This window comes from Perognathus longimembris, chromosome 19 (assembly GCF_023159225.1).
Source record: "Perognathus longimembris pacificus isolate PPM17 chromosome 19, ASM2315922v1, whole genome shotgun sequence".
NCBI classification, from domain to species: Eukaryota; Metazoa; Chordata; class Mammalia; order Rodentia; family Heteromyidae; genus Perognathus; species Perognathus longimembris.
This window is the reverse complement of record NC_063179.1, coordinates 23,657,346-23,801,524: the sequence shown is the minus strand read 5'-3', so window position 1 is coordinate 23,801,524 and position 144,179 is coordinate 23,657,346. Positions and strand designations below refer to the sequence as shown.

Here is a 144,179-nt window from a genome sequence, read left to right as displayed (position 1 = left end):
CTCAGCTTACCTTTTGGGAGTATGTGCTCAAATGGCCCAGCTCTAATGAATGTTGGCTTTACCTTAGGGGCTAGAACCTACATGAAATATCCTGACTATATCTTATTTTTCTATAACAACATGATGAGAAACTGAAAGCCAGAACTATGCATGTCTCTGGAATTTAGGAGAAGTACTACCTAAAATAGTTCTCTTGGTCTTTGTTTTAAAAATTGCTCATCTTGCTATTTTCAACAACACTGGGGTTTCATGGATGCTCCAAAGAAGTTGGGTCTGCTTCATCCCACATCCTTTTTGAATCCATTTCATTCTGCTGGTGGATATGGGTGATGTGAAAAGCCCCAAAGGCTGTTCATCCTTTATTATCTAGTTCCTAGCACAGCTGTGGTAACTCATTGGCCCCTAGCCTAATGGTTTTTATGGAGTCAGATAATTATTCATAGGACTTATCTCCATTGAACACATGCTGGAGGGAAAAATAGCTGGATGCAGGAAACATTATCTGTCTCAGATTCAAAATTGGCTTCTAACTATGTGATTTTGGTTCATGTTATGAAAGGGAAATGAATGCTCTGATTTTTTGATGCGGAGGATTGTTTTTCCTTAACCCTAACCCCATAGCTTCATAATCACACACATCACAAAAACACAAGTGCTTCATTGTGTTTTCCAGTCATGAAAGTAGATAATAGAAGCATCTAGGTTAACTCTAGTTTGGGACCAATGGCTTGTAGTAGTGCCTCAATAACAGAGTCCAGTTGATGTGTGGGCTTAGTTGATGTGCTCTGGTTCCAGGTTGCCTCTAGGAAAACATAGCAGTGTTACTAGAAGAGAAACATGCAAACTCACTGGCCTTCAAGGAGCACCTCAGCAGGATAGTTTTGGTCATCTAAATCCAAAACAACAAAGAAAGACAAGATTTTATAATAGAAGAGTGAACTAAGATTTCTTCACAGACTACAGTAAGTTGCACACATACACTTAAGAGTCTGACATACAGACTAAGAGTGCCTATGTACTGTTTAGAGAGAAATGACAGAGAGAGAAGTCCTGGTGACAGCAGCTGTAGGCAAACTTGGGAAAGTTAACAGTGGAATGAGGGATGTGGCAAGCTAGACACAATGGTGAACATTGGCTAAAGCTCATCTTTGGTTTAAATTTCAAATTTTGAAGATATCGAATAACTTTAAAATTAGTAAATATTAGCTAGACATGGGTGGCTCATGCCTGTAATCCTCGATGTTCAGGAGACGGAGATCTGAGGATTATGGTTTAACTCTTGTCCTAGCAGGAAAGTCGGTGAGATTCTTTTCTTTTTAAGCTATTTTTTAATCTATTTTTTTATTGTCAAAGTGATATACACAGGGGTTATAGTTTCATACATAGGGTAGTGCATACATTTCTTATCATACCTGTTACCTCCTTCCTCATTCCCCCCATCTTCATCCCTCCCCCACCATGAGTTGTACAGTTGGTTTATACTATATAGTTTTGTAAGTATTGCTGTTGCATTGATTTATCTTTATATCCTTTGTCTCTCAATTTTGGTATTCCCTTTCCCTTCCCTAGTTCCAATACATGTATATGCAATATCCAGGGTACCAAAATCAGTTGCAGTGGCATAAGGGGGTAAAACCAAGGAAAAGAAAGACAAAAGAAAAAGAGCATAATTTTACATGGTATGTGGAAAATAACAACAATGATAAACCACTTGTTTCCATAACTTGGAGTTCATTTCACTTAGTATCATTGGTGAGATTCTTATCTCCAATTAAGTACCAAAAAGCAGGAAGTGGAACTGTGTCTCAAGTAGTAGGTAGAATACTAGCCTTAAGTGAAAAAATTAAGAGACAACATCTAGTCTTTGAGTTTAAGCCCTAGTAATATCATATACACAAATGGTAAATATTCAGAAAAACTACTTGGAATTTGTATTTAGTCTTTGAAAAAAATAATTTTAAAAGCAGTAAGCATGACTTATTTGAAGTTTTAGTTTGTCCCTCCCAAGTAGAACAATGAGACTTAACCAGCACTTGCCCACTTGCTATACAATTCGCTTTCAGATTTGTCAGTACTTCCTGTGGCAGTGTTGGGGAGCCACCATTATGAAACATGTCCCTGCTTTGGCTTATTTTTCCATTTTCATCACTTTGCATTCTTAGTGACTTCATGCTACACTCTAGACCCAACTACCAAACAAAAGACAAAATCCACTGAGCTACAGCCACCAGCACTACATACTGCAATGGCTTTTCATTAGATGATAGTGGAGAAAAGATAAAAAGACTTTACCCCGAAATGAAAAACAAAGCTGTTTATTTTCACCATGTGATCCACCAGTAAAGAACAGAGCGCACAGATAATCCCTCTTTGTGAAGGCATGCTTTATAGATGTTAGGAAAACTAATTTACTCGGCAGCCTGAGCCTTAAACTGGATGTTCAAACATATTACCTACTTAATTAAGTCTTTTCATAACATTGCAATGTACCTTGTCAACTCACTCCAAATAGCGGCCGCAAATGAAGTTCTGCCAAAACCAAAGGGATCACAGTATACAGAAGAGCAAAATTCCTAATAATCTGTTTTTCTCAATCACCTTTTTTAAAGAATATGAGTATAGTAAATTGAAAAATAAGTTATATAAGCCCTATCCTTGGCCATTTTTAAAGTCTTGAAAGTCTTTTGAATCATCCAAAGAGACACAAATGTCCTGCTCAGTAGAGGTCTTTGAAGGGAGTTGGGTGGTAGACTGAGTAGACCTCCCAGTTGAAGCAGGAAGCAGGCTGCGATGGGGGTGTGGTCTCAGGTACAGAGGCCTCCTTCATGGCCACACCCCACTGTAACATGAGAAGCTGTTCCTAGGGTTGCCCTGCTTTTGCTCTGGATAGCTTCATCTTCCTTTCTCTCCTTCCTCTGCCTGAGTTGTTTCCGTTTACTTTCACATAACCATATGCCTGGCTAAAATATCTACATTTAAAATTTTGTTTTTAAAAAATATGACAATGCAAATAAAGAAAAATATCCTGTATTTTTCTATTTTATTTCCCACTCCCATTTCCTGTTTAATTTAAAGAAAAGGTGTGTGTGTGTGTGTGTGTGTGTGTGTGTGTGTGTGTGTGTGTGTTGTATTATATACTGGTTCATCAGAGATAAGAGTCTCAAGGACTTTCCTGTCTAGGCTAGCTTCAGACTGTGATCCCCAAATCCCAGCCTCTTGAGTAGCTGGGTATAAGCTACCAGTGATTTGCTTACTACTGTTTTGAATATTGATTTTATGTCCTGCACTTTTGCTGAATGCACTTATTAACTAATAATAGTTAATAATATCAAATCACAGTAATTTTAGTGCTTTTAAAGCAAATGCAAATTAGTTACGAAAAGCTTTCAACTTCAATCTTGAAAATCATGAATTTAGGAAAAGGACATTGGTATTTGCATTAAATATTTAAAATCTATCATATAATTAAAAATTTGAGATGGAAAAATAGTAGGCTTAAAAGTGCTTAATTGTTACTTATCAATCCAAAAATTATTAACATGTTTGATTTCCATATTAATGAGATTATCTTTTAAAAATTGTTGAACATTGCTGAAGCAGAAAAAGATGATTTTTCTTACACTTAAAATTCTTTTCAGATTGTTTCTAACAGACTTTTAGAACACAGCTCAGAGAGTTAATTAAAAATATTCTATGGAATGAAAAATATCTAGATATTGTAATAAGCAAGACACCTTCACATGAGGTAGAAACCTGTTGAAAAAAAATGAACAATTTGTCTACATATAATAAGTGAACAAGAAAACTTTTTTTTGCTATTTTTCTCTCCCTCTCTTCTTCATCTTCTTTTCTTTCTTCCAAAATCACCTTTTAAGGTCTATTTCACAAAATTAAAATTAAAAACTGTGTTCGGGAGGCCATGTGAACTGCAAATATGGACAGGGATAAAATTGAAGCAAACACAGTTCTTAAGGTCTGCACTCCCATTGCACAATGAAAGTAGCTGTCTCAAAAACACAATCAAAACAAAAGGGCTTAGAATGTAGTTCAAGTGAAGAATGCTTCCCTAATCAATACCAGGATTTGATACAAATTCTTTATATCACAGGAAAGAAAATAGCAGTCATATTAATCAAGTTGAGAACATGCAGGAGTACTTGAAACCCTCTGAAGGTTGCTTATCTTCAATTTCAGACGTATTACACCTTATTCTGAAACTGGATCTTAAAATACAGAGTGCTTATGCACAGAGGCACTTCTGGCCCACACACTTCAGTATTGTGTAGATTCCTGGCGACATTGCATAAGAACGAATAAACTGGCTATTCCAGGCTTGGTTGAGCAATGCTGTAGTGTTAGCCGAAGCTTCTCCAAGTCATAAGTAAATGTTAAGCCTAATAAGTATTCTTTCTTTCATTTGTGGGCATATGTGTGAGATAAAAGTCCCTCAGAGACTGTTTTAAAAATAAGTTTCAAGCAGGTGCCTGTGGCTCATATCTGTAATCTTAGCTACTCAGGAGGCTGAGATCTGAGGATCAAGATTTGAAGCCAGCCCAGCAGAAAACTCATGAGACTTTTTTCTTCCAGTCCTGGGGCTTGGACTCAGGGCCTGAGCACTGTCTCTGGCTTCTTTTTGCTCAAGGCTAGCACTCTACCTTTTGAGCCACAGTGCCACTTCTAGCTTTTTCTGTTTATGTGGTGCTGAGGAATTGAACCCAGGGCTTCATGCATGCTAGGCAAGCACTCTACCACTAAGCCACATTCACAGCCCCTCATGAGACTTTTATTTCCAATAAACTACTCAAAAAAGCCATAAGTGACACTGTGGCACAAGTGGTAGAGCATTTGCCTTGAGCAAAAGAAGCTTTAAGACAGCACCCAGGCCCAAAGTTCAAGCCCCAGAATCAGCAATAAATAAATAAAATAACTTTCAGATAAAAGTTGCTAAGTTGTGTAGAATATATTTCATAGCCCAAAAGTTTATAGCATCTGGTATGATAGGTGATTGCTGTATAAAAATGTCTTTGAGAGGTGAATGGAAAATTCACTTACACATTCTGGAAATCAACCTTTATGGAGAATCTTTTATGACTAACTGAAATGGAAAGTCATCAGTATAGCTTGTTCACATTTTCACTATTTTCCCTTATTTAGTTCACACACAGGATTAATGATTAAGGCTAGAAAGTTTTGGAAGCTTTAGTTACTAGCTTACTGGACAATTCTAAATGTTACCAAAGTGAGGCATCTGAAAGAACTGACTAAGAGTTGTAAGGCTTCTCTTGTGAAATCCTACCTACTCTGGAAGGTGACATTGGGAGATAAAACTGATTTCAGATTCAAAAGTAGGCAGGGCAAAGAGTTTTGGAGATTCTCATCTTTTCAGAAAACCTTGGTCCTGTGGCATTTGCCTGTCATCTCAGCTATAATGGGAAACATAGGTCCTATAATGGGATACATAGGTCCTGCCAGACCCAGGCAAAATCAATATCCTATCTCAAAATCTACTAGCGCTAAAAAGGACTGGAGGCATGGATCAAGCAGTTTGCCTAGCAAGCAAGTTTAAAGCCCTGAGTTCAAGCTATAATACTACCCTAGTTCACTGCAATTTTAATATTGTATGTTTGAAATTCATTATCTCAGATATTTGCAGTACCTCCTTTCACTGAAACTTATATAAACAACATAAAGCACCTGTGTGTGTGTGTAAATGTGTGTTTGTGTGTACAAGTTACCAGTTTGACCAATACATACACACACTTTTAGTTTAACCAGATATTGAGATTTTTGAGAAATAGTGAACTTGTATTTTAAAGTTTAGAGTAAGTTTGTGGTAGAAAAATGAGTCTAAATTACTTTTGAAAAAAAACCCCAAAACTAGAGTCTATAATGATTTTAATTTCTTATGCCATTTTTGTCTGATTTGTGTATTATTATACTGATATCACAAAATGGGTTTGTTAGATTTTTACATTTTTTGGAACAGTTTGTTTCAGTTTATATAACTAGAAACCATTACTCAAAGTGTTAGGTATATATATTTTTTGTGTATGTGAAATACACTGGATATTTTACTTATTTATTTTTGTTGGTTGTAGGGCTTGAACTCAGGGCCTGGGTACTGTCCCTGAGCTCTTTTGCGCAAGGCTAGTGGTGCTCTACCACTTTGAGCCACAGCTCCACTTCCAATTTTTGAATGGTTAATTGAAGATAACAAAAAGTTTCATGAGGCTTTTCTGCCTGGGCTGGCCTTTTTTTTTTCTTCTTTATTGTACAGAGGGGTTACAGTTTCATATGTAAGGGAGTAAGTACATTTCTTATCTAACTTGTTACCTCCTCCCTCATTTTTCCTCCACCTCTACCCTCCCCATTCCCCTCTCTTCCTATGAGTTGTACAGTTGGTTTACACCATATGGTTTTGCAAGTATTGCTGTTGCAATGGTTTGTCTTTTTAATCCTTTGTATCTCAATTTTGGTATTCTCTTTCCCTTCCCTAGTTCCAATACACATACATACAGTATCCAGGGTACAAAAATCAGTTACAGTGATACCAGGCATAAAGCCATGGGGTGGGAATATGAGGGAGAAAAGGTACAATTTCTGGTTCAACAACTATAACAAACTAAAACTAGATCCTTATATATCTCCCTGCACCAAAATCAATTCCAAGTGGATCAAAGGCCTTGAGGTAAAATCAGATACCCTGAAAACACTATAGGAAGGACTAGGAGAAACACTAGGGCTTCTTGGCACAGGATGAAACTTTCTTAATAAAGGCTCAGAAATGCAACAAATCAAGGAAAGTTTGGACAAATGGGGCTGCATCAAACTTCAGAGCTTCTGCAGGCAAAGGACATAGCTTGCAATTTAAATAGAGAACCCACAGACTGGGAGAAGATCTTTACCAGCCAAACAACAGACAGAGGCCTCATATCTAAAAAATATACAGTACTAAAAATTAAATTCCTCCAAAAAAATCCTCACAGAACCAACGACCCCTCAACAAATGGGCTGAAGACCTAAAAAGAGACTTCTCTGAAGAGGAAATGAGAATGGCCAAGAGACACATGAAGAAGTGCTCTACATCACTGGCCATAAAAAAAAAAAAAAAAAAAAAAAAAAAAAAAAAAAAAAGCAAATCAAAACAACACTGAGATTCCACCTCACTCCAGTAAGAATGGCCATTATCAGGAAAACTAACAATAACAAATGCTGGAGGGGATGTGGCCAAAAGGGAACCTGGCATTTGAACTGCGATCCTCATATCTCAGCTCCTCAAGTAGCTAGGATTACACTGCTGCCCAGTGATATTTTAATATTTTTTGCTGTTGTTGGCACTGGGATTTGAACTCAACCACTGAAGCCACACCTCTACATTTTGCTTGTTAAAAATTGGAGGTAAAAGGGCTGAGGATATGGCCTAGTGGCAAGAGTGCCTGCCTCATATACAAGAGGCCCTGGGTTCGATTCCCCAGCACCACATATACAGAAAATGGCCAGAAGGGGCGCTGTGGCTCAAGTGGCAGAGTGCTAGCCTTGAGCAAGAAGAAGCCAGGGACAGTGCTCAGGCCCTGAGTCCAGTCCCCAGGACTGGCCAAAAAAAAAAAAAAAAAAATTAAAAAAAAATTGGAGGTAAAAGTCCCTCAGATATGTTTACCTGGCTGGCTTTGAACCTCTGTCTTCAGATCTCAGTTTCTTATGTAGCTATAGATGTAAGTCACTGGCACCTTGTCCTGGATTGTTAAAAAAAATTTTTTAGATTAAGTTACTATAAACTTTATGTTTAAATTATTTTATTTTGAAATAATTATAAGTTTCATAGGAAGTGGCAAAAACAATTAGAAAGGCCCTATGTATCTTTTCTCAGATTATCCCAAAAGTTACATTTTACACAATTGTAGTATAGTTTGAGTGGATGTGTTAATCCTCAGACTTGAACTTAGTCCTGGGACTTGCTTGAACTCTGGGCCTGAGCACTGACCTTGAGGTGTTTTGTTTTTTTTTAATTTTTATTGTCAAGGTTTTTATTGTCAAGAGAGGTTACATTTTCATAGTTTAGGCATTGGATACATTTCTTTTTCTGTTTGTTACCTCCTCCCTCATTCCCCCCTCCCCCTCCCGTTTTTCTCCACCCCCCCCCCCCCATTGAGTTGTTCAGTTCATTTACACCAGTTTGCAAGTATTGCTTTTGTAGCCATTTGTCTTTTCTACCCTGTGTCTCTGGATTTTGGTATTTCCTTTCAGTTTCCTAGTTCTAATACCAGTATACACTGTTTCCAATGTACTCAGACAAGATACAGAGATAGTGCAGGTACACCACAGGAAGGGGATACAAGAAGATAATCAATAATAGAAGCTATGGTTATACATAGCAAGTTGAAAGTAGTTACAACAATGATATAACAATCATTTCCATAGCATGGAGTTCATTTTACTTAACATCTTTTTTTTCTCTCTTTTTTAATTTTTATTTTTAAACTGATGTACAGAGAAGTTACAGTTTCATACGTTAGGCATTGGATATATTTCTTTTTCTGTTTGTTACCTCCTCCCTCATTCCCCCTTCCCCCTCCCCCTTTCCCTCCCCCCCAAGAGTTGTTCAGTTCCTTTACACCAAGCAGTTTTGCAAGTTTTGCTTTTGTAGTCATTTGTCTTTTTTACCCTGTGTCTCTTGATTTTAGTATTCCCTTTCCATTTCTTAGTTCTAATACTAGTATACATGGTTTCCAATGTACTCAGATAAGATACAGAGATAGTGCAGGTACAACCATAGGAAAGGGATACAAGAGGGTCATCAATAATAGAAGCTACAGTTACACATAGCACATTGAAAGTAGTTACAACAGTGATACAACAATCGTTTCCATAACCTGGAGTTCATTTCACTTAGCATCATCTTATGTGTTCATAAGGGTATAGCTATTGGGCTCTTGTGATCCTCTTCTGTGACTTGCCTAAACCTGTGCTAATTTTTCCCTATGAGGGAAACCATAGAGTCCATGTTTCTTTGGGTCTGGCTCACTTCACTTAGTATAATTTTTTCCAAGTCCTTCCATTTCCTTACGAATGGGGCAATGTCATTCTTTCTGATAGAGGCACAAAATTCCGTTGTGTATATGTACCACATTTTCCTGATCCATTCGTCTACTGAGGGGCATCTGGGTTGGTTCCAGATTCTAGATATGACACATTATGCTGTGATGAACATTGTTGTGCTGGTGGCTTTAGTGTGTTCTTGTTTGTGGTCTTTTGGGTAGATGCCCAAAAGTGGGGCTGCTGGGTCATAGGGAGCTCTATGTTTAGCCTTCTGAGGAATCTCCATACTGCTTGCCAGAGTGGCTGAACCAGTTTACATTCCCACCAACAATGAAGTAGGGTTCCCTTTTGGCCACATCCCCTCCAACATTTGTTATTGTTAGTTTTCTTGATATAGGACATTCTTACTGGGGTGAGATGGAAGCTCAATGTTGTTTTGATTTGCATTTCTTTTATGACCAGTGATGTAGAGCATTTTTTCATATGTCTCTTGACTATTGTCATTTCCTCATCAGAGAAGTCTCTTTTTAAGTCTTTAGCCCACTTGTTGAGGGGGCTACTGGTTCTTTGTGGTTTTGTTTTGGAGGAATGTAATTTTTTTAGTTCTGCATATATTTTAGATATGAGGCCTTTGTCCATTGTATGGCTGGTAAAGATATTTTCCCAATCTGTGGGCTCTCTGTTTATCTTGTGAGCTATGTCCTCTGCCCTGCAGAAGCTCTGAAGTTTGATGCAGTCCCATTTGTCTATCCTTTCTTTGATTTGTAGCATTTCTGTGACCCTGAGCTTTTGTGCTCAAGGCTAGTGCTCTACCACTTGAGCCACAGCTTCTCTTTTGGCTTTTTTGGTGGTTACTTAGAGATAAGAGCCTCACAGGCTTTACTGTTTAGGCTGGCTTTGAACTGTAATCCTTAGATCTCAGCCTCTTGAGTAGCTAGGATTATAGGTGTGAACCACCAGCACCTGATTTGTGGTATAGTTTTAAATACAGGAAATTGACATTGGTATGATATGTGCATAGTTCTGTATATTTGTAATTGTTCTCTTGAAGGATTTTATGACTGATCCTAAAACACTTTGTTTTTCCCCCTTGGTCTTGGGGCTTGAGCTCTGGGCCTGAGTACTGTCCCTGAGCTTCTTTTTCTCAAGGCTAGTGCTCTACCACTTGAGCCACAGCAACACGTCCAGCTTTTTTTGAGTAGTTTATTGAAGACAAGAGTCTCATGGACTTTCCTGCCTGAGCTGGCTTTGAATTGTGTTCCTCAGATCTCTGCCTCTTGAGTAACTAGGATTACAGGCGTAAGCCACTGGCACCCGTCTGTAAAATACTTTTTTCATGATTAAAAAAATCTGTCACTTCTCTCTTTTGCATATGTTGTACAAAGAGGTTTCATGGTGATATTTCATTCTCTCTGTCTCTTCTTCTTTCTTTCTTTCTTTCTTTCTCTCTTTCTTTCTTTCTTTCTTTCTTTCTTTCTTTCTTTCTTTCTTTCTTTCTTTCTTTCTTTCTTTCTTTTGTTGGTTGTGGAGTTTGAACTCGGTGTTCTCCCTGAGCTCTTAAATAATAAAAGAAAAAAACCTAAAGGAAACATTAGCTGTACTTCTAAATAACCTGGAAATCATCATTTGTAGGAAGATACCAACAAACATATTTCAAAAATGAGTTTTTCCTTTTCAGTTTGGTTTCCATTTGGAGTGTTTTGCTCCCTCAAGGACATTTGGAAATGTGTAGAATAGGTGATTGTTTTGACTTTTGGTACATTCTAGCTAAAAAAGGCCAAAAAACCTTCCATTCCCATAGGCAATTATAACTTAATGATGAACAGTCAGAGCACAATGTTCATAGCTATGTTGGGAACATAGATAGTGTGCCTGTCCTTAGTCATTATCCAATATAGAAAGCATCAGAGAAATTAAAGAAGCCAATCAGAAAAGATATACCTCCTCTTTCTAAAATTATACCCAACACCACTGTAAGCAATTGGTGATTTAAATTCTTAGTGTAGGTGCCGAAGGGCTGGCTCGTTTCATGTAAAGCAGTACTATGTCCCAGACACTGCTTAACTCTTGCCACAGCAACACGGTCATAATGTTTTTTGGTAATCAAAGTTTTCCTCTCATTCATTTCTAGGGTTTCAAATTGGTACTAATTTGGAGTCTTTAGAATTGGAACCAACTGAAAAATAACATTTTAAAATGAAGATGGACTCTGTCATGAACCCAGACCTCATTTTTGATCTATAATTTAACATGAGAGACTAGAAATGCAACACCCTGCCCACACACACATCAAGAAATAGAAGATAAAAATGAGGCATGTGTTTAGTTCACTCTTTAATATATTTTTCTCCATTAAAAAAGTAAAGCTGTATTCATATCATTTTTTAATTCATCAAATGTTTAATGACTTTAAACTGAAGAATTATCATTCTTTCAAGTCTATTATAGAAGATTCTTCTGGATTTTAGGTAGCATCAATTTATTGTTCTTTTTAAAAGCTTTAAAATTCAATTCCATATCTCTGTTACTAACCCAGAGTAACTTCTTTATTACAAAAATAAAACCTATGAATATTTAGTTAATGTTGATAGATGATAGACTGACACAGACAGACAGACAGATTATATATATGGCTACCATTCAACCGATCTGTAGCTTTATGATGTGCTTAATATAAATATATCTCACTGAGAACGTTCAAAATAGTGATTTGGGTATAGAAATGATTTCAGAGCATTTAAATGATTGGATCTCAAGGTCCATTACTAGAAAGAGGTAAATCGGCCTTCTAATCAGAAGCTTTTCGTATGTTAGCATATGATCTTCTATATTTAATAAAATAATGGAATACAGAGTCATAAGCCTATATGAGCTGAGCAAGGGTCAGATACTTTCTCATTCTATGTAAAAATAAAGTGTCTGGAATTTGACTTCACATGTTTCCTTAGGACTCTAGAGCTGTATGGCAATACAATAATGACTCTCAGATTTGAGTTGCTTTAGGTTTAATATAATATATCTGCAAGATTCAGATTATACCAAAATTCTGATAGCAAATGAGGGGGGAATAGTGAGAGGGATTAAAGCAACTGAACTTCTTTTGCTTGTGAGTATCTTCCTTCAACTTTTTTGAAAACTGAGTCTTATGATTTAGTTTAACAAAAGCAATAATTGGTAGAAACTTTTATGTTAAATATTGATATTTATGTGAAAATACTTTCTATGTAGAATTTTAAATTTGATTAAAAAATTTCATACTGGCAGCTGTTACCTTCATTTCAATGCTGGTAGTGGAGCTTGAGCTGGGGGGCCTGGGGTTTTTTCTCTTAGCTTTTTCTCTTAAGTTTGAAGTTCTGTCACTTGAACCACAGATCCACTTTTGGACTTTGGGGAGTTAATTGAAAATATAAGTCTTACAGTCTTTCCTCCCTGGGTGAGATTCAAACCTCAATCCTCAGATCCCAGCATCTTGAGTAACTAGGTTACAGCATGAGCCACCAACATCTGGCTTACCCATGAATGTACAGAATGCAAGCCTTGGACCACATTTAGAATATCTGTTCTCACTGCCCAGCAATTGCATGATATTAACACTTCACAGCTGGTAACATAATTTTTTTTGTTTGTGTTAACATATCTTCACTCACAGATGCTTAAGAAATATTAAACCATAAGGAAACATAAGAAAAATAATAATGTAATTGTATAATAATATAATGCAATTATATAATAATATGATGTAATAATATAGTCATATAATAATATATAATGTAATCATTTGCATATAAAAATATAAAGGATAAAAAGAAACCATAAGAAATATTTTCCCTTCTTTGGGAACTACTCTCACTGCAGATGTGAATTATGTTTCCCCAGTTCTGTTTGCTTTCTTTCTCTGATTAAAAAATCACAGAGTATCTTGGAATATTCTTTGATTCAGCTTCCTGCAGGTTTTTCCTAGCAAGACTGAACTGAGAAAAGCAAGGCTAGGCCTTTTTCACCCCCAGGCACTGATGAAGTATCTGGGTTGCTGCTAGAGACAGTGAAAGGAACTAGCCCTGGCCTTGAGTCAAATCCCTTAAACCATCATATAAACTCCGTGTTGTGACTCTCTTGCTGAGGACTTACCTAGTTAGGACAACCATTGATCTCCTTGATCATCGTGAGGCTATAACCAGCCCTCTGTAAGCTTCAGAACAATCCTTTTTGTTTGTTTTTTGAATACTAATTTACTTTATTGTTATTATAGAGATGGTATACAGAGGGATTACAATTACATGAGTCAGGTAATGAATATATTCCCTTTCACAGTGTCTTCTGTTCCCTTACTCTCTCCCAGGCCCTCCCTCCTGTCTCCATTCATAAATTGTATAATTCACTTTCATCAGTGTCCAGTGAGCTCCACTGCTGCACTTTTTCACCCTTTTTCCCTTGAGTTCTTTAAATTCCTCACAGTCCCTTGAAGATGTGCACATTAATATACTATACATAAAGCAAAGAATACAGCATTATCAAAAACTTAAATAAAGTCTTTTGTTTCCATATCTTGGAGTTTGTTTCAGTTTGAGCAAGGGATGTGAGTAAAGTAGTAATCATACTAAACTCTCTTTTGTTTTTCCTTTTTCTTCTTTGTCCAAGACCAGAACTTGTACTTGGTACCTGATTCTTTTTTACTCGCTGGCCAACTGAGTCACATCTCCAACCTCCACACTATACTTTGTCTCCCATACCCAGCCCACAACACCTCTATCACACTGCCCAACAGTTACATACTCTACAAATGTCTGTTGAACAACTAAATAAATGGGTGGGTCTTTAAAGAGGTGACTGTAACCTGGCTGTGGTAGCACATCATGTTTCCCTCTAAGATGGTTGATGTAGGAGGACTGACCGTTTGAGGCTAGCCTAGTGTACAGAGTGAACTGGAAGGCAAAATACTACATTAGAAAACTAAAACCAAAACCAAATCAAACTAGTAATTAGAAGTAGTGGTATTCAGCAATGAAGGAGAAAGACTATATAATTGAAAACATTTTCCTTAATCTCTATAAAATATATTTTCACTAGTACTGACATTTGGACTCATGGCTTCATGCTTGCTAGGCAAGTATTATACTATGAGTCCATCTCTCCAGCCCAATAAAATGTATTTTGTTAACTAGTGAAAATTTCTTCTAGTCTCTCTCCATCCAGACTTGTAATGCTTCTTTCTTCAGAATCCGAATCAGCTTCATCAGGACACCTCTGGAGCAACTTTAGCCTTGGGTTTAGCAAGTGAAAAACTAAAACATAGGGACAGGCTCTCTAGAGAAATCTCTACTTTGAACTACAAATGGACTCCTGAACAAACCAGCTGAATATATTCTCTCATTTGGAAATTAAGAACTGGATTTACCTATCCTTTTTTTTTTTTTTTTTTTTTTTTGGCCAGTCCTGGGCTTGGACTCAGGGCCTGAGCACTGTCCCTGGCTTCTTTTTGCCCAAGGCTAGCACTCTGCCACTTGAGCCACAGCGACACTTCTGGCCATTTTCTGTATATGTGGTGCTGAGGAATTGTACCCAGGGCCTCATGTATATGAGGCAAGCACTCTTGCCACTAGGCCATACCCCAGCCCCTTGACTAGTTATCTTTACTTTTGATCAAAGTATAGCATGCAAATCCTTTTGTGGAATTCTCTTTCTCCTTCCTAAATTACACACCGGGGCAAAAAATTTGTGTAGGTACAAAAATGCATGTGGTAGGTAGGGTGAAAGAGAGATTTGAGTTTCTGATTTCCTGATTTGAATGGCTGTTACTGATTCTATAAGGCACTATTGCACCACTATGCACAATGTCTTCTAAGTAAGCTATGGTTTCTGTTACTTGCAATCAGAAGATTCCAACTTTCTTTCTACTAAGACTATAAAATAACAAAGGTGGATCTGATAGCAGCATCACAAAATACTAGTAGGTTTTGTTTTAAAATTTTCTAGCCCTTCAAAACATTCATTCTCTGGAAAAATAATGTGGATGATCAGATGTCAGATGCAAGACCTGTGCAATGAATTCTGTCTGTCTCAATTTCCTGAAAAATTTGGAATACTTCTCTACCTAGCTACTCATTTGAAAAATTATTGTAAGAAAAGAAGTCAGGCACCAGTGGCTCAAGCCTGTAATCCTAGCTACACAGGAGACTGAGATCTGAGGATTGTGGCTCAAAGCCAGCCCTTGGAAGCAAAGTCCGTGAGACTTTTATCTATAATTATCCACCAGAAAACCAGAAGTGGTGCTGTGGCTCCAAGTGGTAGGGACAGCACCCAGGTCCAGAGTTCAAGCCCACTATTGACCAAAAGGAGAAAAATAAGAAAAAGAAAGAAAGAAAAAAGAAAAGAAAATGCTGTCTTAACATGCATCATAAAATGTAGAAGAATTACATAAGCCAAGATAGAACTGATTAACAGAAAGCTTGCTTTCTGGATTACTGCTGATCTTGCATCAAAGATATTTAAATTTTAAACATTATCAAAGTTATCTAAATCTATTCCAACACTGTGTTATGAATTCCTTACTACAGGGATGTTCTTAACCTTCACAAAAACAGACAATAGTAACCTCAGATCCATCAGATGGTGATTAAAATAATTCTGAAAGTAAATGGAGTAACAGAGTTCCTTTCTTCTTAGCAAAAAAAGAAAAAGGGGCTGGGGATATAGCCTAGTGGCAAGAGTGCCTGCCTCGGATACAGGAGGCCCTAGGTTCGATTCCCCAGCACCACATATACAGAAAACGGCCAGAAGCGGCGCTGTGGCTCAAGTGGCAGAGTGCTAGCCTTGAGCGGGAAGAAGCCAGGGACGGTGCTCCGGCCCTGAGTCCAAGGCCCAGGACTGGCCAAAAAAAAAAAAAGAAAAAAAAAAAAAAAAGAAAAAGGCTAGTGATATAGTCTATAAGTAGTATTTTAATTATCCTTAGGAAATGAAAGCTCTACATACAAGTATTCCTACTAAGATTCTATTTTACTACTTAAGGGAAATCTTTCTCATACATTTTATATGCAGTACAGGCAAAGTTACTTTCATACACAAAACAACCCTACAGGTATATGCCACTTCTGAAATTTGCCACGTCTGACATTTGCCAGAATGTGTGACTTTCAAGGCTGAGGGTATGGGGTCCTTTGCTTTCCCTCTGAGTGCTTGTTGTATCAGGGGTCCAATCTATCACACCATGATAGAAAAACCAAGGCATCCCACTCCAGGCACACCATTGAACATGGGTTGCAAACCTTGAAACCTGGTTCCAAAGGAATACAACATTAAAAGAGCATTTAATCAGGCAACTAAAAACACTCAAACAACATTCTGTACTCCAGTATGTATGATACAGGCTTCCTGTTAAAAGATACCCTTGGAAAGGACAATCTGTTGTCTCCTGTTGCCAAAATGAGTAAGAAAGGACTGAGCAAAAAGTTACGTGCAGCTACGGAGCTTGCAGATTTGGAAGAGGAAATGCCTGCATACAGCTGTGTTATACTCACCAGCTGGGACTTAAAAATTCTCTTGGCCAAGTCTGAAAGCTTCCTTGGCCATCAGATTTTTGGACAGTCCTCTTAGTATTGTTCCTTCCAACAAGCTGTCCAACATACTCAGTGAGAATGGTAGTTCAGACCAACCCAGGCTCATTATTATGAAACATTTGGAAAACGTTATGTTTTTCAAAGTTACTCTTTCCTTGAGCTACTTTTTCAACTCTTCCCATAATGTCTCCATATCCCTTCCGCCTGTTCCTCTTGGAAGGTGAAACAATGTGCTTTTAACCACTAGCCTAGCATGTCAGTAATGAAATGTGATGATTTGGTTTTTATCCCTAACCTTGAAAGATTTTAAAAGTTGGAAGTTAGTAATTTGTTCTATTAGAATGACAGAAAAATATAAACAATTTCATTCTGGAACCTTTATTCAGTTATGTAAGAACCACAGATCATGTACTGTGTGCTAAACAATGACTTCTTTGTGACAAAATAACTTTTATAGCTGTCCAATAAATCTGTCATTAGGAGGTGGAGGTCAAGCCACCCTCACTAAACAATTTTTAGCGTCTGGCTCTAACCTATGTCAAGGAACAAAAGGAAAGTTCTGGAAGGTAATCAATTACTACAACAGATATGACATTTGAGAGCAAAACTTAAACAGAATTTTCATGGAATATTTGGTGTTCGTTTGGTCACAAGGAATCTCCTTTGCAGATTTCTGCATGTTTTCCTCAGTCTATTAATTCAGAGATATTGCAGCCATTTCATGTGGTCCTCATTCATGTTTATAAATTCATGACTGTTATTTAACCACACATAAGCAACTAAATTGATTTTATCTGAACTCCAGTTTGATTTCTCTATCCTATGAAGTTCTCTTTAAAAAATGGGGACTAACCTTCAATATGATCAAATGATGTACAAAATTATGTTTAAAGAGATAACTTATGAATGGGGAAGTTGTTTGGTATAGTGTAGTTATAAAGCTAGCCTTAGGGCTGGTCACTAGTGGCTCCCATCTGTAATCCTAGCTACTTGGGAACCTAATATCTGAGGATCAGAGCTCAAAGTCAGCCCAGACAGGAAAGATAATGAGTCTTATCTTCAATTAACTACCAAAAAGCTGTAAGTTGTGGTTCAAGTAGTAGAGCAGCAGCTTTAGCACAAAAGCTAAGGGACAGTGTCCAGGCCCTGAGTTCAAGCCTCAGGACAGGAACACAAAAAAATAGCCTAATGTGCTTAGATATGTTTTAATAATATGAAACATTGCATAATTGCTGGGATATTTTATGATCTTAATAACATCAGACTGAACAGATTCTTTTTACACTATGTCTTAAGATATCTTGCTTTGACATAAAAGGTTAATTTTTCTCATTTCAAAACAACTAGATATTCAGGGTGAGGTAAACCATTCATTTGACCATAGTCTTAGAAAAGTTGTCTTATAGAGACTGTTCAGTGGGAGAAAGACTGAAAGTAGGAAGAGTGAAAGAAGAGGATCACTGCCAAATATAGTAAAATAATTTTATATGCATATATGAAAATAGGATAATGAAACTTGTTAGCAATTATTTTATGTATCTTTTTTTTTGCCAGTCCTGGGGCTTGAACTCAGGGCCTGAGCACTATCCCTGGCTTCTTTTTGCTCAAGGCTAGTACTTTACCTCTTGAGCCACAGAGCCATTTCCAACTTTTTCTGTTTATGTGGTGCTAAGGAATTGGACCCAGGGCTTCATGCATGCCAGGCAAGCACTTTACCATTAAGCCACATTGACAACCTCTGTTAGCAATTATTTTAAATGGAAGAGGAGAAAGATAAGAGAAGTAACTATATAAATTACTGAGCATACATTATATGCATATATGGACCTATCACATTGTAACTAACCCCTGTATACAATCAATATAAGCTAATGAAAAAATTTATTAAAATATTGTACCTGAGCTTAATTTAAATTTTTCTTCATTATGTTTGAGTGTCATTATGATTGTGAGCTCAGTTTCTCAAATTAGACTTTTTATTTGAAATTTTCAAAAAAGAAAAAGAAAATAAAAAAAAAGAAGAAAGCTCATATCTGAGAATCTATGGGAGAGGAAGAGTGAATGAATTCCATTTGTTTGCATTGCGGGTGGGGAATAGGGTCTTGCTAACTCTGCTGAGGTTAGCCTATAACTAGTGATTTTCTTAACTGTGCTTCTGGAGTAGGTTGCATTACAGCATGTACCACTATGTCTAGCTTCAACTTCTCATGCTTCGATTCAGCTTTTTGGCTAGATTCAACAATTGTTAGTTGCTCTAAGACTATACATGTAAAAATCTGATTTAAACCATAATAAACTGAAAATTCTTATACTAAAGGCAGGAGAGTAATATATAAGATGAACTGAAGTAATATAAGTCAATGTTCCCTAGAAATTCTTTTACACCCATGATTATTGAAGCACTATTTATAATGATCAAATTGCAGAATCACTGTAGGGGTCTAACAACTGATGACTGGAAAAAGAAATTGTGTTACATATACACAACAGAATAGTATTCTGCAATAATAGAGAATGAGATATTTGCAGGAAAATTAATGCAACTGAAGATAATCAAGTTCAGTGAGATAAATCAAGCACAATAAAAATGAATACCCAGTCTTTAAAAGGAAGGAAATCTTACCATACAACATGATGGTAAGAGAATTGTATTCATTGCAAAAGGACAAATGCTTCTTGACTGATCACATCAAGTATATAAAGTAGTCAAATTCATGGCAACAGAGAGTAGAATGACAATTTCCAGGGTTGGGCCAATGGAAAAATGGATAGTTACTTTTCAAGAGAAATAAATAGATGTTCACTCATGCAAAAAGAAAAGTTCTAGTGAATTTTTCTATAGACAAAACCCCATAGTTAATAATGTTCTATAATTCATTTAAAAAATAAAAATGAATACCACATATTTATGCTTATATACAGAAGCTAGAACTAAAAATGATAATGATAATAATAATAATAATACCATAATAATTAAAGGAAGATTGTTTGAGTGGGGATACCAATAGGAAGGGATGAAGAAAGGAGAGAATGAAGGTAGGGTGAATATAACAGAATTGCCTTGAGTGAAAATAGCATACTAAAACACTGAACGTATTTAAAAAGTGGAGGAATTTGCACTTCTTTTATGGCTAGTGACGTAGAGCACTTTTTCATATGTCTCTTGGCCATTCTCATTTCCTCATCAGGGAAGTCTCTTTTTAAGTTTTTAGCCCACTTGATGAGGTGGCTGTTGGTTCTTTGCAATTTTGTTTTGGAGGAATGTAATTTTTTTAGTTTTGCATATATTTTAGATATGAGGCCTTTGTCCGTTGAATGGCCAATAAAGACCTTTTCCCAATCTAAGGGCTTTCTGTTTATGTTGAGAGCTATGTCCTTTGCCCTGCAGAAGCTCTACAGTTTGATGCAGTCCATTTGTCCAGCCTTTCTTTGATTTGTAGCATTTCTGGGTCTTTGTTAAGGAGGTTCCATCCTGTGCCAAGGAGCCCCAGTATTTCTCCTAGTCCTTCTTTTAGTATTTTCAGGATATCTGTTTTAATTTCAAGGTCTTTGATCAATTTGGAATTGATTTTGGTGCAGGGTGATACATAAGGATCTAGTTTTAGTTTGTTGCAAGTGTTGAACTAGTTTTGCCAGCACCATTTGTTAAAGAGGCTACCTTTCTTCCACCCCATTTTTTAGCCCCTTTATCAAAGATTAAGTAGGCATAGTTCTGTGGGTTCATTTATGGGTCTTCAATTCTGTTCCATTGGTTTTCAGGCCTATTCTGGTGCCAATACCAAGCTGTTTTTGTTACTGTAGCTTTATAATACATCTTAAAGTTTCATATTGTAATTCCTCCAGCACTGTTTTTTCTGCTTAGGATTGTTTTTGCTATTCGTGGTCTTTTATTGGTCCATATGAATCTCTGGATTGCTTCCTCTATTTCGTTAAAAAAATGGTGTTGGGATATTAATGGGTATTGCATTGAATTTGTAGTTAGCTTTTGGCAATATTGCCATTTTGATTATATTAATCCTCCCAATCCAGGAGCATGACAGGTTTTTCCATTTGCTTAGTTCTGTCTTAATTTTGTTTTTCATGTTTTTAAAGTTCTCATCAAATGAGAATGGCCAAGAGACATATGAAAAAATGCTCCACATCACTGGCCATAAAGGAAATGCAAATCAAAACAACATTGAGATTCCATCTCACCCCAGCAAGAATGTCATATATCAAGAAAACTAATAATAACAATTGTTGGAGGGGATGTGGCCAAAAGGGAACCCTACTTCATTGTTGGTGGGAATGTAAACTGGTTCAGCCACTCTGGCAAGCAGTATGGAGATTCCTCAGAAGGCTAAATATAGAACTCCCCTATGACCCAGCAGCCCCACTTTTGGGTATCTATCCAAAAGACCACAAACAAAATCACAGTAATGTCACCAGCGCAACAATGTTCATCGCAGCACAATTTGTCATAGCGAGAATCTGGAACCAACCCAGATGCCCCTCAGTAGACGAATGGATCAGGAAAATGTGGTACATATACACAATGGAATTTTATGCCTCTATCAGAAAGAATGACATTGCCCCATTTGTAAGGAAATGGAAGGACTTGGAAAAAATTATACTAAGTGAAGTGAGCCAGACCCAAAGAAACATGGACTCTATGGTCTCCCTTATTGGGAAAATTAGTACAGGTTTAGGCAATTCATAACAGAGCATCAAAAGGCCCAATAGCTATACCCTTATGAACACATAAGATGATGCTAAGAGAAATGAACTCCATGTTGTGGAAACAATTGTTATATCACAGTTGTAACTACTTTCAATGTCCTATGTTTATCTGTAGCTTTTATTATTGATGATGTTCTTGTATCACCTTCCTGTGGTTGTACTTACACTATCGCTGTAATCTTATCTGAGTATATTGGAAACAGTGTTTATGGGTATTGGAAGTAGGAAATTCAAAGGGAATACCAAATTTGAGAGACACAGGGTAAAACAAAGAGAAACAACTACAAAAGCAATACATGCAAAACTGTTTGGTGTAAGTGAACTGAACACCTGGGGGGGGGGGAAGAGAAAGGGGGGAGGGAGGGGGGTATGAGGGACAAGGTAACAAAGAGTACAAGAAATGTATCCAATGCCTAACGTATGAAACTGTAACCTCTATGTACATCAGTTTTATAATAAAAACTTAAAAAAATAAAGTTCTCATCATAGAGGTCTTTCACTTCTTTCGTTAAGGTTATTCCTAGGTATTGAGATTCCACCTCACCCCAGTAAGAATGTCCTATATCAAGAAAACTAATAATAATAAATGTTGGAGGGGATGTGGCCAAAAGGGAACCCTACTTCATTGTGTGTGAAAATGTAAACTGGTTCAGCCACTCTGGCAAGCAGTATGGAAATTCCTCAGAAGGCTAAAAATAGAGCTCCCCTATGACCCAGCAGCCCCACTTTTGGGCATCTACCCAAAAGACCACAAACAAGAACACACTAAAGCCACCAACACTATAATGTTCATCACAGCACAATTTGTCATAGCAAAAATATGGAACCAACCCAGATGGCCCTCAGTAGACGAATGGATCAGGAAAATGTGGTACATATACACAACGGAATTTTGTGCCTCTATCAGAAACAATGGTGTTGCCCCATTCATAAGGAAATGGAAGGACTTGGAAAAAATTATACTAAGTGAAGTGAGCCAGACCCAAAGAAACATGGACTCCATGGTCTCCCTCATAGGAAATAATTAGCATAGGTTTACGCTAGTCACAGGAGGATCACAGGAGCCTAATACCTATGCCCCTATGAATGCAGAAGATGATGCTAAGTGAAATGAACTCCATGTTATGGAAACGAGTAATATATCACTGTTGTAATTACGTTGAACATACCATGTGAAACTTTAGCTTCTATTGTTGATGATCCTCTTGTATCCCCTTCCTGTGGTTGTACCTGCACTATCACTGTATCTCACTTGAGTACATTGGAAACTGTATATACTGGTATTAGAACTAGGGAAGTGAAAGGGAATACCAAAATTGAGAAACAAAGGATATGGAGGAAGAGGGAAAGGGGGAGGGGGAGGGGGAATGAGGGAGGAGGTAACAAACAGTATAAGAAATGTACCCAAGGCCTAACATATGAAACTGTAACCTCTCTGTACATCACTTTGACAATAAACAGAAAAAAAATAAAACAAATATATCTTAAAAGAAGTGGAGCGAAAAGGGGATGGGGTAATAGGGAGAGTCAATTTGATCAAAATTGATAAGCAGGTAGAAATATAGATACAGATATGGATGGATAGATGATGGATAGATCCCTTTGTACAGTTAATTTAGCAATAAAAGTTCTAAATAAGTAAGGGCATGTGTCAATTCTTCATTTTGTGCATATTAGCAATTGAGTTTCAGATAAACTCATTTACTCTAAAGCTTCAGTTAATTAGAATGACCCATATGCTTAGCTCTGTTCAGATCGAAGTGCTCATTTGCAGATAATAGTCTTTTTCCTCAAATGTAAAACTTCCTTTAGCACATCAGCAAAGAATAAAGCAGAGGACATGATAGAGCTGGTAATGAAGACAATTTAGCAAGGCTATGAGGCACATCTGGCTAATCTCTAATACTGATACCTTTATGCTTTGCTAGAGGGTATGGCACAAAGATTATAGATAAAGAAAATTTTTCCATCTTTCTAAAATTCAGACATCAGATCTTTAAAATGCAGTATGATTTATACAGGAAAGACATACGTGTATATATACATATATATGTACATATATGCTATAAGTATTTGCTATAATTTGTTGTAGATATTTGTTATACATATTTCTTGTTGTATACATAAGTGCACAACAAAATATTAACATGGCAGTTCTAGTATCTCTTTTAGTGATTTCAAGCATTTGATTTTTTTCTTATTTATTGTCAAAGTGATGTACAGAGAGGTTACAGATTCATACGTTAGGCCTTGGGTACATTTCTTGTACTGTTTGTTACCTCCTCCCTCATTCCCCCCTCCTCCTCAAGCATTTGATTTTTAAAATTATTTTTGTGTTAGGAAAAATAATACTAAATGTTGTTGTGCTGTTTACAAAAAAATATTGGAATTTCCTTGTTTAGGCACAAAGAATCAACATAAATTTGATACATGGACCAGTAAGCTAGTATATTGTTTAGCCTGTTAGTACAAAGAGAATAACAAGGTTACTTACAATTGCTTTAAGTAAATGAGAGTACAACTTCTGACACTTTTATTAGTCAGTATTACATGAATTTAAACTCCTTTGAGTCTTGTTATAAGTTGTCTTACCTCTAGATGGAAATTGTTTCATTATTTCAGTACCTAGAATGTAAACATGTTACTACTTTTATTTATCACAAATTTTCCTTTGTAAGCGCAAACATGTAGACATGGTTTTAACTCTCATTACTAAGTCTATTTGTTGTATTCCCTCTAAACCAAATAATTGCATTTATCATCTGGGAATAGAAATACGATCCCAGAAGGTAAGGGTCTTTTTCTCTCACAAAAGAGCAGCCTACAATGAGACGGTTTAGGACTGGTTTGGGGGCTCTCTAGGGCCTCCATGCTTTTCCCAATCTTTGGACATATGCTATCTACCACAATGAGTCATCTGTGACTCACTTACCATCTTCTGTGACACAGAAGATGCTGTTTTGAGGGCTGTGACTCAGTGGTTTCCACCTGAAGATGACTTTGGACACCCTCTGTCTACACAGATGGCAGCAAAGTTTTTACCCAAATAACACTCCCACCAAGAAAACTTAGAATAGTGGATACAATATTAATAGTATAAATATATGTATATGTATGTATATACATATATATATGAAGGTGCTCATGAAGATGTAAGGAAGGAGACTGGTTTTTATAATTTATAACCAACAAATGTTGATTTATAAGCAGCAGTATAGAAATTAAGAGATGCAACATCTAAGAAGCCGAGTGGAATGGAAGCTAAAAGAAAAACCCCACACCAAGCACCTGAGAGGCTCGACTTTTCCACGGTGGGGGGGGGGGGGTGCTGAGGAGGAGCTAAGAGGTGCGGTCTATGGTCTGAGATGAAAGAAGGTCCCGTTGAACATTGTAAGAATTAAGCTAGTTTGGCCAAAGACATACTTCTAATGTCTCTGCTTTGCAAAGAATTAGATTTATTACACTATCTTCTAGAAGGAAGGTTAAACCTATTCAGAAAAAAAAATGTTCTTTCCCCCTTCTTTTCAGGAGACCAGAATAATTTTGACAACAAAACTGCAAAAGGCATAATTCAGAAAGAATGAAAGAAGAGAGAGAGAAAGAAAGAATGCAAGAAGAGCAATAAAAAGAAGGAAGGAAAGAAGGAAGGAAGGAGGGAAGGAAGGAAGGAAGGAAGGAAGGAAGGAAAGAAGGAAGAAAGGAGGGAAGGAAGGAAGGAAGGAAGGAAGAAAGAAAGAAAGAAAGAAAGAAAGAAAGATAAAAGAAAAGTAGGGAAGGGAGAGGGGAAGGGAAGGAAGAAGAGAAGAGAGGGGAAAGGAATAGAAGGAAAAGGAAGGGAATCATAGGCCCATCTTTTTCACAACTAAAGTATAAAACTCTTAAACAAAAACATAAACTCCCAAATAAAATATCATCATCTAGAATCTGAATAATTTATTCTATACTAGAGGGGGTTAATATCACTGAATTGTAATATATGCATATGTGAAATACCATTAATATATACTAACAAATGAAAAAAGTAATGAATAACAAAGAAGTAAAACACACTGGTTTTGAAGACTGAGCACCAGGGATAGAGGTGACGGTCAGTGGAAAGGATGAATATGGTTGAAATACATTATGTGGAGGAGTGAAAATAGAACAATAACCTTTTTGAAACTTTTTTTGCTTTGCTATGTTGAAATTTTTTCACAATTTTTAAAAATTTATTATCAAAGTGATGTACAGAGAGGTTAGGCATTGGATGCATTTCTTGTACTGTTTGTTACCTCCTCCTTCATTCCTCCCTCCCCCTCCCCCTTTCCCTCTCCCCCCAAATACTTGAAACTATCTTAAGAAGGAAAGAGGAGGGATGAGCAAGAAAGATAGAGTGAGTTTGGGGTATATTGTATGCATGTATGGAAAAGTCACAATGAGTTTCCTCTTATATAGTAAGTGCTCATTAAAATTTCCAGAGAAAAATAAAAGGCTTCCTTCCTTGTGGTGTGATCCCTCGCTCTTACACACATTCCTGCCATGATAGCCACCATAAGGTGGTGTGGGCAGGTGAGCTATTGTCACGGTCAGGGCTGTTCTATTTGACTTTGAGCCTCCAAACTGCGACTAAATACATCTTTTTTCTTTATAACTACCCAGGCCTGGGTATTACCTTGCAGTTGCAGAAAAGAAAGGAGACTAATACGGAGGGAAAGTTTCTTTACTATCAGTCTTCAATGTCTTGACTTGCAAACTGGGTAAATTGAGTTTTTGTGAGAATCTAATGTAATTCAAATAGGCATTATATGACTGAGAATTCTTTTTGCTCTTCAGCTTCTATCAGAGAAATTGAAAAGAAGTCTCAAATTCCTCCATCCTATTTAAGGTAGCTCCTCAGTCAATATAGAATGTAAGCTTCCAATCTCAAATAGCTTTTAGCCTATTATGGGCTTTCTATTTTACCTTGTAATTGTTAAGATTCATCCAAATGTGTTTTGAGGTGTTGGGTGGGTGGGTCCTCTGATCTAACAGACTATCATCTATCTACAGCCTATGTAAACTGCCCGACCCCATTACTAAACACCCTTAACAAGCATTCTTCTTAAATTGGTCTTGCCATCTGGCACTTGAAGGTTTTATAGTAACACTCACTCTAAAACCCACATTCCCTGTCATAACATCTAGTGGAGGCCTCTTCTGTTTTATCACTTTTCTTAACATTTCCTTGTTACCCCATCTGGTCACACAAAGCCTCTGAATTCTACAAATATGACATGTAATTGATAAAAACTATTCCTAATCCATCCATTTCTTCCCCCATCACTGCTTTCTTGGCAACATTTCATGGTGCCATTGAGCATCATAGCCTTCATCACACAAGCTTTGTTCTGCAAGGTCTAAAATTTCCTGTCTACATTGAGGGAATCAGAGTTCAAGGCCCTAATATATTTGACTGTGTTTTGTTTGTTCATAGGGGTTCAATTCTGGAAGAAAGAATGGAGCCAAGATCTGGTGGCATGCTGAATTCAGCTCATAAAATTTCATTGCTACAATTTTACAGATTATTCTCAGCCAGTTACGGATCACGAACATTATTTTAGGTTAAGCTATACAGACTTGCATTTAAGAGAATTATACTAAAAACAAATTTGCTCACTAAAAAAGACCTTAATACAAGTCCCCACTTTACTATATCCTATTGATATTGATACAGCTTTATTAATGCTATTGGTAATTTACTAATAAAATAGACTTCACCTTGACAATACAATTAACATTTTAAAAGAAGGAGGAAAAAAAAAAGAAACAGAGGACCAGGAACTTCCAAAATATTATCCTAAGTGCTGGAATACTGACCTGCTTTCCAAACCTCAGGTTAGGAATTCATAAAAAAAAAAATTCTCAACAAAGAGTCCACATCATAGCAAGCTGAAAATTAACACTAGTCCATTAGACCACCCTAGACCACAGGAATTAATTGAGGCAACAAGATGCAAAAAAAATTGTCCATCTTGAGCTCTGAATAATTCACAACTGCAAATCTTCTTCCATATTTCACCACTTTAACATTCTTGCTTCCTCAAAACTTTCTTCATTTTCCATGGATATAAACTGATTTTATTTAATTAGTAATTACTGAACATAAATAATGGTGTTTCCCTTGCATCTTTAGCAGTCGGAATCACGTTAATGTAGTGGTCTTAGGCACAAGATTCTTTGTTTGCTTTACTTTTTCCACACATGCAACGAAGGAGGTAGGTGATTGCTTTATTAGTCACTAATAATCATGTATGAAACTGAGAAACAAAGGAATGTTTCCACTTCTTCCAGCTCCTACACTTACTATCAGCCCAATTAAGCTACAGACTAAATCATTATTTTCTCTCTCTTTAATTAAATGGTCACTTTTCCAGATAAAATTTAAAATAATAAACAGGTGTAAAATTCCTTAGTGACACTCTTACAGTTTCCCCAAGTTATGGGAATTTTTATGTAAAAGAAACAGAACAACAAAATGTTGGAAAAAGCTGAAATACTTGTATTATCCTCCACCCCACCCCTGCCCCTAAACATTATGGGAAACCAAATTCCCTGCCAACTGAAAAAAAAAAAAGCACACGTTATAGGTGCATAGAATTTCTCTTACTAAAGCAAGGAATTTAGTTATTCAAGGATAGATCAACATTGGTATCTTGCTCCTGACTACTTACTTCTCCCCTTCAAAAGAAATAATCTCACCTTAAAAAAGATTCTGTATGAAAGCATTCCATAGCTAATAATATTTAACTAATTTTATCCATTTTGGCTACGAAATACTTGAGCTAATAGTAAAACAAAGTTGTCCATCCAGGTAAGATATAGCCATTCTCTAAGGCATTTAATCTTGGTCATTTATCACAGAAACAGAAATATTTGTGAAAAATCTTTGAAACCATCTTTTGTATAGATAACGCTGCCTTATTCTAAATACAATCTAAATAGCATAATAAAATAATTTGATGAAAGAATTACATGAACTATGAATGTGTACAGAGATGATGTTCCTGCCACCTGAAAATGCTCCAGTATTGTTAGAAGGAATGAGCTGGTTTCATTTGTGTATTCATTCACATTTGTTTCATAGAGCACTCCTTTCAAATATTCTGAGTAGCCACTTTTCTTTCCCTGTCTTTATTAATAATTTCAATTATTTTTTCATGCATTTACATAGAAGCACTATTCTATTTCTGTGAAGGGGATTATCTCCTTCTTATGTGCTCTATAAAAGCTAAATTGCCAAGCTGGTTCCAGGCGCTCACATGCTTAATCTTTTTTTCCCATGATGACATATCATTTTTAAAAAAAATATTTATTTATTGTCAAAGTGATGTACAGAGGGGTTAGAGTTTCATTTGTAAGGCAATGGGTACATTTCTTGTATAACTTGTCTTAGCTACGAAGGAGGCAGAGATCTGATGATCTTGGTTTGAAATTAGATAGATCAGATAGGCAAGTCTGAGAGAATCTTATTTCCAGTGAACCTGTAAAATGTCTCACGTGGAGGTGAGGTAGAGTACCAGCCTTGAGCAAAAATGCTAAGCAAGAGTGTGACATCTTGAGTTCAAGCCCCAGTACTGGCATGCACTTACATGCATGCACGGCACACACACACACACACACACACACACACACACACACACACACACGAAGAAAGAAAGTTAATTGTTTGCTTTGCTCCAGAAGCAATAGTTGCATCTTGTTTTATCTGTTTTTTTTTTTCAGTTATTCTATGGCAATTATCAGTTTTCTATGTGAAGAGTTTCTCCATTTAGAGTGAAAAAAGGAAATGTTACACATCCAAGATACAGAAATTTCACCTCAGAAATCCCAATTGCAATTTGGTGGACCTTCCTTGATACAACAATGATACTGAGTCTAAAGCAGCATTTGGAAACATGTCACATCCAGCAAAGTTTATACCATAAATTTGTGCACATTTGTGGTCTCATTCACACTTTTGAAAATGACAAGAATGAGTAGTTAAAATAGCTATTATTTCCCTATTTTGTGATTGAGAATGCTGACTGTTAAAAATTTTAGTTGACATTTTTAAGTTCAGACAACTAATGACTGAACTGATATTAGAAAACTTCAAATGCGTAAATGTTTACAATACATTAAAAAATGTCAAAATCTAAAACCACATATTTTCTCATGAAAATTCTGGATAAAAAATGTTTAGAAAGAAGAAATTATGGTAGTAAAACCTATTTCATAGATATCAAATATCTGATATGTCTGGTATTATAATAAATGTTAGGTTTACAAAGATGAGCAGATTTGCTTGCCACCAGAGTGGAACTAATAGTTAATGAGAGAGACTACTGTTAATCAAATAAACACAGAATCAAATGTATTACCACACTGTGAAAAAATATGATGTTACAAATACCATTTTCTCAATATTAATAACAACTGATTAGACTGTGCAAGTAAGTTGAATAAAAGCAAACCAAAAATATGAGTAGGAATTAAACAAAGGAAAATATCGTGATGATTTTGTTACTTTTTTCTTAATGCTTTCTGACTTTCTAATATTCTATGAAATATTAGACAATGCATAGTAGTGAATATGTGCTCACTACCTTACTTATGTAACTGTAACCCCTCTGTACATCATCTTGACAATGAAATTAAATTTACAGTAGATAAATAAATATTTTTTAAAAAACACCCTTGCTGGAGTTCTGATTCTATCAGGTACTTTCTCTCAGACAAAACCTTTTAGTCCAAGCAACACTGAAAGCTGAGATTTAAAAGACAATAATCAAAGCAAACAAACAAGGGCTTTAGCAATCAAGAAACCTAAAAATTAGAAAATGCATAAGTGAGAGTTCTCTGTCACTTTTTTACTTTAAAGGAATTTTTTTAGTGCGTAGGTAAAGTGTTTAAGAAGTTCTAGCAAAAATATAAGCAGTGGCAACAGCTTTTCACTTGTCTGTGATGGGAAAAGAAAACAAAGCTCCACAGGGTAAAAAAAAGACAAACAACTACAAAAGCAATACTTGCAAAACTGTTTGGTGTAAGTGAACTGAACACCTCATGGGGGGAAAGGGAAAGGGGGAAGAGGGAGGGGGGAATGAGGGACGAGGTAACAAACAGTACAAGAAATGTATCCAATACCTAACATATGAAACTGTAACCTCTCTGTACATCAGTTTGATAATAAAAATTTGAAAAAAAAAAGAAAACAAAACTCAGGATTGCTGAGAAACTTAAACTCAAGAAATTTAAAAGAAAGCTTAGAACTATATGTTTATCTAGATCAATGTTTTCTCTTAAAATTTTTCCTCCTGTTTCCAGTATTTAAAACCAAGTACTCAGTGTATCAAAAAGCTAAAGAAAAAAATCAGGAAGCTTCATATAGTTCTAGGAGTCCAAGAAAAGCAACAATGAATTGTCCTAATAAAGAGAACAGAGTTTTAACTGAGACTCTTAAGTAAGCTAAGCCCTAGGAAAACAGGAAGACAGATATAGGTCATCTCCAGAGACACATCATTACTCCTCAGCTCAAATCATCACAATCACATACTATAAATTGAATCCAGGAAGAAAAAAATTGTATCTGGAATAAAATTGTATCCTTTTAGAGCATATGCAATTTTTGATGAACATCCAACTTTGACTTTCAAAACACTGGACACAATAGCTCACAAAACAAGTGTCAAAAAAGAAGAAAGTATATATAAACAGAATCATAAGTCATGCAATTATACAACATAGACTTTAAAATAACCCCAGTCAATAACGCTCAAAACCTTAAGCACCAGAGCAGAGTGCCTGCCCAGTATCTATAAATGCTTGGCTTCAATTTTTTGTCTACAAAAACTAAACAAACAAATAAGGCAAGATGAAATATTTTGCAAAAAGCCCTAGAATTTATGAAAATACTAAAAAAGTAGTAGTTATATTAAGAACAAATAATGTTTTTCACAACATACTAAGTGACATACATATCCTGATTGCATGAAATTGGGTAAAAATGAAAGTGTACAAGAATTGTATATGAGCTGAAGTCAAGCGGTTGTTAGTTTAACACAACCTGATTTAACAAATAAGATATCTCATTTGAGCCTCAAAAATTGAAAACAAGTGCATATAGAACACACAAAATAATATATAAAGCAAACAAATATAAACATGGCCGAAGGGAGAAATAGATATCAAGACAGTAATTAGAGGAGGCTTCAGTATCACACTTTCAACAATGGAGAGATCAGCCTGACCAGAAATAAAATAAAATAAAATAACTGCAAATGTGAATGATCATATATACTGAATGAAACTAATATCCATATATAGAATATTCTGTTTACTGATAGAACAATGTTATTCTCCGAATGTAATGATTGTTTAACATTCAAACATTTATTGTTTTCTTCAGATGGAATCCTCTCAGACAAACCCAAATGATGAATATTCTAAAGAGACTTGAGAATTTAGGAAACTCCTCCATACATTATTGAGATATAGCAACATTATAATTAAGTGAAACATGATCCTACATTGGAGAGAAAAGAATAAAGACGGTACTAAAACTGTGAACCATACTAATATATATACTACATAAACTTATATATTAGCTGAAAGTACTATGTCAATAGTTTCTAAATCTGATAACTATACGTGGATCAAGAGTAGCTACACAAACAGAAATTTGTGCGATGAGACATCTTTGTGGTCTTTCACACAAGAAAGAACAAATTTCAAGCCACTTAGTTATAGAAACTATTGGCTTCTATTTGTGATTCATGAATGAACTCAACTTCTGTTCTTCAAAATAGAATGAAGAGTCTCATTAGGAGAGAGTGGAACAGTAAGTTCTAAAAAGAAACAGAAAAGTTTCCATGAATTGTGTGATTTTCTGTGGTGGCTGTTTGAGTTGAGCTCTAATTTTATTCCATTGTGGTCTGAGAGAATGCAGGGAATGATTTGGATACTTCTGAAGTTGCACAGATTTTCTTTGTGCCCTAAGATGTGATCTATTTTGGAGAATGTTCCATGTGCTGCTGAAAAGAACGTGTATTCTGGTGTTGCTGGATGGAATATCTGTAGATGTCGGTTAAGTCTAGTTTGTTTATGCAGTTTTTTAGTTCTGTGGTTTCTTTGCTCAGTTTTTGGTTGTGTTGATCTGTCCAGTGGAGTAGTAAAGTCTCCAACTATCAATGTGTTTGGGTCTATGAGTGTTTTAGAGTCAGTAGTGTTTGTTTGATGAAGTTGGGTGCTCCTGTAGTTGGGGTGTAGATATTTAGGATGCTTATATCCTCCTGTAGGAGAGATCCTTTTATTAGTATGTAGTAACCTTCTTTGTCTCTTCTTACCATTTCTAATTTGAAGTCAATTTTATCTGATACTATGACTGCAACTCTAGCCTGCTTATGGGGGCCATTTGCTTGATAGATTTGATTCCAGCCTTTCACTTTTAGAAGATCTTTGCTTTTGCTGGATAGATGTGTCTCTTGGAGAGTGCAGAAAGATGGATCTAGATTTTTGATCCAACTTATGAGCCTATGTCGTTTGATTGGAGAATTAAGTCCATTAATGTTGAGAGTTAGGATTGAGAGATGATTGTTTGTTCCTTTCATTATAGCTATCTTGTTAAAAGATGTGTCTTCCCAATTCTTGATCTAATATTCTGGTTTTCTATTTAGGGTTCATTTCTCTGTCTGTATTGTGATCTTGATTTTTTTCCATGTGTAGTACATCCTTGAGAATTTTCTGTAAAGTTCCTTTGGTGAAGATATATTGTTTCAGTTTTTCCTTACTGTGGAAGACTTTTATTTGACCTTTGGCTATGAATGAGAGTTTAGCTGGATATAGTATTCTTGGTTGATAGTTATTTTTCTTTAGGGTGTGGCATACCTCATTCCAGGCTCTCCTTGCTTTCATGGTCTCTGCTGAGAAGTCTGGGGTAATTCTGATTGGTTTTCCTTTATATGTGATTATTTTTTTCTCCCTAGCAGCTTTAAGGGTTCTTTCCTTGGACTCTATTGATCCTGTTTTGATCACAATGTGTCGGTGGGATATCCTATTCTGGTCTGGTCGGTTTGGGTTTCTGAATGCTTCACAATGGTTCACAATTATATACAGATACCTTCCCTCTCTTTTTTGTATATAAAAGCAAATTTGGTGTCCCAAAAGGATACAATTTTAATATAACAACCAACCCTGAGCCCTCTGTTCAGTAGTTACTTATTTACTGTTATAACCCTATGAGCAATTTTTGTTCTTATATTTAGTTCTTTTTGGACTGGTGGGATTTCTCTATGAACCCCTTGACTCACTCAGATTGAACAGGGATACCCTCGATTCGATAACCAGGGGTCAATGCAGCCTGGAGGTCCTGGAAGTAAATTTAGGAGGGTAAGTTAGGGGTAGTGAAGAGAATAGAGTAAAATGAATGGGGGATGATGATTTTGGTTTAGTTTCAGTGAAGTGGAAAGGTGGAGAAGAGTCCAATCGGTAGAAAGAACGAGGTTAAAATGATAGAGAATGGAGAGTCAACAGAAAAGAGTAAAGGTGCTAGTCAAAGGAAAGGAATTTTAAAGAAAGAAAATGTGAAAAGAGAAACAAAGAAAAAATACAGGAAAACAAACACATTAAACAAAAAAAATTACCAAAACAAAGTGTGGAAATAATAGGAGAAAAAAGAAGCCTGGTTCACATGGGTTTATTGCAGCTCACTTTTTGTGAAAGCTGAAGCCAAAGGGACTTCCTCATTATCTGACTGAGATAGAATGAAATTTCCTATTGGAGCTAAAAAGGTCTGTCTTGAAGTGGGGTGGTTAGCTGTCCATCAATGTGGCAAAATATTGGAGGGAATCAACTCATAATGGGGAAAAGTTGGGTTTGGTTAATGGTTCCAGAAACTGCAATGGAGGCTTATTCAGCACCCCCACCCCTGGGAACTTGGTTGCTAAAGCAATGCCTCACACATAGAGGAAGTGAGGTCCAGGTAGGGAAAAACACCTATAAGCCACTGTTGCACTTGCTAAGCATCCTGTAGAAGGGATTGTTTTCCTGATTTCTTTCTTAGAATAGTCTTTATTAGTATATGGAAACACTGCAGGTTTTTGTGTTTGTGTTATATCCTGTTAATTCGCTAGAAGTAGGGATCAGATCTAAAAGTTTTCTAGTGGGGTCTTTCAGATCTTCTAAGTGTAGGACCATATCTGAAAAAAATAAATATTTTAGCTTTTTCCTTTCCTGTTTGGATCTCTTTCATTTATGTGACATTCCTTGTTGTTAAAACTAAGATTTCAAGCACTATGTTAAATGAGTGATCAAAGTAGGCAAATAGTTACTGAATTAAGAGGAAATATTTCAGGTTTCTCTCATTCACTATAATTTTGGCTGTAGAACTACCATAACATAGCCTTATGTTGATATTTGAAGTTTCTAGTCTTCATTTCTTCTGGAATTTTGTCCTGAAGGAACACTAGATTGTGCCAAAGGCTTTTCCAAATGTTTTGAGAAAGTTATGTGAATATGGGCCCCCATTTTATTTCGATGCCTTATGTTTATTAATTTGGATAAGTTAGCCCATCTTTGTATTCCAAGGATGAGGCCAACTTAATCACAGCGTGTGATCTTTTTAATGTGTCATTGAATTGTTTGCAAGTATTTTTGTTGAGAATTTTATGTCCATACTTATTACACTAATTAGCCTACAGTGTTCTTTTTAGACGTATCCTTATTAAGTTTCGGTATCAAAGTGATATGCTAGCTTTGTAGAATGAATTTGAAGTGTGCCTTCACTACTTATTTTGTGGAGTAGTTTGGGGAGATTGGTGTGAGTTCTTCTTAAAAGTTCTAGTAGAATTCAGCAGTAAATCCATCCAACTCTGGGCTTTTATTTGTTAAAATTACCATGTCTCATACATGGCTATGGGAACTTTTTCCACTGTGGAAAGTTTACAGGGGTAACTGCAGCTTCAGAAGTACAGAAGCCAGAGAATAATGCTTCCAGAAAAACCCTTATCCAAGCACATCCCTTATGATCATAGTCAGTGGGAGAAGTCCCTAAATTCAGCCAATAAAGTGACATAAAAGATATACCTTTTATCTCTTCCTATAGGTAGATATATACATATGATACATACACATATACAAGTCTGGGTATGTATGTATATAACTATGTATGTATGCATATGTAATGATATAATATGTATGTGATATAATGTGTGTTAATATAACATGTGATATATGTATATATGTATATTGTGTATATACTTCACCTTCATATCACACATAAATTTGACATAGGTGAAAATCTCTGTTTAGTAAATAAATGATGCTCTTAAAAAAAATAAAAATAAAAAAATAAAAAGGTCTGTCTTGTGATTATGTACTTCCTTAAAGCAAAAGACAATAATAACTCCATTTTCATTTGTTCTTCTCCCTTGAGGTTCTTTGCCAGGACAAAACAACTGTTCTTTCTTTTTTTCTTAGTTTTTGTTAATTACTTCTAAGCCTAAGATAACATTGTTTTCATTAAAATAAATTTAGAAACATTCACTCCAACTCTTACACAAAAGGCTGATTAGACATATTCCACAGTATCAAGGAAAGCTATGTAGAGACCTCCTTTTGCTCCATGGCAGGGCTTTGATATTTAACTGCCCAAGCCTTCTGGAGAGTTCTGCATGGTGAGCTTCCACCTGGGCTTTTCCACCCACCCAGGCAGTTGTATAATTGTTTTTCTCTTGAATCACCCCTGAGAGAGGATAGGCACTTTTGTTCAAGCACAGTTTCATTCAGCCATTGAGTCATTGTAGAATAATAAAATCATTCTTGTGACTCAAATTCTGTGGGGTTTTTTGTTTTGTTTGTTTGTTTAGTTTTCCTACTTCCTATGACATATACATCTGTAGTGCCAGCTCAGTAACAACACTAGCCAATCTCTAAATGCCAGATATAGGAGAAACTATTAAAAACGCATTTGTGTATTACAACAGTGCTTGAGACGAGTTCAGCTTCAGCCTGAATGCATGCCTTTCCCTCACAGTAACTAAGCTTATATTCTTTATATCTGTGACCAAAAAAGATTAGAAGGCTTAAAATACAATAGAAATTCCAAAGTAGTTTTGAGAGTGTTCTTCAAGTTTTTGCACATGGGAAAGAGTTAGGAAAAGTGTCTGGTTAAAAAAGATACAATTGATGGGATAAATTATTTCCATTTAAAAATCTACATGCATTTCTATTGACCTGGCATATGGGCTTTTAAAAAAAAATCAATTTCCCATTACAACCAAACACAACAAAATACTATAAATTCGTAGGCCCAGGAATATAAAGAAGATGTAAGTTGACACATTTTAAACAACTTTTGGAAAAGAGAAAGAAGATGTAGGAATAGAACCTTGTAAACGGACTCTCATAAACAGAAGAAGCAGTACACTAAAGCTATATGCATTGTCAAGTGGTTCAGTAAAGGCGCCAGTGTCTACCTACAGACTCCTCTAGAGGCAAGGATCATCAAGACACTCAGACGGCAGCCAGCTCCTCATCTTTGGTAGCTATTCAAAAATCCTAATAATAGGGACTCAAGTGAAAAGGCACCTTTTTAGCAAGTTCTAGACCCTGCATTCAATTGCCAGTACTACAAACCCAAAGGAGAAAATAACTCTCTAAACATAAAAATAGAACTATCATATGATACCATTCTTGAACATATATCCAAAGAAATGTATGTCAATATTTAGTAGAGATACCACTGCATCTATATTGACTGAAGTATTATTTATAGTAGCCAAGTTATTTCCATTCTACATGCCCAACGAATAAGGAAAATGTGGTACACATGTACAACAAAGTATTACTCAACCAGAAAGAAGAATGCAGTTATGTCATTTTCAGAAAAGTACATGGAACTGGAGATTACCATGTAGAAAAGACAAGCTCAGAAGACAAATATCTCATGTCTTAGCTCATAAGCAAAATTTAAACATTAAAAAAAGCCAATAATATGGCATTCTTATTATAAAAGGGAGACAGATGTTTAGGAACTGTGAGAAAAGGGGTATGACTATGATCAAATTACATTATATACAAGTGTGAAAACAACACAATGGAATTCACTGAAAAAATTTTAAAATGGGCAAAGAAGATGCAAGATTCTGAAAGAATAATAGAGTGGGTGAATGTGATCGATCTATCTATCTATATATGTGTGTATATATATGTGTATATATATATATACACTATGGAAATATCACAATGATATGAGCTATCACTTTGTACAATTAAATTACACTAATAAAAATGCCCTTGGGATAGACCTAGCATAGGATCACAATAACTTAATAGCTACGTACATATGAACACATAAGATGATGCTAAGTGAAATGATCTCCACATTTTGGAAATAAGTGGTTTATTTTTGTTGTTATTATTTTCAATGCGCCACATGAAATTATGCCTTTTCCTTTGTCTTTCTTCCCCATGGTTTTACCCTGATATCACTGTAACTGACTTTGGTACACTGGGTATTGTTTGCACATTTATTGGAACTAGGTGAGGAGAACACCAAAATGGAGAGAGAAAGGGTAAAAGGCAAACAAACACAACAGCAATACTTACAATACAATATGCTGTAAACCAACTGTACCACTGGGGTGGGGAGGAAAATGGGGAGGGGGAAGGTGGGAAAAAGATGAGGGAGAAGATAACAAGTTTGATAAGAAATGTACTGCCTTATGTATGAAACTGCAACCCCTCTATACATTACTTTGATAATAAATTTTTTAAATGCCCTAAGGATCTTTTTGCCCATCATACTATCTTCCCATGAAATATGAGAATCAGTGTGCACTTGTCTCTACATTGATGTCTATCTGTGCTTTATACATAAAAAGGAAACATATGGAGTTCACTTCCATGTTGTTCAGTACAAGATTCCAAATAACTACATTTTTTTCTTTTTTAAAATTTTATTTTATTGTAAAGTTGATGTACAGAGGGATTCCAGTTATATAAGTAAGTTAATGAGTATCTTTCTTGTTGAACATTGTTATTCTCTCTCTCATTTTTCTACCACTCTCCCTCTCCACCACCTAGTCCCCTCCTTCCCAAGTTGTAAAGTTCATTTCCAACATAGTGTCTTGTGAGTATTGCTGTTGCATTGGTTCATCTTTTGTCCTTTGTCTCACCATTTTGTTATTCCCTCTCCTTTCCCCCAAATCAGATAAATGTATTTACAAGACACAAGTTACCAAAATCAAGAACAGTAACAACAGGGGATAAACCAAAGGGAAAAGAAAAACAAAAGAAAAAAGATATAACTTCACACAGTACATTTAAAAAACAAACAAACAAACAAAAAACAACTCTGGTTCCCATATCTTGAATTCATTTTGATTAGCATCATTTTATATGGTCATGTGTACATAGAAATTGAGCTATTGTGATCCTCTGCTAAGATTGTCCTCGACATATACAAATTATTATAAATGAGGGAAACCATGGAGCCTGTGTTTCTTTAGGTCTGGCTTACTTCACTTAATTCTTTCTAAGTCTTTCCATTTCCTCATGAATGGTGTGATGCTGAATGATAACATTTTCTTAGTTGAACAACGACAAAAAAGTTGAGTTTTCTGTTCCTGTGAGATTGTTTCTTGTTGTTATTCATTTTTAAAAGTACACATATTCATTTAAACAGTTTTAAAGTAGTTTTTCTTACATAAAGGAGATCCAAACAGGGAAAAAAGCAAAACTATCTCTCTTTGCAGATGACATGATCCTGGATTTAAAGAACCCTATAGATTCCTCCCCCAAGTTACTTGAGCTGATCCAAAACTTTGGCTAAGTAGGAGGGTATAAAATTAGCCCATAAAAATCAGTGGCAAAGAAGAAGAGAAATGAACATGGTAGCCTGAGGTTTAAAGCAGTATTAATTTCCTCCATATTTGAAACAGTTCAATTTTCCACTGCACTTTATCTGCCTCCATATTGACTGCTCAAGTACACTCTTCCGGCTTATGAAATGGATGGGTTTATTTAGCCTTGGCTCTGATAAGTTGTAGTATGTTTGCTGCAATGAGCAGATGGCCTGCGAATACTTAGCATGTGAAAAGAGCCTTCAGATATTCAGTAGCTTTCACCATACATTGTCTTATATTTGAGATCTATTTTTCTGGCAGAAAATATCACTTGGCTTTGAAATGTAACCGAGTAATATTCTTCTTCTGAAAAAAAAAAGATGTTTGTTCTATTTTAACTTTCCATGGACCAATTTCAATTTTCCTTTATATCATTCTGTTCCTAAACAATTACAGGTTTTTTCCTACTGAGTAGTCACCAAAAACATTCCATGTTATAAAAACATAGTGTTTTGTGTGAAAAGATAATTCTTATACAGATCCAACACATTAGAAGATTTGCAGTTGCTGAAACAGATCAGCTAGTAAGCGTCATAGTATGTTTGTTTCTCCTCAGCACACATTCCAATACTTAGTGAGCACCTATATACATTGCAGGTTCAGAGGCAGACCTGAGCACAATTGCATATACCTATTTGATTCCCAGCCCTCACACCTTACATCAAAATAGAATCCCTCTCCCTGCCCAAAGCAAATTAAACACTGTGATTGTGTTAATTAATCAGAAAGCTCTCCACATGTGTTGTAACATTGTCTGTAAAGAGGCAGTAAAATATTTAGGCCTTGAAGATTATAGATAGTCTCTGTTGCAAAAATTTAATCATTTGCAGTAAAAAAAAGTTATTGCAATAACCTTGAATGAGAAAATTACTAAACATCTGAGATCTTGTATAAAATCTCATGCCTAGAGCTTCAGGTTACTGTTGATTGGAGTGATGACTGGCAAAGTCCACATTTCCACATATTGTTTACTCTGACAACAGTGTCCAGAACAGGATAGAATTACGTTGTGTTAGTTAGCATGAGGAAAAGGCTTACTTGTAATACCACATAAGACTTCTCACTGCCTGTACCTACTGTTTCCTCAGTCACTTGCAGTTGAGGTCCTTGAAGACTACAAACTCTCTTTAAAGGTAAGTGACAATTCATTCTTATGTTCTATTTTATTCTTGATATTTCAAAATTGTATATCATATTTTCAATACACTGTCCCTTTCACGTATTAAAACATATCACTCTGACTAGAGCCATTTTTTTGTCTCTCTTTTAAACTAAGAAACAACTACTCTGTTTCAATCTCAAAAAGAATCAACGGTTCATGGGTTTTTTTTTTAAATGTTCTTTCTGAAAATCTTTGAGGTCAAGTTCCTCTCTGAGTTAAACTACAGTTAAAGTAAATAAAACATACTCTTTAGCCAAGGCCAGCCTGAATTCCCCCGACTAACAGTGATACACATCATTGTTTAATCTTTTGGGCCAAATACAGAAGAAAGCATAAGAAATAAGAGACCTGAGAGTTTTTCAAGAAGATGGAAAGGGAGAATGGGCAGTTGCAGATAAACTACAGCATTCTGTGAAATATGTCAGGTAGGATGCACTGAATTACCCTAGGGACATATGGTTAATGTAAGTAAAGAACATGTAGAGATACAGAATAAGATGATCTTCCTTTAAACTATCATCAGTCTCACAATGCCACTTTCAAAGGTTTAATGACACAACTGCCTTTTAGAGCATTTACACCAAGATATTTAATTATGAAAAAAAACTACAGAATGGCTGCTGTAAGACTGTGATCCTGAAGTGAAAAACATTCCCCACCTGTGGCCCTCTATTTAATCAACATTCTCTTGTTCAATTTTTCTATGAAAATTGTGTAGTAATGAATAAAATACCTACATGCAATATTAGTTCCTTTCGAAGTATCTTCAGCAATGGAAATTAATAAAGAAGTATGTGTTATTCGTTGCTGGGATGAGATAACGAGAAATTTAAAGAAATAAATTTTATTTATTTGAATGAAAATTAGTCTTTAAATATGAAATAGCTTATCTTCATGACGATAAATTATTATAAAGGGATAAGCTACAAAAGCTCTTTTGTTAGCAGCTCACCAAATAATTGTTGATGTTTACATTTAATTTATATAGTTTCCCAAATAGTTTCAGAGAGTTGTACACAAAAAAAGAGCTCAGGATATTTTATAAGGTTACTGGTACTGCAATTTTTGATGATAATTGGGATAAATCTACCTATACTTTGAATGTTTTGTAAATCAAAGCAAGTAGTTTCTTATGAGACCTGATCATACTTTTCAACTCAGCTTGTTTCAGTCATTTACATGCTGATTACACAGATACTTTAAACGTTTTTTTTTCATATCCAGAGTCTTACGCATATATACATAAACATATTGGCTCCAGCCTGGCATACGGGGGGGAGTTTTGTGCAGTAATGTAACTCCTTTGTACAATTAGCTCATAGTTTAACAAAGTGGATACCCGGAAGCTGAAACATGTAGGGAGTTGGAGAAGTGAAATGGAAGGAAGGGGAAAATGAATAGAAAACAAAAAGGGAGGGTGAATACAGTCATAATATTCAAGGTACTTATGAGACAATGGAACTAGTTAATATGAGTAAACTGATATATGAAAGAATTTTCTCACCATTGGAGATATAGAAAAATAAGAATCCAAGATTCCTATTTTCCTTTTTATTCTGCTTAAAGTTTCCAAATGGAAAAATCTGTTATCTGTTTGTTTTAGTGTCAGCAGAGGGTTTTTTTTAAGTTCATTATATTACAAGCCATTACAGTTTTTTTTTCAAATTTCTATTGTCAAACTGATGTACAGAGAGGTTACAGTTTCATACGTTAGGTATTGGATACATTTCTTGTACTGTTTTTTACCTTGTCCCTCATACCCCCACCTCCTCCCCCTTTCCCTTTCCCCCCATGAGGTGTTCAGTTCACTTACACCAAACAGTTTTGCAAGTATTGCTTTTGTAGTTGTTTGTCTTTTTTCACCGTGTCTCTCGATTTTGGTATTCCCTTTCAATTTCCTAGTTCTAATACCAGTATACACGGTTTCCAATATACTCAGATAAGATTACAGAGATAGTGTATATACAATTACAGGAAGGTGATACAAGAACATCATCAATAATAGAAGCTACAGATACACATGGGATGTTGAAAGTAGTTAGAACTGTGATATAACAATCGTTTCCATAACATGGAGTTCATTTCACTTAGCATCATCTTATGTGTTCATAAGGGTATAGCTATTGAGCTCTTGTGACCCACTGCTATGACTTGCCTAAACCAGTACTAATTATTCCCAATAAGGGAGACCATAGAGTCCATGTTTCTTTGGGTCTGGCTCACTTCACTTAGTATAACTTTTTCCAAGTCCTTCCATTTCCTTAAAAATGGGGCAATGTCATTCTTTCTGATAGAGGCATAAAATTCCATTGTGTATATGTACCACATTTTCCTGATCCATTCATCTACTGAGGGGCATCTGGGTTGGTTCCAGATTCTAGCTATGGCAATATTGCCAAAGGCTATCTACAAATTCAATGCAATACCCATTAATATCCCAACACCATTTTTTAATGAAATAGAGGAAGCAATCCAGAAATTCATATGGAACAATAAAAGACCTAGAATAGCAAAAACAATCCTAAGCAGAAAGAACAGTGCTTGAGGAATTACAATACCCAACTTCAAGTTGTATTATAAAGCTATAGTAATAAAGACAGCTTGGTATTGGCACCGGAACAGGCCTGAAGACCAATGAAACAGAATTGAAGACCCAGAAATGAACTCACAGAACTACGCCTACTTAATCTTTGATAAATGAGCTAAAACAACAGTTTGCAAGAAAGATAGCCTCTTTAACAAATGGTGCTGGCAAAACTGGCTCAACACATGCAACAAACTAAAACTAGATCCTTATATATCACCCTGCACCAAAATCAATTCCAAATGGATTAAAGACCTCGAAATCAAAACAGACACCCTGAAAACACTAAAGGAAGGAGTAGGAGAAACACTTGGGCTCCTTGCAGCAGGACGGAACTTCCTTAACAAAGACCCAGAAAGGATACAAATCAAAGAAAGGTTGGACAAGTGGGATTGCATCAAACAGCAGAGCTTCTGCATGGTAAAGGACATAACTCGCAAGATAAACAGAAAGCCCACAGACTGGGAGAAGATCTTTACCGGCCATTCAATGGACAAAGGCCTCATATCTAAAATATATGCAGAACTAAAAAAATTACCTTCCTCCAAAACAAAACCACAAAGAACCAATAGCCCCCTTATCAAGTGGGCTAAAGACTTACAAAGAGACTTCTCTGAGGAGGAAATGTGAATGGCCCAGAGACATATGAAAAAGTGCTCTACATCACTGGCCATAAAAGAAATGCAAATCAAAACAACATTGAGCTTCCATCTCACCCCAGTAAGAATGTCCTATATCAAGAAAACTAACAATAACAATTGTTGGAGGGGATGTGGCCAAAAGGGAGCCCTACTTCATTGTTGGTGGGAATGTAAATTGGTTCAGCCACTCTGGCAAGCAATATGGAGATTCCTGAGAAGGCTAAATATGGAACTCCCCTATGACCCAGCTGCCCGACTTTTGGGTATCTATCCAAAAGACCACAAACAAAATCACAGTAAAGCCACCAGTACAACAATGTTCATCGCAGCGCAACTTGTCATAGCTAGAATCTGGAACCATTACAGTTTTCTTTGTATGTGAATTTTTTTTTTCCTGTCTTGAGGCTTAAACTCAGAGCCCAGGTGCTGTCTCTGAGCCTCATGTGCTCCGAGCTAGTGCTCTACTACTTGAGCCACAGCTCCACTTCTGGATTTTTCTGAGTAGTTTATTGGTGATAAGAGTCTCCTGGGCTGGCTTCGAACCATAATCCCCAGATCTCAGCCTCCTGAGTAGCTAAGATTATAGATGTGAGCCACCAGTGCCCAGCCCTATATTTTAAAAACATATTAAGTGTTATCAAATAAATAAAAAGTATACTAAATAAATTATATGTGTTGGGGAAAGGGAATCACAGAAACAGCAGGACAAAGAATGAAGTCATGCAAAATTGACACTCAACACTATGTTGAAATGAACGCTACAACTTGGGGGGAAGGGGACTAGAGAGAGGTAAACAGGAGAAAATGAGGAATGGGGAGACAGTGTCTAAAAACAAATTTACTCATTATCTCACTTATGTAACTATAACCTCCTGCTTATCATCTTTTCAATAAAGATAAAAAATAAAATAAAGGAAAAATAATCATCTAAATCTACAGAGTCCTAGCTCTCTATAAAATTTCCATCAACTATTACAAGAAACTCAAGATAAAGTAGTTATGCTACAAGTTGTCACCTGTAAAAATAACAGATGCCAGATGGGCAGAGAAGTCCAATTCAAAAATCTATGAAATATGCATAATCTAATAAAAATTTTAAGAATACTATTATACAGAAGTGGTGGTAAAGATGAATCCAAATTTCATTCATATTTCATACAAAACCATTTTTAAAACATATCCTTGGCTCAGTAAATTACACAAACATTTATTCAATGCATATTCTTCTTTTTCTCATTCTTCTCAATGTTTAAGTGAACAAAACTAACAAAAAAGATCAGCCACCATGGTGTTTATATTCCAGTAAGACAGGACATGGGGAAAAGAGAAGACATTTGTTTAAACGTAATGTTTTTATTGGAAGATGATGTATAACAGAGGAAAAATAAAGCTATAAAAGGAGATGGGAAGGTAGAGGAAAATGGCAATTTCAAACATAATGATCAGGAATCCAATTTTATTTGCATTATGAAAAGTGACTAAAACCATATCTAAAACCATATTTTTCAGCCTCAAATAGCCTTGTTTAACAGAAAGAGTCCTATTTTGAGGAAAAGGCATAATTGTTACTATTAATTTTGTAACATGCTTAAAAGTTATTTGTTTGAAAACTAATATGCATTGAGTGCTGATTCCTGCTTGGGATCATTCTGATTATTTTATTTCAACTTTCTTTGTTACTGAATTCCAACAAAAGCTTTATGAAAAAAGTCAAACTGTTATTTCCACTTTATAGGGAATAAAAGTGAAACACAGAAAATGAGCTGTTACTTTGCTAACTGACAGTTATATTAATGGCAGCAGCATTGCCAATATATGTGTATATATGCTTATTATATACATACACATATGTGAATTGTCTTGTGTATTTTGTTAGAAATATGCAGATCAAAGTCAAATGGTCAGTGCCTCAAGGCTATAAGAATTTTGCTGATGACTTGCAGATGCATGACGTGCCCACAGCATAGAGGTGGGCAGCGCTGGTCAAAGATTTTGTTGTTCTTATCATGACAGTCATGCTTATGTCCCCAGTGGTAGAGCTCCAGGCATCTTAATACTTCAGTAACGCTATAGATTTATTGTTAGAATCAGTAAAGGGAGATACCTCATCAAATAATCAGGAGTAGAGCTATTGCTGTGCAGTTTCAATGCAATTACATCTGAGCTTCATTTTTATCAACACAGTATGAAGTTATATATGTTTGCATATATATGTGTGTGTGTATGTGTGTGTGGGTGGAGGAGGTTATATGTGTGTGCATATATATACACATATATATGTGTATGCTATACGTTACATTATATATTTCATGTATGTGCATTGGAATTTTACTCATCTATCAGGAAGAACAATATTATGTCATTTGCAAGGAAATGAATGGACCTGGGTAAAAATTAACTGAAGTGAGATCAGAAAATAAAGGACACAGGGAATATCAAAATCAAGAGACAAAGGACAAAAAGACAAATGACTCCAAAAGCAATACATGCAAAACCATTTGGTATAAACCAACTGAACAACTCATGGGGGAAGAGGGAAAGGGGGAGGGGGGAGTGAGGGAGGAGGTAACAAATAGTATAAGAAATGTACCCATGGTCTTACATATGAAACTGTAACCCCGCTGTAATCACTTTGACAATAAATAAGTAATTATTATTTAAAAAAGAAAATAAAGGACACATATTTTCTCTCATTTGGAGGTTAGATCTAAATTATAAATATTCATGTAAACATATATAGAGTCATATGCATATATGTACAAACATTAAAGTATAAAAATATTAACTAAAGTATGGCATATTCAGGGAAGAATTCTAATGGAGTAAGTCCTTTGAACAACTAACTTACAATTTAACAAAATGAATACTAAGAAGCTGGAACATGTGTTGGGGGGGTGCAGATAAAGGGACGGGGCAGACAAATGGAGAGCTAAAGGGTGGATGAAACTTAGACAATGGAACTTAGAAAATTGAGAGGAGGGGCTGGGGATATGGCCTAGTGGCAAGAGTGCCCTGGGTTCGATTCCCCAGCACCACATATACAGAAAACGGCCAGAAGTGGCGCTGTGGCTCAAGTGGCAGAGTGCTAGCCTTAAGCAAAAAGAAGCCAGGGACAGTGCTCAGGCCCTGAGTCCAAGGCTCAGGACTGGCAAAAAAAAAAAAAAAAAAAAAAAAAAAAATTGAGGGGATGGAGTGGGGTTGGAGGGATGGGAGAGAACGATGGAAGGGATGACACTGAGATCTGTGTATATTCACAAAATGACATTGTGAGTGAAATACCTTTGTATAACTACTTAAAGATAATACTGTAAGATTTAAAAAAAAAGACCCACTGTGCAATAACTTCTATGTCTCCATGTACAAAGCAGTAGAACAGTGAACTTGCTCTTGGTTTCCAGACTGCAAGGGAATATCCTAGAAGAGTAGTCTAACCTCCTTCCCAGGTCCCAGAAAAATCACCGAAAACTGGAATGTGTTCAAATGTACTTCCCACACAAAATAAGTGGTTGTTTTAAGAAACATGTGATTGTATAAATCTCAGTATTTTTCAGAATGAAGTGACTTACAAATACACGATATGTACTGTCTTGTATTCTTTCACTAGAAATCAAAGAAAGTTATTGTGTTGTGCATGGAGTAAATACTATGGTAGTCAACATCATTGCAAGAAAACTCTAAAATTCAGAGTTGCATGCATGTGCGTGTGAGTTTATGCAATAACTTGTTTTAAAGAAGATAAGAGAAATGCAGATGTTTTCTAAAATCACATTAGAGTCTCTGACTCAGAGTGACTTGTGAGGTTTTATTGACAAGAATCACTGAATATGGATTTGATGTCATTCTCTTTTAGGTCCTGAAATCACTTAAGGCATGGCTAGGTACTCTATCTTATATTTTATTCTGCTGAGCACACTGATTGAGAGGGACCAAGCCTGCTTCTGTGATCACTACCCATGGACTCAGTGGTCTAGCTGCTCAAAAACTTGCAATTCTGGAACTCAGAGCAGACAAAGGTAGGCATGAACTACAGTGATTGAGTGTGTGTGTGTGTGTGTGTGTGTGTGTGTGTGTGTGTGTGTGTGTGTCCTGGGAAACCTCAAGGATGGGATCAGGAATATTAGGAGTACTGTACCACATTGAGATGTTGTGTAAGGTGGTTTACACTTATAATTCCAACTACTGAATAGCTGGAGATCAAGTCCTAGTTCAACTAAGCAAAAGTTAATGAGACCCCAACTCAAATACTAAACTGAGTGTGATGGTTCATATCTTCATGGAACTATGATGAAGACAGAAATATGAGGATGATGGTGCAGACTAATCTAAGCAAAATCCTAAGACCTTATCTGAAAAATAATTGAAGCAAAAAGGGCTAGGAGTGTGGCAAGCAGAGCTCTAGTAGTATAACCTATAGATAGCAAATACAAGGCCTTAAATTCAAGCTGTGGTACTACTGTCCAAGAAGTATTAGGAAGTGGAGGAGGAGAAGGAAGAGGAAGAGAAGAGGAAGAAAAGGAGGAAGAAAAACAGAAGGAAGAGAAGAGAAAGGAGGGAGAGGTAAGAGAGGAGGAGGAAAAATAAAAGAACTTTTACTCTAAGCAATGGGGGAAAGCTATATGTCACATAAGAACTTAAGAATTTATATGGAAGTTGAGCTCTCTTCCACGTAATACTGATGGTCTACTTTTCTCTAGGAAAACAAATGGTTTCAAAGAAATTAAGTATCTGTTCAATATTTTTAGTTGACTTACTCCCTTAGACTCACTAACTCAAGCTTTTTTTTTTCAATCAGTGTACAGCTGTGCTTGCCTACAATTAGTGAGTTAATTACAGAGAAATTTCTACTCATTAAACCAAGTCTAACAGGACTTCAATTGAGCCATACTGCTAGCTATTCGCTTGATTGTTGGCATATACAGGATGGGAAAAAAGAACTGCTTTCTTGATAGCATTTAATAAGTCTGTCATTTGCCAATTCAGATTACTCATCTCAAGCTTGTTATTTGAATTTGTTATATTTTTCTATACAATGCAAATGTTCACAGGACTTGAGGGAGAAATGTGTGTAGTTACTGTATTTAGACTCTTATTGCTCTTTTAGACACTTACTTTAGAAAATTGCTTTTGCATATGTAATTTGTATCTCATTAAAATTACCAGTTGACTTCCAACAAACCATCCACGAAGAGTGAAAATAGATTTGGTTATAATACTACACTAGTGAAGAGTATTATGATAATCCTGCCCATCAAAGAAAATATGGTCCTTCCTGATCATATATTCGCTCAGCAGTCAGATGACCCAAGCTCCTCTCTGGAATACACATGCTCTCTCTCTCCCATGTCAAATTGGTCATTCCCTCCAAATGCCCTTCTCTTTTTTACCAATGGAATCAACTTGAATTTTTTTCAAGGTGTTTTGCTCCTGCCACTTTGCCTTTAAATGTTGCCTTTAAATCCTGACCTAACTTCATCATTGTACTTATAAATTGTGTTCATCTCTTAAGTAATTTACAACAGTTTTCTTTCCTTTTCCTTCCACTCCCATTCAGGAACTCCATCAGGGCCAGATTCATGAATATGTCTTATGTCCATCCCCTGGCTCCAAATTAGAAAGGCTTCATGCTTGACTTAATGATCTGCTTCACTGTCTTTAAATTCTTCATTTTGGAACCTTGTTTTCACTTTATACTTGGCTCCACAAATTATATATCTGGTTTTCAGTTCCATTAAGATATAGATAGGTATCTAGATAAATAGAAATGGGGCTGGGAATATGACCTAGTGGCAAGAGTGCTTGCCTCATAGATAGAAATCATATCTAGATAAATAGTTATATCAAGCATATCTATATCACACACACACACGCACACACACACGCACATTCCTGGTCTTTTTAAAAATTATTATTTTCTCTTTTTTTTTGTTGGTCATGGGACTTGAACTCAGGTTTTGGGTGCTTTCCCTAAGCTCCTTTAGCTCAAGGCTAGCCAGCACTCTATCACTTTGAGCCACAGCGCCACTTCCAATACCTGATCTTTCAATGAAAGTGTTCCTTCTATTTAATCTCTGGAGTTAATGCTCTACAATATTTTGATGATACGGCTGGGACCACAATGAGGACGCTCATTCTGAGCAGCATTTTTCTCACTATGACAGACAAATAGTAATGGACAGTTACTATTGGGATAATTCATGCAACCAGATTTGCACCAAGCAGGAGACCAGAGCATGCAACTGGCAGATGTGTCCCATCAACTGCCTCCTGGGAGACTATGGGCCATGGTCAGACTGTGACCCCTGTGTTGGAAAACAGGTATGTGACCCAGGAACACATCCAAGTTATCTGAATTGCAGTCAAGTTCTCTGATTCCCTGACAGGGCCAGCAACAAATACACACTCTTCCTCCATTTCTGCCAATAAACTATCTCCCTTTCCTCTAGGAGAAAATTTCATTTACTAATTTTCTCAGTGAGAGGGTGAGAAGGGGAGATTCATTTGTACATGCTTTACTGTCATATGAACACCAAAGGAACTTCCTCCTCCAACATTGTACTATGCTTTCCATATTTCAATTCTGCTGCCTATGTGTCCTCTGAAAATGCTGAATATAAAACTACTTTAAAAATGGAGATTTCGGTGAATGCTTAAAACTATACAAAAATTAAAGAAATAAATCACAAGCCTGATTCCTTGCCCTGCTTTTTCTATGGGAAAGTCTCTCAACTTGTTTATTGTTCCCAGCTGTAATATTTACCAACCTCTTGCTCACATCTGTAAGGACATTGACCCCCATGCCCTACACAGGGTCATGTGTCCCCAGAATTCACATATTAGAGAAGAAAATGAAAGTCATGTGTGGAGCACCCACTCATTTTATTGAAACTTCACCTCATACTAGGTGTTGCTACTCCTTTAATAGATAAGGAAGTTATAGCCCATTAGGGGCTAAATATTTTGTCTAAAAATATACCACTAATTAATAAAGTATTTACACTTTAACACGATTTTTTTTACTTGAGTCAATACTTGTCAATACTTGTTAGGCTGGCATTATTTCGGCCTTTCCCGAACATTTTTGTTTTACTATTTTACTATCTTTCTGAGTGTGGAGAATATGTCAACTTTGGTTTCCATGGTTTCCATGGTTACTTCTTCATGCAAAAGAATCTTAAAAATCTTTTCCTATTTATCACTTCACACTGTCTTGGAAAAACAGAAGAACTATTATTATTGCCTAGAAGAATTTGCTGCACCCAGGAGCATTTCACTCTGCATTGTTCATTAAAATCTGTGCATTTCACATTAAAGTGCTTACATTATCATAGGTAGTGTATTTACTTATTGTACAATTCCAAGAATTAGAAGAAACTCTACTTTGTCCCATTGCCTTGTTCTACAGGTTGGGAAACTGAAGCCCAGGAAGTTGGTTGGTTTTGTAATTACACACAATAATGGAATTGGAAGACATGTTAGTACAGTTTAGGGAATGCTGTCATAGGAAACATCACCCTAGTTTTTGTTAGCTGCATCTTGACCTTGACCTTGTCTTGGAATTACTCATCTTTCTCTCCTTTTCTTCCAGTCTAAGATTAGATCTGTCTTGCGCCCTAGTCAATTTGGAGGACAACCATGCAACGAGCCCCTGATGACCTTTCAACCATGTATCCCATCTAAGCTCTGCAAAATTGAAGAGACTGATTGCAAGAACAAATTTCGTTGTGACAGTGGTAACGTACTTTTGTAAAATGTTCAGTCTCCACAAAAAGTAAAGACTAAATCAAAGCTATTCTAAATTGAGTACCAGGGAAAGCTGCGATATAGAAGACCCACCCATTTTAAGCACAGGAGATAAAGCTGTTATGCTACAAATTACCAAGGTATTCAAGTGTGAAATTATAGCTCTCCAGATATAATCATCTTGACCACTTACCTGATTCATTTGCTCATTAATGGTATTTGAATCCCCAAATGTTCTCAAGCAGAGAGAAAATGGAGAAGGAAGAGGAAGAATAAATGTTGGCAGATATTTTTAATCATGTATCAATAAGTACAAATACACAATGAGGAATCTTAAAATGATAGATTGAAAAGATTTTCAATAAGTTTCAAAATACTGCTTTTTATTGTATCCACAGGTAATTAAAAAAACCCAACAAGATCAAAATGATTTTACTGCTCACAATACCTTCAAATCTAATACTCAGACTTGTATAATCTGAACTTAAGTACCATTAGAATATAATCAAATCTTGGCTAAATTAATCATGTATGCCCTCTTATTCTTTAATAACTCTTCAGTGTTCTACATTTTGAACAATTAATTCCAAGTTCTGCAATTTTCAGCAATGACATAGATGGCAAATATTTAGCTTTGTAAGTTGTGTGGTCTGTCTCCTGGCACTGAACTCTAGCACAATACCACAGAAGCTGCCCAAGGCAGTATATACACAAACAAGCATGGAAGTTATCCAATGAAATTCTCTTTACAAAAGAGGTCCAAGTCAGGTTAGCACATGAACTACACATAGTTCACCAACCTATCTAAATAGTCAACTTGAAGTTAGACTAAAAATAAATTCCATAAGATAAGTTGATTTATTTTTTATTCATAAGTAAATTCATTTCTGCCTACCCCAAGATCTTGAAAAGTGAAGTATTTATATTTAACAAATAACAAATTTCATAAGAAACTAACCTTGGAACTAAAGTTTCTTCCTGTTATGTCCTGATTCTTGATCTCAACTCACCAACTTTTCCTGAATGTCAGGGTTTTCTCTCTGCCTACCCTAAACCAGGAAACTGGGAGAGGGATTTTGGAAGGGAGATGTACATTGTGCCTAAATGAAAGAGGTCATGTCACAAATTAACAACAGAGGAAACATGAGCCAAATATTAGTGATAGTGATTGAGGCCAATATACACATAGAATTATGTAATGTATGTAATGTATACAAAAATATTAAAACTAAAATATAAGACTGAAATGCAGTTACTTGAAGCTTAAAAAGGTAGTTTTACAGCACATAATTGGGAAAGATTTTTGCTTTTATAGATGATAAGCCTGTGAAATTAGTTACAAAGGAGGTTTGCAGAGGCCAAAAATATTTATAAGCTTTTGATTCATCCTTGGGTTGCCAATAATGAGTAATTTCAGAAAAACTAGTGCTGTCAGCATAGCTGGGTTTCAATTCATCAAAAAATGTTGATAGCAATTGATTTTTTTTAAAAATTGAATTATTACCATGAATTGCTAATGGGATATAAGCAGTGTACCCCTGAGCTCCCTGCTGCCTAGACCATGAACCCCAGATAGCCCCATAACCAGTCATGGACGGATAAATTCCTGGCCCATCCTTGACAATTGAGTTATTTGACAGCCTTTTGGTTGTTAAATATTCCAGCAGACATGGCTTATTAAGATTTCACTCTGCAAAGCATCCACTAACGTCACAGAGAATGTGAATGAGATTGTATGGATAATCTTTTTCTTTTCTTGCACCAGACATTTAGTCCTCACCTAACAAAGAAATGGAATTAATAATCAATACTAGAGAAACTTCCTTCTTTTACTTCCTCCCTCATCTTCACTATTCAGCCTCTTCAGAAAGTCTCATGATATTCAATGTATGCATGGAAATTTTGGAAATACTCACAAGGCTAACTCCAAGGCACTGTGCCAACTTAGTTTTAAAAGTTCTCATTTTAAGCTTAGGAAACCAGAAAAAGCTGTGTCTTGCTGCAAAAAGAAAAAAAATACCACTGCAGCAACCCATGTAAGTTCAATAGACAAAATAATGTATAATTTCTAAATAATGACATAGCTCAGAGGATATATAGAGATAAATACATACATATATGAAATATATGTGTGTATATATATACATACATCTATATATTATGTATATGTTGTTCACGGCTTTAGTTACTTGTGGTTAATCATATTCACAGAATGTCAAATTAAAAATTTCACAAACAAATAATTTATAAGTTTTAAATTGCATGTCATAATGTACTGAAGCAATCTCATGTCCTCCCTGTCCTATCCAGGGAGTGAATCACCCCTTTGTCTAGCAGATTTACACTGTGTACCTAACCTGCCTGTTAGTCTCAGTAATCAGATTTCCTGATATGCTGTGACAAGGGCTTTCGTTTATAAAACCTTTACTTTCTTTACTGATGGCTACAAAGCAAAATTTCCAGGAAATTGTGAAGAGGGCAAAAGAAATCTGTGCTAGTTTTGCTACCACAAACTGCAAGAATTGGACCATGCTGTATCATTGGTGCTTAATGAAGCCAGGAGATGCACTGAGTTAGAAGGGTAATGAAGTTTCAGCTGGGGTTCTTGAAACCTATTCCTCACTGAGAAGCGGGTCTACTGCATATGCATAGGCTGACATCCACACATCTTGCAGTATGACAGTTATCCTTAGTTTTCCAATCCCTGCTTTAATATAAGATCTATTTATGGGGTTACAATAGCTCATTTTTCCTACTTACTCTTCCATTGGGATTTGGTGAACCCCAATCCTTCTCAGCTATGTCCCATCATACCTGTAATCTCTTCCTAAACATCACACAGATATGTTCTCTTCCTCTTATCCCCATGCCTTCTAAAAGTCCCCTTTCAATATCCTGAAGGACCAAATAGAATTTCTTGTGCCCTTACAAACCTGATAATCCACTTACACACTTTGGATAGTAAGAATGATACTTAGAACAAGTTTCCTTATCTCTATACCTCCAAAAAATTATATTTTTCTTAAAATTATAAGTGCCATATTCAGAACTCTAAAAGTACTATAAGTTCATTGTGAATTAAAGTATCTTCTACTTCAAGTTAAACTGAACAATCTGTCTACTGCTTAAAATAAAACTAGAGATATACTGTTTTAAAATGAGACTATCTTCCAGGATATATCTTGAGATTGATAGAAATTCAATTCCAACTATATTTTGCATGAGCCTATGTTAATTATAATAATAGTCTGTACATAATATATGATCTTGAATAATCAAGACAAGATAATTATTTTCATTGTACTCTGCCTTCTAAGTGAAAATATTAATCAGAAGACTTGCAGTGAAATCTTTTAGGAGGTCATACTGTGTAAATAACACATTAATACAGTAGAATACCCTGTTTCCTCCAAGTATTTTAGTCAAAACAGTAACACATAGCTATTGCGAGGTTCTGGTCACAACCTAAACTAGTCAATCACAGAATCTTGCATCATTTAGCTATTCTTGATGAAAGTGTATATAATGGCAAAGCTACCAGCAACTTGAGCACAAGTAAAAAGCTGAGGAACAGGAAAGGATATGTCAATAGTGTATCCAAGGCATTTAGTTACTACAGTACAGTTATACACTGAATCCAAAGATCCTTATGAATTCAGCAAGACAGAAAGGAAAAAAAAAGAGTAAGATGCAACTGTGAAGACAGTATTGTTTTTCCAATATATTTATTTAACTTGTCACCTCAGAACTAAACATGTCCGAAAAATAATCAGATATGATATATGTAGTAAATTATGTACAATAATTACATAGAGGAAAACAGTGGGTATATTTGACAAAATAAATAGTAGCTACATATAGTAGTTAAGAAATTATGTATACAAAGTACATAGAACCTAAATGTGCAACTCAATTTTCATGAATTTACACAACTATGGAAACAAATGTCAGTGAAGATATAGAAAAGTTCTATACATCCTTTTTCTTTCTAGTTAATCATCACCTTGTTCATTTTCTTGAACATCCTCTAGGGTGAGACTCAGGTCATGGCCCTGTTTTTTTTTTTCACTCACCATAAAATGTTAGAGATTCAGTTGTCTTGATTGTATCCATTAAAAAAAATTGTAGTAGAGGCTGGGAATATGGCCTAGTAGTAGAGTGCTTGCTGTGTATACCTGAAGCCCTGGGTTCAATTCCTCAGCACCACATATATAGAAAAAGCCAGAAAAAAATAAGCTGTGCCTCAAGTGGTTGAGTGCTAGCCTTGGGCAAAAACACTGCAGTATTTTTCAATTAAAACCATAACTTAGATTCTGCCATCTGAATCAAAATAAAATTCTGAACCATGGTTAACTTCCTTTGTACAAAAACATGGGAGTTTTGTGTACTAAAGCAAAATCATTATACTGTCATTCTAGAATTATTTCTCTTCTTATAAGCAGAGACCTGAATGGCAGCCAAATAACTTTATGGCAACTCTGTTCATCTTCGAGCTAAAGGAAAATATCCATTAATTATTCCATTTCTATAAATTCCTAACCCTATACAAAAAGTAACGCAACTTTACCCTCAATGTTCCCTTAATGTGTAAAGCATGTATTGTACAACAGTACTGTTTTAAATGACAACAGGTTGCAATACTGTGAGGTGTTTTTTTTCCCACCAGGGCGCTGCATTCCCAGCAGGTTAGAATGTAATGGAGAAAATGACTGTGGAGACAACTCAGATGAGAAGGACTGTGGGAGAACCAAGACAGTGTGCCCCCGGCAGTACACACCTATCCCGAGTGTACAGTTGATGGGTGCTGGGTATGTAACATTATTAATATTATTATTATTATTCAGTCATGTGGCTTGAACTCAGGGTCTGGACACTGTCTCTGAGCTTTTTTGCTCAAGAATAGCCATAGCTGCACTTCTGGTTTTCTAGTAGAGTTAAGAGTCTCAAGGACTTTCCTGCCTGGGCTGGTTTTAACCCACAGTCCTCAGACCTCAGCCTCTTGAGTAGCTAGGATTACAGGCATGATCCTCCAGTGCCCTGCATTCTTTTATTATTTGAGAGAGGAAATATATCTCAGTACTAACGTTTCAAAGCCATATATCTTTCTTACTGACTTCTTTGTGTACTCACCAGCTCTCTTCTAATTCTTGACTATCATATCTAGGCAACATATGGTTGTAATTCTCCTTTAAAGAGAATAAAAAGATTTTAGCTTTCCCACATATAGTTGGTGCCAGGTAAATGTGATGTCCTTCACAATGATTTCTTGTTTTAATCTTCACACTGCCCTCTGAAAGCTTTGCAATGGATTGGGGAGATTAGTGCCATAGCTAAGCTGGCAGGTGCCAGCCTGGGTTCGTGGGACGAGGACTGGAATGGACTAACTACTCAGATATGCCAGAAGCAAAGTGACAGAGTGGGCATGAGAACACCTATATGTGTGTTAAGTGTCAAAAGCTCAGAGAAGCTGAATAAATTTCCTTGTGTGAATAAGAAGCTCAGAGTCAATTCTGGCAGACAAAACCAGAAAGAGGGGTGAGTGGGGTTTAGAAAGATAAGAGAGAATTATGCAAACAGATATGTTGAGTTGAAATCCTTTGTACAAATAGTTAAACATAACAAAAAATTTTAAAAGAAAAACAGAAAGAATCAAGCAAACAGAAAGTAAAAGGTATTACAAACAATGATATCAAAAAGTAAGAGCTGTGCCAGGCACTGATGGCTAGAACTTTGAGGATTGTGGTTCAAAGCCAACCCTGAACAGGAAGGTCTGTGAGACTCTTATTTCCAATTAGCCACCCAAAAGCCAGAAGTGGGGCTGTGACTATGTAGCTGTAGAGTGCTAGCCTTGAGCAGAATAGCTACAATACACAAGCCCTAAATTCAAGCCCTAGGACGGATACACACACACACACACACACACACACACACACACACACGAGCTAAGTGAATAGAGTCAGCAATCTCCTCCTCTCTGGACTATACTCTAAAGATAGGACATCATAGTTTAAATGCAGAAAGTGAGACTTATATTACCATCTGGTCCTTAGGCACTGAGAATCTGGACTACAGAAAGTTTAAGTTTGCTGCCCAGGTCTACCTAGTTCCAATCAGTATTCAAACCCAGATTTCAAAACCCAGGTTTCCTCCATTTCTTCATTCTGATTCAAGATATTATCATGTTAGTGATAATAAAATGTGGGAGAAACTTCAATAGATCATGGAGTTATGTGTTTTACTAATGCTCAGAAATGACAATGTACACGTTCTAGAAATATCCAGTCAGGAAGGCACTGGGAATTCATCAAGGAGTTCCAAATTCATGAGGAATAGCTTAAGAAACTATGGAGTGGAATAGCTTAAGAAACATTAAGATAAATCAAGGGAAGCAGAATTAAGCCTTAGCCTGAAACATATGAAAATGAGTAAAGATAATCACCCATGTCCTCTTCATGAAGATCCCACCCTTTATCTTTTGGCCAGAAGTAAACAGTTTTGTATTAGTGTCTATTGCTTCATATTGGACTGCTTTAGTTTTTAAGTCTTCATTGCGCTACCAGAGTTGCGTAATATGTACCTTTAGTGCCTAAAAGAGAATACAATATGATTTGATTTAGAATAAAAACCAATAAATTCAATACAGCCCATTGAACCAAACTCAAGGATACCCATAAATAGAAAACAAATAATTTAGAAGTTAGCAGAGCTGAGTTCTAGACCTAGCCCTGCATTCATGACATCACAGTCCAGTTATTTAATATTGATAGGCCTCAGTTTCCACATTTATATGATATATGACTAAAAATTGATTCTAGGTTCTGTCTTAGGAATTTCTAACTAGCTGCTAATGTCTCATGCTTGTAATCCTAGCTATTTAGGGGGTTGAAATCTAAGGATCACAATTCAAAGCCACCCCAGGCAGGAAAGTTCGTGAGACTCTTATCTCCAGTTAACCACCAGAAAACCACAAGTGGTGCTGTGGCTCAAAGTGGTAGAGCACTAGCCTTGAGCAAAAGAGCTGAGGGACAGTGCCCAGACCCTTAGTTCAAGCCCCATGATCAACAACAACAACAACAACAACAACAACAAAAAAGATTTATAATTATTGCTGTTTTCAACACCCTTTTTAAATATTTTTAAAAATATTACTGTAAAGGTAATGTACAGAGATGTTATAGTAACATAAGTTGGTTAATGAGTACAGTTCATTTAGAACAGCATCACCCCCTCCCTCATTCTCTCAACCTCCTATATTGTGGGGGTTTTTTAAATCAGTGGCAGAAATTGTTTCCGTTCTCCCCATGCAGCACCTTGGAAGAAAATCTCAGCCCCAAAACTCCCACTGATAATCCCATTTCCTAATTTTCTGATTGGTGAAGAGTGACAGTTTGAACTCTCTTCTTGTCCTCTTCGTCTCGACTCTAGTGTTCCAGAGGGGACCACATGCTATGTGTACTTTGGTAGGAGATCCACATGGCCTTCTGCCAACTAGAGCAATTGTCCCAAAGATTCTCAGAAATGAGCAAATGCTGCTGGCCTAGGGACAGCCAATCCTTAGCCGGTCTCCCCAGGGACCCTTTCAAGAGTTGCTCGATGCAATTTCTTTCTCATCTGCTCCTCTTAGAATCTGGGCTGCCCACTACATTTCTGCCCACAAAAGATGGCTTCCTAGGTGGCCATCCCATTTAAAAAATTTCTCTCTCAGAAAAATTTTAGTAAGACATATTAAAATTCCTACATTGCCAACATTAGTCATGAGCTCTAATATCTGAAACAAAAATCAGACACTGAAAACATACTGTTGTTGTTTTTTTAAATCAGGCTCTGCCAAAGTAGACATAATGTGTGTGTATATATGTATATATATATATATATATATATATATTAGCTTATTTTTATAAATTAGTGGCAGAAAAATTACCTAGCACTTGTAAATCCCTGTGTTCAATCTCTAGCAAAGAATAAAGGGAAACATTGTTACAAAGTATGACACATAAAGAAAAAATATAAAAGCTAAAATACTAATTGTCAATGTGTATTTGAAACATGGAAATACCTAATATCAATCTAAACATGATAGAGGAGAGGGGAAAGGTGGAAAAACAACTAAGACCTACGAAGAGATTCTCTGGCCTGCCTGCTAGAGCCACTTTATAAAAATTCCCATCTTTACCCTCAGCAAGCAGCTGCCACCTTCATTTCTTATTTGTGACATGTACAAGTACATAGGATATGGTAGTGTAAGATCAAGATTCTTCTTTCATCTCTCTTAACCTAGAAATACAAACAAATGACAAAAAACATGAGTTATTGTCATGGTACCATAAGTACTTTGGAAAATTCATCTCCTATTAGCTTCTTTTACTTTTTCTTTCAAGTATCCACTGATAAAACTTCAAATATGAGTGAAAAGAAATCTCCAATTGTGCCTCCAGCCATCTGAGTATGCTGTGCATCTTAGAGAACCCAAAAGAATCATTCATTCTTGAAAATAACTTCATTGAGAGTTCATGTATAATACAATTCAATCATTTAAAGTGTACAGTTTTCCTGGGTGTGCAAGCACATGCCTGTAGTCCCAGCCCTAGGAGGCTAACTCAGGAGAATGTGAATTACAGGCCATCATGGGCCACAGAGCAAGGCCATGTTTCAAAGGTATATGATTTTCTTGATCCATTCATCTATTGAAGGGCATCTGGGCTATTTCCATAACTTGGCTTAGGGCAGCAATGCACATGAGTGTGCAACTGTCTTTACTGCAATAATCTTTTTGATAAATGCCCAGGTGTTGCTAGATTATAGCATAGTTCTATGTTTACTTTTTTTGAGGCATCTCCAAACTGCCTTCTACAGTGGTCCCACCAGTGTACATTCCCACCCCCACCCCCAGTACATTAGGGTTCCCTTCCCCCCACTTCTGTGCCAGCATCTGTTTTTTGGTGCTTGATGATGGCCATTCTAACTGGGGTAAGATGGAATGTCAGTACTCTTGTCATTGGCATATCCTTTATGACCAGTGATTTTGAGCATTTCTGCACACATTTATCTCCCAACTTGAAAACTACACTTCCACCTTTTTGATAGAAGGATGATGGTATGTCAGCAGGTCAGAAGAAGTGCCTGAAAAACTGAATTTTCTACTCAAGTCCAAGTGACTAATAGCAGGTCAGAAAAGGTGTACATAATGAACCATGCCCTCCCAAGAAAGTTAATCTATTTTTCTTTTCTCAAATCACAGTGCTAGTTATGGTCATTAATGTTGCAGCCTCTGAGAGGGGTGAAACGTTTCAGATGCATTTTTGTCTTTAGAGTTAGTATGTACTATAGAGATACAAGAGAAGCAGACATGGTGTTCTGTGATCTCCTTGAGGAGGTGAGAGCCCTTCTGGGCCCCTGTCCATTATCAGAAGAGATGAGCAATGGTGGATAGTGAGGCATGAGGGCAGTTGTATGGTTCCTTCTGCTTCAGGGATTTTTTTCCAAGGATTTTCTGGGGTTTATGGAATGCATGGTTATATAGTCATATGTATTTGCAGAATGGCAATTTACATTATTAAAGGCGTTACCAGGACCTATAGATAATTTGTATCATTTTATACTACAACACTAAACTTTTTAACTACAACAAAAAGAACTGACCTGCTTTTCTCACAGAATACGTATTACAATATCAAAGAATTTGACATTTTTCTGCATCTATCACAAAATAGCTTTGTAAATACTTGATTTGTGTTAAACCAGTCACTATGTGTTCCTCAGTTTCTTTATCTGAAAATGAATATAATAATTGTAATTATGTTGAATAGTTTAAGTAATATTTGTAAAGCACTTAATATTGCTAATTCATATAACTAGTTATTAAAAGCAATACTAGTATATATCCACTCATACATATATATATTTCCTAAATAGCTCTTTATCAAGAATCATATACCATATAATATTAAGGTAATGAGCACAGAATAACAGTTATTTTATAATAATTTATTTCACAATCTATGTCCGAAGTTTGTACTGGCTTTGTAAATTTTTAAAAAAGTTATAAACCCATTTTATTTCATGTTGAAATATCGGCACAATGAAGAGAGTGGAACAGAACTTTAGAAAGCCAGGACAGAAGAGTTTTTCAAGGACTAGGAAAAAATAAAGGACTTTCTTCAAGTCATTCATCATGAGTAACAAATGTCTAGGAAAAGAGAACTCAGTCATATAAAAAAGACACACTTTAAAGGTTGCCCTGCATCTATTGAGTTCTTGACAGTTGCTTTTTTTTTAGGTTTCATTATCTAGCTGGAGAATCCAGAGGAGAAGTCCTTGATAACTCTTTCACTGGAGGAATGTGTAAAACTGTCAAGAGCAGTAGAACAAGTAATCCATATAGGGTCCCTGCCAACCTGGAGAGCGTCAGCTTCGAGGTATGACAGCCTACACAGCTAATGGTGCTGTCAGCGTCACACCAATGCTGATTATTAGCTAAATTTCTAGTGATGAGTGGCAGAATAAAACTAAAAGGTAATAAACAATTTTAATCACTTACTTTGCATTTAATCTGTATATAATCCAACAAAGTTAGGGTTGTTTGCCTTGAAGTCTGGATATTTACATTGATTTACATTTGAAACATTTTTAAAAGTGATAGTTTGCCCCAAATCAAACTAGCTAGTAAAAATGAAATGGGAGTCAGAAACTAGGGGCCATGCCTGCAATCCTAGCTACTCAGAGGACTAGATCTGAAGAAATGGAAGAAAAGTCCATGAGACTCTTATCTGCAATAAACTATTCAGAAAAAGCTGGAAGTGGTGCTATGGCTCAAATGATAGGGTGTTACTAGCCTTCAGCACAAAGAGGCCCTAAGTACATGCCCCAGGACTGGAAAAAAAAAGTGAACTAGAAATTTAAGTTCAAATTTCCCAGTTTCAAGTTCATCTTTTTTTCATGAATGTACAGATCTAACCTATCTCCATGCAGATAAATGGCTCAAATTATTCAGAAATGTCTATAACTTATATGTAACATGAGTTTTAGATGTAGAAAATAATAGTTACCAAAGAAAATTCAGAATGAGTTGAATGTAATAAGTTCATTCTGCTTGCTTTTCTATTTCATAAGTTGATTTTGTTTATTTTTTTGAATAGCATGCACTTCATGCTCTTTACTCTTAGGCACTATCCCAGAGTCAAATGCATAAGCACTCCATATTTTATGTGCTAAAGTTGAGCAATCTAGTTCTTTCCATTGTGATAAGAGGACAATAAATACATCACTTTAATGGTAATACATATTTAAAGTCATCTTTTTCACACTAATGGATTTGGAGAGTGTTATCTCGTTCCACTTGCCACATTCTGATACCTATGGAAGGAAAATGATGACACTATCCTTAAAATAAACAGTATTGAATAAGCTTTACAGACAGAGGTAATGCTTAAAAATACTTTGTCGAAGGGTACTTTGAAGATGCAGCTCACAGACCTATACTCTCAGCAAGAATCTATTCCATACTGTTTTGCACATAACAAAATAGGTGCAGGACATGAGCTCAGGGCAAATTTGGTTTAGCTAACACTTTATGTCATACTTTAGCGTTTTCAAAGTCCTTTTTATATTATTGTTCTTGATTTTCCAAAACAACTTCTCCAGTAAAGCCAACATTTGTACTAGCTTTGTATTTGCCTTCATATTCATCATGCTAATAGAAGATCTTGGTTTACTGGTGGTAAACAACTTTCTCAGACTTATACCAAAATTAAATGACACAGAAGAATTGGAATTGCTGGATCTTGGCTTCTGTGATCCAGAGTTACCTATGCCTCCTGAGACATTGATAACAATATCAAGAAAGATAATAACAACTGCCATTTAGATTTCTCCTGTGAGATTGCAACTGGGTTATTTTCATTCTTTTCTAGGCTATTATTTGGATATTATCAAATGATGATGTATAATTGTTTCTCAGTACATTTTAGCATTGAATATTTTAAGAGAAAGTTTCCCATTGCAATTCAGACAAGGTAAAGAAATAGTTATCAATTTTGACTTTTTAAAAAGTCATCTATTGTTTCCTACTTGCCACTATAACCTTGACAAAGGGTTTAGTTTCTTGGAATATCTTCTCCTGTATTTTTAGCTCATATGAATTCCACAGCTTTAGCTTCCCAGATCAAGTCAATAAAGATAATCACCCACCAGGCAGAACCAATAGATTGTGTGTCCTTTACCTCAGAGACGTGCCCAGTAGTGTAGTATATTGTAAGGTCTCACTAAGAAGAAAAGGGTGGAGACTGATGTAAGCAGGAGCCAATAGAACTTTCATTCCCCTTTTCACTAGGTATTAGCATGTTGAAACATCCCTTAAATCAGATTACACACTGTATAAAACCACAGGCTAAAAAAATAGCCCCCAAAGGGTAAACAAATGTAGCAGTGATGCTCACTAGACACTAGATTGAAAGTGAACTATATAACTTGTGGAAAAAGGGGATCCTCAGGGAAAAACTAGGAGAAAATGAGAGAGGGGGTGACACTGCTCAAAAAGAAATGTATTCATTACCTGACTTACATAACTGTAACACCTTTATATATCACCTGTACAATAACAAAAAATAGCCCCAAATGATCAACATCCCTTTGATTTTCAGTTAAATATACTGTTTTCAGCAGTAACACCTGTGTTTACTAGGCACTCTACCACTTGAGCCATACTCCCAGCCATATTTTTTACTGTGTAATTTTTCTGATAGATTCTTACAACTGTTCTTAACCAGGTGAGCCTAAAACCATGATTCTCCAGGTCTTAGCCTCCCAAGCAGCTAGGATTACAGTTGTCACTACCAGGGCCTGGCTTAGGTATGACTATTTTCTTTATTTATTTTTTGTAGATTTTTTTTCAAAAAAGAAAACTCTTGAAATTGCCTTTCTGGTCTTATATTATCTGTGGAATCCCAGTGACAGCATAATACCATATTGAATTAAAAGCTGATGGTTAAAGTTCTTTTTAAATAAACTATTAAGTCCTTGAATGTAAAAAATAAAATTATCCTTGTTCTCCAGAAATATATGTATTCAATAAATAGTTACCAGGTTCATAAGCGAATAAATGATCATTACATTGGATATTCATAACTAACTCTGGTATTTCCTAAGTTTTATTCTACATGACTTTTGCAGGTAAAAACTGAGGAAGATGACTTGGAAACAGATTTCTACAAGGATTTAATCAATCTTGGAAAGAATGAAAATCAAAACAAAATTTTTTCAAGTTCAGGGAAGAGTTCTTCTTGGGTGCCAATTTTTTATTCCTCAAAGAAAAGTGAGAGCATCAATCACAACTCAGCCTTTAAACAAGCCATTCAAGCCTCCCACAAAAAGGTAATAAAATTGTCTACAATGTGTTTATTCTTTTTTGAAAGGTAACTGTAATTGAAGCACTTGAGCAACAAGAAGTAGAAGAAGAGAGTTTTGATACCATATTAGTGAAATTTCGAACTCATACTTAAGTAGATTTACTTTCTTCTGATTAAATTGATGGTGCCTTTTCTTTTGTTTTTTATTTTACATAAATACTTTTCTTTTGTTCCTTTTTATTTTACATAAAGTTTTCTTTACTTTATGGAGCTGTATTTTAAGATGCTGTGTGTATGTACATGTGCATATGTGTGTGTGTGTGTGTGTGTGTGTGAGAGAGAGAGAGAGAGAGAGAGAGAGAGAGAGAGAGAGAGAGAGAGAATGTCAGTCCTGAGGCTTGAAATCAAGGCCTGGGCTCTGTCCCTGAGCTTCTTTTGCTCAAGCCTAGCACTCTACCATTTGAGCCTTAGCTCTACTCTGTCTTTTTTTGTAGTTTAGTGGAGATAAGAATGTCACAGACTTTCCTCCCAGGATGGCTTTGATCTGTGATCCTCAGATCTCAGCCTCCTGAGAACCTAGTAGTAAAATTAGTCTTATTTTAAGTATCTTTAAATGTCACTTGTGACATTTCCATAATATATACTAATACAAAGCATCACAAACAAGTTTTCCTTGTGACATTTCCATGCATTAGTAAAATGTATTATGAATCACATGTAACAGAACTTTGTTGTTCTTGTTGGCTGTGAAGCTTGAACTCCGGACCTGGGCACTGTCCATGAGCCTCTTTGTGCTTAAGGCTAGTGCTTTACCACTTGAGCTACAGGACCACTTCTGGTTAATTGGAGATGAGTATCTCAGAGACTTTTCTGCCCAGGCTGGCTTCAAATTGTGATCCTCCAATCTCAGTCTCTTGAGTAGCTAGGACTCCAAGCATGAGCCACTACCACCTAGCTTGTAACATAACTTAACATTTTTTTCTTTATTGTTAAAGTGAGGTGCAGAGGGGTTACAGTTTCCTACATAAATCAGGGAGTACATTTCTTATCCAACTTGTTACCTCTTCCCTCATTTTTCTCTGCACCCCCCCACCTATTCCCCCCCGCCTCCACTTGAGTTGTACAGTTGGTTTACACCATATAGTTTTGTAAGTATTGCTGTTGCAGTGGTTTGTCTTTTTATCCTTTGTCTCTCGATTTTGGTATTCTTTCCCTTCCATGTTCCATTACACACATATACAATATCCAGGGTACTAAAATCAGTTACAGTGATATCAGGGGTAAAATCACGGGAAAGAAAAACAAAAGAAAAGGGGAATAATTTCACATGGTATGTTGAAAATAACAACAATGATAAACCACTTATTTCCATAACTTGGAGTTCATTTCACTTAGCATCATCTATGTGTTCATATGGACATAGCTATTGAACTATTGTAATCTTCTGCTAGGACTATCCTAGGTGTGTACTAATTATTCCCAATGAGAGAAACCAAAGAATGACACTGCCCCATTCATAAGGAAATGGAAGTACTTGGGGAAAAAAGCATACTAAGGGAAGTGAGGCAGACCCAAAGTAACAGAATTTTTTTAAGTAATATGACAGTCTCAGTCTTTTGCTCAAGAAATGTGGCCAACTCACATTTCATAAAATCAATGAAAACACTTGAGCATATTCTTTCAGTCTTTCCTTTCTCTTACTTCATTGTGATTGAAGACACTATATACATTCTTATTCCCTTTTGCTGCTTTCATTACACTTCTGTCTCTAGTTGTCTTCTTTTGGAAATACTAATGTACTTGCTTCTAATAAGCACAATTGAAATTATATTTGTTTATCACACAAAATAACATCTATAGCATCCCAAATGATGTTCTAGTTACCAACTCCACACATTCATCCCTCTGTTCTTTGCTTGAGAAGACACTTCCTTCCTTGTTCATGGGATGCAGCATCCACCAATGAGCCCTAGGAATTGTTTGAAATTTTTACTGTTTATGTGTTATCTTATATTTTACTCTTTTCTATTCTTTACATAGATTTCTTGCAACCCTTTGAGCTTATAAAATTATCATATGGTTAAAACCAATGACATGACTGTCCTTGATTAGATATGAGTAGAGTAAGGACATTTTAGTCAGAACAACAGAAAATATTCCAGCAATCTCTCTTTAATCTTCCAGACAGTGAAAACAATGTACCATACATTTGAAAATTAATCTGAGCCCTTTGGTTGAGTTGAAGGTTGTATTTACTGTTTCGACCCCAGATCTCACGAAGACATTTGTCAGACAGATACTGCATTCAAAGATAATACCCCTATATGAAACAGTACTTTTCTGACTGCGTTTCAAAATTAAAACTAACAATTAAAAGTACAGCAAGATTACAAACTGATGAAATAGATTTTAAATGATGCAAGAGCCTGAAGCAGTGTAACTTCCTAGTCTAAAATGGCAGTTCTAGCAGTACCAAATACTGATCCTGTGTTGAGCTGAGCTACCAATGTTTACCTTGTGTTTACTATGATTTCATATTTAAAGAAAACTGGGAGTACTGAGCATAACAGAGCAAGAATTTCAAATACTCAAGAAGTATATGTGCTTCTCAATAAAATAGAAAGACCCTCCACCTTTTGAAAACTATGTTTCTATTACAAAATTCAAGTGTTCAAGTTAACAAAAGAGTCAATTGGACATGTTATACAATGTAAATTCACAAAGACATGACTTTTTAAACTTGTTTATTTCTATATCCAGAGCATGTGAGATAGCTGAACAATAAATGAATAGATGGCAAGAAAGAAGGGTAGGAGAGGAAAGGAATGTGAATCATGACCTCTGCTAGTCTTTACATATGTTTTTGATTGTTATTTGTTTATTCATTATGATTTTATATTGGTGTCATATAAGAAAATAGGTGTTTCGGAGCAATAATTGCAATAAAATTCTTTTTGCTCATATATTCTCATTTCTCTCACTATGTTACTCTTATTCAAACGTGATAATGAGTAAAAATTGAGACATCACAAAACGTATACAATTGAAAACTACAGACTACATAGATATCTTCATAATCCTAAGAGCTATGCTGAGGACATGAGATTTTTTTAAGCACAAGATCACCCTTGGAATCCTAAGTTAACTGCACATAACAAGGAATTTGTTGACAGAAAGGAATTTGCAAAGAAACACAAACAATCTCAAATGTCTGTGTATGCACAAAAAAGAGGGACTATAAATAGTTTTCCTTAGTTTCAACTCTGAATAATTTGGAACTGTAGCATGTTGGCACACACTGAAGGAATATGAAATGTCTTCCAGAATATATGGCTCACATATCATTGCACAACTAAAGCCTAATATAACTTAAATGCCTGTTTCAGTCACAAGCTACAACTTGAATCTTAGTTGCCAAATTGCCAGTTTAATATTTGCACAACCCTTCCACTCAGCTATTTGTATCATCAAAGTATTCTACATAAAAATTTAGTGGGATGCAGCCATGATTGGAGAGAAAGAGTGACTTTTCCAATGATTGATCTCTCTTTAGGTAGAGGACACAATCAGCCACACAGTTTACATTGTTGACTTAATAACCTCTATGTTCAGCACTGTAAACAGACCAGAAAAAATGTTCTAGAATATAAAAAGGGAAATTATGATTTTCTATGTGAGGATGTGCAAAAATCAAGAGACAAAGAGAAAAAGACAAACCATTCAAAAAGCAACACTTACAGAACCATTTGGTGTAAACCAACTGCGCAATTCTTGGAGGGAGAGGAGCAGGGGGAGGGGGAGGGTGAAAAATGAGGGAGGAGGTAACAAGTAGAACAAGAAATGTACTCATTGCCTTTCATATGAATCTGTAACCCCTCTGTATCACACTTTGAAAATAAAGAAAAAAAGATTGAAAATTGTATGATATGTGATAAATTGGTGGTATTTAAAGGCTGAATTTTTCATTTTTGTTACCTTTAATTCTACCTCTCTCTGTCTGTCTCCGTCTCTGTCTCTGTCTCTCTCTCTCCCTGTCTATATCTATTTGTCTCTCTCTCTCTCTTTGCCTCTTTCATTTAGGATTCAAGCTTCATTAGAGTCCATAAAGTGATAAAAGTCTTAAACTTCACAATGCAAGCTTCCAATCTACAGCTTTCTGATGTCTTTCTGAAAGCACTTAACCAGCTGCCTTTAGAGTACAACTCTGCATTGTACAGCAGAATCTTTGATGACTTTGGAACTCACTACTTCACTTCTGGTTCCCTGGGAGGCGTATACGACCTTCTCTACCAGTTCAGCAGTGAGGAGCTAAAGAACTCAGGTATGTTTCCTTCAACCTTTTTTTTTTCTTTTTTTTTTCCAACTGGAATGATAGTATACATTCCTTTATTTCTCCTATTCCATCATTTTAATTATTCTTCTTTAACTTTATTTCTATTTTCTTTCCATAGTGAGATAGAGAGCAGTAAAATTCTCAAGTAAATGAAATAACAATAAAATTTAGAATGAAAAAGTAAAAAATATTACAGACAGCTTCTGTGGTTATGCATAGTATTTGGCCCTACATGTCCTAATATCAAATTCATCCAGTAGGGTAATCTAAAAAAAGAAAGTACTCATCAATACTTGAAGGAAAATAGAGTCTCCTGTAACTAAGTTCTAAAATATAACGTGCTTACAGCTTTTTACAGTAGATCAATTGCAGTCATCTTCTTTTATGAGTTTTAGGTGAAAGTCAAAGACATAACATAAAAGTACAGTTAGGGACTTGACAAGAGCCATTGTCCACATGGGCCAGGTGTACACTACTGGTGAAACTCCAAACCAAGAGCCAAGCACTGTTATATGAGAAAAGGTTATAATGCTGTGTTTCAAGATACAGAGCAGATGTTTTTTCTGCTAAACTAGACATCTTGGTTTCTTACTATTTGGAACTGTCAATATTATCATAATTTAGACCTCTTAATAAATTTGTTTTGAAGACTCCTGTGTGTCATGACTCAGGGTCCTTCTGATTATTTGTCATTTGTTCTTTGAGAACAAAATTAGGAAATGATATAGTAACCGGAACCACATTTACATATGTATCTATAGAAATTAAATAAATTTCTCTATTCACCATCAAACTATTTTACAAAAGAGATTAGGCATCTATTTTAAGGCACAATTATAGTCCATCTCTGGGGTCAAGAGAGTTTCAATCTCTCTTTTCTTATATTTCTTATGGCAAATGTTAATATTTTAATATGGCTACTCTGAGCACTTCCAAATCTTAAGAAATCTCTGTGAAAAATACTTTCAAAAATATTTTAAGCAAAAAGATTTTTTAACTTAGTCTGTTTCCTAAAATCTAAAATATTTATGCTGTGACTGGCTGTCCATACTGTCTCATGTTTCATTTTATTTTTCCTTCTCATTGGAGCAATTCATGAATGATGAATTGATGTCTTCTGCCAGCACAAATAACATCAACACTAATACTGAGCAGAAATGGTTGGGAGAGACTCCTGGCCCTTGATTGAGTTTTATCTTTTCCTTCAGATGAAATTATTCTGCTTACTGCTGCTACAGCCCAGACAACTGTTTCCTATCTGATGAGCATACTCATCATGCATTCAGAACAAATCCTCTAAATGCTTAGAGATCAGATTGAAGAGTGCTTCTTAAATCAGCCAATACTTCAATAGCTGAAGCCCTGAAACCCAAATGAAGAATGACAGACCATACCTGCCCACTATTACATTCTCATCTTCTATCTCTTCTCTCTTTAAATGCTTTTTGTTAGAAAATCATCTTCTGCACTGAACTTGTGGTGAGAAATTATTCACTCAGCTACCCATCTCTTGTTAGATAGGAAACTGAAAACAAATACTCCATATATATAAAGTCAAGAGAGTTTCAGCCATATATATGTGTGTGTGTATGTGTGTGTGTATGTATGTGTGTGTATCCATGTGCACATTCACTGGATAGGGATGAAAGTGGAAATAAATACCCATATACATTCACGTACACATAAATTCAATGGATATATATTTTGATATGCTCACAGATTCTACATAGCCTCTATATGTATGTAGATATACATGATACGTTAAATGACCTTGTTGTTAATATTCATACATTCAGAATATCAAGACGGTGAATAAATATGTATATACATAAATATACTTATGTATAAATACATGTATATATATTCATATATATCCATGAATCACAATAATAATATGACTGTATAATTTAAATTGTCGTTAAAACCTAGCACATTTGTACAGAAATATGTGTTTGTTTCTAATTATATTTGTTTTATCTTTAAGTAGTTGTACAAAGGAGTCACAATTCAACATGTCAATTTACAAGTACAATACTTCTTGTTCAGTATCACACCTTTCATCATTCTCCTCATCCCTCCTCAGTTTTCCTAGTTTCATGGGATATGCATTGAATATTATGACTGAATTCTTGCCCCTTTCTCTTTGTCTACTCCCCTCCTTTTAACATCCCCTTACATGCACAGCTAAAACTTCAGCTTCCTATTATTCATTCTGTAAGTTAGTTGTTCAAATTGCACTATTTGAATTCTCCCCTGAATATACAATACATCAGTCAGTACATTTATGTACATGTACATATGATAATGTATATATTTACATATGTACTTATAAACAACAAGATAGGATTCTCTAATATGTGAACTTGCCTACTCTTGCACACTCTCTAGATGAACATATATTTTCCCTTCCTCTTTCCTGTCTTTCAATTTCTTCTCCTTTTTCACATAAAATGAGAGAATAAATTTAGGTTTTCTTAAGTAATAAGAATTAAACCTTTGCCATTAATTTTATGGGAAAAATGACTTGAATATTTCAGAGTACTTTTTCTCCCTCAAAAAGAATAAAATTGGGCTGGGAATATGGCTTAGCGGTAGAATGCTTGCCTTGCATGCATGAAGCCCTGGGTTTGATTCCTCAGCCCCACATAAACAGAAAAGGCTGGAAGTGGAGCTGTGGCTCAAGTGGTAGAATGCTAGCCCTGAGCAAAAAGGAAGCCAGGGACAGTGCTCAAGCCCTGAGGTCAAGCCCCAGGACTGGAAAAAAAAAAAGAATTAAATTAATTTTTTTTGTTTGCCTTCCTTTATTTATCCCTCTATTGTTCAATATATCCCCCGTTCATGTTAAAACCCTTAATAAACATTGCCATTACTTCAGAAAGCAAGGTGAAACAAATTTCAGAGAAACAGTGAAAATAATAACCAATTAAAAAAGTATTCAAGACAACAATTATTTCAAAATGATTATTTAATTATTCAATTTTAAACTGCTTTAGTTAGTAAGACATCTGCTCTTGATCTGAGGTAAAGACTTATTTATTCCAGTATTTATCAGTATGGCATTCTGAATAACATTATTAACTTACTCAGTCAGAAAAGCTAAGTATGCCACCAAAATATTGATCACAGTACCACAGCAAAGGACCACACAGATGTGAGAGATAAAGTATCATAGTATTAAATACCTGCTCAGCTAATATAGGCAGAGTCTAAGCAGCAATGAGAAGAATATACTAGGGAATACAGAAATTCACCAATTAAGCCCTGACTTTTCTTTTCTTTGTAGTATTTAAGTTTGAATTCATAAGACTCAAAATTGGTAGACTGGTGATCAATCACTTGAACCATGCCTCTGCTGCTTATTTTGGTAGTCCAGGCTGGCTTCATACCTCAGTCCATCATATCTTGGCCTCTTGAGTAGTTAAGATTACAGAAGTGAGCCATCAGTATCCAGCAAAGCCATGATATTTTAATCTCAGTGTTCAATTCCATAAAAGCGATTCATCTTTCCATCTTTAAAGATTTCCATATAGGCCTCAAAGGATGTGGTTAAGTTTAACTTGAGCTAATCTATTGTGTCTAGTTAGCAACTGTTTACATAAAATTTAATTTTCACATATACCTAATAAAAGCTCACAGAAAGAGAAAGAAAAGAAATTATGCAAGATAGATGAATTGCATTCTTAACAAACCTAAAAAATCTGATTGACCCACTGATAGATAATAAAATGATTCCAGAAGGAAAATGAACCACATGTGTTCAAGCTAGACTGAAATAGCCATCTTTTTGTTAAAATCAAAGACACAAGGTAAACAGGAGCTCCTAAAGCCAGTGATTTCTTTTTACTCTCACCTAATAAACTAATAATACATCTTATCAAATATGTCAAACTGTCAAGGAAAGAAAAATAGAAGACAGACATAATTTCCTTCTCCCAGCCTCATCTCTCTGCTATCTGAACCTTCAGTTCCACTATAGCACCATATCCATCAGTGCCTCAAGCTCAGAACACCCTGCTGCCCATTGTAACCTGAAAATCTAAGAATCAGTATTTCACAAGGTACTTCTCTTTAAGATGTTTAAGAGCTGAAATCAATGGCTATATCACTAGTGTGCTTGGTTTTTTTTGCAAGGTAGCTTTCAAATGAGTATCAAAAAGACCTAGACTCTAATTCTGGTGTTTCTAGCAGTGGCTTATAGGCCTATTTATAAAAAGGAAACATTGATTCTCCTCAAATTATAGTACCTGCACTGTGTTCTACTCAGACATAGATTTCTGAGGTCAGCAAGAATGATTATAGGCATTATAGTGGGAGTGACTCAGATGTCAAAAGCTTCAACAAATTGATGCCTAGGGATTTAGTAAAGAATTTCCTGAGCAGTCATCAGTATTCTAATCAGATGACCTGAGCCTCAGCGCAAGAGAGCTTTTCCATGATGTATGATGCTCTGGAGCTCTGGCCAATGGAAGCAGCCCTGGGCAGATGGGAGGAACCTCACAAGGAGGAGACTGAGGCACCATCAGCCTGCCTGGAAACAATAAGGAAAGAACATCAAATACAGACTTACAATCAGCTAGTGAGATAGACTAGCCAGGCAGGATGGTGGGGATTTCACCGATCTGCAAGTCCAAGTTTCTGACATGAAAAGAAAAGGGGTTGGGGATAGGAGCTGAGTGAGTAGGGAAGTCAAGGGGAAGAACCACAGAGAAATGTGAGAACCAGTGTGGTGGTGTGCAAAGATGACCAAGATTCACATTTTCCTTGAAGTGGATTTCAGCCTCACAGAATGCGGCTGTGGCTCAGAAAGCATGCCTTGCCGTGGGGAACAGAACAGAGCATGGTACCACTCGGAGATCCATTTCATCTAGTAGCAACAAGGAGCAGAAAACAGGGAGGGACGATGTTCCAGATGGGCCACGGGACGGGCGGGGGGCTGCTAGGTACTTCTTAAGGCTAGCATGGGAAGAGGAGATGCTACCAGATCGTCTCAGGGGCTATACAGGGTTGTTCTGGGAGTAAAGCTGTCCATGAATGAAAGGGCAGACAGGGATGCATTGTATCCAGCACCAAACATCCAGCTCCAATCGTGATCAAAGCCTCCTGTTTATCTCCAAAGAAATGGTAACCGTGTGTTCTCTAAGATTTGTTTGTATTTCACATCCCAGGTTTAACTGAGGAAGAAACCCGACACTGTGTTCGGATCGAAACAAAAAAGCGTTACTTTTTTGTTACGAAAACAAAAGTAGAACACCGGTGCACCACCAACCGTCTGTCAGAAAAACACGAAGGTAATTGTCCCATCTCAGCAGCCTGCCCATGGGTCTTGTAGCCGCCAGTAATTTAAGCGCCATGCTGCCCACAATGATGGTATTTTTAGCGGTTCATTATTTTAGCTGTCTTCTTCATAACCTCATGTGTTCTAAAGAGAAGGCGCAAATAAAGTGCCATTAGCATTCCTTAAGAGTAGGGATGGGGCTGGGGATATGGCCTAGTGGCAAGAGTGCTTGCCTGGTATACTTGAAGCCCTGGGTTCGATTCCCCAGCACCACATATACAGAAAATGGCCAGAAGAGGCGCTGTGACTCAAGTGGCAGAGTGCTAGCCTGGAGCAAAAAGAAGCCAGGGACAGTGCTCAGGCCCCGAGTCCAAGGCCCAGGACTGGCAAAAAAAAAAAAAAAAAAAAAAAAAAAGAGTAGGGATGGCTAAGATTTTCTTTATCTTTTTCATAGGCTGTTGATTTACTAAATGATGCATTGATTTCTGTCATGGATAGAACTCAATAGCAGGACTCATGAAGTAAATGTGGGTATGAACTAGACATTCTCATTAAGAAACCTACAAAACAAGGATATGAATAAACTATTACCGATTCAATCTGATAAGATTCTGGGAGAGGGTTTCCTTCAGACAGCTATGGAGATGCAATGGGCAGGTAGCAATCCTGAGGAGAAAATCCATCTGCTTTTGTGAAGAGAATTTTTTGAATGCCTGTAAGCCTCCACACTTCTTGTATCCCATCCCCCCCACAAGTGGAAGCCTTCCTTTACAGCCTAACAGGATGGATGTAACAATTAAAGGATGTGGTTTCTGCAGTGAGACCCACATGCTGACCAGCCTTTGCTTTCCTCCTCTCCCAGTTTTGTTCAACAGCATTGCCCTCATCCAGGTCATCCAAGTCACTAACCTGGGTCTTCTTTCTAGCCTCCATATCTAGGAAGTGATAACAAACCTCTTCACCTCCTGAATCCAAGTAGGCTCCCCTTTCTTGCCATAGGCACAACCTCCTCTCATTATTTCCAGCCTCAACTATCAGAGCAATTTCTGGACTGGACTCTTTCCAACTGATTTTTGTGATACAAATTGTCTGTATGATATATCCTATTCATAAAACCCTTGTGCTTTACATATATCACAGTTCCCGGAGGCTTGAAAGGATGAGTGTCTGCCTCATTTCCCCTCATAGCTACCCATTTTTCCAGTCTCCTAAGCAAGTCTTTCTCACAACTATGAGTAACTACTTTAAGTAACATTCTCTTACTCCCTTACCTTGCCTGACTGCTACTAACTCAGACCCTACAAAGGGAAGTAGGAATACAGAAGCTTCAAGGATTTTAAGATTACATTCTCATGAGGAAGGAAAATGAGAAACAAGTAATAATGTTGTATTTACTTTAATAATAAATAATTACAACAGCATAAGAGCACATACACAGTCTACATAGAGGTATCTACGTTAAGTATAAGAAAAAAAGTTGGGCTGGGAATATGGCCTAATGGTAGAGTGCTCGCCTCATATACATGAAGCCCTAGGTTCGATTCCCCAGCACCACATATATAGAAAATGGCCAGAAGTGGTGCTGTGGCTCAAGTGGCAGAGTGCTAGCCTTGAGCAAAAAGAAGCCAGGGACAGTGCTCAGGCCCTGATTCCAAGCCCCAGAAATGGCAAAAAAAAAAAGTTGATTGAGAAGAAAAAGAGAGTAAGAAGGAATATAGCATTGAAGCAAATGATTTAGTAAAATGAATCAAAGAATGGGACAGGGGCTGGGAATATGGCCTAGTGGCAAGAGCGCTTGCCTCCTACACATGAAGCTCTCGGTTCGATTCCCCAGCTCCACATATATGGAAAACGGCCAGAAGGGGTGCTGTGGCTCAGGTGGCAGAGTGCTAGCCTTGAGCGGGAAGAAGCCAGGGACAGTGCTCAGGCCCTGAGTCCAAGCCCCAGGACTGGCCAAAAAAAAAAAAAAAAAAAGAATAGGACAGATTCTATACTAGTTTATCAATAGATTATTTTAGAGTATGAACGCAATAAATCAACAGCTCAGAAAAAATATTAAATGTAATATTTAAAAGAAAAGGGAGGGCTGGGGATATGGCCTAGTGGCAAGAGTGCCTGCCTCATATACATGAGGCCCTGGGTTCGATTCCCCAGCACCACATATACAGAAAATGGCCAGAAGTGGCGCTGGGGCTCAAGTGGCAGAGTGCTAGCCTTGATCAAAAAGAAGCCAGGGACAGTGCTCAGGCCCAGAGTCCAAGCCCCAGGACTTGCCAAAAAAAAAAAGAAAGAAAATGGAGATTTTGAGGATAAAGAGAAAACAAACATTAATAAGCAGTAGCATTATAATTAAAAAACAATCAGATATTGTAAGACAAAATATAATCTTCTCAATATAAAGTCAGCAAAGTTAATCACATATTAGAAAGAACTAAAGAAATTATATTAAGTACAGAGGAAATTTATGTATTAAAACATTTAATGAAAGTAGAGTGACAAATATAATTTCATGCACAGGAATTTTAGACTCCAATAAATGAGAGAAAAACTATATTTGTAAAAGTTCAATATGACGACACATCCCTAAAATAAATTCAGAATTTTTTATTGATTATTTGTACCATACAAGTATATAAAACTTTATTGTAAATTTTGTTAAATTTGCCAAATCCAAAGATTTTAAAGTGTGTTTCACAATTATCTTGGTAGAAAACAGTAAACCAAGTACAAATTCTGGGAGATCTCAGACTTTTCTATATAACAATCTTTGCTGCAATAAGAAGGATTATGTGGACACTTTGTACCATCCTCAAGATGTATAAGTAAACTATTCTATGATTTTTAACAAAAAAAGGAAATGAAGTAATTGTCTCTGAAAAAGATAAAAGTTCCAGAAGGAGAAAAAATGTCCCATAGATAAGAATGTAGGAAGGGAGACATTGATCAAGATATAGATAGATAGGTAGATAGATAGATAGATAGATAGATAGATAGATAGATAGATAGATAGATCGACAGACAGAGTTGTGGAATGACAACTCCTTCCTACCACTACTTAAGATAATAAAAAGAAAAGAATTTTAGAAATCAAAAAGTCCTTATATGGAAATGTAACAGGAAGACTGTGAAATTATGAAAGATTTCTGAGTCTGTACATTCTTGAGTATTTACTGAAAAAAAAAGATGAATTGTAAAAACCCATGTGAGAAAGTGATAAGTGAGAAAAATAGGAAATAATTTGCATATTGATAGATAAGATTTTATTTCCTTAAATGAAACTCAACAAATCTCTCAAATCCCTATTTGTACATGATTAAACTATACATTGACAATGTAAATTAATCCAGTTCTCATGAGTTTCAGTTTTCAGCCAAATATCTAACATCTTCCCTTTTCTCCTTTCTTGCCTCCTGGGGGTAATCTAAATGCACATGTGCATTTGTATGTGATTCTGCTCATGTGCAAACATGTATATAATGTTGGAGGGAGGGTCAAGTACACTAGCACACAATGTTGCTCTTTGCCTTTGCTGCTCTCAGATATGTCATTTTCCTGCTTTGCTTCTTGTTCCTAAGTACTGGCAATCACGGTTCATGCTAGTGAACCTGCCTTGGCTTAGATTACTAGATCTGTACCCTCTGAGTCTTTTTCATGTCAACCAAGGTCAAGTCCTTTCATGTCAGTGATCTTCCATGGTAGCAACCCTGGTAGCAACCTTGCCCTCTTCAAGGTTTAGAAAACTCTTGACTCTTTTTTTGTACATATCACAGCCAAGAATGAGGGCTATTAGGGCCACTCAAGGGACCACTGTGTGGCTGCTATGTTTGATATGACAAGTCTTGGGAGTCACATTCTACTAGGAAAGCTTTGGATAGAAATGTATGTGTGCTTCTATCAGCTTTCACTTGCATTACCATGATTCCCAAGGTTCTCAAGTGCTACAGGTCTAAACTCAAGAATTCACTATGTCTAAATCTTAGTCACTGCTTTCCAATAGTCACCATTCTCTCCACTGCTCAGTAGTCTTTTCTAATTCTCCACAGAAAAATAGGTCTTATATTATTATACATTTTTACTATTTTGCGATCAATATTGTAAATTTTATGTTCTGAGTCCAAGCAGGATCAACTCTTTTTTAAAAGTTAAATGTAAGAATTCTTTTAAGTTTTTAAAATCTGAAGAATTTCTTTGCTCTCTCTTAAGAGCCTGGCCCTAGACATTGAAAACTATGGCTTTTCAATCTATGATTTCTGGCTGGAATTACAAAACTGTACCTGAGAATACAGAATCCAAAGTGTGACTCCTTTTCTCTCAGTATTCTCTAACTCATGATTGTGCATATGAAAAGCCCATTATGATGCTTGAATTATGAGAGGGATGATAGAGGTTAAGAATTTTAAAATACCTAGAAACATTAATATTCAGGTAGTAATCTAATAAATAAATATAAAAATAAGCAGTAAATATGCAGTGGGAAGAGATGAGAATAAAATCATTTAATAAAAAAACTAATACTGAATAAAGGGAATAAGGATTATTTTTTTCCTGAATTGTTTAAATATGTAACATATTAAACATGTAATACTTCAAAGCAACAAAATTCTTTTGTTGAAAATCCAGAAGCCTTAACCTATTACCACTTCCATCATTACTCATAAATAGCAGTCTGCCTTCTCATCGGCTCTCACTGCAGTCTATGCTTATAATACCATAGTGCTTATGACACGACTCTACCTGTTCTGCTAAGGTGGAACCAAGTTTAGGATGCCTACCCAGTCTTTATATTTTATGCATTTAACACCATTCCCAGCATATTATTAGTATTTAATTAAGTGTACTCCAGTAAACATATTGAATGATTGAAAGAAAAAAAGTAAGTCTTAAGTCTTTCAAACAACCTAGGTACCATGTGTCACGTGTGTGAAGTTTTAATTCTCACAGCCACCCCATAGGTCTGATACAATTACTACCCTCATTGTATGAACAGGCAGGCAAAGAAAGGTGATGTTAGTGAACCTATGAGTATCCATTTGGCTTAGGCATAAAATGATGACCCAAAGCTGTGGAAACTGGTTTGGTCTATACTAAACAGGACCTGCATGCCTTTGCTAAAATTTTTGGACTTAATCCTATTAAAGGATTTTCACTATCCTACTTCCAGTCTGCATGGTTTTAATAGGTATTAAGCATGACAGAATTATATTTTTAGATTCAAGAACTCTCATTGTGTCAGAGTGAAAGGGAACTTCTCAATGCTTTTTAACAATAAGCCAGTATGGTACACGATTTCCCCACATATATTACTTACCAATACATTGTTATCAATATATAGAAATCTGCAGATTTGGTATTGATAGAACACTTTGCTAGAGTCAGCTGGAAAACAGTAAAAAAATAAAAATTAAACAACTAGGTAGAGGAATAAAATGCCATTAATGGGTATTATTAATGCTTATGATGTAAGAAACATGTTGAGCATATATTTAAAGTTGACCACTTGGCTTAAAATTTGGTCCCAATATTGATGACTTATGTGAACAACATCAAGAGTTTAATCTTTCTTTGCTTTGGGCCTTCAAATGTAAACAATACTATTTATTTCACCTATGAAATCTTTGTCAATGTATTAAATAGTATAGTAGTAGTATAGTAAAAACAACATGGGTCCTATGTTAAACATGAGTTCATATCAGATATTATCTTGCTCAAGTGATACACATTTAAAATATATAACGTGGGAAACCAGTAGTAGAAATTTAAAAATAGTTTTAAATCAATACTTTACAAAAAATGTATTAGAAGATGATCATCATAAAGGGGAACTGAAGAAATAAAATTTAAGATGTAAGTTCTCACTGCATACATGGTAAACCTTTATTAATTGATGTATGTTGGCAAAATGTGGAGATACTCAAACTGATTGTAGGACACAAATTTAGGGAAAAATTGGAAACTGATAAGTCTACTAAAATAGAATATTATAATATACATGGATGTATATGGACATCTGTATCTATATCTAAAATGTATGTATAATATAATATATAATGTATATCATATATAATATACATAGTGTAGTATACATTATATAATTGTATATTATATATTCATAATGTCCATAGCTTGATGACATCAGTTGTACTCTGTGAATACACAATAGAAATATACACAAATATGTAGAGAAATAACGTAAGATAGTACTTAGGAATAGACATAGGGATTACACTTGTAATCCCAGATACTCAGAGGTCAGAAATAAGGAAGATCAAGGTTTGTGGTCAGCCTGCACAGCAAACAAAGACCCCATTTCAACCAATACAGCTGTGTGTTATGGTACATGCCTGTGATTCCAGCTTCTCAGGAAGTATAAATAGGAGGCTTGGCTGAACAAAAATGCAAGACTCTATTCAATAGGTAACTAAAGCAAAAAGAACTGAGGATGTGGGTCAGGTGATAGAGTGCTTGCATAACAAATGGGCTTGAATTCAGGCCCCAAGACCAGAAAAAGAAATCTAAAGGTATGTTAGGTATACCAGGCATGATAGAACATGCCCACAATGCCTGCACTCAAGAGGAAATGACAAGTTTGTGACCAGTATAGCTATACTTCAGGACTCAGTCTCAAATGAAATCAGAATTCATTCTCACTGTTTTTGTTTTTGTTTTTTCAGGATCCCATCTATGCCTATCACACCTAACCCTACTAGTATCAATCTGTTTCTGAACAGTATGGTATCTGATAAATATCAACTACATAACAGAGCCAAGTGTCAGTGTATGGCATACTGGCAGATTCTATCTTCTCTAATATCTAAAGTTTTCTTCTTGTTCCCCTCATCTCCTTCCTGGAGAGAATATTTCACCCACTCTTCTATTTATCCAGCACTATCTTTTGAATTTCTGAATAATAGTTATGTCTAACTCTTCCTGACATTCCAAAATTAACACTGAAATAATGCTATTAGCTATCATCCTAACACTTTTTTTCTTAAATTTCTTACTACAGTTTCCTATTATTCAGTTACTACTCATAGTAATTAAAGTTGCCATTAGTTAGTAGGTATTGTTTTGAAATTTGTATAAAAATTATGTAAGATACCTCAGCATCAAATATCATAGCATCAAAAGAAACACTTCTCCAACTCTAAACTGGAAATTTAATTTTTTATTCTTATATTGAATGCATTCTTTCTTTTCTTCTTATCTGCACCCATAAGTTTCTAGTATGGCAATTGATTGATTCAACATCATAAACTATAGCTTATGTCATTCCAGGGGCCCAAGATTTTGGCTTATGTAAGTGAAACACTGGGCAATTGGCAAATAGCAAAAGGTAGAGTAGTATTTACCTCTGCATAGCCATATGTTCTAGGACAAATTACTTTCAGCCTCAATATCTCAATATTTAAATTCATACATATTTCTTAGGATTGTTGTAAGAACTACATAAGATAATAGGTGTCAAGTGCCCTGTATGTGCCACAAGCTTGGTAAATATCTGGGATAATGCCATGACCAGCATTTCTATTACTAAACTCCAGATAGGAATGAGGAGGATTTTTTTTTCCCCCACAGCTTTCTGGTTAGACTACATGTTTGAAACATCTGCCTCTCTTTATCTTTTTCTCTCTCTCCTCTGCAAATAGGCTATTCCATAAAGTATGAATTTTCAGTACAATTAAGTGAGTAATTCTCTTGAAACATGTTCCAGGTTCACTTTTGCAGGGAGCAGAGAAATCCATATCACTGGTTCGAGGAGGCAGGAGCGAGTATGCAGCAGCCTTGGCATGGGAGAAAGGGAACTCTGGTCCAGAGGAGAAAGTCTTTTCAGAGTGGTTGGAATCAGTGAAGGAAAATCCCACTGTGATCGACTTTGAGGTAAGATTATTAAGTACCAAGGGCAAGGGAGTTGAAGCATTTGTTTTCTAGCAGCCCAAATTGCATTTCATATGATTCCTTTTCCATTTTCTTCTCAGGTGATAAAAGAAATGCCTTTCTTTAATATGCATGCCCAATGTGCCCTTTTTAAAGATCTTAGACTGAACATATATTGCACTTGCTATTCAAACAAGCATTCTAATATAGTATATAGAATTCCTAGCACACATGATTGGTGAGAGAATTTAGTGAGTAAATAGTTCAAATTTTCTGGCAGTCCTGCTCATTATTCCTTAGATACATGTACTTTCTGTGTTTTCCTTGTTATTTTTTTTATTGGATAAACATTCCAAGATCTTCATTTATAGCTCTGTTGCATATAGGGGATTTTTAGATCCATTTGATTTCCAGTTCCTATCATCATTGATTCAATTGACCAGTTGCAAATTTTTTGAGATTGCATTGAAAAGGTAATTTTTGTTATTTATGAAATACCTTGCCCACATATCAGTTACATTAAGTTTAGAATCATGTTTACATACAATTAAATTTTAAAGTGTTCCAAAGATCCATTGTATATATTTCAATAAAATAAAGACAAAGGTGTTCAATCAGAATCATTCATGAAGCATGAAAAGATAATGAATTCCATGGATTATGTTAGGAAAATGAGACCTGGATGCCAATCTGGGCATTTTTAAATCATACACTAGAGATGCTGATCATTACTTTGGGATTTTATAGAGTTAATAGAATAAAAACTCTTTCTTTTGTTACTTGTAGCGCCATTATTTGTTATTATAATTCGATTCACCTAACCTGCAAACTCACTTCTCCGTTTTTAACCATCCCACATTTTCTTATCTGATGCTACCAAATGCCAATACTATCCCAGGAGAGTGGAGGAGAGAGAATAAGCATGGCCTGTCTTCATCCTCTAGATGTCTTTGCTTGACTAAACTTAATATGGTTTTAGTAGACTATTAATGAGCTTTAATAAGTCTAGGCCAACTATTGCAGTATTTTGGTGTATGCACTTGATGGTTGATAACATAATGTAAGTCCAAGAAAGTAACACCCGGCATAAAACTTACTTCAAAGCAGAACCAAGGAGAAAGTAAGTTCCATGCATATCACCTGCTCTTGGGTACAAAATTTTTCTCCATTGGTTCAACAGACTGTGAAACAAGATTCAACCATCATTTCTTTGAAGGAATTTTCTTTCTAAGGTGTATCTTCCATTCTGTGATGTAGGCAGTGACGGCACAATATTGCCATAGGGGATGTGACTGAGCTCAGCCTCCTGTCTGTCATCTGCCCTTAGCTTGCCCCCATCGTGGACTTGGTGAGAAACATCCCCTGTGCAGTGACCAAGCAGAATAACCTGAGGAAAGCTTTTCAAGAATATGCAGCCAAGTTTGACCCTTGCCAGTGTGCTCCGTGCCCTAACAATGGTCGTGCCATGCTCTCTGGGACCGAGTGTGTGTGTGTGTGCCAGAGTGGTACCTATGGTGAGAACTGTGAGACGCGCTCTCCGGACTACACATCTAGTGAGTATCAGTGGTGGGTGTGAGCCAGGCAACGTTTTTCTCTCTACATTTGCCCATTTAAATAAAGCAATGCTGAACGCAACCTCTGCCTTTTGCAAACTCACAAGGAAAATAAATCTTGAAAACTGCATGCTCTAGGGCCAGGAATAGGACTCAAAATTGGTAGAGTGTTTGCCTAGCAAACACCAGGCTCTGAGTTCAATCCTAGGTAGAAAAAAAAAAAAGTAGACTCTCAAGTCCAAAAACGTTGATGTTAGTTTTGCTTGCAACTTACCAACTACATGACTTTGGCAAAGATATGTAACCTCACCCTGGTGTAGTCTGCTCATCCATAAAGTAGGCATGATACTAGTATTGATCCAAGGATTTTAAATGTGTATAGTTGTTCATATGTTTTCATGACAGGCAAGTGAAGAATACACAGCACAATGCTTGTAACCTTACATAAAATATATTACCAAATAAATATATGATGGTGATATTATGAAATGTGAGTGTATTATAATGTATAAGGAGGATGGTTTGGTAGGGAAAAATCAAATCACTAATAAAGTTATCATATAAAGCCAAGTGATGTTCATAATTGCCTCCAATTCTCCTTAGAAGAAGATGGAATATGGAAGAGAGGTCTGTGTTCTACTATCTTTCAAAATGTAATTAAAATATAGTCTGTGAGAAGATATTTTTATGTATATGTATATTGGTACATACAAATACAAACATATGTGTGTACATACAACTAGATAGAGATCAGTATAATGCAGACATAGATATACTTGCTGATGGTGAAAATGGTACATGTGGGTATTTTATTCATCCCAGAAAAACAGAAAAAGGAAATCAGATAGGTATCAGATTTCTTCCACAAATAATTTCTTTGAATCTTCACTGTAACGATCTAGTATTTCACAAAGCAGGTAATACAACAAAAATACAAGGAAACCATACTCTCCTGGCTTCAAGCCCCAGTGTTTTCAGGTGTGTCATGACTGTGGGTGGCTCTTCCTCTGTTCCAGGGGCGGTAGATGGGAACTGGGGCTGCTGGTCTTCCTGGAGTGCATGCAATGCTGCCTATAAAAGATCAAGAAACCGCAAGTGCAACAATCCTGACCCCCAACAAGGAGGGAGACCCTGTGAGGGGGAGGAGAGGCAAGAAGAGGAGTGCACATTTTCCATAATGGAAAATACGTAAGGCTGGGCATGAGAGGAAAATGGGTTTATATATTTATCATCTTACTGCTACATAAAACTAGTAATCCCGTTGCTAAAGAAACAATCATAAATTTACATATGCCAACCCAGCATATAAGTGAAGTGTTGAATTCGCTGCTACCCTTATTTAAGTAATGCCTCATCTTATGCATACATGTACATGTATGTACATGTGTGAGCATAAATGTGTATGCACATATGTATCTTTCCCTTTTAGAGGGCAGCCATGCATCAGTGATGATGAAGAAATGAAAGAGGTAGACCTTCCTGAGACAGAAACAGATTCAGGATGTTCTCAGCCAGTTCTTCCAGAAAATGCATTTATCTGGGTAAGCACCCTGGCCTTCACTTATGATTTGAAGTTCAAGAAGGAAAAGTAAAAAGAACCCTTGACTTTGATTAGTGAAAAAGAAGGTGCAAAGTATGGAGTTTCTTTTCAGAGCTATTATATGACTTTTCAATTCTGATCATTTTTTAATTGGTTTAAAAAATACAAAGTAACATCTACAAATACTAACCAGGTTTTTGTTTTGAATTCTCTGGACATATCTTCATGCTTGGTTGCTAAACCAAAGGGAGATGGTCACTTGTGTTCCTTATACCAAGCAGGCCTAAGAGAATGATACATTTGTATGAATGGAGAACAGAATTTCTGCATAATAAAGATTTGATCAACTTGTAAGAATCTACATCTAAGATACATTTATTTATTTCTGAGTCTTTGTAAATGAATGCCCTTCTCCAAGGCATGTTCTCAGAGAGAGAAATCAGACATGGGCACAGTCACTAGAGGTGTTAGGTCAGTGCTTGTATTATTTGATTAGAAATCTGTACAACACTGAAGCAGTCAATATGCTTGTGCTATTCTTTCAATTTCTTTGTTTTTTTTCTAAAATACAATATGCTTCTATGCTTTTCATTAAAATTGAATATTTACTGTTAAACTGCCTTGTGGCTTTAAATATGAGTCTCTCGGGAGGTACATCATGTTACAAATTGATCACAGAGGCATGCTCCTTGCCCATTCCAATCCATTTTATATTTTTTAAACTTGCTAAGACATTAAAATTAATCTATATAACTAATATTTATGGTGAAAGATCAATAACACTCCATTTTCTTTTTTAAAATTTTTTATTGTCAAACTGATGTACAGAGAGGTTACAGTTTCATACGTTAAGCATTGGATACATTTCTTGTACTGTTTGTTACCTCCTCCCTCATTCCCCCTTACCCCTCTCCCTTTCCCTTCCCCACCCCCATGAGTTGTTCAGTCCATTTTCAAAGAGTACCACATAGCTATCCATGAGCCCTAGTCTGAGCTAATGTGTTTTTCCTATTCATCTATCTTCTGCCCACATTAAAAGTACCATTAAAAGGGGGTTCAGGGAGGAAGTATTTTAGATGGAGATAATTTCATTTAATCTTCATTACAGAGCAGGAATTTTCAAAGGCTTGTGAAAGCATAGAGTATGGGCTACTGATCCCAGTTTCTGAAAGACCCCAAACATCCATATTTGACAAATTCCCAAACAGTACTCATTCCCAAACAGCACTCGTTCGGCTCCCAATGAGGAGTAAATTTTTTTTTCTGCAACAGGGAGGGGGAGTCAGAAACAATGCCCCAAAGGTCAAATCCAGCTTGCTATCCTTAAAAAAAGTAAGAATTTATGGAAACATACTTGTTATCATTTGTTCACATGCTGTCTTTAGGGAACATTTTTCACACAATAATCACAGCAGTGAGTAATGTGACAGATACCTTACAACCCTGTAGCTTGCTATCCAGGGTTTGTTTTATTTTAGAAAAGATTTTCTGATTTCTACCTTTAAAAATTAGTATAGGTAGAAAGAAGAGAGGAAAAACGCAGGGCAGAACTTGAATAATGGCATTAATCCATTCATGAATTCCAAAAAAAAGCAGATATACCTAACTCTAAGCTGGGCAGTATACTGTTACACACAAGTTACCTGGGCAATGATGACACAATTCCTGGCCCATAAGCAAGTGGCAATGACTTGAAAGAAAGATTCCTTATTTAGTCAATCTAGCACATTGGTTGGTTTCAGCTTGCTGATTGCAACACACTCTTGTAGCTTCTTGCCACTAGGCCATATCCCCAGCCCCTCTTGTAGCTTCTTAAGAGAGATAAAAAAGAGAGAGAAAATAAAAGTTCAAGACATAGGGAATGCATTAAAAACTATACAAATCTAAGTAATATTTCTCATTAGTCCATTTTCCTTATAATGAGAGGCATACCAGGAATAACTAATAATGGGGCAAGTTTTTAGATCTATGAAACCTTTCAGAAGACAAATTTAATCATGTGGACAAATAACAACAGAAGTTAACAATTGGGCATTTACCTCCATTAATATTCTTAACTTCAGTCCTCAAAGAATAATTTCTTTGCCAAGGCTTGGTACTCTTCTCCCTGTTGACAAGAAAAACAAGCATTATATTATATTACATTGTATATTATTATGTTTTATATTATATTACTAGTCCTCCTATAAAAGGATAGTGCATGGCATACCTTCAAAGAGCTATTAATGCCTTCGTAACGATTGGTGAGAGAGATACCTGGTTGTGGCACTGCACTCCAATGTCAGGGAGCAGGCTGTGGAATGTGATAAACATTAGAACAATGGAGAGTTGTACAATGGAGAGCACCCCTAGAGCTGAAAGACCTGCTTATCCAGAAGCTGGAGAAGCCATGTGGTTTTCACAGCAGTGTTGTGTATGAGCTGGGTCTTAAGAGAAAAGGAAAGAGAAGGTGCGGGAGTAGAGGAAACCATCACGTGAAGAAATAGAGTCACGGAAGAGAATATTAGGTTCAAAGAATGGTGGGTAGCTTGTTTCACTAGAACATAGGCTTCAAAGGAAAAGATGGACTTCAAAGGAGAGAAAGGAAGGTAAAAGAGGACAAAACTAACACTTCAAACTAAGAGACAGAAAATTCATTTCCATCTTGAAAAATTTTAGTAACCCCCTATAAATATAGTGGTACCTCATTATCCACTAAGTAGAGAAATGTATGATAATAAAGTTTACTAGAAAATGAGCAATGTTTTAAATGATTTATAGTCAAATAATCACAATAACAATGGTATGTGTTTATTGTATAGGCAGGATATGTTATTCAGTTTATAGTCACACAACTGAAATGACATGGTTTGTCTATTCTGTCATCAGTAAAGCATCTCATATGTAACAAAGAGCAAGTTTCTAAGTAAAAAGAATATAAGAAAACTTGGTGAGGGTGGCTTATGCCTGTAATCCTAGTTTCTCTGGAGGCTGAGATCTGAGAATCACAGTTCAAAGCCAAGCAGGGAAATCTCTGAGATTCTTACCTACAAAAATGTCAGAAGTGGAGCTATGGCTCAGGTGTAGGGTGCTAGCAAAAAAAAGGGTGACAGTCCCAGGCACTGGGTTCAAACCCCAGAATGAGAACACACACACACACATACACATGCGCACGCGCACATGAATACAAGCAATTTAGAGCGTAAATATGCAAAGCTGACTAAAAACATGGCTAAGAAGTCTGGTGCAGACGAAAGGAGAGAATTTGGGGAGGTTCTTGGGAGCAAAATTTGAGAAACCTGTAGCAGAGTAGGATAGAGGGGTGATGGAATCTACCATCCAGGGTGATGCTTAGGACTGATTGTTCCTCACAGTAATTTTCTGGGTTCTGTCTTAATTCTAGCATGAAAAGAAACTGTACTCCGCTGGGGAAGAAATAGAAATTTCATGCCATACTGGATTCAAAGCTGTTGGGTACCAGTACTTCACATGCTTACCTGACGGGAGCTGGAGGCGAGGAGATGCGGAATGTCAACGTGAGCGTGTCAACTAGAAATAGAGCAACAAACTATCACACCCTCAGATCAATGTGTTTTCCTATTTCTTAGTAACTATGGGGAAAAAAGGTTTCAAGCATCAGTTAATGAAGCTGATTTTCTAAAATTGAATTTCAAAACCTCTCTACATGACAGCATTCCTGCCCCAGTATATTTTCCTCTTCCACACAGTTCTGTGAAACATGCTCTTACAAAGAAATCCAGGAAGGCCGTACCTAGACACAGATATCTGACTTGTCTGATGTAAAAATTGGTGCAATTCAATGTCTTCCAACAATAATGCTGAATCTCTTTGTGGAGCAGAAGGCAGAAGTAGGATTTTCTGTGAGATACAGTTTTCTCAGGGCATTTTGAGGCATGTTTGCATCCTTTGCTGAAAAAGCAGCAAGTGAGCTTGTAGACTCTGCGCATGTGAAAGGGAGAAAGAGAGAGAGAGAGCGAGAGAGAGAGAGCAAGCGAGCGAGAGAGAGAGATTGTGTGTTTCAAACAAGGTTCAGAAAGAGACCCCTAAGATTCCATTGGGGGCACGTGGAAGCCCACTTGTGACCAAATATCAGTTAGAATGTCCTGTTTCTTAGTCACTCACAATATGGTAACTTGCTTTTGGGAAAATATAAACGAAGAGGAAAGGAAATTATTTCATCAAAGGTAAATATCCCCAAAATGTACTGGAAGTTTGCAAATCAGGTTCTTCAGGCAAGGAACCTCCGATATCAAAACTAAAAGGAGTTTTTTCAGTCTGAGGAGTCTCTTAGCTTTTCTAATCAAAGAAATACCAAAGCTAAACATAGCCCCCCCCCCCCCCCTCAAATCTTGTTACCGTACCTCTTGGATCACATAATACTGGACTCTGTGGGTTGTGTGCTCTGTTCACTCGACACCTGGCATGTTGTGGGCTGGGAATATGGCCTAGTAGTAAAAGTGCTCGCCTCATATACATGAAGCCCTGGGTTCGATTCCTCAGCACCACATATATAGAAAAAAAGCCGGAAGTGGAGCTGTGGCTCAAGAAGTAGAGTACTTGCCTTGAGCAGGAAGAAGCCAGGGACAGTGCTCAGGCCCTGTCCAAGCCCCAGGACTGGCAACAAAAACAAAACAAAACAAAACAAAACACCTGGCATGTTGCTTTCCTCCAGGGACAGAGTGCCTCAAGCCCGTGGTTCAAGACGTCCTGACGCTCACACCATTCCAGAGAACATACAAACTGGGTGAATCCATTGAGCTCACCTGCCCCAAAGGCTTCGCTGTGACTGGGCCGTCAAGGTTCACGTGCCAGGGGGATTCCTGGACACCCCACATCCCAGCCTCATTGACCTGCAAAAAAGGTGAGTGGCCCTGGGTACTGCAGATTCTACTGTACTTCGCCGTCTCCCAGATAGGCAGCACAGCTTCTCTGGCCACGCTGTTTCTCCACACCCTTCTGGAAACAGAAGAAGCTGCTAGAAGGCTAAATTCAATTTCGCTTTGGGTAGATGATTAGGCTGGGTAGAAAAGAGTTATTCATCAAAGGGAGGCCTTTCAACTCTAGAGGGTGAGTTCCGCTTCCTTTTTCTATACATTACGTTACTATTTAGAAGGAATGCAAGATTTCTTAGCTAACAAAATCAGAAATGATGGTTAACTGAAATATGGTCCATGTGCAGACACATAAAAAGCAACAAATAAACTGTAAAATCTATGTAGATACAATACATATATAAAATTTTGACTGAAAAAAAAACAGAAAACACGTCACTAGGTGTCTTATTACTGCCTGAAATAAGAATTTTATGATGCTCTTTGAGTAAAACTGGCTCCATTCATTATCTCTATTTCCCAATCTCAGATTCTCTAAATCATAGTTTTAACTCAGAGTGATGTACCTCTTTTAAAATGCACATGTAGCTCACCCCCAGACACTGAAATCATTATGTAGGAAAGGATCTGGGTTTCATATTGGTTCAAAAACTATCCTAGAAAGCATTTTGAATGTTTTTTTTTTACCACAAAGAAATAATACTTGTTTGAGGAGATAGATTTGAGCCTTGAATAATGGCATACATGTATCAAATACTACACAGACACTTCACAAGTGTGTATAATATTTATGTATCAATTTAATTTTTAATTAAAATAAACAAAAACTCTCTTAGCCACCCAAATATTTCCATAAAGATGAATTGTAATTATGAAGAGAAAATAATCTAAAAAATAGTTTTGAACAAACTGACTAGGAAACACTTTTGAATTTTCATATATTTTTCCTTAATATTTTGGTAGCCTCAACCATATCTAGTTGATTTGTTTTTACACACCACTGTCACTTAACTTATTAGAGTGTTCACCTTAATTGTAATACAAATAGCTCTACCTTTTGTCCTTTATTTTATCATTTTATATATTGGATTGATCTATTTTGGAAGATGGATGGAAATGGAGATGATCATGTTAGGTGAAATAAACCAGTCCCACATGACAAGAATTCCCTATTTCTCTTATTTGTGGGAACTGGAGGGGAAAGAAAAAAAAAAGTCATGGAAGTGAAAGGGAGGCTACTTGGGATTTGGAAGAGGATGGGAAAGAGGGAAGGAGGGGCAAACATCACCACAGTACTTCATGTGTGGAAATTTAATAACAAAAGAAAGGGAGAAATCCTCTTGAACAGTAATAGTAATTGATGAAACTATATAAAAAGAGGTCTGGTGGGAACTGATGGAAACTTTAGGTTAATATTGTATCTTGGGTTCACCAGGGTTCAGATTGTAATAATAAATGATAAATACTATGAAAGTTTGGGAGCTGAAACAATCAGAAAATTAACTTGCTTTGGACATTGTGGATGGAGTCTTCAGCATAATGGCATATGTATTCACACACACACACACACACACACACACACACACACACGTCGTTGGATAAGAAATTGAAGTTATAACCCAAACTGAGAGATATAGAATATCCTGTACCTAGATAAGGAAAATAAACATTTCAATGATTTTATCTCTAATATTAACAAACTGTTAGGAGAATTAAAGAAAGAAAAGACAATAACCTATAAAACTGGACACAAGAAGGTAACAAGACCTTAGGCTCACATGTGACCAGGAAATACTCTTTTTTAGATAAACTTTTAGATATTTTTTGATAAATATTTTTAGATAAATATGCATATGTATTTATCTAAAAATTATATAATTATCACAAAGTAGTTGTACAAAGGGGTTTAGATTCAACATGTCAGTTTGTGAGTAAAATGCTTAGTGATTAATGTCATTTCTTTCATCCTTTTCCCCCATCTCTCCCCACAAAATACTCTTACTTCTTTCAAAATGGAAAGTTTGCCCCCACCCCAGGAAGAAACAAAATTCTGCCATTATTTTCTATCTGTGCTAAACTCCCAAAGCACCCCAAGCAGATTGACTTGCCCTCAGCACCTCAAAGGTTCATGAGTATTGTCACTTTCAGACCGCCCCTGAGTGCCCTAGGTTATGTGGGCAGCTCAGTACCAGCACTTGTTTCAACCTGAGGCTTCAGGGGGGAAGGAAAACACATTCCATGTGATTGCAACCATGTTCAACCAACGTTTGCGGCCCCCCAGGCGGGGGCCCCACTTGGGTTCACAAGTGGTGGCATGCGCTGGGCCCTGGGGGCAAGGCGGCGCGAAGGGGGGGGGGGGTGTCCTAAAGGCCCCAAATTTCCGACAAAAAAAAAGAAAACAGAGTAATTGGAGATATTTAGAAAAAGGAAAACTAAGAGTTCTGATACATGATACAGCAATAAGTAATTTGGTTGGATTTCCTACAATTACCAGTGCAAAGATACAAAAAAAAAAAAAAATTGGAGGAGTTTTTTCTGGATGCATGGAAAGTTTGCTTGTCTTATGTGATTTAAAAAAAACTGCTTTGAAAGACACAAAGAAAGGTTTTCTGCTCTTGTTATTGATGTTTGTTAAGCTTGGAGATTCGGTTAAGTTCTGCTTGTTGTTGGCTAAATCCTGTTTTCTGTAGCATTGACCACGTGGTGGGCAATAGATTCAGTTTTAGCAAGCTCCATCTTGGTTCCCTCAAGGTTCCAAAAACTCTTGGAGGTGGAGTCCACCCATCCTCCAGGTGATGGGTGTGTTGAATTCCTAGAGGCTTCTTTGTACCACTTAAAGTTGATTATCTTTGGGCCAAAAAATGTGGAGATTTATTTACAAAATGAAAAGAATCATAATTATATGTAAAAAGAAGGAAAGAAAGAAAAGGATAAGAAAAGGAAAGGGGAAGGGAGGGGAGGGAAGGAAAAGGAGAGAGAAGGGAAGGGAAGAGAAGAAGGGAGGATAAAGACAATCCCATACTAAGGTAAATCTCAATAACATGGCCTAATCAGAACTACAAGTTTATGAAGGTTCTAAGCCAAATTTCAAAAGAGGTTCATTAAGAAATGGAAATAGCCATCAAGAAGAAAACATAACTATTTTCAGTCCTTAGCATGATCTCTAATATGAGACTCTTTCTTCCCCTTATTAAATTCTTCACCTAATAGGCTAAAGAGAAAGTTTGAGTAGAAATTCTCATTCTGCCAGGTGATTTGTTGAGTATCTAGATATGCCTGCTTACTTCCTCCCATGACAATTAACTTGCCATTCTGGCCCTGTGGATGCTTGATAAGTTAGATCTAAAGCAAGGAAGTTTGTTTCATGCAATAAGCTCCAGATGTCAGTTCTAGGTCCAATATAACTAGTCTAAAGGTTCTTTGGGCATGCCTCAGGTTTCTCTGTACATATAATATACCCTAAGTGACATTTGCTTCTTTCCTTTTCTCACATGCATACTCTCTAGTTCCTCATCTTTGTTCAACTAACATTTCCTTAGAGATTCCTTACTTTTTCCACTGGCTTTTCTGGTATACAGTATATAAACCATGCTCCATGTCTTTTCTTCATATCTCCTGCAACCTTTTGTTATAAGTTGTTAGGTTATTTGATTAATGAATGTTTCCACTGTCTCAAGAGTCTCAAATGTGTCCACCTCTCTTCAATTCTACCTTTGAAATTTTTGCACAGCGTACCACTCCTTTTTCCTGGATTACCATAATTCTACACTCCCTCTTCTCTCCCTACTTAGCTTCATGAGAAAGGGACCCTTGCTGGATCTTTTCCTGCCTTTCCCTCCACACCTTGTTCCTTCCCATCTCCTTGCTTTACTCCCTCTCTCCTTCTCTTCCTCCATTCTTCAGTTATTTTCCCCTTCCTTTTCCCCCTATAATATCCAAATGTTTCTTTTCAAACCTATCTGGGGCAGCCTTTTGTTCATGTTAGGATATGTAATGGTAGAATTTTTTTTGTCAGTTTTTTTTTTTTTTTGTTTTTGTTTTTTTTTTGGCCAGTCCTGGGCCTTGGACTCAGGGCCTGAGCACTGTCCCTGGCTTCTTCCCGCTCAAGGCTAGCACTCTGCCACTTGAGCCACAGCGCCGCTTCTGGCCGTTTTCTGTATATGTGGTGCTGGGGAATCGAACCTAGGGCCTCGTGTATCCGAGGCAGGCACTCTTGCCACTAGGCTATATCCCCAGCCCCTTTTTTTGTCAGTTTTGAAGCTTGAACTCGGGGCCTAGATCCTGTCCCTAAGCTCTCCCTGCTCAAAGCTAGAGCTCTACCACGTTGAGCCACAGCTCCACTTCCAGTTTTTAAGTGGCTAATTGGAGACAAAAGTTTCATAGGGACTTTTCTGCCCAGGATAGCTTCTAACTGTGATCTTCAGATCTTAGCTTCTTGCGTAGCTAGGGTTGCAGGTGTGAAATACCATGGAATTCTTAAGATCAGATTTATCTTGTACTCTCTGGGTAGGAAGTCCTACTTGTATCCAAAGCTTTAATGAGTTCCTCAGAGAATGAATTTAAATCTTTAGCACAAACTTCTACACCAAGCTTTAAACTTGAATCCCCAGGTTCCTCTATGTCTGTCTGGTTTGGATGACTTGAGGATGACTTCTATACACTCTTAGTGTAGGGGGAAGAACTCTTGATGCATCATCTTTTCCCTCCTAAATCCAAGCACTTTCTAATATTTTCTAAGACAAGGCACAAATAGCTCTTCTCTTATGCCAGTCCCAAACCTAACCATTATATAACTTACTTCAACATCTAATACCGTTGCGTTTGACCTGCTATCTATGAATATCTCGAGTATCTTCACCTCTTTCTACATCTACCTTTGACACCTTGTCCAGGTTGCCATCCTCTTTACATATGAATTCATATAATAGCCTTGCAGATTGGCTGTTCTATCCCTCTTGACCGCTATACTTTTCTAAATATATTCTCTGCTCACTAATCAGCCTTCATTTCTTTTTCAAAATTCAACCCTGATTTTCTCACACTATCCTCTGATTAAGATCCATCAAAGTCCTTCCACTGCTTGGAAAATGAACAAAGAAAACCTTCCAAGCACACCTTATTATGTGTCTACTTTCCAGGTTGAATTTTGCTTTTTAAAAATTTCTCTGCATTTCAACCCCACTAGGCTTCTCTCAGTTCCAGGAAAGTCACATACTGCCTCACTTCTGAGCAATTTCATCCCTGATGTTCTGTTTCAAACAGCATCTGCCTTTCCCCCATTTTTACCATTTCTGACCTTTCTAGCTACATCAATTTTCTTGATTATATGCTCTCTCCTTAATAGCACTAATAATGGAAGCAATTCTAAGTGTATTACTGTGTTTATTTGATCAATTTCTGTCTGCCTTCCCCAAATATAGGTCAGATTTTGCTCGATTCACTATCCCTAGAACCTAAGCAGTATGCTGGGAAACATCATAAATATGTTCAATAAATATTTGAAAGCCAAATGAATAAAAAGTTCCCTAATTTCACTTTCCTTATTTCTCTGAGATGAGCAGACTTCTAGTTTGAAAAATGAAGGCAAGGACATTTCGGGTGGAATATTTCATAACAACCTATTTGGAGAAACTAAAATGAATGATCTCACTCCAGGAGATAAATGAAAACCCTTTGCCTTTTCACTTGAATCCAAGCTTATCAGTGGGAATACATGAAGTGCATTGTTCCTTGTCTCTGCTTTTGTTTGTTTCAGATATTCTGAAAGAAATACAGGGCCACTGTCAGCCTGGACAGAAACAACTGGGGTCTGAATGTACATGTATGTCTCCAGAAGAGGACTGTAGGTATGAGCTCCTGTTTGCAAATTGGGAAGATCCAGTTTAGTGTAACAAGCTTGATGGAAAAGTTCACCTTCTTAAAGCACAGATAGGAAATGTATTAATTTTCACATAACTGATACCATAGTGCCTTGAGAGTTTTACCTTCTTTACTGAGTAGCTAGCTTTTTAAATTATCTCTTGGCCTGGTTCCCTAATCTTGCATGGTTTTCATTTATTTAAACAGCATCATTTTACTTTAAAGAACTTGAAATTTTTCAAGCTCAACTATATCTAAAGTCTTTCTTACCATTGCTAAATATAAAGGAAAGTTATAACTCCAGTAGCTTATGGTAAAAGAAGTGCTGTGAGCATGAATCTCTCTCTGTCTCTGTCTCTCTCTCTCATACACATCATCATCATCATCATCATCATCATCATCATCATCATCGCCTGGCTAATTCTTTCATACTGGAAAAGAAAACCTAGGGAAAAAACTAGCTCTGGTATGGACATTAGGTGGGCAAGCAACTATTCCTCTTGATCTCCCAGCTCTGATTAATTTTGAAAGGGCAAGTTTAAAGTGAGTCCATTTAGGATGTGACTTCATCTCCTCTTACTCCTCTCCATGGCTCCTCGTTGTCAGGACTGACCTCATTTTGAAGGTCTAGGTACTCATTGCTTGGATAGCTTGTCTCAGTGGTCATACCTGTCCACATTCCAGCTGGTCAGGATCAAGAGAAATAGTTGTTTACCCCACTAATGTCCATACCTGTCCATGCTCCAACTCGACTGGGTTAAGAGGAATAATCTCCAACCTGTCCACTTTCCATCTGGACAGGAACTTGCATTCTTGCCTTTGTTACTTGCTATTTGTATATATATATATATTAGCCTCTGGCTGGTTGCTCCCAACCAGTCCACTACCCAATTGCCCCCAAAACACTCCCTTCCTAATCCAGTCCAGTTATTCCTCCTTCCTTGTAATGGGCCACAATTGGGTTTATGCTCCAAATGGAACTTTTCTGGCTTGTGGCCAGGGTGTGTTCCCCTATGTCATTCATGTTAACTGGTCCTGTGAACTTGTCAGCCTTTTGCCTGACCTTTTCAAAAGTCTCTTTTAACAGGAACATTCCCACTCCCCTCCCCAGGACACCACCTGGGAACTTGAAGTTCAAGGCCATTCTGTTACTACAGGCAACTGGAGGCTTCACTTACACTGGTCTGCTCAGTGCAGATCTGGATCCTGAAGACCCCAGTCCCAGTGACTCCTTGATGTGTCCAAGCTGCAGGAGGTAGCCAGAGGAGACCATGACACCCATTGGCCCCGATAACCATTCTCATGGAAATGATGAGGACTTTTACCAACCAAACTGTCAAGGAAATACTTCTTGGATGGTACCAGGCCAAATGATGAATCAGGGACCCCTGACTACTTTACCCCTTTACAGCAGGAAGTAGCTCCAGAAGAAACAACCTCTGCCTATACTCCTGGCCTGGTACCCGTCCCCAGTTATTAATAAACAACAAATTGGGAAATATTAACATTTCCCCTGCCTCAGGTCCTCAGCTCCTCCCAGTAGCCCCCAGATCCACCCATACCTAATGGGCCACTCCTATTCACTATTAAGACCTACCCACTTTCCCTTTAGTCCCAGAGAGAAGCTGCCACCTGGATAAGGTGCAGGGGCCATGTTGCTCCCTCTCCCAAGGGAGATATGGCCCCACTAATAAACCTCCTTATAAACCTTAAAAAAAAAAAAACTAGCTCATTCTCTTGTGACTTCCATGAACAGTTAGCTATCTCTTCTTTATGAATAACTGCCTTTTTGTTACTGAACAAACCCAGTATCAAAACTGCTCATTCATTGAAGAATGAGTTTCAGCTGAATTTAAAGTAAACTCAAAGTAGTATTGAGCACTCAAATTATTTCAAGGTCTAAGACTTCTCCGCTAGAGAAGGAAGGAAGACTGTGTTCTTTCTTCTTCAGTCCTCATAGAAGACACGTGACTTGCTTCTAGCTTGTTAACTTTGTCTTACTCCCCTCACTGCAAGGTTAAGGATAAAGTTCTCATCTAACTAGAGACAACGCCATTCTGAAACTAGAGTTAGATTACTGAGGAGTGAAAATTTGGATATTCAGGAAGAAGCTAATGGCAAGATCTGTGAAAATTTATTTTTTTCCATTTTCATTTGTCTGACAAACTAAGAAATGTTTGTAGAGAATCAATTTATGTCTTCTTTTGAGAGTATAACAAGATCTTTTTCTGTATAATGCCCCCCACATAGTTCAGCCCAAAGGAGGCTCTACTCTGTCTGCCTTTCTCAGGATCCATTTCAAATGGTTCCCCAAGTAGCTTTTTGATGCTGGAATCTCCCCCAACCACAGAGGGGCTTCTGGAAATTACTTACACTGTTTCTATTGTTCCCTTAAAGAAGAGGTTTCTATCTGTATAAGAGCAAATCTTGACAACACAAGCTTCCCTTGGATATTGGACTACCTCAACTAAAACTCTTCATTCTCTTCCTATCTACCTCACATTTCTTGTGTGTGACATTGACATTGATGGGAGTAGCTGGTCACATAGCTCAAATTCACAGAACACACAAAGTAGACATTTTTTCCCTTAGTATTAGCTCTATTTTCTGAAAACAATCATACACTCAGACACACAGGGTTTTTCATTTTTGCGATACTTGGGTTTGAACTCAGGATTTCTCACCTGTTAGTCACTCTTCCATTTGAATCACACATCCAACCCTTTTTACTCTGATTTAATTTTTGAATAGGGTTTCACCATTTGCTTGAACCAGTCTTGACTAAAATCCTCCTATTCATGCTTCCCCTCAAAACTAGGATGAGAGTAAAACCCCTACGGCCTGCTGTTTCTGTTGAGATCAGGTTTTGGAGAACTTTTAGCCTGACTGGCCACCACTGAGATCCATACAGCTGGGCACTGATGGCTCAGGCCTGTAATCATAGCTACTCAGGAAGCTAAGACCTGGCGATCATGGTTCAAAGCCAGACTAGGCAGGAAAGTCTGTCAGACTCTTATCTCCAACAACCAGAAAACTGGAACTAGAACTGTATGCAGCACAAAGTAGTAGGATGGTAGCCTTGAGCCAAAATAATTCAGGGAGAGTGCCCAGGCCCTACAACCTTCAAAAAACAAAAGCAAAAGCAAAAAAAAACCCCACAGAACAAATTGATCAATACAGAATTGGGCACATGGCTCATGTATTAGAGCTCTTGCCTAGCAATCAAAGGCCTGAGTTCTAATACCAGTACTGCCAAAAATGAAAAAGAAAAAAAAAACTTTCAGTCAATATAAATGTCAGGGAATAAAGAAGGATTTAAGAAGATAGGAAAATAATCCTAAAAAGGAAAGTTAATGGGAGTCTCATGTTGGGTATTCAATTCTTCATGGTTAAATTTGAAATCACTTGAGAATCCTGCTAATATAAAGATTGTATTTTAGAAAGACTAGTCTTAGGCAGCATATGAAATGAAACTAGGGGCAGAAAGGAAAGAAACTGAGTAAAAAAAATTTAAGGTGGGAAAACTGAGTAGTAACCAAGTTGACATACCAGGTTGACTACATGCCATCTGATTTCCTGATTCTCATATGTAATTTCTTGCTTTCCTTTCTTGAGCAGCCATTATTCAGAAGATCTCTGTGTATTTGATTTGGGCTCCAACCATTATTTTACTTCACCTGCTTGCACCTTTTTGGCCAAGAGATGTTTAAATAATGAACAACTCCATTTTCTACATATTGGGTCCTGTCAAGATGGTTCACAGATAGAATGGGGCCTTGAAAGGACAAAGCTTGCACTCAACAGCACAAAGAAAGAATTATGTGGCTTTGATACATGCTACGACTGGGAAAAATGTTCAGGTAAGTGAGGAAGGTGAACATGTTCTAGAAATATTCTTACTTGAAATTCAGTTCAAATGGATTATATGGTAAATTTTTGTACTTATACATTATCATTTTTGTATGCCAGTCCTGGGACTTGAACTCAGGGCTAAGGTGTTGTCCCTGAGCTTGTTTTGTTCAAGTTTAGTCCTCTTTCACTTGAGATACAACTCTACTTCAAGTGTTTTTAGTGGTTGATTGGAGATAAGAGTCTTACAGATTGTCCTGCATAGCCTGGCTTCAAATCACAATCCTCAGATCTCAGCTTCCTGAGTAGCTAGGATTACAGGCCTGAACTGACAGCACCCACATTTATGCATGCTCATTATTTTAAAAAAGTAATATTCTCTTAATCAAAAATGATTTCTTTTTAAGCCTCACAAAGTGGCTCTAGCCTATGATCTGAGCTACTTGAGAGGCAGAGATCAAAGGATTCAGCTCCAGGCCAACCCAGACTGTAAGAAGTCCTTAAGACTTCATTTCATGTACTCATTACTATTGTGATATTGTACTGAATCACTACTGTAATCCTTTGAGCATATATCTTTCCAGCCTTTTCCTGTGCACATGTCATCACATCGCCCTTTAACTCCAACAGGAAGACCTGTGTTTCAGTCACCCATCCCCTACCTAACCTAACTTGGTGGTTGTGACCCCTTGGGGCCATCAGTGATTTCCAGGCAGAGCTGTGTTTTACATGAATACCAATTGCCAGAGCATCTTTCTTAAATTACTAAGTCCTCTTCCAGAGCCTACAACCAGCCAGGGCTAGCAGTATTTCTTTTGTTTTTCTAGTCCTAGGGCTTGAACTCAGAGCTTGAGCACTGTCCCTGGCTTCTTTTTGCTTAAGGCTAGCACTCTACTACTTGAGCCACAGTGCCACTTCCAACTTTTTCTATATATGTGGTACTGAGGAATTGAACCCTGGGCAAGCATATTCCCAGCCCCAAGGCTAGCAGTGTTATTCAAGCAGAAGCCTTGAGGATAAACCAGGTCCCACATCACAGGCATTGTTTCTTCCCTGTAGAACAGTCTCCAAACCTCTGTTGCTTCTCTTATTGACCCTTAGGAGTTCAAACAAATGCTCCAAAAATCTCCATCCTACAGTGGTGTTTCTAGCCAAGAAATAGATTCTTTTTTTTTTTTTTTTTTTTTGCCAGTCCTGGGCCTTGGACTCAGGGCCTGAGCACTGTCCCTGGCTTCTTTTTGCTCAAGGCTAGCACTCTGCCACTTGAGCCGCAGCGCCACTTCTGGCCATTTTCTGTATATGTGGTGCTGGGGAATCGAACCGAGGGCTTCATGTATACAAGGCAAGCGCTCTTGCCACTAGGCCATATCCCCAGCCCCCAGAAGAAATAGATTCTTACTCCAGTAAGAATACAGAGTAACCCAGTGAGCAGACTGTTCCCACAGGTTGTATAGATAATCACCCCCACAAAAATTTCGCTGGGGCCTCACATGTTCCAGAGGTCCCCCTGAATAGAATAGGAAATAAAACATGATTATATTCTATGTAATATTTTATAGATTGACAATGATCACTTAAGATGACAAATTATTTCCAATATATGATATATTTGATATCTAGTTTTCAGTTAAGTCCATAAAATTTCCCCTGTGTGTCACTATTATAAACAATGATGTGATAGGTAAGTCTATCATGCAAATCTGTCATTTAAGATTATTTCCCTAAGATGTATCCTAGAAATTCCTAAGGGAATTATTTTAAGTACAAAGTTTTCACTGGCAGGCTGTGTCAAACTGCTTCGTAGAAATGCTTTATTGTATTATGCTCTCTAATCTACAATATATGATCGACATTTCCTACTCACACCCTCACTAAGCATTGGAGTTGTCACTTTAAATATCTGTCAATTTAACACTTAAGAAGTGGCACAAAATTTTCCTTTCTCATAAGTGTATTTTTGTTGTCACTGCCTTCATGAATTGCTTGAAAGCATGAACTTTGCCACAATATCTTTTGTTCTAGGATGTCTAACCTTGACATAGCCAATGTAAACTTCATGTAATACAGAAGGATCACATTTAACAGAACTCAAATAAGCAGCTAAATTTCCTTTGCAACACATCTCTGAAAGTGAATGTTATATGTAGATATAAAGTATGTAGTGGAAACATGGGATTCTTGTCATCTAACTTCTGCTGAAACTACCTAATGTCTGCAAGAAGAAAGGCAGGAACCTTATTGTTCCCCTTGGATCCTCTTTCAGTTTCTGGCCAACATGCTTCAGCCCAGTCATGAGCAAAAGAAAGCTTTGATAAAATCAGGTCCTTCCCAATCCACTTAAACCTAATTGTCAAGATTCAGCTTCTTTGGCAGGCCGTACTACTGAGTGATGACAGAAGGTAGACATGTCAGCCCAATGATGAATGCCAGGGGCTCTGATCCTGAAGCCACACCTGATCAAGACAATTCCATCCCAGAGACAGCAAACCAGGGTCTGATATGTCTGATATTCTAATCATTGTGAAGACATCTTATAGATTCCTATTCCATATGTCATGTTACATGTACAAGGCATCTGGATCAATACCACCCCTCATGTTTTTCCCTATAGCTGCTTCTTGTCCCTAAAAATTGAGTATCTTTAATTAAGTATATTTAATATTCTGGACCTTATTTATTTTAAAAATATAACATTCATAAATATGAAAGTTTAAGTATTTAGTTGGCTCAAAATCTAGACAGCACAGAAAAATTGGCCAATTTAACTGCTTACTAAAAGTACAGATTACAAGTATAACCCAGTAATATTCTACAAACAGAGAACTATGTTACTTCAGTTAGTCTAGAATTATGTGAAAGATCTCAGGCTTTGGATGATTGATGATAAAGCCTGGTTGGATGTGTGTTAGGGGTAGTAGAACTTCTGGGTCTTACTGGCTTAAGAGTGTGCCCTCTTTGGTCTTTCTTTCAAGCCTCTCCATCCAATTCCATTGAGTCCTTTGGACCACTGACTGTTCTAGTGTTTTTTTCATTGCCATCCATGAGTTCACCTTTCTCGGTAGGAATTCAGTAAAGGCAAGCTCTACAGTATTGAGATTTTTTTTAATACTATCTCTCTCCATTTCCCATCACAGCCTCCACTTCCAGATGTATCTGTTTGTTGCCTCCCCAGTGCATCAAGGGAGGAAACCAACTCTACTGTGCCAAAGTAGGATCTTCAACACATGAAAAAACGGTGAACGTCTGTGAAGTGGGAGCTGTGAGGTGTGCAAACAGGAAGGTGGAAATACTACACCCTGGGAGGTGTTTGGTCTAACCACTACTGAAAAACAGGCTTACTATTCAAAAACAATCTGTGCAGAACTTTCTTAGACAAAGAACAAAATGATTAGAAATTACAGTTGATTACTGACAATTTTTTTGTTAGTTTCATATCTTTATTCTCCCCACAATTTTCCTGTTACCATCCCTTAGCCAGTTTCATATGACCCCATAGACTACCTCTGAGGTATGACCTTTGCACTAGTCTAGAAACTTATTCACACTGCATGAAGATAATGGAAATTCTGAAGACTTAATGATTTATTCTCACAATTAAAATATGAATAAAACTGTAAATTGCTTAATAATCCAATAAAAAAACCTTTAAAAGCCATGGAACATTCTGGAAATCCTAACTTCATATGTTCATTCAACAAATAATTTCAGTGGTGTCAAATACTAGTTATGGTCCTAGGATATCAGCCATGAATAAACCAGGCAGAACCCTATGCTTCTATGAAGCTCACATACCTATGGGAGTAAACATACAAAAACCACAATAATCATATAACATGTGTAGTATGTTTGATGTTCATTTGCTATAGAAGAAATAAAGTTTACATCTCAAGGAACTATTTCATAATAGTAAGCATTAAGCATGATTAGTGTCAACTGGGAAGCTCCTCATTTAAAATAACTCAAAACAAACTTTTAAAGTTACATTCTCTGAGAAAGAATAGAGATTTCTTTTCATATCAGTTGAAGTGTATCATAATTTTTTTAAATTGACATATATGATGCATAACAAATAGTCAGAGAAAAGAACATTTTGTAAAGGGAGTCCAATCTTGACAAGTTAGATGTCTGTTTCTTAGAGAAGCTTAGAGAGGACAACACATGTCATTAGTGCACCAGTGTTATCACAATAACCTAGAAGATGTGATAGGAGAGACTCCTTGGACCCTGACAAACTTTCTGATGACTCAGGAGGTTTGGAGAGGGGCCTGAAAATGCTCTTTATTTCTAACAATTTTCTTCGTAGCACTGTAGATGTCCACCAGTGAATCATATTTGGAACACACCTAGGTTAGAGAAGTGTCATCAGACAGCTGAATTTGATTTAGGAATTAAACTCAAGAAGTTATCCAGCCAACCTCCAAACAGGTATGTGGAAGACATAGTCCTTCCTCTGCAGCTCTGAACTTTCTGACTTGGTGGGAGGGGGTGATGACCACGATCCACTTGGGACTTAAATATTTACTGCAGGTTCTCCTTCATCTCATTTCTCATAAAACATTGGCAAATCAAAAGTATCTTGTAAGATCAATGAAGATTGAAGAAAAAGGATGAAGGAAAACCTTGAAAACAGAAAATATGTTTTGCTGGTGTAACAGAAATTGAGTGTGTCAGAATTCAGTAATCTGTACTGCCCCTAGAAGTGCCAACCACCTTCTTTTTGCTGTGAGAGTAGCATAGTTGACTCTTACAAGCTTCCTACTTCCAGCATTCCCAAAACAAGTTAGGGAAAAGAGCCATTAAATAGTCCCATATCCTAAGGAGGGCCAGGAACATCTAAGTCAAGAACACTGAATTGACTGACTCTACCCAACGCTCATCTCAGCCCCACAACTCTAAAACAGGATGGGAAAGAGGGGACCATTAGAATCACGGTATTGACAATGAGTGTTTCTTTTCTTCTTCTGAGAGTAAATGAAGACAATACTGCTATACCCTTATGAACACATAAGATGATGCTAAGTGAAATGAACTCCATGTTATGGAAACGATTGTTATATCACAGTTGTAACTACTTTCAACACCCCATGTGTATCTGTAGCTTCTACTATTGATGATGTTCTTGTATCACCTTCCTGTGGTTGTACCTACACTATCTCTGTATCTTATCTGAATATATTGGAAACCGTGTATACTGGTATTAGAAGTAGGAAATTGAAAGGGAATACCAAAATTGAGAGACACCGGGTAAAAAAAGACAAACAACTACAAAAGCAATACTTGCAAAACTGTTTGGTGAAAGTGAACTGAACACCTCAGGGGGGAAAAGGGAAAGGGGGAGGAGTGAGGGGGGTATGAGGGACAGGGTAACAAGCAGTACAAGAAATGTATCCAATGCATAACGTATGAAACTGTAACCTCTCTGTATATCAGTTTGATAATAAAAATTTGAAAAAAAATGAAGACAATACTGAAAATATTTCCTGAAGCCAGATGACCAGAGTCCGCTAGATATTACTTGTGGGGTACAGGGACACCTGGAATAAGGATATGCTACCCTAGCTGATTGGGTCTTACAGAATCTTAGAGCTAATACTAGAGAGGATGTTCATGAAGGGCTTCTAAAGGTGCAGATCCACACTGGACCCCTTCTCCCTTCCAGGAGCTGAGACTACTTCCTGCCTAGTGCTGAAAGCAAGATGCTTCCAGAAGTGACCTGTACCATTCTTGTAGTGAGAAGGAGAACAATGCAGTCTTTCTTAAAGGCCCAAATCGCAGGGGAGGAATGGACTTACAGGTAAATCAACAATTCCACACAAAGGAACACAGAGTAGAGGAAAGGCTGACCACAAGTGAAGGAATAAAACATGATAAAAATCAGATATGAAATCCATGAATCAAACTGAATCTACTTTTAAAAACAGAAACTGATCAGAAATCGATGTGATCTGTCCCAATCCTAATTAAGAGGAGAGAGAAGAAAATGGATTTGGTAGAACATTCAAAAGGCTGGGACTGTTAGAACAGAGTGTTACATTTCTGTTGGCTTGGAACAATAGAAATCAATTGTTTTGGTAGTTTAGGGAGGCTAGAACTCTGAAATCAAGATTTCATCAGAGCTCTGGAAACCTAAGGGACAGTAATGTTGCTTGCCTCACCCAGCTCCCAGTGGTTGCCATCAATCTCTGGCTTATAGTTTTATCCCCTACTTTCTGCCTTTATCACATAGCCCCTTTCATCAAATTTCTTTTGTTAATATAAAGACAAATTCCACCATCTTCCTGGGCACTAGTCATGTTAGATTAAGACTACTCTAATAACCATGTCTGACCTTGATTATATATGCAAAGACCTTAGTTTCAAATAAAGTTACATTCACAGGTACCAAATTTTCAACATACCTTTTGGATGGACACAATACAAGCCCTAACACTGTGATTGAATAAAGAAAAGTATTTCCTGTTATTCCAGCAATTTCATTCTTTTGTTTGATTAAAATCAGTCACATTTGCTTTATTTTATTCTTTTACTTGTACCAGTCTTCTATTTTAATGGTGATTAATTGATCTTTTTTTTTTTACCATTTCAGTTATATTTGTTTCAAAGAATTTTTTAAGCACACTAATCTATTAAAGTTTGCATTAGGCTGATTTGCATACCATTTACCAGTTGAATATTTCACACTCTGGTATTAATATTAATATAGCAATTTAGTACAATAGGTGTAATTATCATCATGAAGCAGAGAGCAAAACTGGAACATATTAAAAACCTGGAATTTAGACCTAGAATCCCCAACTCTGTCCCAGAAGGTTAAATACATGCTAGATTAAAGGTAAAATCTTTATCCTCTGAGACTATTAGAGATGAATACTAAGCATTTATTCTTGTAGCTTAGGTAACTACAAATCTGTTCAGGTTTTGTTAAATACAAATTTTAAATTCTTCTGGTTCTCCAATATACTAACAAAATACATGAAGCCTCCAGTCAGATCTATATGATTGCACATGTTATTTATTTCACAAGCTCTGGAAGAAGAGACCAAAAGCATGATTCTCAGATTCTCTGGTGGGGTGACATTAGAGCTTAACTGAAGATTTCCTCTTAGTAGCAATCTTCAGTAAAGATCCTTGCATTTTAGAATATGCTGGATTCTTTTTTCCTCCTTCTACAAAGCCTTAGATTCCAAAATAGCTGTTCTGAAGGCTAAGCTCCTCTGTTGCTTCCAAAATAGCACCCACAACTACATGTATTCCACATGGCTTCCTAAATCCTAATTCTGAGTCACAAGAATCAGATGGATCATAATGTTTCTGGTTGGTGTTGGGTGCCAAAATGCCCCGAAGCTTGATTAATTAGATTCCAAATGACTGGTTTTCTGTAAGGTCACCTTCATTCATTTAGAATATACTGAGAGTAGAATCAATGAGGCCTCCTGCTTCTAACCAAACAAATGGCCTGCAAAATGATAGTTGTATTCAGTCTGTTTTATGAATGCGAGACAGGCCACTGCTACCCTATTTATCTTCTTGACAAGTGCTGGCTGCACCACTTCAGTTCCACATGGCCAGTGTCAGTTAGTGGAGGTGCGTGTCCTCAATCAAGGGATTCTGGGGGACAGATGGTTCCATTGAAAGTCATACCCTGAAAGAGTCATATAGAAAGACATCAATCACAGTATGATTTATAATAGCAAACAATGACAGACTTTAAATATACAATAATAAATTGTGCCCCCCTCCAGATAATGGGAGTGTATCAGATCATTGACAAACATTTTAAAGAAGATTTTAGACGGCCAAATAAAAAGTTTAAAAAGTAGACTACAAAACTATGGTTACTACTATGCAAATTGTATGTCCGTAAATGCTTTTAGAGACAATGACTAACATTGCTAACAATGACTAACAATGCAGAGTAACTTTTATTTTCTTTTACATTTTTCTATATGTGTTCTCTCTATCAAAATATATAGAAAATATGGGTGCATTGTCTTAAAGGAATTTTTTTTTTTTTTTGTGGCCAGTCCTGGGCCTTGAACTCAGGGCCTGAGTACTGTCCTTGGCTTCCTTTTGCTCAAGGCTAGCACTCTGCCACTTGAGCCACAGCGCCACTTCTGGCCATTTTCTATATGTGTGGTGCTGGGGAATCGAACCCAGGGCTTCATGTATACGAGGCAAGCGCTCTTGCCACTAGGCCATATTCCCAGCCCCCTTAAAGGAATATTTTTAAATTATCTTTAAATAGTTGTTCCAAGCGGTTTAAATTCAACGGGGCAGTTTTCTAATCAAGAGGCATTTTTTATAACGGGGCATTAAAAAACATTATTTTTCTTCTGTTCTAGGTAAATGGGACCAGATAATTAATTCTGCTGTGCACACGCACTGATGGCTTATATAAGAAAGAGCATCCTAATCTGGAATTGCTCACATGAAGGAGATTTGGCAGATTTCAATCAAAGGTGTAAGCTTACACTCATCATTCATTCATTTACAATCATTCACTGAATATCCACCAATCACAGCAGTTAGATTTGCAATTGTGCAAAATTCATAGAGGGACTCATTGCATAATGAAGAGATTATAAAGGTTTACTTAATTCAGTTATGCAAAGTAGAAATCAATGAATGACTATCAAAAAGTAGAGTTAGAGGGCTGGGCATGGTGGTGCCTGCTTTGAATCCTCGCTTTTGAGGAGCTGGAGAAAAGAGAATTAATTACGCCTTAATGCAAGACCCTATCTAAATAATAAATTGAAAAGCGTAATTAATAAGGGCATAGACCAAAAGATAAAACACCTGCCTAATAAATGTAAGACCCTCAATTCAATCCCAAGTGCTGCAAAAAGAAGAAAAAAAAAGAAAAGAGACTAAAAGGGGAGAAGTTAAAGGAACAAAGAAACACGGTCATAAATTAATATTAAAATTAAACTATTAGTGCAATGTCTTAAAGAAATAGTATTTCAAATTACCTTTAAGTAGTTGTACAAAGTGGTTTTAATTCAGCAGGTCAGTTTATGAGTATAATTCATCTTGATCAATGTCACCCTTTCCATCATTTTCCCTATCTTTCCCAATCTCATCCTTACCCTGCATTTCACATATGCACATTGAATCGAAATAATTTCCTCATGTGATAAAAGGCAAAACATCAGTACACTCTGTGTGTTCTGAGGTTTGGATGGAGTTTTAAAAATTGTGAATTTGACTACTAGATTATTATTACTTTTAATATCAATGGAGAGAATGGCTACACTTCATATAACACAATTTCACTATTGCCAATTTTGCTACCAAAGTGTGGGTTGTTCAGGAGCCTGCAGGATTATTGAAAGTGTTTAGGAGGAGAAAAATGGCTCTAATATTCAGAATCCATATCGAAGTAAGCTGACTAAATGTGCTTGCTCACTGTGCTCATGAAGAAACAGCTACTTTGATCAATAATCGTCATAAAGCTTTTAGGTTCTCATTATAAGGCTTCAGTCAGCCAAATATAGAGGTGACCCAATATTTAATACTGAAAATTTCCCCCCAAAAGTCCCTACCAGTCTGTGACGCTTCTGATGCTAATAGACCCATGAATAGAAAATAAAAAAGAAATTAAATCTTGTAGTTAGAAATTCACCCTCAAGGGTTGGTTAATACTGTCACCACCCTTCCGATAGGCATAACCATAGTAGATTTACAAAAGGCTCCATGCGACTGAAACAAGATCCATGACATTAGAGTGAAGCCAGAATCATAGCTGAGGATTTGTTGCTATCCTTCATGCAACCCTGCTTGTATAGCACTCAATTTAAGAGCAAGACCCTAAGCAAAGCACTGCCATTTTATTACAACTGAGGGTTGATTTTAGAGTGCGTCTCCATCTGTCAAGATGCAGTGATATACACTGGTAATCTCTGCATTTATTTAAAAAATATTAATTACCAATGTTGGTGATCTCATCTTCCAAGAACCTAGTAGGGCCAACTGCCTGATTCCCACTGGTAGCCTTGGCACGCAACTACTTTGGACCAATGAAAATATAAGCAGAAGTTCCTGTGTGGTCTCTGGACCAATCATGTAATTGGTGCATGGAGATTTCCCCAGTGTTTTCCAGTGCTGTGGCACACTGAGATTGCGGCCGTTCCATTGTCCCAAATCCCTACATTGTTAACATGGGCAAAGCCCCAACCCTCCACTGAACTTCAGTACCTATGCAGAATGAGGAGCGGAAACAACCTTTATGGGTCAAGCCACTGAAATTTGGAGTGTTTTGTTCCTTTGTTGCATATTCTGTTTGATATTAACTATGAGTGTCATAAATGACATGAGACTATTAGTAGATAATCTCATTCGCATACCCCAACCACATTCAAGAACATTTTTCATTTTCCTTGGGAATTACTGAGTAAATGGATATTGCTACTTCTTTGTACATGGCCTATAATCACTTACATACTGGAGAGAAAAATAGAGAAATTTAAATTAGAAGAAATGAGTGGTTTATATCTAGCTTTTAAATACATTCTAAATCGCATCCATTACTTCATAAAGAAATTGATTAGAGGATATTAAAGTTATAATGACAAAATAAATCTTTGTGTATAGAATTTATCTGCTAGCACTCAAAAGAAAAATAAATGAAAAATGGTGAACACTCTACCAAGAAACTGTTATATTTAAGTGGATTTTAGAATCTTGGAAATGTTTACTGTGCTTAAAAGCATTTCAAAATTAATTGAGAAGGATGGGTGAGAATGTTGAAAGGGGAGACATTCATCAAGATGCATTGTGTTCATAAACTGCTTTGTTAAATGGCAACTCCTTTGTATAACTACTTAATGATAATAAAATAAAAATAATCAATGCAATCCACTTTATATCTCTTAATTGCCAAGTCACTCTTATTATTTTTTGCACCAAGAGTTTAGCAAAACTGCATCCTAATTCCTAATGCTCTGCTATGCTTAAAATCTAAATCACACATTGTGGTAGGCACTATTTAGTTCCCCATCCTTCCAAAACTCTATTCAAATTCCCTTCCAAAGGCCAGTGTTTCAAGATTGGCAAGTCCTAAACTCAAACAAGAATTAATCTCAGTTGTTTCCAGTCAGGTCAATTAGGTCCCAAGAATTCTAGACATGTGTGTATGATGCAAATCTGCAGAACAAGAACAATGTGATACCTTCTGTGGAACTTCTGAGAGGGGTTTCCTTATTCTTCAAGTGCTCCTAGGAAGCAATGGGCTCTTCTGCTTGCTGCCTCATCTTCATGTTAAACTTGAAGCAGTTACAGACATCTTGGCTACCATGTGATTTTTATGGCCTCGGCCAACACAGTAGAAGATTCCAGTAGAATAATTGCAATAATTGATAATGTCGTGGAGCCACTGAACTAATCAACTCTGGGTGCCCAAGTATCTAGTTATATTGCTATAAAATAATAAATATTCTCTAGTGTTTAAACTATTTGGAGTTGGAAATCTCTGTAGCTTGTAGTAAAAGTATTCTGATTCACAAATAATTACATTTCTGAGACTTGTACTTCATAATGTTGACAGGCTAACTAATAGCAAAAGTTTTGCAGTTAAAATGGCTATATCACTATAACTTGTATAAAATGTAGATAATTCCCTTACTTTACTAAAGATACTTATTTCTTACATAACAAAAGAGAGCTGAATACTCAAAAACAGAAACCTGTAGGTCAAAAATATAAATTTGTAATGACTCTATACTTTCTTAGAAATTCAGTTACCTCCAAAGCTTTTCAGACAATTAATAATTTATTATAGGCTAACTAAGTACTCAACACCATGTTTTATGCTTAAAGTAAAGTAAGTCACTACTCTTCCACTCCCCCCACCAAAAAAAAGAAACCTTGAAGAGACAAAAGGGTTATTTCCCTCATATCTGTCATATAATGTATATGTAGGGAGAACAGATAAGTAGAAAATATGTATTTGTGTATATGCATGCACACACTTCAGTAGATATGTAGGTATATACACAGAGAAAAGAGAATTTATGAATCATATGTGGAGTTCTTTGAATTTTTCTTGAGGTGTTCTTCAGTTGGAAAATATATTCAAATAATTTTAGAAAGAGAACCCATAGATTTTCCACCATATCATGCATAAAAGATCATACCTGTGTCATTGTACAAGCTACCAGCCCAAAGCATTTTCTAATTTTCTAGGAAGCATATAGTACAGACAACATAATTCCATTGCTATACATCACTATTCATCTAGACATAATCAGAAGTAAAGGGGATTCCTTTCCATACCAGAGTGAGAGATAGATTCACAAGAACATTTTGATTTTTATCCAGAAATCCAGGACATGTTTTAGCATGTCATCACTTTCTATCTGAGAAAACTATATGTACAAGATACAATCACAGCTTGCTCACCAAAATATTTATTGTATATTTGTTTAATATTTGATAGGCACTCAAAAATTTGAATAGAGTTAGTGGCTTTTCAAAGAGTCATCCACTGGGCAAATTGTTCTTCTGAATCTAGAAATGTAGAATTTAGAAGATAGGAAAACAAAAAAAAATAGTCTTCAACAAACTGGATTCCATTGAAGGAGTCCATGAAGAATTATTTTGTGTTCTTTGGTTGGCTGTATTTAAGGACTAATGATAGCTATTCATGGCTACCTAACCATTGATGATCACAGCCCAGTTGTACACAGATCTTTTTATTATGGAACCTGAGCAGACAGAGTTTAATAGCAGAAAAATAAAGTCTCTGTGCTCCTCAATTTTTTTATCAGTAAGACAAACACTTGGATAATTTAATGTCTATAGGCATTTATTTTAACTTATTTGTAATCTTCAGTCCATAGTTGACTCATTACTTCTGAACTTATGATGAAGTGGTATTTCATGAAACAAGTACATAACAGAACAAAAGAGCTCACCTTGTATCCAAGAAGGAAGGAAAGAGAGAAGTGAGTAAAGAAAGATGGAAAGAGAAAGGAGGGAAGGAAGGAAGGAAGGAAGGAAGGAAGGAAGGAAGGAAGGAAGGAAGGAAGGAAGGAAGGAAGGAAGGAAGGAAGGAAGGAAGGAAGGAAGGAAGGAAAGAAAGTAGGAAGGAAGGAAGGGAGGGAGGGAGGAAAGGAAGGAAGGAAGGAAGGGGAGAGAGAGAGAGAAAGAGAGAGAGAGAGAGAGAGAGAGAGAGAGAGAGAGAGAGAGAGAGAAATCAAGGCCCCACAATTCCTCTTGGAAACATACTCTCAAAGATCTAACAACCTCATATTAAGCACAACTCAAATTTCTACTACACATCAATAGCACCAGAGGTTGAGGACCAAGTCAAATTCATGGACTTTTGGGAAACACATCAAAATCATTATAGGTCCTAAACTTGGTAATCAGCAGAATCATGTGTATAGTTTTAAATTTATGTTACTTCCCAAGTCCAGTCTAGATCTAGAGAAACAGAATCTCTAGAATTTGAATAGTCTTGCACAGATGATAAAATCCCAACTAAGAGAACTTCCAGATCTGAGCTGAGGCAAGCATTTTGTGACAAGCATCATACTCTTTGCCTGTCTTCTGGCTCTGAATCCTTCAGAGCAGTCCAGGTTTCATCACTTTTCCATTCTCTTAGACCTACTTTAATGTCCCCAACCCCATTCCCAAGTCAGTACTACTATAATCACATCATATGTCTACTAAGTGCTCTTTTTTTCTAACTATTTATTCCTTTAGCTATCATATCCAATCAAGTCCACTAGCCTGGCCAGTACATTGGTCAACTTTAATTTTAGCTTTAAGCTTAGGAATCATTGAAATCCATATTTACTTGTAAAGTGATCTGTTTCCTTCCTGCCCATAGTTTATTGCTTTTAAATACTGAATAACAGAGGGAACTAGGACAAGAAGAATGGAGGATAATAAGCAGAATGAATTCTATGACAGATGGGGGACAGATGGGGTGAAAGGATGTGCAGTATAAACTAGTATTCTAAGAAAGCGCCAAAAGCATCTTTTGTACTTACATCACTTCAAGTGATACTACTCAAAGTGACCTTGTGCATTATTTACTATAGTTGCCAACAAAATTATGAACTACCACTGGAATATAAATCAACAAGCCACCATCTTTTTCTCTAATACCTGGCTGTACCAACAAAAATGTCATTAAACCATGTAGTAAAATGTTATGACAAAGTTGATGTATATTTTGTTATTGCCCCTTGTCACATAGAAATCACCAAAAATCTGTTTTCTACAAAAACTTTAACTATTCTTGACTTAAGGAACTAGGTAACCAACAGTAGGATTAATAATACACTAAGCATTTACTTCATGATAGACACAGACATGGATTGGCAGAACCTGGTTATAACCCTATGAGATAATGGCTGAGGAAACCAAACCAAACAGAAATATGGGTATACATTGTTTTTATTAAAGTCTGATCTCTTAGTACCAAGCAACTAATTCTTATTTTAACACCATCTCCAGATTGTCATATCTATAAAAGAAATCCTTGAATATGTTACAACAAAGGATGAGAAATTTTTAAATTTAGATTAGGAAATGTACCCTTCTGTTAACAGAAAGGCCAGCTTGAAACAGGAAAGACTGGAAATACTGAGACCTATTAGAAAATTTTAAATTCACAAAGAAAAAGGTGTGGGTGTATTCTCTCCAATGCAAGTGGATCAAAAGGAAAGGACACACATCAGTGAGGTGCTGAAGGCAGAATTTGGTTGAATAATTAATATTCCTGTGCCAATCATTGCATTAAGTGCACAGGTAGATAATAGATAGAGAGATAGAGAGATAGATAGTTGTAACCTTGACAACAACTAAATTCCATATGGATAGTTCTATATTAACCAAGGTCCACTTCAAGGAAAGCAAAAGCACATTATCTAGTCAGAAGAAAACATTTCTGAGTGATTTCATGGAAAATCTTCAGGATACCAGATGTTATGCCCAAAGTTAATCATCAAGTTTTGAACAGAACAGAATCTAGGCAAAAACAGGTAATATAGTAGTGAGAACTGAGAGATCGGCTCTTTAGGCCTTTGCTAGTGGAACAAATCAGTGACAATCATTTTGAGTTCTTGTGTCACTCCGCATTAAGCCTCCAATTCTAGTGAAAATCTAACTGATATCACTTGGTTTCTCAAGCAGTTCTTGGCCAGGCAAAGAGGTTTTGCTGAGAAATTAGGCTAATTTTACTTATGCTGTCAGATAATGAATAGTAGACAATATTTTTTAGATTTATTTTTATCTTTAGTTGTACAAAAGAGTTGTCATTGAACAAAAGAATAGATGAATGACATGCATCTTGATCGATGTCACCCCTTTCACCATTCTCCTCTGTCTTTCCCAACTCTACCAATGCCCTCAATTTTCTTAATTTTGTAGAATATGCATTGAGCTTAAATCAGACAAATTTAAAAGTCATATATTTTTCCAGTCTCCCCTGGATCATGCCTGTTATCCTAGCTACTCAAGAGGTTGAGATCTGAGGATTGTGGTTCAAAGCTAGATTGGACAGGAAAATGTATGAGATTCTTATCTCCAGTTAATCACCAAAAGCCAAAGTGGAATTGTGGCTCAAGTGGTTAGAGCACTAGCCTTAATTGAAAAAGCTAAGGGACAGAGCTCTTAGAAAGAACATTTGAGAGAGTTGTTGAAGATCTGCCACTGGCCCTTAGGCACAGGAAGATACTGGGCAAATTAGTCCTTATTCGCTTCTGGGAAAGAGAGGAACCAGTGGCATCACTTGGTTGTACTCTTGGGCTGAAGTGATAACAATGAGAAGGAAGGGCCAAATGCACATGGCCACATTCTCCCTCAAAACATGAACTGTGTATCAATGGCTGTCACTATTGTCACTTCAAGAACTTTTAAAATTTTTTTACTGTTACTGTAAAGGTGATGAACAAAGGAGTTACAGTTACAGAATCAGATAAAGGTCACATTTCTTTTTGAACATAGTCACACCTTTCCTCACTCCCAGTTTTTCCCTCCCATCCCCACCCACAGGTTGTATAGTTCATTTTCTTTTTATTATTTAATTTAATTTAATATTTTTGCCAGTCCTGGGCCTTGGACTCAGAGCCTGAGCACTATCCCTTGCTTCTTTTTGCTCAAGGCCAGCACTCTGACACTTAAGCCATAGTGCCAACTCTGGCCGTTTTCTGCATATGTGGTGCTGGGGAATCGAACCCAGGGCTTCATGTATATGAGGCAAGCACTCTTGCCACTAGGCCATATTCCCAGCTATATAATGGGATTGCATCAAATGTTAAAAGTTTCTACATGGCAAAGGACATAGCTCACATGATAAATAGAAAGACTACAGAATGGGAGATTTTTACCAGCTATACATCAGACAAGGGCTTCATATCTAAAATATTCTTAGAGCTCAAAAAATTAAATCCCCCCAAAATAAACCCTCAAAGAAACAACAGCCCAATTAATACATGGGCTAAGGACTTAAAGAGAGACATCTCAGAAAAAGAATGGCCAATAGACAGACACATGCAGAAATGGTCAACATCTCTGGCCATAAAAGAAATTTAAATCAAAACAACATTGAGATTCCACCTCACCCCAGTCAGAATGACCATTATCAAGAAAATTAATAATATTAGATACTGGCATGAATGTGGCCAAAAGAAATTTTTGAAGCAAGCAAATATCAGTAATGTGTCTGGACCATGTAAGAGTAGGCTATCTAACCAAAGGCATGTGTCTTTTTTTATTTCATTATTTGTCATGGTTTTAAGCAAAAAAGTAAAAGAATCCAAATTGCTTTTAAAAATTATAATCAGAAACCATCTGAGAAGTGATAGACTTTTATAAGAAAATAGATGGTGGTGGCTTAGATTGAAGTTGTTGTAGTATATATGGAGAAAGAAATTGATTCAAGACAGATATTGGAAGTAGGATTGTTGGAACTTGCTGATAATCTAAATGGACTTGATAGGAAAAAAACATAAAATATTCATGCTCTGAGTTCTGGGTTCAATGAGGTGAGTTACAATGTGAATAGAAAAGGTGAAAAATCCCAAGAGAATCCTAGTAAAGTGCTAGTCATCAAATGGTAGCAAAACAAGGACTAGAGCCTAAATCTTCTCTTACTGAGATGCTCTCTGTCATACTAAAGTAGCTTTTCTTTACAAATTCAATTCAGCAATAGAATGTCTATATGTTTATATTGAACAGGAAAAAACACTGCAGTTATAAGTCAAGTATCCAAGAGAGGACAAACATAAGTTTTGTGGGTTTCTATAATGGTAACAAATGTCTTTAAAGACAGGAAACTTAGAATGGGTGAAGATAAAGCTGTATGATTTGAGAAAATGGCGAGAGGGACGTTTGTGGTGAAGCTGGAGTATATATTCCATATAATGGCATTTGAGATTAATTTTTTGTAATTTTTAATATACTTTTATTGCTATTTCTAAGGTATTATACTGAGGGTTTGCCATTTCATAAGTCAGGTAAAGAGTACATTTCATTTTTTGGACAATGTCATCCCTTCTTTTGCTTTCCTCCAGTTTCCCCCTCCCACAAACCAAGACTCAAATGATAATATCATTTTCTTTATTTCCTTTCTCTGATATATTTCAGTCACCTTCAGGAATTATTTACATGAAGTGAGTTATATGATAGAGAGAAAAATGTAGATAGTAAAATTTGTAGACTTAGGGGTGAAAGACAAGTACTAGAAACTACAAATAAATTATACATACTGCTGAGATTAATGAGAATGAAACCAATTTAAAATGATCACTGATGAAAGCTTTCCCATCTCTTTGTTCCTCCGTGTTTCTTTAGTGAAACATATTTCTTTTAATAGTTGAAACATTATACTTTGTAATATATTTTAACATTCGTATTATCAAAGAATTGAGTCTAAAAATTATGAAAGATCTTGCTTGTTCAATTTTCTCCGTATGCTTACTTTTCTTTCCTTAGATAATTAGTATCAGAGAAAAAAAAAGTTGGCATATGTAGAGATATAAAAATGGAGAAAAATAATGGTGTGATACATATGGGGATAAATAATGGTAGGACCAGTACCTAGATTATGTAGATATAAAAATACTTTTATATACCCATAGGATCATATTTTATATATTTATCTGCAAACTCCCCAATATGGATAATACATATTTTAAAAGTTTTGTTATTCAAGTTCATATTCTTTATTCTAGTTATTATACTTCTGAGTAGAAACTGTTCTGTGACTTCATTTTTTTCACTTAGAATATTTTTTATTTTTCTATGAAGGAATACACAAAATGGACCCAAGGAATACACAAGATTTCCTCTATAAATGATCAGATAATTAAATGTTAAAATCCAATCTTTAGCATTGAGCATCATCAAACATAACTTTTACATTCATCTACAAATACTTCTAAGCATTAGTTTCTTAGAAAATGACTTTCTGACTCAAGCAATATGTGTGAAATTATATACAATATACATATATACGTATATACATATGATAACCTATGAAAAGATTTTAGCATTATTTATCCCAAGGGAATTATAAATAAAAACAATGAAGCATTACTATATTCCTAGTAGAGCAGCTGAGATCCAAAACACCGATACCAAAATATTGGCAAGGATCTGAAGTATCAAAAAATCTCATTCATTATGGGTTGGGATGCAAAATGACATAGTCATTTTGGAAGACAAATGGATAGTTTTTTACATCCATCAGATAGAATGATAGTATACTATTCATAAAGAAATGGAAAGATTTGGAAAATATAACATTAAGCAAAGTAAGCCAGACCCAAGAAACACGGGTTGCATTATTTCCCGCATTTGTCGTAACTAGAATGTGCATATAAATCTACAAGTAAACACATTGGATGGTAAAAGAGAAAAATATATACTAGGATTCTTAAAGTATACAGGTCTCTAGGCATTTCCACAGACTGAGACCAAAGGAGGCTATTCTTAGGAGAGGATCACAGACGTGAAATATCTATGTATATCTGACCATACAAAATAATATTTATCAAAATGAACTCCAAAGAGTGGAAGCAAGTTTTTTTTTCTTTGTTGTTGTTTTTGTTTTCATTTCCTTTTGCCTTGTTTGTTCATTTATTTGTCTTTGGGGGAGTAAACATGGGCACAGAAATGGTGGGACAAAGGGTGAACAAATGCAGCAGTGATACTCACTAGACCTGTTGAAAATGAAATATACAAGTTGTGGATGGGGATAGGAGGAAAAAACTGGGTGAGAGAGCAAGGGAAGGGATGATATTTTGCAAAAAGAAATGTACTCTATATCTGGCTTTTATAATTGTAACCCCCTCTGTACCTCACCTTTACAATAACAATAAATAAATTTTTAAAATAAAATAAAGCACAGGAATTTTTAAGGCTGTGAGCTATGCTATATTAGATTGTGATGGAAGATATGTAACATTTTTCAAGATCCACAAAACTGTAAAACATAAAAAATAAATTCTAAAATCAACTACGTACCTTGGTTAAGCAGGAAACTGATATTGGTTCATCCATTGTAACAAATGCTAATCCATGCTAGTCCAACAAATTAGTAATAAGGAATACTGGAAGGAGATGAATGAAAATGATTTATGTCAGTTCAAATTCTATAGAAACTCATGACTGTTCTAAAACTAGTCTTCTATGTTTATTTCATGTGGGCTACTTTTTAATGGGTACTGAAAAATTGCCCTCAGTTTAAAAGTTTTCATTCACTGTTGAGAGTTTTTGAATGTCCATTTTCTACTGCACACAAAATACACAAGCTCTAACCTCTGCATCTTGGCCAAAGCACAAAGACATCAAATCCTGTTTGGCTTGTATTTTTTTTTCAGAAGAACATTTAATGTGCCAGAGAAGGAATACTTAAAAATTCTGGTCCCATAAACTTTTATTTTTCTAGGTACATGCTATTCAAGAATAATAAATGCTAACTGATTCTGTTTTGTGAACGTACTCATCAGTAGTGGCCCCCAAATACTTATTAATGCTGCAATCAATAATGGTACAAAAATTAATGGCAAGATTAATGGATTTAAATATTTTGCATGATAGCTATAAGAAATATTGAGAACTCTGTGAGTGGCTAATACTTGGTAAGCATAAAATTAATGAGCAAATTATGGAGACAGTGATACTTTCTATTTCTAAAATTGTAAAATTTCTTCTCCTCAAAATAATAATCTCATGAAAAAAAAAGAAGTTTTAAAATGTATCCAAACCAGAGGGAAAGAATTGCCCAAAGCATAGTGTTATGGAATTTATCAGGCTGCAGCTCATCATCATCTTTCTTATTAAATTCACAAGAATCCAGTAGTACCAATACATATTTTCAGAAAAAGTTGCTAGTGTTGTAAAAAACTGAGACTTATAACCCAAATAGTGAAATTTTAGAAATACAAGTATTCTCACCACCCAAAATAAAATCAAAAAAGGACAACATACTAACAAAATCTTCAGAACAAAGAGCCCAAGAATTCTTAAGTAACAATAACTATTCTAATAGAAATGAAAGAATAAACTAGGAGTACAGGACAAAATACTTAATTTAAATTTATAGTTAAAAATAAAAGTAGACATATGAAGTTAAAAAATTCAAGAAGCATGCTGGGAATGTGGCTTAGTGGTAGAGTGTATGTCTAGTATTCATGAAGCCCTGGGTTCAATTCTTCAGTACCACATGAACAGAAAAAGCTGTGCTGTGGCTCAAGTGGTAGAGTGGTAGCCTTGAGCAAAAGCAGCTCAGGAACAGCATCCAGGCCCTGAGTTTAAGCCCCAGGACTGGCAAAAAAGAAATCAATAAGCACAAAAGATAATATAAATACTTAAAAGAATACATATAAGGAAAAAAATTATAGTCAATTCTTCTAGGAATTCTAAGAACTCTATGCAATCCAATAGGGAAAAAAACAATAGAGTAAATCCCTAAAAAGAAATATGGACAGATAGGAGATACAGGATTGTAATCTCTGACATCTGGATAATATAAATAGATTGTGGATGTTCCAGAAGCACAAGAAAAGAAAAATAAAGAGGCAGTGCTTAGGAAATCATTGTTATATTTTTTGTGGAGTTAGACAAAATGAATACTGCCACATTATATGGGAAAATATTGTTATATGTATACAATATCATAAAATATTGTTATTAAAATTATTGTTAATATTTCCTGTGTATAAATGCAATTTAATAAACTGACATACAGTGTTGCATCCTGTTATCTTAAGTGCACAGTAAACCACTTTATACACTAAAATATTAAAATATCTCCATTTGAATGTATACTGTCCTTCCATTAGCCCTTAATAAACTTTCCTAGATGTTCTTCCTTGATATTTCATGAACATCCGACCTCTGACACTACCAGAGACTTCCAGAACTCTGCTCCAGCTTGAGAGCCAGCATCCCAAGTAATGAGTGATCAGCTGTACAAAAAGGTTGTTAAATGTCTGCTCTGCATTCATCTCATTTGGTTTTTAAATGATCATTGACGCTCATGATGTTGCTATGCCATGACTTATTCAATTATTCCCTTATTGTTTAACAGTTAGTGTTTAAAATGTTTTCATTGTATACTGACTGTGGCGAACATCCTTGTTTTATTGCTTAATTGTGAAATTACCACTAGGTCCCAAGAGGTTGATTACTGCCAAAGGATTTAGCACATAATCCCAAATCTTGATAATACTTTTTGCCATATGGCATTTGATCTACTTAAAACCTGTAAATCAAAGAAACCTCCAAGACCGAAAAGGTCCTGAAAGTGTAAGATCCATCCAGAATAAGGGTTTTTAGGACACAGGAAAAAAATATATATGGCACATTTACATATTAGAATTTTCTCCATATGTGTTCTTTCATTAGATATTCCAACAAATTCTGTAGAAATGGTAGGACCATCATTAATCCAAGCCCAATCAATGGAAATTGATTTGAAATAAGAATTATTAGAAAATGGAAGTATGGCTCAAGTGATAGAGTACAACCTTGAGCAGAAAAGCCAAGTGAGAGCATGAGACCCTGAGCTCAAGCTCTAGTGTTTCTCAACACTTGTTCTCTCTCATCCTTGTGCTTCACAGACAGAAGCAGCCACTAAGTGTTAGCACTGACAGCTAACACTAACATTTTGGACATACTACCCTTTTATTCCATGTGTATAATAAATACACCAATTTTGATGCACTTACACAAAATGTCATGGATTATTTCTCAATCCATAGTGTCATATCATTTCTATTCAGTTTGTAGGAAATAATTAATGCAGTGCTCTGCAAATGAAGCACATGGTAATTCAAATGATCCTAGTAGAGAGCCTCATATACACACTCTCATAGTTCATTTTTTTTCAAATTTTTATTATCAAACTGATGTACAGAGAGGTTACAGTTTCATATGTTAGGCATTGGATACATTACTTGTACTGTTTGTTACCTCGTCCCTCATACCCCCCTCCCTCCTCCCCCTTTCCCTTTCTCCCCATGAGGTGTTCAGTTCACTTAGACCAAACAGTTTTGCAAGTATTGCTTTTGTAGTTGTTTGTCTTTTTTTTACCCTGTGTCTCTCAATTTTGGTATTCCCTTTCAATTTCCTAGTTCTAATACCAGTATACATGGTTTCCAATATATTCAGATAAGATACAGAGATAGTGTAGGTACAACCACAGGAAGGGGATACAAGAACATCATCAATAATAGAAGCTACAAATACACATGGGATGTTGAAAGTAGTTACAACTGTGATATAACAATTGTTTCCATAACATGGAGTTCATTTCACTTAGCATCATCTTATGTGTTCGTAAGGGTATAGCTATTGGGTCTTGTGATCCACTGCTGTGACTTGCCTAAACCTGTCCTAATTATTCCCAGTAAGGGAGACCATAGAGTCCATGTTTCTTTGGGTCTGGCTCACTTAACTTAGTATAATTTTTTCCCAAGTCCTTCCATTTCCTTACAAATGTGGCAATGTCATTCTTTCTGATAGAGACATAATATTCCATTGTGTATATGTACCACATTTTCCTGATCCATTCGTCTACTGAGGGGCATATGGGTTGGTTCCAGATTCTCGCTATGACAAATTGCGCTGTGATGAACATTGTTGTGCTGGTGGCTTTACTATAATTTTGTTTGTGTTCTTTTGGTTAGATACCCAAAAGTGGGGCTGCTGGGTCATAGGGGAGTTCTATATTTAGCCTTCTGAGGAATCTCCATACTGCTTGCCAGAGTGGCTGAACCAGTTTACATTCCCACCAACAATGAAGTAGGGTTCCCTTTTGGCCACATCCCCTCCCACAATTGTTATTGTTAGTTTTCTTGATATATGACATTCTTACTGGGGTGAGATGGAATCTCAATGTTGTTTTGATTTGCATTTTTTTTATGGCCAGTGATGTAGAGCACTTTTTCATATGTCTCTTGGCCATTCTCATTTCTGCATCAGAGAAGTCTCTTTGTAAGTCTTTAGCCCACTTGATGAGGGGGCTATTGGTTTTTTGCGGTTTTGTTTTGGAGGAATGTAATTTTTTTAGTTCTGCATATATTTTAGATATGAGGCCTTTGTCCATTGCATGGCCGGTAAAGATCTTCCCCCAGTCTGTGGGCTTTCTGTTTATCTTGCGAGCTATGTCCTTTGCATTGCAGAATCTCTGCAGTTTGATGCAGTCCCATTTGTCCAACCTTTCTTTGATTTGTAGTCTTTCTGGGTCTTTGTTAAGGAAGTTCCATTCTGCGCCAAGGAGCCCAAGTGTTTCTCCTACTCCTTCCTTTAGTGTTTTCAGGGTGTCTGTTTTGATTTCGAGGTCTTTAATCCATTTGGAGTTGATTTTGGTGCAGGGTGATATATAAGGATCTAGTTTTAGTTTGTTGCATGTGTTGAGCCAGTTTTGCCAGCACCATTTGTTAAAGAGGCTATCTTTCTTCCAAACTATTGTTTTAGCTCCTTTATCAAAGATTAAGTAGGCATAGTTCTGTGGGTTCATTTCTGGGTCATCAATTCTGTTCCATTGGTCTTCAGGTCTGTTCCGGTGCCAATACCAAGCTGTTTTTATTACTATAGCTTTATAATATAGCTTGAAGTTGGGTATTGTAATTCCTCAAGCACTGTTCTTTCTGCTTATGATTGTTTTTGCTATTCTAGGTCTTTTATTGTTCCATATGAACTTATGGATTGCTTCCTCTATTTCATTAAAAAATGGTGTTGGGATATTAATGGGTATTGCATTGAATTTGTAGATAGCCTTTGGCAATATTGCCATTTTGATTATATTAATCCTCCCAATCCAGGAGCATGGCAGGTTTTTCCATTTCCTTAGTTATGACTTAATATCGTTTTTCAAGCTTTTAAAGTTCTCATCAAAGAGGTCTTTCACTTCTTTGGTTAAGATTATTCCTAGGTATTTTATGTTTTGGGGGGCTATTGCAAAAGGAGTTGCTTTCCTGATTTCAGCCTCGGTCTTCGGGTCGTTAGCATAGAGAAAGGCCGTTGATTTTTTGAGGGTTTATTTTATATACTGCAACTTTGCCAAAGTTTTGGATCAGCTCTAATAGCTTGGGGTAGAGTCTATGGGGTTTTTTAGGTATAGGATCATGTCATCTGCGAAGAGAGAAAGTTTAACTTCAGCGTTTCCTATTTGGATCCCCTTTATATTTTCTTCTTGCCTGATTGCTCTGGCTAGGAATTCTAGTACTATGTTGAAGAGCAGGGGTGAGAGTGGACATCCCTGCCTTGTTCCTGATTTTAAAGGGAATGGCCTTTAGTTTTTCACCATTTAGATTTATACTTGCTGTTGGTTTGTCATAAACTGCCTTAATTATATTCATGAATGTTCCCTGGAATCCCAGTTTTACCAGGGCTTTTAGCATAAATGGGTGCTGGATTTTGTTCAACCCTTTTTCCGCATCCAGAGATAAAACCATGTGGTTCTTTAGCTTGCTCCGGTTGATGTGGCGGATTACATTAATTGACTTGCATATATTAAACCAACTTTGCATCCCTGGGATGAATCCAGTTTGATCGTGGTGTACGATTTTTTTGATGACCTGTTGAAGGCGATTGGCCAGAATTTTGTTGAGAATTTTTTCGTCTATGTTCATCAGGGAAATCGGTCTATAGTCTTCTTTCCGTGATGAGTCCTTGCCTGGTTTTGGAATGGGGGTTATGCTGGCTACATAGAATGTGTCTGGTAGTGAACGTTCTCTTTCAATTTCCTTGAACAGTTTTAGAAATATTAGTGTGAGTTCTGTTTTGAAGGCCTTGTAGAATTCTGCTGTGAATCTATCTGGACCTGGGCTTTTCTTTGATGGGAGATCATTTATTGCCATTTCTATTTCAATACTAGATATGGGTCTGTTTAGAAGGTTTAAATCTTCATGGTTGAGTTTGGGGATATGAATTTTTTTCTAGGAAATCATCCATTTCTTCCAAGTTCTCGAATTTGTTGGCATGAAGGTTTGCAAAATAGTCCCTTATTATTTTCTGAATTTTGGTTATTTCTGGGGTGATATTACCTGTTTCATTTCTTATCTTGTTTATTTGAGTGTGCTGCCTTCATTTTTTGGTCAGGTTTGCCAGGGGTCTGTCTATCTTGTTGATTTTTTCAAAGAACCAACTCTGTTTTGTTGATTCTTTCGATGGTTTTTTTCATCTCTAATTGATTTAATTCTGATTTGATTTTAATTATTTGCTTCCATCTATTGACTTGGGGTTTGGCTTGTTGTTCTCTTTCTAAGAGATTAAGGTGCTTCCTTATATTATAGAGTTGCTGTTTCTCCAGTTTGTTGGTATATGCCCTCAGATATGTAAATTTTTCTCTAAGTACTGCCTTTGCTGTGTCCCAAAGGAGCTGGTACTTTGTGTTCTCATCTTCGTTGAATTCCATAAACATTTGAATTTCTGTTTTAATTTCTTAGATGACCCACTGATGGTTCAACAGTGTGTTATTTAGTCTCCATGACTTGTGGGATTTTCTGTGGTGGCTGTTTGAGTTCAGCTCTAATTTTATTCCATTGTGGTCTGAGAGTATGCAGGGAATGGTTTTGATACTTCTGAATTTGTACAGATTTTCTTTGTGCCCTACGATGTGATCTATTTTGGAGAATGTTCCATGTGCTGCGGAGAAGAATGTGTATTCTGTTGTTGCTGGGTGGAATATTCTGTAGATGTCGGATAAGTCTAGTTGGTCTACGCAATTATTTAGTTCTGTGGTTTCTTTGTTCAGTTTTTGGCATGTTTATCTGTCCAGAGGTGATAGTGGAGTGTTAAAGTCCCCAACTATCAATGTGTTTGGGTCTATGAGTGTTTTTAGAGTCAGTAGTGTTTGTTTGATGAAGTTGGGTGCTCTTGCATTTGGTGTGTAGATATTTAGAATGGTTATATCTTCCTGTAGGAGAGATCCCTTTATTAGTATGTAGTAACCTTCTTTGTCTCTTCTTATCTTTTTTAATTTGAAGTCAATTTTGTCTGATACTAAGATTGCAACTCCAGCCTGCTTATGGGGGCCATTTGCTTGATAGATTTGATTCCAGCCTTTCACTTTTAGAAGATGTTTACATTTGCTGGATAGATGTGTCTCTTGGAGGAAGCAGAAAGATGGATCTAGATTTTTGATCCAACTTCTGAGCCTATGTCGTTTGATTGGAGAACTAAGTCCATTAATGTTGAGAGTTAGGATTGAGAGATGATCGTTTGTTCCTTTCATTGTCACTATTTTGTTAAAAGCTGTGTCTTCCCATTTCTTGATCTGATGTTTACTATTTAGGGTTCATTTCTCTGTCTGTATTGGGATCTTGATTATTTCCCTGTATAGTACATCTTTAAGGATTTTTTGCAAATCTGGTTTGGTGGAGATATATTGTTTCGGTTTTTCCTTACTATGGAAGACTTTTATTTGACCTTCGGCTATGAATGAGAGTTTAGCTGGGTACAGTATTCTTGGTTGATAGTTATTTTTATTTAGTGTTTGGTATACCTCATTCCAGGCTCTTCTTGCTTTCATGGTCTCTGCTGAGAAGTCTGGGGTAATTCTAATTGCTTCTCCTTTATATGTGATTGTTTCCTTCTCCCTAACAGCTTTAAGGATTCTTTCCTTGGACTCTACTGATCCTGTTTTGATCACTATGTGTCCATGGGATGTCCTATTCTGGTCGGTCGATTTGGGGTTCTAAATGCTTCTTGTATCTGTATAGGCCTTTCCTTCTGGATATTTGGGAAGTTCTCAGCTAATATTCTGTAAAATAGGTTGCCTATCCCATTAACTTCTTTCTCCAAGTTTTCCTATACCTATTATTCTTAAATTGGGCTTCCTGATCGTGTCTGGAATCTCCTGTAGTGATCTGTTTTGTTGATTGGACTGGACTTGTATTGATTTTTTATCTTTCTCCATAGATTCTAGGGAATCTTCAGCTCCTGAGTTTCGATCCTCTGCTTTGGTTAGTCGGGACTGTAGGCTAGCTACTTGATTTTGAATCTCTTTTCCTTCTGACTGGTCTTTCCTGATAATTTCTATGTCATTTCCTAGGTCCTGTATGGACTTCTTTACTTCATTAACTTCATTAATTTGGTTTTGAGTGTTGTCTCTCAAATCTTTAAGCTGGGTAGCTATCTTTTCATTTGACTCTTGAAGTTCATTTATCTTTCTATTTGTGGATGCCATGAAATTCTCCATTAATTTTTGCTTTGTCTCCTCACGCTCTAGAATAATTGATTGAAGAGATTCAAACTTTTCATTTATCATGTTTATCAGTAGACTTTGTAGAGCATTTTGGGGGTTCTCTTCTATGTCTTTGATTGACTGCTCTGCTTCCTGCTTGTTTTGAGTGGGGGATAAGACTTCATTCTTTGCCATCTTTCTTGTGTTCCTTCTGCCCATTTGGATTGCGAATGCCAGTCTACCAGCACCTGTGAGCACACACTCTCATAGTTCTATTTTCCACTTTAGGTGGAACTTCCCTTCAGCCTCACTCTTCCATTCTCACTCACCTAGACAGACTGGCATTTTTTCATAATGAAAGCCTATGCTTTCAATGCTGAAGAAGCATTGAAAATTTTTCCTTCTAAAATGTGCATCTTTTTAATTTGACAATCCTGCCATAACAACAAATTTGTTTCCATCCAGTTCTGTAATGTCAATTTGGCTTCAAACACATCACTTCATGTGCTGCCAGCAGGAAATGTCCCTGATATTTTAGAATTCAATCTGCTAAAGGTTCAGAGATCACGGCAGTGTGTCTGTAATTCATGTTTATTTTTAGACTTATACGACTTTCATTAAAAATCACAAATCTATCTTAGCCCAGTTTAGACTCATATTCTGAAGTAGAAAAAGTCATTCCAGGAAAGTTTCAAGCAACATACCTTGAAAATAACTGAAGGAACTGATGGCAAAGGGCTAGGATAGCAGCAGAGGTTGTTCCTCTGTATCTGTGTTGTAGAATTAAGCCTCCCTATGGGTGTTTCATTCATGTAGCCAAACAGTAGTGGATAAGGAGTTCTTTAAAGATTTAAAGATTTTAAAATGAATGTGATAAATGAACTGCAACTCCATAAAGCAAGATAAGAAACTTAGGAGAAAAAATATTGAAGATAGAGCATTCATAAAGTCCCTAACAGACATCAAGTACTTTGTGCCATCATAAGAAGTAGGTATTGTACCATAAGACATAGACCTTGTTACTGTCCTCATTTTCCAGCTGACAAATCAGAGCAAATTAAAAGTGAAATCAAGAGGTGACATCAGGCTTGTTCAAGTCCAAAGCCATTCGTTCCAACCTTGTGTATTGTAATGTACTTGGAGTAAGAGTATGATTTAGCTCTGTGGTAGATTGCACTATTGTTCACAACTCTTCACTCCTTCTAGCATGCATACCCTTTAACAATGTGAGTCTATAAGGCTATTTGCTGTGAGAAGAGAGTTATACTTCATCTAAACTCTGTTCTCAGCCATATGATTTGGTTGGGCCAGTAGGATCTTAATATAAATAATGTAATCAAGGGCAGGAAAGGCATCAGCACCATTGAGTTTGACCTCCTGTAACACCAGCAGCACTGTTAGGAAGACTCAATGATCTATGGAGTCATGGATGAAAGTAGAGACACGAGTTCATATAGCCAAGACTGCCAATGTCATCCAACTACACCCTGCTTCATTAGGACACCATCAGTTCATCTACAAATGTGTGAGAATACTGATTCAGACACTGTGCTTTGGTATTATTTGTTACACAATAATTTAACAATTTTGTCACAGTAGCTAAATGACTAGACTCCTCTGCCCACCCAACTTGACACAAAGAATTAGATTGTGTTGCATGGTTTTTAATCTTTAAAAACCTACAAAAGAGTAAATATTGATTTTATACACAATGAATGAACAACGAAGGAGAAACTCACAGTTCTTGAAACATTAAAATGTTAGACATCATAAAATAATAATGTAAAAAGTTCAACGTATGAAGACCATATTTCAAAATATTGGATACAAACTTCTGTGGTCAAATTTCTCAGTAGCAGAGCAATTACATAATTAAGTCTCTGGAGTCAATACTCCATACAAATAAAAATTAAATAAAACAACAGACACAAAAACTTGAAAAATATTTATGTTTTATTACTACAGTTATATTGATTCTTTGACCCCTCCCCCCAAGAACTTACTTAATTCTCAGTTTTGTAAGATAGTGGCAATGTTAGAAACAGCACACATATCAGTTATCAGAACATCTGCTTAATGCGTTCTTGCTCTTTTTTTGTTTGTTTGTTTGCTTGTTTTTGGCCAGTCCTGGGGCTTGGACTTAGGGCCTGAGCACAGTCCCTGGCTTCTTTTTGCTCAAGGCTACCACTCTGCCACTTGAGCCACAGCCCCACTTCTGGCCATTTTCTATATATGTGGTGCTGAGGAATTGAACCCAGGGTTTCATGTGTAGGAGTCAAGCACTCTTGCCACTAGGCCATATTCCCAGCCCTGTATTACTGCTCTTGTACAAACACTCAGTGCTTGCTTCTAGCTCATGTGTTCCTCTACCTCATGTGTCTGTGGTCCATTTTTTAGTATATACCTCTTGCTGTACATAAGACTATTAGCATACTTTGAGATCCAGTTCCAATTTTCTCTCTTTAATAAAGATTGCTGTCTACTGTTCTCTTTTCTGTCATAATGACTTGCCACTAGCCAAAAATAATCTACATCTAACAGCTCTCCTTTGACGATTTATCTGCACCTTTTTATAGTATCATAACACTCTCCAGTTGAATTTTTAGGTACTTTTTTGTGCATTGTGAGCTCTCTGCTCTGCCCCAGGTCAAATATAGAATGGCTTTCAAAAACTAAAATGATAGTTAAGATCAAAGAGCACAGGTAGATGGCAGTCTCCTAAGTCTGCCAAATGAAAGAACATTGCTATCTGAAGGAAGAAAGCTAAAGTAAGGACCACCTAACTTTTCTCAATAGGTGAACATAGTATTAGAATTGGCAAATCTTTCAATCCTGAAGAAATGAGAACCCACATTTTATATGACATTTATGAATTCTAAGTAAAATTTTTATTTTAAATTATACTTGTAGTAGATTTCTTCACCTTGTCGATGTGATAGACTTACATATCCACTATCTTGGGGCAAAGTACTTTCTCTACCTTATTTATTTTTTTTTTCAAATTTTTATTGTCAAACTGATGTACAGTGAGGTTACAGTTTCATACGTTAGGCATTGGATACATTTCTTGTACTGTTTGTTACCTCATCCTTCATTCCCCCCTCACTCCTCCCCCTTTCCCTTTCCCCCAATGAGGTGTTCAGTTCACTAGGAAATTGAAAGGGAATACCAAAATCGAGAGACACGTGGTTAAAAAAAAAGACAAACAACTACAAAAGCAATACTTGCAAAACTGTTTAGTGTAAGTGAACTAAACATCTCTACCTTATTTATAAAAGGCAAGCTAGGTGCTGGTGACTCATAGCTATAATCCTAGCTACTCAGGAGATCTGAGGATCACAGTTCAAGCCAGCCCTGGCCGGAAAGCCCCTGAGACCCTTATCTCCAATTAACCATCAGAAAACCAGAACTGGTGCTCTGGCTCAAAGTGGTAGTACACTAATCTTGAGCAAAAGAGCTCAGGGACAGCACCCAGGCCCCCAGTCCAAGCCCCAAGACAGAAAGAAAGAAAAAGAAAAGGAAAGAGGAAGGAAGGAAGGAAGGAAGGAAGGAAGGAAGGAAGGAAGGAAGGAAGGAAGGAAGGAAGGAAGGAAGGAAGGAAGGAAGGAAGGAAGGAAGGAAGGAAGAAAGGAAGGAAAGAAGGAAGGAAGGCAGGCTGGAAGGAAGGAAGGAAGGAAGGAAGGAGAAAAAGAAAGAGAACTTGACTATGTGATCTGTCTCATGTGTCACCACAGCTTTAAATATGCCCCTGGTAACCTCCAGCACCAAACGACAGACACATTAAGCAGAGCTGAAGCCAGACTAGCAAGCAGAACAATTCCAGGCCTGGAACATACATGACCAAAAAAAAAAGCATAAATGTTCATTGCATCCAAGAGTGATCTTTGTGGTTTTATTTTATATAAAATTATTGCATCTGAGTTTTAATTTTTTGCTGTATTTTTAATAATAAAACACAAAATACTCTAGTGACCAGGTTTTGCTGACAGGGCTCTAAATTTCAGTCATTATCACTTGTAGAAGTAGATTCACCATCCATTGTGTCTGAGTTAGTAAGATAGCACACTCATGCAACAAGTTACATGAAGAGGTTTATTACTTACAGAGAACAAAATACCACAGAAGCTTAGAATTCATTATGAAATCTTCCCAGTTTTAAAAAACTGGCTATGGCAGTTAAAGTTCCAGCTTCCTGTGTGCCATAGATGAGGAACCCTGGAAAGTATTAATTTTTTTTTCACCAGTCCTGGGGCTTGAACTCAGTGCCTGGGCACTGTTCCTGAGCTTCTTTTGCACAAGGCTAGCACTTTACTACTTGAGCCACAATGTAAGTTCTGGCTTTTATTTTTAGTAGTTTATTGGAGATAACAGTCTCACAGCCTTTCCTGCCTTGGCTGGCTTCTTCAAACTGTGATCCCCAGAGCTGCAAGCAAAAATGAATTGTGGGAGAGCTGAGTTGCTTGACAGACACCAGTGCAGGCTCCTGCATAAAAGGCATTCACAGTGAGCATATTTCCATATAATTCCTTTTTCTCCATCATTGCAATATTGATTGGCTCATCAATCACACTAAAAACTAATTTTTTACTTGATAATAACTGTCATCTAATGTCAAATTTCAATTTTATTGAAAATGGAAACTTCTTACTCAGAGCCCTCCTGGGTAGGTCATTCAAAAAAGGATAAATTATCACTAGAATAATTTGAGTTGGTGGATACTATTCTGTACATAAACCCCACTGAAGTAGATAGTACCCTTGAAAATGGTCTTCTCTTCGACATTGGTTTAACTCTATTGAATATTTTAAGATGAACAGATGCAATTTCTCATTTAGCAGCAAGACAATAATTCAAAGTTGGATGACTTTTTCTACCTAAATAATTTAAAATGTTATGGCATAATAAGCTTATTTCTCTTTGGAGGTTTTGTTTTGCTGTCCTTGTTGGTACATAAATTGAACCATGTCAGGAGTTGGCTCTCTACAATGTTCCTCTACTGTTCTTAGATACCCTCAAGGCGAAAATGATACAATATAATTCCCATATTCAAGCCCACAGACATGTGACCGAAATTTGAGCCTCTTTTCCAATCCTATTGGCTCAAGTATTGTCACATATTTTGTGAGATAAAGAAAGCAGAGTAATGTTTTTACGAAAATAGTAATAAGCAAATAGAGTTTTAATTATTATAGAAAGATAGACTTGGTAATTAACCAATAAAACTAACAGTCTCTGTAATGTGACAATAAAGAGGAAATATTCTTTAAAAATTTTAAGCACTGCTTGGTCAGAACAAGTGAATATAAGTATATATGTGAATTAAAGGAAAGAAGTAAATATATTCCACCTATACTTTTTTAACAAGAACTACTTTGCCCTCATTACTTCCATCAAATAAATATTGAAGGAAGATATTGTTAAACTACATTTGAAACAGATCATATGTTTTTCCACCGAAAATGCCCAAACAATTTAATCTAGTCTTTTTCTTGCTTTATCACAGATTCATATTAGGTAAATGTAATTTGAAAAGTTTCACAATGAGTTATACTAATCCAAATGAACTGTATTTATTCCTAAAGTAGTTGTGGGGCACCTATTTGTTAAATGATAGCCTTCCATGACCCATGCATTTTTCTAGACATATGAAATACAAAAATATATAAACAAAACCATGGTTCTTGTATCCATGACAATCATGTAATCACAAAATAGAAACATGATTACATATGGAAGTAATAATTATGGATGAAAGTGCAATAAAGTTGTTTGAGTGTGTCTGGCAGTACATTGGGGCATGAAAATAAGTAGATGTGAGTGAACATGTATGTGTGTGTATGCATGCACACATTTGTACATACAAAAAATCCTGGCATTTTTTTTCTCTTGAGCTAAAGCATTCCAAACATTCATACTGCAAAGGAAAGTAGCATAACAGAACCTCTTGCACCCATAGAGCTAAGTGTCTTAGAGCAATATATTGACATGGCAATTCATTTTTATTATAACCTAGTTCTGTATGAAAGAAAGCATGGTTAGTTTGTATGAACAGTAGCTAATAGCTGAGGTATGCCTTCGCATCTCAAACCATGTTCTCTGCTTTCTTCATGGATGTCTCCTTGTGCTATCAAAATGATCATGCCCAGTAGAAATTGAGGATGCTTGGAAATGGCCACTGCTATGCCAGGACACAAGTCCAAATTAAAAGGAGCAGGCTTTGTATAACAGGAGAGTAACTGAATCAAAAGCTGTGTAAGGGGGTTTTATTTAATTCTTTTAGAAAAGCATTATTTCTCCTTGTAACGTTTTTTTATTGTACATGTAAGGAAACTGAACCATAAGGGTATGAAGTTATCAGAATAAAGAAAGGGAAGAAAGTGAACGCAAGAGATCAACAGGCTTATTTGAGAGTGAAGCCTGAAGAGGGCACCCAAGTCTCCTTAAACCCAGATTGGAGTGGGGGGGAACGCAGCGGCATCCCCTTCTTACAACTAGGGATTTTTAAATATTAGGCAGAAAAGAGTAAAGTTGCAGGGGTGGGCAGATGGAAACAGGGTGAGATGGAGATGGGGTGGGTGAGCAATGTTACTTTGACTGGGGACTTTGCAGGTTTCAACCACACTCGTGTGTGCATTAGGAATGTTGACATCACCTGTGGCCTTTGTCTCACGGGCTCGTTCCCAAGATCCCCTGTACATTTGTTCAGGAGTAAGGGGTGGGGAGATGGTTCCTCGGGGTCTACGTACAGCAGGGACAGTTGTAAGATACGGCTGTCAGGAGGGAAGGCGAGTGTTTTGGATTTAACTCATTATCCATCAGTACATATGAACCCTTTTGTCTTATTATGATTATCTTACGATGTCACACTCAGTAGTAGTTCCTGTCTCCTGTGCTAGCCGCGCTGTCTCCGCACTGCCACCGCACCAGATGCTCCAGGACTGCATCCGCTTAGATCTCACCTTGTCTTTTTAAGCACCTCCTCCACTCTCCTCTTTGGTGGCCAGCCAATGACCAAACTTATAACTGCCGGAACATTCCATCTGCTGACACACACTGAGGATCTACTGGCTTCAGTACGAAAAGCATGAAAGGGGATTATTCCTGAAGTCGAAAAGCCTTGGAATAATTGCCAGGCCTCTGGGAACTCTGGTTTCCTCAGCAGTAAATGTAATTTGAAATGACTGACTTCCCTGGCTGTGTGGGTTTTGATGAGATGAAATACATGAGAACTATTTGAAGATGTGAAAATACAGGAAATAAGTAGAAAAGCATGAGATTTATCCATCCTCTGAACACAGTGGTCATGGGATGTTTTTAAAGGCCCTGATAACCTTGATATTCTCATCAACTTCCGCCTCCCTCATTATGGTTCTTGGTATTTTCGATTGTTTCTTTAGTTTGGGCCACAAGTCTCCAAAAGTCTCTCGGTAAACTTGGACTCCATAGAGAAGCATCAAATTGGACTGAACTCTGTGTTAAGAATGGGTAGACTGAAGAAAGAAGGTCCCAAAGGGAGAAGAGAGACAAGTACTATAGAGAAACTTACCATTAACCACTAGACTTAAATCCAAACACTGGGGACCCAGCCTGGAGGTAATAATTAATCAGTCTCTTTCCATGTCCCTGCTCAGATCTTTGATGCGTCTTGGTTGTCTTCTTCATGGAATATGAATAGCATTGCTCTCATTAAGGGTGTTTTGGAGGATTAGCTATCAAAATAATGAAATGCACTGAGACAATTTCTAGAATACTGAGTGCTTACAATAAATGCTTTCTGTGGAAGTTTATTGTACAAGGTTTTTATTAGGGGTGCAGAAGGAAGAGTTGGCAGAGGGTTATCAACTTTTAAATTCTGTCCCTGGTGGCATCTTTACTCCCTTCATTTGGGGAAATTCAAAGCCCAGATTTCATGCAGTTCATATAGCCAAGGCAAATATGAAACAGTCAAGATGCCAAGTGCTGGTGGCTCATACCTGTAATTCTAGATATGCAGGAGGCTGAGATCTGAGGATCAGGGTTCAAAGCTGCCCTGAGAAGGAAAGTCCATGATACTCTTATCTCCAAGTAACCATCAAAAAGCAGAAGTGAAGTTGTAGTTTAAGCAGTTGAGTGCCAGCATTGAGAGAAAAAACTAAGGGACAGAGTCAAGGTTCTGAGTTCAATCCCCAGTATCAGCACACATGCAAGCGCACGCATGCGCATGCACGCACACACACACACTGAGTCAAAAAAGACCTTCAGAATTGTGTGTCCACTATAACTGCTTTTGTTACTCTTGGTATTGTACAGATGTTTATTGGAAGTAGGGAAGGGGAACATCAAAATGGAGAAACAAAGGGTAAAAGGTGAGCCAATGCAACAGGAATACTTAGAAGACAATATGCAGTAAACCAACTGTACAACTGGGAGGGGAGGGAATTGCAGAGGGGAAAAGGTGGGAGAAAAATGAGAGAGGAGGTAACAAGTTTGATTTTAAAAAAATGTATGCACTGTTTTACATACAAAACTGTAACCCCTCTGTACATCACCCTGACAATAAATAAATAAATTTTAAGAAAAAAGAATTGTGTGCCCCAAACTCAGGAGGATATAAGGCATGCAAACATGAAAGAACACAGACTTTTGGGGTTGTCCTTGACTGAGAACTGATATAAAGTAAAGCCAATGCCACAGAAGGTTCATTGACAACAAAGAAAAGGAGTAAAGCAGGATAACTCAATCATAAATGGCCTTCAACCTCTCCATGAATGAGAATTACTTATGAAAGAAAAGTTAAAAGCAGCAAAATTAGGCAAGGTTGATTGGAATAGAAAGCTAGCATCTACCTGTGTTAATGGAGATCAAAGTTTCAGTCCCAGTTCATTTACATTTCAGGGTGCTCGGTGAAATTGCAGATGTGCTCCTGAATTCATCCCTAAGATTTAAGAAATTCTCAGGAGACAGAAAACAAATAATTCAGGGAAAAGAAACCATTCTCATTTTCACAAGGAGGAGGACAGTGGATGCTGAAAACTGTAATTTCTTAGCCCTGAAAATGTGTAAGGAGGATTAGCAGATCTATTTAATAAACTCTTGGAGAAGAAAGCCACAAGGGCTGAGAATTCAAGCCTTTCTGTGGAACCCTCTGAACATCTTGTAATGACAAGATCCTTATGACCATTAGGAGTGCCAGAAACAGCATAATTATATTTCAGCTGAACACTTGATAAAAAAAAAACTCTCCTAGCACAGAGTAGAGAGAGGACTACCTGGCAGATACATATAGGAAAGATAAGTTATGGAGTAATTGAATATCAGTCCTCAGATAGCTACTTTAATGTCAAAAGGAAGTACTAATTTTGGAACTTCTTTACACATTTCAACTCCTGCTCAATTTTCCTTGCTTCTATCTGTTGCATCTTAAGACTCTTCAAATTTTCTTATAGGCAGCCTTAAACTAGGAGCTGGGTATGTAGCTCACTTATTTACCACATACACCTATCCTCAGTTCCACAAAACAAAATAAAGCCATCTTTCTGAAGCTAATGGAATAGAATTACCATAAACTGTCCCTAACATCCAAATGAACAGTCCTACAATTTAAAATGTGGTCTGTATCTTTTTGTTTTAACTAAATAACTTTTGTTTATATACATATGAAATATATCTGTACATCTGCTAATATGTCTTTTCTGTGGCTAAGAATACTGTTTCTTGAACTTGCAGTATATACATAGCTAAGCTATATAAACCATTGAAAGACAAAAATAATTATAGTTATCTTATTAATCTGTTTCTAAATTTTGATTAAAAACTATATATAATGCATGTTTCTGCAATGTTAATTATTACTACTTTAGATACTATAAACATTTCATTACTCCAGATATACAAGCCCTATAAAGTTCAGAGTTTAGAAAAATATTTTACCGAACTGGTATACACTCAGCTAAAATTGTTATCAGTGCTAGTCTGTTTGAGGTTATACTTGAATGTTCCTCAGTTTATTGTGGCTATCTTATTAAAACAAAGTTAATCAGATGTACCTAAACATTGTGCCCTCCAAACAGTACCACTGATGATGGAAAGAATTGGCCATTAGTCACCACAGTAGCGTATCTGTAAACAATACAAATTTAAATGGGGATTGCCATTTAATAGTCTGTAATTTAACAAAAGTAACTTGTTGATATGTGATGAGGTAAAATTTTAATGCTTTGCAAAGGATAATGGGAAAGTTTAATATTTAAATAAGGCAGTATAAAACATTAGCTAAGATTTTTCAATAAGCCAGTTTCACCCATCCAGGACAAAGTTCTGCCTGTCCCCACTCTGCACAAGGAGAGCCGCGAGGTGAGCTAAAATTAAGCTCTTTAAAATTCTTTCCAAAAGGACAACTGTTTTGCCATAAAAGTTTCTGTGCTGACAGAACTAAAGGAGAGCTTCAGTACAGAACCAAGTTGCTTTTTTAATTAATTTATCTAGTGTCACTGATGTACAGAGAGGTTACAGTTCCATAGTAAGGCAATGAGTACATTTCTTATCCGAGTTGTTACCTCCTCCCTCATTATTCTCCTACCTTTCCCCCCCCCACTTCCCTCCCCCCGCATGAGCTGTACAGTTGGGTTTCAGCATATAGTTTTGTAAGTATTGCTGTTGCATTGGTTCATCTTTTATCCTTTGTCTCTCCATTTTGATGTTCTTCTTCCCTTCCCTAGTTCCAATAAACATATATACAATACCCAGGGAGAACCAAGAGTTTTAAAAGGAAATGAAATTTTCACACTACCAAGATGGTGATAGATTGGAAAGTGATTCATCATAATGCATTAACATGGTAAAAATCACTGCCCCAATGGAGCTGAAGCACCAACATGGGCACATTGTGATCCTTGTGCAAACTGGCACATTTATACTCTAAGTCTCCCTCTCTTCCAAGAAAAATCATAAATATTCAAATCCTCTCCTAGAAAAGGAGTATCTAAACCCATCCCCATAAAGCTATCTATAACCACTATAATATTCATGACATCTCACCAAATGGAAATTTTGTTCACTTTAGCTAACATTGATCTATCTTTCCTCCTCAACCTTGGCAACACCATTTCTTAATTTTTTATTATTATCTTTAGTTATACAAAGAGGTTTCATATTAATTTATGAGCACAATGCATCTTGATCAATGCCATCCCTTCCATTTTTCTTCCCAATTCCATCCATACCCTTAAGTTACCTGATTGCAACCACCATTTTCAAGGCATTTTTCTTTTAATTACCTGTCATGTTTGTAAATACTTATGGAGCACAGTTAATAATTTAATCACGTGTCCAATATGTAAAAACAAATCAGAACAATTAATACTTAAACTCATTTCTATATAGCCTTGGTCTTCTCTCTTGTAAGTTCTTCATAAACTATATGAGAAGATATTATAAACCATGTCATTGGACCTAGTATATGTATAACTGGTGAAGTGGTTGAATTGGTAATCAATAATCTCTCAAAGAGACAGTCCAGGCAAACTAGCGTGGTGCCTAGGCCCATAGGGTTCAGAACGGTGCCTGGGATGGCAAGGTTTGTAATGGAGCCTGAGTCATCTATTAAGGATCAGATTTTCAATCTGCTGACACAAGCTTGAATCCTAGATCCTCAGGACCAGCAATGTCAGCAATGTCTTGAGGAATCAAACTGGGTAAAACATGGAGCCTGAGTATACTAGGACAGACCTGTGTCCTGAGTCTCAGAAAATTAATTCTGCAGATGCTATCATGGAGCCTGGCAGCGAGGGTTAGATTGAGCCTGAATCCAGAGAGGTAGACTAGAGTGTAAGGCTGCTGATGGCTGATTGGGCATTGGGAAGGTGCTACAGACTTGGTCTACAAATACTGGCCTGTAACATGAGACCCTGTGAACACCGGCACTTTTTTTTATTGAGGTAGATGTAATGTTGGGGTCTACAGAAGAGTCTGGTGTTTAATTCACTTTCCTTTTCCCAGGCAGAGGGCATCTCTCTCCTTTCAGTGTACTGCTCAGGCTTGGAGGAATAGTCATGTGGATAATAAGAAACTTTCTGGCCTTTCCTTTACTGATCTTTTCTTATTTCTGTGCTATATGCACATACGGTTATCATCCACCTGGATTTCTTAGCTCTTGCAAATGAATTTTCCTCTGTGGATAGTTTTACAAGTTGGTGTTTCTACAAAGAGATGAGCACTGGCAAAGTCTATTCTGCCATCTTTCTGATATGACTTAATTGTTGAATTTTAAAATCTCAATTCAAATATAAATTAAGGAATTTTTAGTATACTGGCAGTTCAGATTTAAAAGAAACAATCTGAGTTAATTTGTGTATAAAAATGTAGAAGACATATTATTGAAGGAATTATTAAAGTATTATTTTGACTTTTTGATGAGAAAATAGAAATTATGAAATTGTACAACAGTTCCGGAACTATCTCAAATAGTTTAAGTACTGCCAAATGGAAGAGAAAATATAATTTTCCTACTACAAAGTACAGAACTGTGGCCAAACATAGGATTTCCAAAACCAAAGAAATGGTTCACAGGCTAAACATTTTAGTAATTTCTGTTGTGTCAAAATGGAATGATATATATGAATGAAAGTTCCAGTTTCTCAATAGAAGTTGACGACCTGCTAAAAATAAGATCAGAGAAGAAAAATGAGTCTACAGTAAAAAAGCTACCCTCATCCAACCATTTAGTATCTTCTCCAATTGTATGATTCTCATCACTCCACACACATCAAAAGAGAAATATTTCCCAGTCAGTAGAACTGATTCAGACAAGTTTGATCTTCTTCCTTCCACAGAGAAAGGTGTCATCACAAACTGGGACAGAGTACATTGAGAGAATCGATTACTTAGTGAAATAAATAGAACTAAGTATAAGTGTCTTTATAGTATTCACTAAAAAAAAGTAGTGACATTTGCTGATAAGCAAGGAAAATATTTAAGTGCTAACTTCAAAACCATAAATCTGTCTAGATAGATTATGAATGAGAAACTTTGTCAAGTTATAGTACAAAGGTAGCATGCATGAATACTTTAGGTACATTATAACATTATGCATACTTTATGTACATTGTACATTCATTGTATGTACATTGTAATATGTACATTGTAAAGTTCATCTTTACAAGAAAGTGTTGGTAGGTGACCTAAACAGAACTGATGTATTTTATTAATTTAATTTAATTTTCTATTTTTTCCACACTATTTATCACTGTGATTGTTGTATTGTGCCAAAAAGTACTAACATATCCCAAATTGAACAAATGAATTAGACTTTACTGGCTGTTCAGACAGGAGATGTGGGAGAATTTATCTCACTCTTCATACAAGAACCAAGTTAGCAAAATCCAACTTAATATGTATAAAGAATTTTTAAAAAGTAAAAACAAAAGAATTTAAGAGAATGTCAACTGATTTTAGTGAATGAGACTTAATGACTCTTTCCAAATCTCTCTGTACAACTACTTTAAAAGAATAAAATATAATAAATATATATTAAAATTTTCTGGAAGATAGAATGATGTCATGAAGACATTGGGCTTAGACTGATTTCAATTACATATTTCTCTCCAAAGATGTTTTTGTCACTATTATTGATAACTTATACAAAGGCAAGGATTTTTAAATTTTTATTTTTAAGTAGTTGTACAAAACAGTTGCAAGTCAACAGAGTAGTATATGAATACAGTGACTCTTGATTGATGTCATTTTCAACTAACAACCACAAAATTTTCCCATCTGACTGCATTTTTCTCTCAAATGCCTCTGTTTTTTTCAAGCAACTCAGTTCTTCACGCTTAAAACCCTCAAACAGAAAAACCAAAGGTTTGTAGCTAAGCCACACCAGCTTCCCAGAACATACTAGGGATTATTCATTATTCATGCAGCTGATCCCTAGATATCTTGCTAAGACACCTGCTTAAGTCAACTAACCTAAGAATACCTCCTCTTATAGCTAGTTGCATAAAACAAATGAAATGCATTATTCCCACAGCATCAACAAGTGTGTGCCATCAACAAGTGTGAACACACAAATGGACACATATATCTTTGTGTATAAAGAGCTACGACAAGTTTAATGAAGGTTGCAAATAAATGATCTGGAGGCCTTCTGAATTACAGTAATAAATAATTCAAGGTGAATTAAACAAATTAGATCAATGCTATAAACCAAACTTACCATCTTGACTGTGATCTAATGAGATGTTTACAGTTCAACACATGTCAGAAGCACATCTGTTTTCCATAGTTTCTCTGGTCATAGTTATGGAGTTAAACTCTTTAAATGTTGGGAACAAGGCAGGCTTATTATCTGGACAGGATTTTCTGCCAGAACTATTTGAGTTAGTTCTAAACCCCTTCTTGTTCTCATTCCTCCACTGAGAGACGAGTCTCTGCAGCAAGATGTGAATGAAATGCCCTCAGGAGGTGATTTCTACAACCCGAAAATGTAAAATCTCATAAAGAAATAATCGTATAGGCTTCTACCTTCTTCCTGCATAGAATGCAGTTGTGAGGTCTGTGTGTATAGCAATCATCTTGAAACGTGTTAAAGAGAGTAAAGCAGAAAGAGAAAAAGCTATGCATATATGAACATAACATAAGGAAATCCACTAGAAACTGCTTAAGAAGGGCAGCAGTTAAGGAAACATATATTTAAGTCACTGTTTGAGTGTTTTCGCAGTTTATTTTTGTTGGTTAATTTTGTTTGGGGAGTTCAGTTGCTTTTATTTTGTTTTGAAGGATAAAATAATCCTTGCTTGAGATGAGTGTTCTAGAAGTAAGGTAAGTGGTAGCTTATCACAAGACAAGAACATGAATAAATAGAAGGACGTAGAACCAAGGCAATGTGGTTTTACACCTTTAACCCAAATTGAAATCAGGAGGAACACGATACGAAGTCAGCCTAAGCAAGAAAATTAGGAGACCTCACCTCCACCAATAAAAAAGTTGAATGTGTTGATATGTGCCAATCATTGCCACTATAGAAGCATATAGATTAGTAATGAACAATTGCTCTGTTATACCTTAACAAATCTAAGCCTTCTAGGGCTAAGACAAAAACTGGTAAAACTACATTCAAAATGACAAAACATTGTTGGGATAGAGAAAAATCTTTTTTACAATATAAAATCATAACTAGTTAATGGGTCGAAAACTGCTATTTTAAGATGCTAATTCTTTTCCTGTTTATCTATAAACTCAATACAATCCCAATAAAAAAAAAAACTCGATTGTTTTCTCTAGAAAATAGCCAGTTGGTTCTAAAATTGATGTGAATGAAAAGAAGACATAAAAGCAAGAACAACTGTAAAAGAACAAAGTTGCAGGAGCTATACTTATTTCAAGGCTTATAAAACTACAGTAATAAAAAGGCTTCAGTGCTAGTTTAAAGATAGAAGCAGAGCAATAAGAAAAAATAGAGTCCTGAAATAGATGTAAGACATATGGTCAATTGATTTTTTTACAACAGTATAAAAACAATTCAATGAAAACAGGAACATCTTTTCAGCAAATAATTCTGGTACAACCATACAGTCATATGAAAGAATTTCAGCCCATGTCTTATGCCATATACAAAGCAAAAGATCTGAGGGGGTACCATAAATCTAAATGTAAAATTTTAAAGTCTAAAACTTGTAAAAGAAAATAGGAAACAATAAAAAATTTGATAAGACAAGAACTTCTTAGAAACAATCTTAAAAGAAAGAATAAATCACAATTCATAAAAATTAATCTCATCTACTCTTTAGGAGACATTAAGAAAATAAAAAGACAAACCTTAAATAGGAGAAAATATTTGTAAATAACGTAAAGATAGGTGAAGTTTGAACAAATATTTCTCCAAAGGAAATAATCGTGGTAAATAAATATGGAAATAATGAATATTATTAGTCAACAAGAAATGCAAATTAGACACAATGAAATACCCCTTTAGAACTATTTAGATAGCTAAAATAAAATATACCAAACATATCAACTGTTGATAAGCAGCAATTGGGACTCACATATACTCTTGGTAGGTATCTAGAATGCTACAATCTGAACTAGAACTATTTTGTATGTTTATCTGAATTGAGGAAGGGAAGGGAAACAAAAAAAAATGGTGAAACAAAAGACAAAGGGTGAACCGATGCAAAAGCAATACTCACAAGAAAATATGTTGGAAATGAACTTTACAACTTGGGGAGATCATGGGGAGTGGGGGAAAGTTGGAGAAAAATGAGGGAAGAGGTACCAGTGTTTGACAAGAAAGTTACTCACTATCTTACATATGTAACTACAACCTCTCTGTACATCACCTTGACAATAAAATTAAATTTTAAAAATAATGTTTCAACCACTTCTGGAAATTTTAAGTTTCTGAAAAGTTAAAGTAATATCTATCAAATGATCTAGCCCTTATATTTATAACTAATTACTCATGAGAGAAAATGGCATTGTGACTACAGAAAAATATGTATGAAAGTTTTTATAGCAATTCCATTGGCAATAACTTAAAAGAAAAACAAAAAAAAGCAACCTGAATTTTCATCAACAAGTAGACAAATTATAGCATATTTGTGTAGTAGAAAATTATATGGCAATAAAAGGAATGAAGTATTGATGTACAAGAATAAATCTCAAAATATAATGTTGAACATGGGAAACCAAATGAAAAGATCACATACCTTACTCTTAGCAACAAAATACTATACAAAAGAAGTCATTAACAATCGAATAATTAGGAA

At 36.4% G+C, this 144,179-nt stretch overlaps 1 protein-coding gene across 1 annotated transcript; it reads left to right on the top strand.

Annotated features, from left to right (window-relative positions):
- The first annotated feature begins 47,462 nt into the window (after positions 1-47,462).
- Positions 47,463-103,107, top strand: C6 (complement C6). The gene is made up of 17 exons (XM_048368245.1): positions 47,463-47,605; positions 49,751-49,907; positions 51,178-51,322; positions 55,999-56,140; positions 61,609-61,747; positions 64,500-64,700; positions 68,756-68,996; positions 74,174-74,296; positions 81,995-82,161; positions 83,486-83,711; positions 84,728-84,899; positions 85,141-85,252; positions 88,634-88,766; positions 89,924-90,112; positions 95,839-95,929; positions 99,561-99,802; positions 102,926-103,107. The coding sequence occupies exons 1-17, from the start codon at positions 47,463-47,465 to the stop codon at positions 103,105-103,107; spliced, it is 2,805 nt and encodes a 934-aa protein (XP_048224202.1).
- The last annotated feature ends 41,072 nt before the right edge of the window (positions 103,108-144,179 follow it).

What these genes read in the sequence shown, in the direction of transcription:
- C6 (XM_048368245.1), top strand. Translation starts at nt 47,463, where the DNA reads ATGGCTAGGTACTCTATCTTATATTTTATTCTGCTGAGCACACTGATT. An exon ending in ACCCCTGTGTTGGAAAACAG is followed by an intron (nt 49,908 to 51,177) that starts GTATGTGACCCA and finishes CTTTTCTTCCAG; the next exon opens with TCTAAGATTAGATCTGTCTT. An exon ending in TCTGTCAGAAAAACACGAAG is followed by an intron (nt 74,297 to 81,994) that starts GTAATTGTCCCA and finishes AACATGTTCCAG; the next exon opens with GTTCACTTTTGCAGGGAGCA.